Consider the following 111450-nt stretch of genomic DNA (forward strand, 5'->3'; position numbering starts at 1 on the left):
ATTGTGGAACTCGTACTAACGTACGACCCTCAGTTGACTCGAGAAATTATCACCTCAGCGTTCAAATTCATCCGTCCAAAGCGAATCACTTCGTACGTTTCCGAGTTGAACTCTGTTTGTAAATTCTCAGCGCTGCTTTGCGTCCTGTCACCGTCCTGTTGGAATCTGTGACAACCTTCTATACTATCTATACTTTCTATACTTTGAGGGATAAAATTGGTCCCTTAGATAATCAGGGTGGTCATCTATGTGTGGAGCCGAGGAAGATGGGAGAGATTTTGAATGATTTCTTCTCTACGGTATTCACTAAGAAGAAGGGTATTAAATTGTTTAAGGTGTGGGAAACAAGTAGTGAAGTTATGGAACAATTAGAGAGGTGGAAGTACTGGAGCTTTTAAGAAATTTAAAAGTGGATAAATCTTCGGGTCCTGACAGGATATTCCCTAGGACCTTGAGGGACGCTTGTATAGAGGTAGCAGGAGCTTTGACGCAGATCTTTCAGATGACATTAGAAACGTGGATTGTGCCGGAGGATTGGCATATTGCTCATGTGGTTCCGTTGTTTAAAAAGGGATCTAGAAGTAAGCCTAGCAATTATAGACCTGTCAGTTTGACATCAGTGGTGGGTAAATTAATGGAAAGTATTCTTAGAGTTAGTATTTATGATTATCTGGGTAGACCCGATCTGATTAGGAGTAGCCAGCAAGGATTTGTGCGTGGAAGGTCATGTTTGACAAAACTTATTGAATTTTTTGAAGAAGTTACGAGGAATGTTGACGAGGGTAAGGCAGTGGATGTAGTCCATATGGACTTCAGCAAGGCCTTTGACAAAGTTCCACATGGAAGGTTAGTTATGAAGGTTCAGTCGTTAGTTATTATTGCTGGAGTAATAAAATGGATTCAACAGTGGCTAGATAGGAGATGCCAGAGAGTAGTGGTTGATAATTGTTTATTGGGATGGAGGCCAGTGACTAGCGGGGTGCCTCAGGGATCCGCTTTGGGCCCAATGTTGTTTGTAATGTACATAAATGATCTGGATGATAGGGTGGTAAGTATGCCGATGATACTAAGGTAGGAGGTGTTGTGGATAATGAGGTGGGTTATCAAAGCTTGCAGGGAGATTTATGTCGGTTAGAAGAATGGGCTGAACGTTGGCAGATGCAGTTTAATGCTGAGAAGTGTGAGGTTCTACATTTTGGCAGGAATAATCCAAATAGAACATACAAGGTAAATGGTAGGGCATTGAGGAAAGCAGTGGAACAGAGAGATCTAGGAATAACAGTGCACAGTTCACTGAAGGTGGAGTCTCATGTAGATAGGGTGGTGAAGAAGACTTTTGGAACGCTGTTTTTTATAAATCTGAGCATTGAGTACAGAAGTTGGGATGTAATGTTAAAATTGTACAAGGCACTGGTAAGGCCAAATTTGGAATATTGTGTACAGTTCTGGTCACCGAATTATAGGAAATATATCAATAAATTAGAGAGAGTGCAGAGACGATTTACTAGGATGTTACCTGTGTTTCAGTAATTAAGTTACAGAGAAAGGTTGAACAAGTTAGGCCTCTATTCATTGGAGCGTAGAAGGTTGAGGGGGGATTTGATCGAGGTATATAAAATTTTGAGACGGAGATAGAGTTGACGTGAATAGGCTGCGTCCATTGAGTAGGGGAGATTCAAACGAGAGGACATGATTTGAGAGTTAGGGGTCAGAAGTTTAAGGGAAACACGAGGGGGTATTTCTTTACTCAGAGAGTGATAGCTGTGTGGAATGAGCTTCCTGTAGAAGTAGTAGAGGCCAGTTCAGTTGTGTCATTTAAGGTAAAATTGGATAGGTTTATGGACAGCAAAGGAGTGGAGGGTTATGGGTTGAGTGCGGGTAGGTGGGACTAGGTGAGATTAAGAGTTCGGCACGGACTAGGAGTGCCGAGACTGCCTGTTACCGTGCTGTGATTCTTATATGGTTATCCATAAAGCACCAATCTCCACATCATTGCAAATATAGTAAACCACCCTTCCACCTCCTCATCCAAATCGTTCATAAAAGCACAGAAATCCGGGGGTCTCATAACAGATTTCTGCAGGACACCTGTCACCAACACCCAGGGAGAAAACGCTCCATCCACAACTATCCTCTACCTTTTGTGGGCCTCAGTTCTGTATCCATCAGCGAATTTTCCCTGGATACCAAACCCTCTGACATTATGAATAGTCCTACAATGGCTAAATAAAGCCTTATTAAAATGCATTTATACCAGATCCATTAACCCCCACTTTATTTGCAGAAGACCACGTCAGAAACGTGTTTCTCTCTTCCATTTTCCCCGCTTTGACTCGGCCGAGTGCAAAAAATGTGACCTATCCTTCTCAGGGTACAAACCGGAGGTGGTTGCCCAACTCATTGAGTGGACAACTGCTCTTCATCCGCACTACCGCCGATTGCCTGAAACGTGAATCTGAGAGAATGACCTCATCTCGGTCCAGAGCATCCCTTTCACAAGATGCTTTCTGGAACTGAGCTGCTAGATGACATTGATTATCTCCAAGAGGTTTGAGTGCGTTAATATGATACAAGTCCAACTTGTTTGGAACAGTCTGAATTCGATATACTGGTGGACTGGCTCTGTCAGCGATATCATATGTCCCGACAAATCGCGATGATGTTAAGGGGCTTAGCTGATGGAAAGACATTATAACTTTCTGTCCGATTTCCAACTCCAGCGGGTTTGTTCGCACATCGAAATAAGCTTTGTTCTGCTGTTTATTCCATCACATTTTATGGGCGGCGACTTAATGGGTCGACTTAATAGAATCAATTAATTGCTACTTGCATTGGTCCTTTCCAATGCCACCAAACTCTGACTGTGATAAATCTAGCCCAAACGGATATTCTAACACTTTTATTTTCGCTAGCAATGTCTTTAAAGTCCCGCTCATTCATTCAGCAATTCCACTGTATTGTAGTCAATAAGGTATACCAACTTGTTCCATCACATTTTGTATCACCTGTGCAGTGTAGCGGGGACCATGATCTGGTTCTATAATCCTTGGCAATGCCCAACGGTAAAAAAAAAACTCTCTCCAAACAAAATCCTGGCTGTAACGTTAACGGTTTTCATTATCTAGTTGGGAAAGACTCTATCGATTTGATGAACGCATCCCCTATCTCGAGCATATAGATCAGTCCTTCAGGGCATGGAGGTGAAAATCCAAGAAAATAATCCTACAAGTTAACACATGGTCCTTCTACGGAGCGGGTCTTAAAACTGCTTCTATTGCCGATTTATCTGGGTTATCAATTAACACAAATCAAACAATTTTTACGATAATGTACATCTCCTCGCAGTTTTGGCCACCTACACAGATTCTTCTGCTGTCCTATAGCTCCATCTGCTCTTTGATGCTCACAATACATCATCTGGTTTCTTTCACAATTCCGCATCTCAAACCTACCACTATCAACTAACTTCCAAATCAGTGACTGTATCAGTGACTGTATCAATTTCCCATAATCTTCAGAATTCTCTCCTGTTTGTACTTTTGTTAAGTCCTGATCCTGTTGCGCCGTCATGACTCAGTCTATATGTGTAGAATTTGCTGTCTGTGATTGCTACCTCTATATCTGGATTCCATTTCGCCACCCAACTTGTTTCTAGATTGGTTAACTCACCAGCCCTCCAGCTTCCCTCCGGGGATGTTTTTGACTGAGCCTACACCTTTTTAATCCATCAGTGTTTGCTCTTGTCTTTTCGAATACTTACTTCAACAAGAGAGCTGATGGTAAAGGTTTGCCTTCTTTTGCGATATAACCTCTAGATTCCCATAACGGTAAATATTCAGTCAAAGCACATGCGTATACGGCGAATGAAGGGAGATGGGTCACGTAAAGACATCAGAATTCAGTGTCATTCGGTATCTTGTTCAGCGCAGGAGTAGTGAGTCACAGGGCTTGTTCCTGTTCTCCACTGTTCCATGATCCCAACATGTCCAGGTGATGTGTTCACATTTTAATGTGAATCTATTCATCATCTGCTGTCCATTCACCTACATTCATCTAGTTCTTCTGCATTGACGGGTGTAACATAGGAGCGTATTGCAACACCGGAACAAGCTCTCCCGCCAGATTTGTCCCTGACGAGCGTAACACTCCCGGCTCTGCAGTGACGTAGCAGTGACAGCAATTTCCCAGAGTTCATCAGTCAACCGCCTGCTGGAATGCGGACCATTCGATGATTCCAAATGTCAAACTGGAGTTTCCCTCGCATTCCTACTCATAAACTCTCTTAGTGCTGCACAGAACAACGTAGTTACAATTTTCCCAATCAAAATGCATGACAAATTGCAGAAGAGTCCGAAACTGTCAGAAGAAAATCGAGATCATTTCTATATTATTTATAAGTGGGACATAACTCGAACAGATTCACGCTCTGGTTCACATTGAGGAATATGTGACATTTTCAGCAAACGTAAGAGAGTCCAGTGTTATGATCCCAACCCCCTCCTTTGTGAGAATCGCAAGAGCACCCGGTGAGGTGGGGGGGGGGGTCAGTAGATCCAGGAAGTGAGAGAGAGAGAAAGGTGGAAAATTGCACGTCCCACCAGGGATACAGAATAAGATGCCAGCAACTATTGTCTCATGGAGACCACGTGAAAAGCCCTCGGGCAAGGTGGGCTGGTTGAGAGAGAGATTGCATTATCCCAACCTGATTGACACCTGCGACCCCGTGAGGAAGTATAAAGGAGAGTCTCAGGGGGACAGCCCCTCAGACGCACCCAGAAGACACGAGAGAGTGTTCCCGCTGCAGCGGGATGCCATTCTGAAGGAAGCCACGTGCGTTAGATTCCGGGATTGCAATTTGTGGCTGGAATCACAGAAAACCGCTTTTAACTGACATCGGGGAAAGGAAACCAACGCTCCCCCGATTTCACGGAAGATTCATCAAGACTCGGCAAGTTCGGTCTCTGCTCCCCCAATCTCTCTCTCTCGGTCGCCCTACGCAAAAACCCAGCGATTTTCAAAGGGCTGAGGCCTGCAGACTTTCAGAGTGACATTTATATTTCCAACGGACAATCTATTAACCCCTCGACACCAGCAGAGCTCAGTTCTTAATGATGATTATCACTATACCCGCGCTTTAGATTGAATGTTGACAATGTGCACTATCTGAATGTATGTATTAACCCTACTTTTGTGTCCCTTTACGAATAAAACGTTTGAAAATAGTGACATCAGCCTTCAACGGACCTCTTTATCTTTGCTGGTGAGTTATCCAGTTACGGGATACGTAACAACTTGAGGTTTCTCGTCTCGGGATTTGGCACCAAATTGGGAAGCCAGTGAATCGGGCTTGTAGTCCAAAACTTGATTCTGGTTACGCGGGTAGCCAAACGGGAAACCAGCAAAGATGGACGTGGGTGAATTTATGGAAAACCCGACGGTGGGGGCGCTAGAGGCGGCCACCAAATCAGATTTGTTAAATTTAGCGAAGGGGTTGAACCTCACAGAAGTGAGGTCGTCATTGAAAAAGCGGGAGGTACGAAGGGATATAACCCAGTATTACATTGGGAAGAAGGTGTTTGAAGCTGAGGTATTGGGAGATATCCCTGAAGAGATACCATCAAGAGGGACGGTTCAGTTAGAGGTGGAGAAATTGAAGTTGGAACGTGAAATTAAGTTAAAAGAGCTGGAAGCGGCTGAGAGGGAAAGGCAAAGGCAGCATGAAATTAACTTAAGGAAGCTAGAAGCAGAAGACAAAGAGAGGGAACGGGCCTAGAAAGAGAAACAGAGGCAACATGACCGGGAAATTGAGAAGATGAAGAACGAACGAAGAGATCAAGGGTTAGACCAAGCAGAGCGGTTTAATGTTAGTAGGGAGTTGAGATTGGTGCCCCCGTTCGAGGAGACAGATGTCAATAGCTATTTCTTGCTTTTTGAATAGGTGGCAGTAAATCAGAAGTGGCCAAAAGAGCAGTGGGTGGCATTGTTACAAAGTGTGTTAAAGGGGAAGGCCCAACGAGCATATGCGGCTTTGTCCCTGGGGGAGGGAGAAGCGGAGAATTATGCTGAGGTAAAAAAGGCCATTCTCCGGTCTTACGAATTGGTACCTGAGGCCTATAGACAAAAGTTTAGAAATTTAAGGAAAGGGTGGAATCAAACGTATACCGAGCTAGCCCACGAGAAGGGGGTGCTCTTGGACCGTTGGTGCACCGCGGAGGGAGTGGGCGAGAATTATGGGCGTCTCAATGCAGAAAATGCCAAGAGAAACCAGACACAACCCAACACATTCCAGGATCCTGCAGTAGTTGAACTCAATCTGATTACTTATGCAGGTAAAATCAAGTGGCAAAAATCATTCACCAAAATCCTGCTTTAAAACACAAACTGATGAATGACCACGGTAACTTCATTAAGGCACCATGACTTCAAGCCTGATTCAGTTAAGGACATAATCTCACAAATTATATGATAATCAATACATTGTTTCAGATAGGATCTCAAATAACCATTCAGATATAATATTACAGAATAAACAAGCAGGAATAACTCCCTCAATAGGTATAACCATTCTCAACACACACATGTGCCTCGACCAATGGGGCCCCTCACCACAGGCATTTTTCGTCAGTCAGATAACCAAGTTATTTCGTCTGCCAATTAGCGTCCAAATGTTGCTACTCAGTCATTCGTTGCCACGCCCCACTGTTGAGTCCTTTTTCCTCATCATCCGTTCTTAGCTCATCCATCGTCCAGAGTCCCAAACTCTGCCCTGTGCAGACCCGCCTCTGGTTTCTGACCCTGCTCCTTTGAACACCCAACTTATGGGTTCCCATTCCAATTTAAATCTTTAGAGGACAGTGGTGTTTCCAACAACACTTTAGAAGCAGGGAAAATGAGTCATAATGTGGAAATAAGTTGTGATTAAGGAGGTTAACGAACAATGTCATTCTTCATCAGCCCAGAGATTAGAACTGCAGCCATCTCGACTTCCTCAGTCTGCAGAGCATTCAAGGGAAACAACACGGGGGGGGGGGGGGATTTAGATGGACGGATGTGGAACAGATTCACTGGCCGGGTTCAGCAGGCCTGAGTACACCAGTTGTGTTATAAATTCACTAAGTACCAAACACAGAGCTTTTTTATTAGTTTTTTTATACATTTTCTAAATTGCTACAGATAAAAAAAAGCCCGGATCAAAATGAAGAACATTGATACAGTGCAAAAATAAACATACAATAATAATATGATACGAAGAAAGATAATTGAGAAAGCAGCCAAATTGAAGACATGTAAAATTAGTGTCCTCCCCAAGCCCCGCAACAAAAAAAAACTCCAGACCAACCACAACACAATATAGAGAATATAAATCAGGACAATCAAACCCCCGAACTGTGAATACACTGAGCAACAGAAGGTATTAATACCTACTACCAAAAAAAAGGAGCTGAAAGCAAGGGACCGAAAAAAAACCCTAGTCAAGAGGAAGGTTATGAAAGTACTCAATAAAAGGTCCCCAGACCTTATGGAACTTCAAATCCGAATTAAGGACTGAATAATGATTTTTTTCAAGGTCTAAGCAGGCCATGATATCGTTAAGCCATTGAGCATGTGTGGGCGGGGCAACATCTCTCCATCTAAGGAAGATTAAACGCCTAGCCAGGAGAGAGGCAAAAGATAATATTCGACACTTCGTCAAACTCAGACGTAAATCTGTCTCACCCCCGAAACCAAACAAAGCAATTAAAGGGTTAGGTTCTAGGTGGTGATTCAGAATATACGATAACGTTATGAAGACATCTTTCCAAAATTTCTCCAAGCTAGGACAAAGCCAGTACATATGAATGAGAGAGGCCTCGCCCCTTTTGCATTTATCACAAAGCGGACTGATGTTAGAGTAAAACCGAGATCATTTGGATTTAGACATATGGGCTCTATGAACAATGTTAAACTATAAAAGGCAATGGCGAGCACACAGGGAGGTTGAGTTAACCGATTTGAGAATCGAGTCCCAAGTCTCATCGGATAAAGAGGTATTTAAATCATCCTCCCATGCCATTTTAAGTTTATCCACAGGGGCACGTCGTAGGGCTGCTAATTTATCACGAATAAATGATATTAAAACTTTACCTAGAGGATTAATGGAAAGAAATAAGTCCATAACATTTTTCTCAGGCATTTCAGGGAAGTTAGGGATTAAAGGAGTAATAAAGTGTCTAATTTGGAGATATCTAAAAAAATGAGCATTAGGCAGATTAAACTTAGCAGAGAGCTGTTGAAAAGAGGCAAAGCGATTATCAATAAAAAGATCTTCAGAATGTCTAATGCCCTTCCTATACCAATCATGGAAGGCTGAGTCATACGTAGTAGGTAAAAAAAAAGGTGATTATGTAAGATAGGGGTAGAAAAGGAAATACCATGGAACCCATAAAGTTTCCTAAACTGAGCCCATATACGCAAAGTGTGTCTGACAAGAGGATTAACTATTAATCTGGACAAACTACTAGGGAGTACGGTGCCGAGAAGTGCAGAGATAGATAATTCTTTCGTGGAGCTCAACTCCATTGCCACCCGATTAGGGCACTCGGGTTGGCCATGGAAAAAAGACCAAAAAGTAGCACAGCATATATTGGCTGCCCAATAATATAAACGAAAGTTAGGTAAAGCCATGCCACCTTCTTTTTTAGACTTTTGGAGATAAACTTTGTTAATTCTAGAGCGCTTATTCTTCCACAGATATGACAAAATAACAAAGTCTAAGGAATCAAATAAGGATTTAGGAATAAAAATTGGGATTGATTGAAATAAATATAAAAGTTTAGGGAGAACATACATTTTAACAACATTAATACGACCTACCAAAGACATAGACAGAGGTGACCAATGTAACAGACTCTGTTTAATAGTATATGAAAGATTGGCAAAATTTTCACGAAAGAGATCTTTAAACTTCCTTGTGAATATAATCCCAAGATAAGTAAATTGATTGTGGACTACTTTAAAGGGGAGATCACGAAATGTTAATTCTTGTGCTTCTTTATTAATTGGGGAAAGTTCGCTCTTATGTAAATTAAGTTTATATCCAGAGAACTGGCTAAACTGGTCAAGAAGTGAAAACATTGGAGGTAAGGATGTAGACGGATTTGAAAGAAAAAGTAATAAGTCATCAGCATAGAGAGAAACTTTATGCTCAACACCCCCTCTCCAAATCCCGGTCAGTTCAGGACAATTTCGAAAAGCTATCGCCAAAGGTTCTATAGCCAATTCAAAGAGAAAGGGACTTAAAAGGCATCCATCCCTGACGGGTGCCACGCTTGAGGTTAAATAACTGGGATTTCTGAGAATTAGTTAAAACAGAGGCAGTCGGACACAAATACAGCAATTTGATCCAAGAGATAAAACTTTGACCAAAGTCAAATTTTTTCTAAAACTGCAAAAAGGTAGTTCCACTCTATACGATCAAATGCTTTCTCCGCATCAAGGGAAATAACACATTCAGGAATCCCAGTTGGAGGTGAATATAAAATGTTAAATAAACGCCGAATGTTAAAAAAAAAGGAAGACAGTTTTTAATAAAACCAGTTTGATCATCAGAAACAATAGAGGGAATAACAGTTTCTAATCTATGCCAAAACTTTGGCCAAGATTTTAACATCAACATTAAGCAATGAAATCGGCCTATACGAGGAACACTCTGTTGTGTCTTTACCCTTTTTAAATAAAAGAATAATAGAAGCCTCATTGAAAGAGGGTGGCAATTTGCTGTAGTTAAACGAGTCAGATAATACTGAAAGTAACTGAGGGGAGAGAAGTGAAGAGAATGATTTATAAAATTCTACAGGGAACCCATCAGGTCCAGGAGATTTCCCTGAAGACAGTGCAGAAATTGCAGTAGATATTTCTTCTAATGACATAGGCGCATTGAGTTTGGCTTTAAAATCAGATGAAAGTGAAGGAATATTCAGATTATTTAAAAAATGATCGATAGAGATATTGTCATTTAATGATTCAGAGGAATAAAGTCGAGAATAGAATTTTTTAAATGCGTCATTGATTTCTAAGTGATCCGATGTAAGGTCTCCATTCTCCTTCCGGATCTTTGTAATATGTTGCTTGGCTTTGGAATGCCTCAGCTGATTGGCTAGAAATTTACCAGATTTGTCACCATGAATATAAAAACGACTCTTACTTTCAAGAAGTTGGCGTTCGACAGATTGAGTGGACAGAAGATTAAATTTAGTTTGAAGTTCTACACGTTTCTTGTATAGTTCAAGATTCTTAGTTTGCGCATAGAGTTGATTCAGCTCTTTAATCTGATTAATGAGGTCTAATCGATCTGCACAGGACTTTCTATTAAGAATTGCTGTATCGGAGATTATTTGACCCCTCAGATACGCTTTCATGGCATCCCAGACAATCTGGGATGACACTTCAGGTGATGTATTGGTGTTAAAATAAAAGGTTATCTGATCCTTGATAAATTTTAGAAAATCATCATCCGATAGTAAAGTCTAATCAAACCGCCAGTGTTTATTCCTCTGAGGAAGGCCAGGAATATTTAAGGACAGAGTAATTGGGGCATGGTCAGAAATCAGTATACTCTGATAATCACAAGAATAGACAAATGGAATGAGTTGATTGTCGAGTAAGAAGTAGTCAATTCTAGTAAAGGTATGGTGAACATGTGAAAAAAAAGAATAATCTCTCTCAGTAGGATGAAGGAAACACCATATATCAGAGATATCATAATTAGAGAGAAACGATTGAATACCTGAGGCAGATTTAGTAGGTGGAAGACGGAGTTTAAAATAGAACTGGTTTATTTGTCCAGAATATTAAACTGCAGTTCCATTAAAGGTGAATGTGCAGCAGAAAAAACTCCTCCAATGCCCAGTGACCAGGGTGCAGAACTGGGTGTGGTGAGCAGCAGCAATAATTGCAGAGTTCAGCACCGACAGTCACTCCCAAAATTGCATTCAGCAACGGTGATAGACTAATATCCAGCATGCAGCTGGGAAACTTTCTTCCCAGTTTGAACCCGGTAGTGTGTCACAAGTGTAACACACTGTAAGGATTCATTGCTGATGTAATGGCCTCTCTGTAATGTTTCACTGCTGAGGTAATGGTTTCTCTGCAGCAGCAATGTTTAGGTTACGACTAGAGATAACAGGGTTTTGGAGTGCAGAGCTATCCAATGACAGAAATGTTCTTTCTTGTGAGTCTGGAAGAGAGATTTTCATGGCCTTTTGCTGGGGAGAGATGAGAAGACGTGAATGGAGAGAGTGGGCCCTTTTTCTTTTTTTTTTTTTGTTTTCTTTACTGACCCTTTATTCAAAGTAAGAATTATAAATCTTAATAGTGTAATCACATGTCATGTACAATTTGTTACTTCAGGTGTCACACAGACGCAAACCTATAAAACTACCAGCAACAATTGAACACACTTGGGAGTAGGGTTTTGCAGTGAACAAACACTATTTTAGTGGTAACTACTAATAATGGTGAACTTAAACCAGATAATCCAAGGGTTAGCAATGTTATATAGGTGTAAATACAGGTTTCCCCCTGTATCTAAAGCTAGAGCGTTCCTATGAAACCATTTGTAAGCCGAAATGTCATGAAGCGAAGAAGCAATCACCATTAATTTAAATGGGAAAAGATTGTGGATGTTCCCAGGCCCAAAGAATAACCCACCAAATCATACCAAATAGCACATAAAACCTAAAATAACACTAACCTATAGTAAAAGTAGGAATGATATGATAAGTATACACGCTATATAAAGTAGAAATATTGTATGTACGGTGTAGTTTCACTGAAAATCCAGAAGATTGTGAACTGAAATTGATTTGGAGAGAAAAAAAATCGGCACGTGCACGCATGCATACACAACTGCCGCACAAGGCTTCACGGTCACGGTAGTCTTTCTCGGGGTAAACTCCCATATAAAGCAGGCATCATCTTTATCGTAAAAGCGAAAATCCTCTTTGGTTAGAAAAAACAGGTACAAACGTAGGTCTTTCATAACAGTGAGCTGTTGTAAAGCGAACGTCCGAAAAACGGGAGCCACCTGTATATAAAATCCAAAACCTAGGTGGTAAACGATATAGTCAATAGACAATAGGAAATAGGTGCAGAAGTAGACCATTCGGCCCCTCGAGTCTGCACCGCCAGTCTTACGATGATGTGGTAGATTCAATTTAGTTCACAAGATTGGAGGGGGAGGGAGGGAGGGAAGGAGAGGGCGAGGGTGAGGGAGATGTAATCCAAGTAAACAGGTGTTGTCGACCTTTTCCAATGCCCATCAAGTTAGCCAGACGTGACCAACTCAAGAGCACCTTCTTCAAGAGAAAGTCTACCAACCCAAGCAAGGGTTAGACTCACCGGTAGATCCCACAGGGTCGCTCTTACACGCACTAACAGGCACAGATCGATTCTTCTTTATCGATCCTCAGATCCCACCCTTGTGGGTACCAGAAACACCACCTAGCAGAAACTTTCACCACTAGCCTTCGTGCGTCCGCGTGTCCTGCGAGTAAAACAGTTACGTGTGTTTAAATACCATTGTGCTGAACACCAGCTGTCCATCATGTAGCTCCGCCCCCTCTCTCTGTAAGAAGTCGCTTGCTTGTTCTGTGTCGGTAAAGGATCATTCTGACCTTGCTTAACCACACAGAACATAAACATTAGCTGGTCACCATAGCAACCCAGCACTTCTGCAGAAATCCAACAGCGTGTCCAAAGTCAGTCTCGGTTCTCTTTGCATTTTAAAGAGACAGTTCACAGAAAGGGGACACATCACTCAGTATCCACCCAAACGAGATTATTCAGTTTGGCCAGACTGGGGTGGGCAGGCTATAACCCCCTCTGTTAAGCTGCCAGCAGAACTGAGAGCTACATAAGATTAGATGACTGAGTGAATCGCTTCCTACATTCACAGCCGGTGAATGGCCTCTCCCCAGTGTGAACTCAGTGATGCACACTGGTTGATTTGGCTGAGAGAATCTTTTCCCAAAGTCTGAGCAGATCGGTCTCTACCCAGTGTGAAGTCGCTGGTGTGCCTTTAGGATGGATGACTGAGTGAATCCTTTCCCACAGTCTGAGCAGGTGAACGGCCCCTCACCAGTGTGAACTCGCTGATGTATCTTCAGATGGGATGATGAAGTGAAACTCTTCCCACAGTCTGAGCAGGTGAATGGCCTCTCACCAGTGTGAACTCGCTGATGTATCTTCAGATGGGATGACAAAATGAATCCCTTCCCACAGTCTGAGCAGGTGAACGGCCTCTCACCAGTGTGAACTCGCTGATGTATCTTCAGATGGGATGACGAAGCGAATCCCTTCCCACAGTCCGAGCAGGTGATTGGCCACTCTCCAGTGTGAACTCCCTGGTGTGCCTTCAGTTGAGATAACTGAGTGAATCCTTTCCCACAGTCTGAGCAGGTGAACGGCTTCTCTCCAGTGTGAACTCGCTGATGTATCTTCAGATGGGATGACGAAGTGAATCCCTTCCCACAGTCTGAGCAGGTGATTGGCCACTCTCCGGTGTGAACTCCCTGGTGTGCCTTCAGTTGAGATGACTGACCGAATCCTTTCCCACAGTCTGAGCAGGTGAACGGCTTCTCTCCAGTGTGAACTCGCTGATGTACCTTCAGATGGGATGAGCAAGTGAATCCCTTCCCACAGTCCGAGCAGGTGATTGCCCACTCTCCGGTGTGAACTCCCTGGTGTGCCTTCAGTTGAGATGTCTGAGTGAATCCCTTCCCACAGACTGAGCAGGTGAACGGTCTCTCTCCAGTGTGAACTCGCTGATGTATCTTCAGATGGGATGACGAAGCAAATCCCTTCCCACAGTCTGAGCAGGTGAATGGCCTCCCTCCAGTGTGAACTCGCTGATGTATCTTCAGATGGGATGACGAAGCGAATCGCTTCCCACAGTCTGAGCAGGTGAATGGCCTCTCCCCAGTGTAAACTCGCTGATGTACCTTAAGTTGAGGTAATTCGGAGAATCCCTTCCCGCAGTCTGAGCAGGTGAACGGCCACTCTCCGGTGTGAACTGACTGGTGTTTCAGTAACTTATATGACGAAGTGAATCCTTTCCCACAGTCTGAGCAGGTGAATGGCCTCTCCCCAGTATGAACTGACTGGTGTCTCAGTAAGTGAGCTGATGAAGTGAATGCCTTGCCACAGTCCGAGCAGGTGAACGGCTTCTCCTCAGTGTGAATTCTTTGGTGTACCTTCAGTTGAGATGACTGAGCGAATCCCTTCCCACAGTCTGAGCAGTTGAATGGCCTCTCTCCGGAGTGAACTCGCTGATGTATCTTCAGTCGAGATAATTCAGTGAATCGCTTCCCACAGTCTGAGCAGGTGAACAGCCACACTCCGGTGTGAACTGACTGGAGTCTCAGTAACTGAGATGACTGAGTGAATCGTTTCCCACAGTCCGAGCAGGTGAACAGCCGCTCCCGAGTGTGAACTCGCTGGTGAGCCATTAGGTCAGATGACCGAGTGAATCCTTCCCCACAAATTCAGCAGTTGACCAGCCTCTGCCCAGTGTGAACTGACTGGTGTGTCCACATGTGGGAAGACCAACTGAATCCCTTCTCACTCACAGGACAGGTGAATGGCCTTGACCAGTGTGAACTCGCTGATGTACCTTCAGTTGAGATGACCGAGTGAATTCATTCCCACTGTCTGAGAAGATGAATGGGCTCCCCTCCATGTAAACTAACGGGCATGGCAGTTGGTCAGATGATCGAGTGAATCCCTCCTGACAGTCTAAGCAGGAAGGATGATTGACTGAAACCCCAGCTCCACTTCTTAAATATCTGGACAGAGACAGCAAAACTGCTGTGTTGTGTTCGAGATTCCCATACTCAAATTCCTTGCAATTTTTAACCTGTAAAAAGATTTACAAAATCCATCAGTGGATATAGGACAACATTTCAGATGAGATTACTTGAGTGTCAAGGTGGGAGCTGGCATCACACTGTTACAGTGAATTTTAACCCAAGTTGGAGAGAGAAATCACCACCTGACTGGGCACAGTGCTGGTATCTGGAAGACCATCAAACTCTCTGATGCTCTTCCTGTCTCTTTAAGAATGGGGCATTTCTGCCATCTCCAATCTGTGACCTGGCTCAGTTTGACTCTCTCCCTTGTTATTATTCTGTGTTCCCACTGAGCTGCATGGGTTCCTGGCCCCACAGTAACTGAAACAATCTCACACAAGTAGCCTGCAATCCGTTCCATGCACCCACAACTCTCTGTGTAAATAAAGTTACCCCTGACATCCCCTCCATATCAACTTTCAAGCACCTTAAAACTATACCCCCTCACACTAGCCATTTGAGCCCTGGGGTAAAAGCCTCTGCCTATCCACACGATCAGTGTCCCTCATCATCCTATACATCTGAAAAAGGCTCTAAACATAAACAAAGATATTATACATTTCTTTGAGGATTTGTTGGGAATAGACAACGTTATGACAGTATAGATAGGGTACAGGTACGCAGCTTTTTCCACTGAGGATGGGTGTGATGACAACCATAGGTCATGGGCAAGTGGGGAAGTGAAAATTTAATGGGAACATTTGGAAAAGCTCTTTACTGAAATGGTCGTGAGAGCTTGCAGTGAGATGCCAGCACAAGTGGTGAATATGAGTTCAGTTTCACCATTTAAAAGAAGTTTGGATGGGAGCCTGGATGGTAGGGGTATGGTGGGCGATGGTCCCGGTGCAGTTAGTTGCATTAGACAGTTTAAATGTTTGTTCGGCATTGAATGGATTGGGCAAATAGCCTGTTTCCGTACTGAACTTCTCCATGTTTCTGTGACAGAGAAGCTGGCTAAACTTGCTTGGAAGGGAAAGATAGGAGTGACAACGGAGCAACAATGGCTGGAGTTTCTGGGAGCAATTCAGGAGCTGAGTGATCGATACATCCCAAAGAAGTGGAAGCTTTGTAAAGGCAGGAAGACACAGCTGTGGCTGAAATGAGAAGCCAAAGCCAACATAAAAGCCAAAGAGAGGGCAAACAAAAGAGCAAAAACTATTGGAAGCTTTTAGAAACCAACAGAAGACGACTAAAAATAAGTCCGATGAGCTCGGGGGTGGAATTATGATACTGTTGTCATTAATGAGTCTTGGTAGCACCCAACAGTCTGAGGCATTTAGAAGAACAAAATATCGGGGGCCTCAATATCTCTTGAAAACCAAGGCTCCCTGCACCAGTTACCTTTCAGCATACGAACTCTACACTCCCAAAAATGTCTCTTCTGAAGGCCTCCCGCTTACCAAGTACTCCTTTGCCAGAAAACGGCCTATCCCAAACCACACTTGTCAGGTCCTTTTGACACCATCAAAACTGACATTTTATCCCCTCTGTTCTGTTCCCCTAACTAACGAATCCCCTATCACCCGTTTGACTTTCCTCTGCCAGGTAATCCCTCCATCCCCAACAGTTTCTAAAGCGGCCCACCTGGCTGTTGTGTGGGATGGCAACAAGAGTACTCTGCGATGGCTATTTAACTTCATTCCCCTTCATGTCTCTCACCTAGTTTCCTGTCTCCTGCACCTTAGGTGTAACTCACCTCTCTTCTTGTCATATCTATCACCCCCCCCCCCCAACTGCTGGATGATCCACAATTCATCCGTTTTCAGCTCCAACTCCTCAAAGTGCAGCTGGGTGCACATCTTGTAGGTGAGGGTGTCAGGGACACTGGAGTTCTCCCCACCAATGTCCCCTCTAATTTGTAATCACCAGTGTGCACAGAACTCTTGTACTGTGCATTCTTTTACCCAGTGACGACATGTGCACTGCGAATTTTATATAGAGAGTATTCATTTTAACAGCCAGCAAATCACTGTCTGTAAGAACTGTGATCTCCTCTGGGCTCGATTCAGTTCATCTGCCCTCTCACACCATGTCACAGGCCTGTAAAGGGTAATGAAGGATTTTCTCTCCAGTGCTTTTGCACTTTGTCCATAAGTGGTTTGCTTGCTAAATTATGCTTTAAAAAGTCAGATTTCCAAATAGCACTCCAATTCTTCCCTCTTGTAAACTCTCCAACAACTTTTGCATCACCACAATACACACAGGTATCACCAGTTTCTGTATTGTACATAAATATTTCCCCTGAAGTCTCCCCCAATGACTGATGGTGGTGAACTCAGTGAATGAAATCCCAATGAATATGAAGGGAAGGGCAGTAGTCTGTCTCAGTGGAGTCTGGCACATTTGATGTGAAAGCTACTTGTTGCCCAGGGCAAAGGTGTTTGATATCATTATCTTCCAGAGAGAATGGGACAAAACATGTCGTCACGGGTAGAAAAGTCCAGAACAAGAGGAGGTGGAACAAGCAACACACACAAAATGCTGGAGGAACTCAGCAGGCCGGGCAGCATCTATGGAAAAGAGTACTAATGCTGAGTTCCTCCGGCATTTTGTGTGTGTTGGTTGGATTTCCAGCATCTGCAGATTTTCTCCTGTCAGTGATCGGAGGTAGAACAAAGGCGAATTTCTCAACTGCTGATGTAAAAGATTTTGTTCCCTTTCTCCGAGTTCCATTTAGATAGCTGGAGCTCAGCTCTGTCTGAGAATCCATCAGTTCCCATTCACTCAGCGGCCGGAAGCTCCCCGGGGCCCGTGTACGGATCGTGAGGCTGAGAGAGAGGGAAGAGAGAAGGACTGTCCCGGGATTGCGGACTGTGATGTCCGGATTTCACAGGAATCGTTCTGAAGTCGGTGTTTCAGAGAATCACTCTTACCTCCATCCGACATTTTCAAGCCTTCAGTGTACTATGCACATGCGTGACACTCGGGGACGTCCTCAGCCTGACGCCTGCGCATTTCATCGGTGCCTCAACGACGGCGAAATTTTTAACTCATGGCCCTATGGGTAATCACGGTGCCATTAAAGATTTGTGCAGTTACCGGTTCAAGGTCTATACCTTATTTTTTTCGAGTGTATCGAAAAATTTGCAGCTGTTTTAACGCAGAAAGCGGCTCCCATAAGCAATATACTCAATATCAACGCGTATCTAATGCCAAAGTAAAATGCAGTTATAAAACACAGGAGATTCTGCAGTTGCTTGGAATACAGAGACGCACACACACAAAATGCTGGAGGAACTCTGCAGTTCAAGCAGCAACTAAGCAGCGGAGTACACAGGCTAGGCATGCTGAAAGGGCTCGGTGTAAACGTTGTCTTTTTATTCCTCTTCACATTTGCTGTCTGTTGATTTCCACCAGTATTTTGCAGAAATTAACCACCTTTTTTTTCGATCAACCAGTTTCCAAATGCTTCTAATCTTTCTTTTGTAGCCAAATCCAGCTGGTCTGATTCCTCCTCCTCGTAAACTCTGGACCCCATCTCTCTTTGCAGCCCCAAAGCCTGACTCAATCTGGCAACTCTCTGGCTTTTGACTGTGCACCATCGAAGATTCACTCGCGAGTCTGCTGTCAGACTTTAGAGGTGCATTGTGTTACGAGACCGCAGGTTCGTTTACTGTGAGTGTCATGTTGAGTGCCTGAGTGAGGCGGGTCAGTGACGTGAAACACATAGGGGGAGGGAGGGAGGGAGAGGAGAGATGTGGAGGAAAGGGGGGAGGGAATGTCAAAACCACAGTGAGCTCATCGTCTTATTCAGACTGGAGAAAATCATGCGGGTGTATAAGATGATGAGAGGCATTGGTCGTGTGGATAGCCAGAGGCTTTTTCCCAGGCTGAAACGGCTAACACGAGGGGGAATAGGTTTAAACTGCTTGGAAGTAGGTACAGAGGAGATATCAGAGCTAAGGTTTTTTTTTAAGCAAACAGTGGTGTGTGTGTGTGTGGAATGCACTGTCAGCAATGGTGGTAGAGGCGGATACAATAGGGTCTTTTAAGAGACTCTGAGATAGGTACATGGAGCTTAGGAAAATAGATTTCTATGATTCTGTGAAATTCAACGGAAATCTCCTATTCCACGGAGTGGTGACTAGTTGCAACCTGACACCTCAGGGAGTGTGAGAGGGGAACGGCAGGGGTAGATTTTGATATCCGGATATGGAACAGAAACATGGGCAGGAACCAGATGGGCCGACTGGACTTTGTAGCGTCCATAGTGAGTGCAGTGGAGACAGTAAGTACCTGAAACACGGGATTTGATACAAAACTGATTTATCTTTCACAGATCCACAATATTAAACACCAGTCTAGTTTAAGGCTAACATCAGCAGTACAGACTCCTCCAAGGCTCAGTGACCAGGGTTCAGTCCTGGGTGCGATGAGCAGCCGCAAAAACTGCAGAATTTGACAGTAACAGTCCCTCGTGAACCTGCAGCTGCCTTCAGTTACTGTGATGGTTAAACATTTAACACAGATATGATTTGAACTTCCTCCCTGATGTAGAAGGGTTCATACCGAAGATGTAGGGGAGAAGGAAAACAAAAAGATAATAAAGTTGTGTGCACCGTTAGGGATAAGCAGAGAGGAAGAGGTGGAGAGTTTCTTAAATGCATTTATTTTAATGCTAGGAGCATTGTAAGAAAGGTGGATGAGGTTAGAGCATGGATTGATACCTGGAAATATGATGTTGTAGCTATTAGTGAAACATGTTTGCAGAAGGGGTGTGATTGGCAACTAAATATTCCTAGATTTCGTTGTTTCAGGTGTGATAGAATCGGTGGGGCAAGAGGGGAAGGCGTTGCATTGCTTGTCCAAGAAAATATCAGGGCGGTGTTTTCACTGGATAGATTAGAGGGCTCGTCCAGGGGGACTATTTGGGTGGAATTAAGGAATGGGAAAGGTGTAGTAACACTTAAAGGGGTGTATTATAGACCACCTAATGGGGAGCGAGAATTGGATGAGCAAATTTGTAAGGAGATAGTAGTTATTTGTAGTAAGCACAAGGTTGTGATTGTGGCAGATTTTAATTTTCCACACATAGACTGGGAAGCCCATTCTGTAAAACGGCTGCATGGTTTTGAGTTTGTAAAATGTGTGCAGGATAGTTGTTTGCAGCAATACATAGAGATACCAACTAGAGAAGTGGCAGTGTTGGATCTCCTGCTGGGAATGAGATAGCTCAGGTGACGGAGGTATGTGTTGGGGACCACATAGTGTCCAGTGATCACAATACCATTTGTTCCAAAATAATTATGGAGAAGGATAGGACTGAAACCAGGGTTGAGATTTTTGATTGGAGAAAGGCTAACTTTCAGGAGATGCAAAAAGATTTAGGAGTGGATTGGGACAATTTGTTAATGGGAAGGATATAATAGAGAAATGGAGGTCATTTAAAGGTGAAATTTTGAGGGTACAGAATCTTTATGTTCCTATTAGGTTGAAAGGAAAGGTTAAAAGTTCGAGAGGGCCAAGGTTTTCAAGGGATATTGGAAACTTGGTTTGGAAAATGAGAGAGATCTATAATAAATATAGGCAGCATGGAGCAATTGTGGTGCTCGGGGAATATAAAGAATGTAAAAAGAATCTAATATAAAGAATGTAAAAATGTAAAAATAAATTAGAAAAGCTAAAGGAGGATATGAGGCTGCTTTGGCAAGTAAGGTGAAAATGAATCCAGAGGGTTTCTACAGTTAAGTTAATAGCAAAAGGATAATGAGGGATAAAATTGGTCCCTTAGAGAATCAGAGTGGACAGCTATGTGTGTAGCCAAAAGGAGTGGGGGAGGATTTGAAAATTTTATTTTCATCAGTATTCACTTAGGAGAATTATATTGAATTGTGTAAGGTAAGGGAAACAAGTAGGGTAGTTATGGAAACTAAGATGATTAACGAAGAGGAAGTACTAAAGCTTTTAAAGAATATAAAAGTGGACAAGTCTCCGGTCCTGATAGGATATTTCCTAGAACCTTGAGGGAAGTTAGTGTAGAAATAGCAGGGACTCTGACAAAAATATTCCTAATGTCATTTGAAAGGGGGATGGTGCCAGAGAATTGGCGTATTGTTGTTCTATTGTTTAAAAAGGTATCTCAGAGTAAACCTAGCAATGATGGGCCTGTAATTTGACATCAGTGGTGGGTAAATTAATGGAAAATATTCTTAGATATGGTATATATAATTATCTGATTAGACAGGGTCTGTTTAGGAACAGTCAACATGGATTTGTGTGTGGAAGGTCATGTTTGATAAAACATATTGAACTTTTTGAAGTGGTTACTAGGAAAGTTGACAAGGATAAAGCAGTGGATGTTGTCTGTATGGACTTCAGTAAGGCCTTTGACATGATTCCACATGGAAGGTTAGTTAGGAAGGTTCAATCGTTAGGTATTAATTTTGAAGTAGTAAAATGGATTTATCAGTGGCTAGATGGGAGAGTAATGGTGGATAACTGTTTGTCCGGTTAGAGGCCGGTGACTAGTGGTGTGCCTCTGGGATCTGTACTGGGTCTAATGTTGTTTGTTATATACATTAATGATCTGGATGATAGGGCGGTAAATTGGATTAGAAAGTATGCAGATGATACTAAGATAGGTGGCGTTGTGGATAATGAAGCAGGTTTTTAAAGCTTGCAGAGAGAATTAAGCCAGTTAGAAGAGTGGACAGAAAGATGTCAGATGGAGGTTAATGCTGATGTGTGAGGTGCAACATTTTGGTAGGTCTAATCAAAATAGGACATACATAGTAAACAGTAAGACATTGAAGAATGTAGTAGAACAGAGTGATCTGTGGGGCATAGATAATAGAATGATGGTGAATAGTCCCCTGAAGGTGGAATCTCATGTGGATAGGGTTGTGAAGAAAGATTTTGGTATGCTGGCCTTTATAAATCAGAGCATTGAGTATAGCAGTTGGGATGTAATGTTAAAAATATACAAGGCATTGTTCAAGCTGAATTCAGAGTACTGTGTACAGTTCTGTTCACCGAATTATAGGAAAGGTGTCAATATAATAGAGTACAGAGAAAATTTACCAGAATGTTACGTGGGTTGCAGCACCTAAGTTACAGAGAAAAGTTGAACAAGTTAGGTCTTTATTCTTTGGAGCGTAGAAGTTTGAGTGGGGACTTGATAGAGGTATTTAAAAATATGACGGAGATAGATGAAGTTGATGCGGATAGACTTTTTCCATTGAGAGTCGGGGAGATTCAAACAAGAGAACATGATTTGAGAGTTAGGGGGCAAAAGTTTAGAGGTAACACAAGTGGGAACTTCTTTACTCAGAGAGTGGTAGCCGTGTGGGGGAGCTACCAGTAGAAGTGGTAGAAGCAGGTTCGATATTTTTTAAAAAATGGATAGGTATATGGACGGGAAAGAAATGGAGGGTTATGGGCTGAGTGCAGGTCGGTGGGATTAGGTGAGAGTAAGCTTTCAGCACGGACTAGAAGGGCCGAGATGGCCTGTTTCCATGTTGTAATTATTATATGGTTATATAATAACCATCCAGAAATTATATTACAGGATGAACAAGCAGGACTAACTCCCTCAATAGATATAACCATTCCCAACACCCACATCTCCCTCGACCAATGGAGCACCTCACAACAGGTATTGTTTCTGTCATCAGTCAGACAACCCAATTATTTTCTGTCAATCAGCTTCAAATGTTCCTATTTTGTTATTTGTTTCCAGTTCCTGCTGCTGATTCCCTTCTCATAATACGTTCTTACCCCAACCATCTTCCAGAGCCACAAACTCTACCCTGTGCAGACCTGCCTCTGGCTTCTGACCATGATTCTTTGAACATCCAACTGATGGTTTCCGATTCTAATTCCAGTCTTTAAACGACACTGGTGTTTTCAACAACCCTTTGTAAGTAGGAAAAACAACCCATAAAATGGAAATGAGTCGTGATTATTGAGGTTAACTACCAATGTCATTCTTCCTCATCCAGAGATTTGAGGGGCGAAGAACATCTCGGACAGAACTGCAGTCAGCTCAACTTCTTCGGTCCACAGAGAATTCAAGGGAAACCTCTTCACCCACAGAGTGGTGACTATTTGGAACCCATCACCACAGGGAGAGTGAGAGATGAATAACAGGGGATGATTTAAAAGGACTGTCGTGGAATTGAATCTCAGCAAAGTCCAGGCGGCCTGAATTGACTCTCTACTGTGCACTACGTGTGTTATAATTTCACTAAGTACCAGAGACAGAGCTTAAAATAGAACTGATTTATTTGTCACAGATGCAGAATATTAAACTCCAGTCCTATTAAAGGTGAATGTGCAGCAGAAGAAACTCCTCCCATGCCCATTGACCAGGGTGCAGAACTGGGTGTGGTGAGCAGCAGCAATGATTGCAGAGTTCAGCACCGACAGTCAGTCTCGAAATTGCATTCAGCAACGGTGATGGACACACATCCAGTGAACGGTCTCTCCAGTGTGAACTCAATGATGCACATTTGGTTGATTTGACTGAGAGAATCTCTTCCCAAAGTCCGAGCAGGTGTCTAGAGTCTCCCCGGTGTGAACTGAGTAGTGTGCTCGCAGGTGGGATGACTGAGTGAATCCTTTTCCATAGTCTGAGCAGGTGAATGGCCTCTCCCCAGTGTGAACTCGCTGATGTACCTTAAGTTGAGATGACAAAGTGAATCTTTTCCCACATTCTGAGCAGGTGAACGGCCTCTCACCAGTGTGTACTAACTGATTTCTCAGTAGGTGAGAGGACAACGCGAATCCCTTCCCACACAATGAGCAGGTGAACGGCCTCTCTCCAGTGTGAACTCGCTGATGTGCTTATAGGTGGGATGGCTGAGTGAATCCTTTCCCACAGTCCGAGCAGGTGAATGGCCTCTCCCCAGTGTGAACTCGCTGATGTGCTTGTAGGTGGGATGACTGAGTAAATCTTTTCCCACATTCTGAGCAGGTGAACGGCCTCTCCCCAGTGTGAACTCGCTGATGTACCTTAAGTTTATATGATGAAGTGAATCCTTTCCCACAGTCTGAGCAGGTGAACGGCCTCTCCCCAGTGTGAACTGACCAGTGTGCTTGTAGGGTAGCAAACTGTGTGAATGCCTTCCCACACTCTGAGCAGGTGAACGACCTCTCCCCAGTGTGAACTCGCTGATGTGCTTGTAGGTGGGATGACTGAGTGAATCCTTTCCCACAGTCCGAGCAGGTGAACGGCTTCTCACCAGTGTGAACTCGCTGATGTGCTCGCAGGTGGGATGACTGAGTGAATCCTTTCCCACATTCTGAGCAGGTGAACGGCCTCTCCCCAGTGTGAACTCGCTGATGTGCTTGTAGGTGGGATGACTGAGTGAATCCTTTTCCACAGTCTGAGCAAGTGAACGGCCTCTCACCAGTGTGAACTCGCTGATGTGCTTGTAGGTGGGATGACTGAGTGAATCCTTTCCCACAGTCTGAGCAGGTGAATGGCCCCTCCCCAGTGTGAACTCGCTGATGTGCTTGTAGGTGGGATGACTGAGTGAATCCTTTCCCACAGTCTGAGCAGGTGAACGGCCTCTCCCCAGTGTGAACTTGCTGATGAATCTCCAGTTGAGATGACGAAGTGAATCTTTTCCCACAGTCCGAGCAGGTGAACGGCCTCACCCCAGTGTGAACTCGCTGATGTACCTTAAGTTTATATGATGAAGTGAATCTTTTCCCACAGTCCGAGCAGGTGAACGGCCTCTCCCCCATGTGAACTCGCTGATGTACCTTAAGTTTATATGATGGAGTGAATCCTTTCCCACAGTCTGAGCAGGTGAACGGCCTCTCACCAGTGTGTACTAACTGATGTCTCAGTAGGTGAGATGACAACGCAAATCCCTTCCCACAGTCTAAGCAGGAGAATGGCTTCTCCCCAGTGTGAACTCGCTGATGTACCTTAAGTTTATATGACGAAGTGAATCCTTTCCCACTATCTGAGCAGGTGAATGGCCCCTCCCCAGTGTGAACTCGCTGATGTGCTTGTAGGTGGGATGACTGAGTGAATCCTTTCCCACAGTCTGAGCAGGTGAACGGCCTCTCCCCAGTGTGAACTTGCTGATGAATCTCCAGTTGAGATGACGAAGTGAATCTTTTCCCACAGTCCGAGCAGGTGAACGGCCTCACCCCAGTGTGAACTCGCTGATGTACCTTAAGTTTATATGATGAAGTGAATCTTTTCCCACAGTCCGAGCAGGTGAACGGCCTCTCCCCCATGTGAACTCGCTGATGTACCTTAAGTTTATATGATGGAGTGAATCCTTTCCCACAGTCTGAGCAGGTGAACGGCCTCTCACCAGTGTGTACTAACTGATGTCTCAGTAGGTGAGATGACAACGCAAATCCCTTCCCACAGTCTAAGCAGGAGAATGGCTTCTCCCCAGTGTGAACTCGCTGATGTACCTTAAGTTTATATGACGAAGTGAATCCTTTCCCACAGTCTGAGCAGGTGAACGGCCTCTCCCCAGTGTGAACTGACCAGTGTGCTTGTAGGGTAGCAAACCGTGTGAATGCCTTCCCACAGTCTAAGCAGGTGAACGACCTCTCCCCAGTGTGAACTCGCTGATGTGCTTGTAGGTTGGATGACTGAGTGAATCCTTTCCCACAGTCTGAGCAGGTGAACGGCCTCTCCCCAGTGTGAACTCGCTGATGTGCTTGTAGGTGGGATGACTGAGTAAATCCTTTCCCAGAGTCTGAGCAGGTGAATGGCCTCTCCCCAGTGTGAACTCGCTGATGTGCTTGTAGGTGGGATGACTGAGTAAATCCTTTCCCACAGTCTGAGCAGGTGAATGGCCCCTCCCCAGTGTGAACTCGCTGATGTGCTTGTAGGTGGGATGACTGAGTGAATCCTTTCCCACAGTCTGAGCAGGTGAACGGCCTCTCCCCAGTGTGAACTTGCTGATGAATCTCCAGTTGAGATGACGAAGTGAATCTTTTCCCACAGTCCGAGCAGGTGAACGGCCTCTCCCCCATGTGAACACGCTGATGTACCTTAAGTTGAGATGACAAAGTGAATCTTTTCCCACATTCTGAGCAGGTGAACGGCCTCTCACCAGTGTGTACTAACTGATGTCTCAGTAGGTGGGAAGACAACGCCAATCCCTTCCCACAGTCTGAGCAGGTGAACGGCCTCTCCCCAGAGTGAACTCGCTGATGTAGCTTAAGATTAGATGACAAAGTGAATCCTTTCCCACAGTCAGAGCAGGTGAATGGCCTCTCAGCCATGTGAACTGACTGATGACTCAGTAGGTGAGCTGACAACGTGAATCCCTTCCCACAGTCTGAGCAGGTGAACGGCCGCACCCCGGTGTGAACTCGCTGGTGAGCCATTAGGGTGGATGACTGAGCAGATAAATGGATTCCCCCCGTGTAAATTGACAGCATGTCAGTCGGTCAGATGATCGATGAATCTCTCCCACAGTCTGAATAGGAATAATGATCGAGTGAATCACTCCCCACAGCCTGAGTAGGAATGATGATCGAGTGAATCCCTTGTTCCACTTCTTAAATATCTGGACATAGACAACAAAACAGCGTGTTGTGTTTGACCTCCCAGTAGATAATTTCCTTGTTGTTTTTAACCTGAAAAAGATTTATAGTACATCAATGGCTGAAGGACAATATGTCAGACGAGATTACTTGAGTTGTCAAGGTGTGATCTGGCATCACACTGTTACAGTGAGGTTCAACCCAAGTTGGAGAGAGAAATCATCTTCCAGCTGGGCACAGTGCAGCTATCTGGAATGACCATCAAACTCTCTGATGCTCTTCCTGTCTCTATAAGAATGGGGCATTTCTGCCGTCACCAATCTGTGACCTGGCTCAGTTTGACTCTCTCCATTGGTATTATTCCCTGTTCCCACTGAGCTGCAAGAGTGCCTGTCCGCAAAGTAACTGAACACTCTCACACAAATACCCTTTGTTGACGTTCAACTGGGATTTTCTTTTATCTATTGTCAATGTGAAGTGCCACAGTTTTGAAGCCATGCAAACGTTTCCTGCCCAGATGAATGGTTGGTCCGCACAGCTGTTAAAAGTTATTAAATGAATAATCATATTATTTCAGGTTCTTGTCACAATCATAGAAAAGCACAACACAGAATCAGGCCCTTTGGCCCATCTAGTTTGTGTTGAATTACTTAAACTGTCTGTTCCTGTACCCCTGCCCTCCAGGTGCCGCAGAAGTTGAAACTGAGCTCGCATGGACCAGCTGGGTTTTCTGCTCATTTCACACCCAGATGACCATCAGTGGAAGAAGTTTCCCCTCATGTTCCCCTTAACATTTCACCTTTCACCCTAAACCCATGGCCTCTGGTTGTAGTCCCACCCAATCTCAGTGGAAAAAGCCAGCTTGCATTTTCCCCATCTATAACCCTCATGATTTTGGTATGCCTCCGTCAAATCTCCCCTCAATCTTCTACATTCCAAGGAATTCCAATTTTGGGGGATATTAACTTGCGAGTGGATTGGGAAAGTCAGGTCAGCACTGGATCTCAAGAGAGAGAATTTGTAGAACGTCTATGAGATGGCTTTTTAGAACAGCTTGTTGTTGAGCCCACTAGGGGATCAGCTGTACTGGATTGGGTATTGTGTGATGAAACAGAGGTAATTAGAGAGATGGAAGTGAAGGAACCCTTAGGAGGCAGTGATCACAACATGACTGCGTTCCTGTAAAATTTGAGAAAGAGAAGCTGAAATCCGATGTGTCGGTATTTCAGTGGAGTAAAGGAAATTACAGTGGCATGAGAGAGGAACTGGCCAAGGTTGACTGGAAAGGGACACTAGCAGGAAGGACGGCAGAGCAGCAGTGGCTGGAGTTATGTGAGAAGTGAGGAAGGTGCAGGACAGATATATTCCAAAGAAGAAGAAATTTTCGAATGGAAAAAGGATGCAACCGTGGCTGACAAGAGAAGTCAAAGCCAAAGTTAAAGTAAAGCAGAGGGCATAGAAGGAAGCAAAAATTAGTGGGAAGACAGGGGATTGGGAAGTTTTTAAAAGCTTACAGAAGGAAACTAAGAAGGTCATTTAGAGGGAAAAGATGAACTATGAAAGGAAGCGAGCAAATAATATCAAAGATGATACTAAAAGCTTTCTCAAGTATATAAAGAGTAAAAGGCTTTGTGAATAGATATAGGACTGATAAAAAATGATGCTGGCAAATTGTAATGGGATATAAGGAGATGGCGGAGGAACTGAACGAGTATTATGCATCAGTCTTCACTGAGGAAGACATCAGAAATATACCGGACATTCAAGGGTGTCAGGGAAGAGAAATGTGCGCAGTCACAATTACGACAGAGGAAGTGCTCAGGAAGCTGAATAGTCTAAGGGTAGATAAATCTTCTGGACCAGATGGATGCACCCTCATGTTTTGTAGGAGGTAGCAGTGGAGATTGCAGAGGCATTAGCAATGATCTTTCAAAAGTCGATAGACTCTGGCATGGTTCCGGAGGACTGGAAGACTGCAAATGTCACACTGCTACTTAAGAAAGGGGCAAGGGAGAAAAAGGAAATTATAGACCTGTTATCTTGACAGCGATGGTTCGGAAGTTGTTGGAGTCGACTGTCAAGGATGAGGTTACGGAGTACCTGGAGGCATATGACAAGATAGGCTGAACTCAGCATGGTTTCCTTAATGGAAAATCCTGCCTGACAAACCTAGTGTAATTTTTTGAGGAAATCACAAGTAGGCTAGACAGGGGAGATGCAGTGGATGTTGTGTATTTGGATTTTCAGAAGGCCTTTGACAAGGTGCCACACGAGGCTGCTAAACAAGATAAGAGTCCATGGAATTACAGTAAAGTTACATACGTGGATAGAGCATTGGTTGATTGGCGGGAAACAGAGAGTGGGAATAAAGGCATTCCCATTGAGTCCTGACGAAGGGTCTTGGCCCGAAATGTCGACAGTGCTTCTCCTTATAGATGCTGCTTGGCCTGCTGTGTTCCACCAGCATTTTGTGTGTGTTGTTTTATAAAGGCATCCCATGCTGGTTGGCTGCCGGTTACCAGTGGTGTTCCACAGGGGTCCGTGTTGGGTCCGTTTCTTTTTACATTGTGTATCAACGATTTGGATTATGGAATAGATGGCTTTGTGGCTAAGTTTGCTGATGATACAAAGATAGGTGGAGGAGCTTGTAGTACTGAGGAAACAGAGAGTCTGCAGAGAGGCTTGGATAGATTGGGGGAATGGGCAAAGAAGTGGCAATTGAATTACATTGTCAGAAAGTGCATGGTCATGTACTTTGGTAGAAGAAATAAACGGGCAGACTATTATTTAAATGGGGAGAAAATTCAGAGTTCTGAGATGCAACTTGGGACTTGGGAGTTCTTGTTAAGGATACCCTTAAGGTTAACCTCCAGACTGAGTTGGTGGTGAAAAAGGCAAATGCAATGTTGGCATTCATTTCTAGAGGAATATAGAGTATAGGAGCAGGGATGTGATGTTGAGGCTCTATAAGGCACTGGTAAGACGTCACTTGCGTGCAGTTTTGGGCTCCTTATTTAAGAAAGGATGTGCTGACATTGGAGAGGGTTCAGAGAAGATCCACTAGAATGATTCCAGGAATGAGAGGGTTAACATATGAGGAACGTTTGACCACTCTTGGACTGTACTCATTGGTGTTTAGAAGAATGGGGGGGGGACATCACAGAAACATTTTGAATGTTGAAAGACATGGACAGAGTGGATGTGGCAAAGTTGTTTCCCATGGTGGGGGAGTCCAGTACGAGAGGACATGACTTCAGATTGCAGGGCACCCATTCAGGGTGTAATCTCGTAGGGAGAGACTTGCTCTGTCTGTTGGAAGTCGAGATTCTATGCATGGACAAGGATATCATGCTGGAGCTGCGAACAACTGATAGCTTCCTCTGACCACCCAGTGGTGGGCACTTTATCTGGACTCCAGTACATTTGAACCCCTTCTGCCAGCAGCCAGCTCTCATGTGACTCTGTGTTATGACCCTACGTGGTGCTCAACTGAGGAAAACTAATATTATGTACCCCGAGGGACAGAAATTCCCACTCACGGTGACTGTAGAGGATAAAGGAAGAGACGGCATTGCATTTCTGGCCAAAGTTCCAGATTTCTTTTGGCGACAGACAGGACTGGATGTTCCCCATACCACCGTTAGGGTTTGCCCTGGGTTCAAGCCAAAGAGCCGAGGGCTCCTTGCCCACACCCTGAGGAAACCGGCCTCCAGCACCGACGGAGACTGGCAAAATTGATCCTCTTGAAGATCAGAGTGGTCAGCTATGAATGGAACCAAAAGAAATTGGGGGAATCTTAAATGTATTTCTTTGCTCCTGTATTTACTAAGGAAACTGGCATGGAGTCAATGGAAATAAGGCAAACAAGTATTAAGGTCATGGAACCTATACAGAAAGAAGAAGAGGAGGTGCTTGCTATCTACAGGCAAATCAGAGTAGATAAATCTCTAGGACCTGACAGGGTATTCCCTCGGACTTTGAAGGAGACTAGTGTTGAAATTGCAGGGGCCCTGGCAGGTATATTTAAATGTTGTTATCCGCGGGTGAGGTGCCAGAGAATTCGAGGATAGCTCATGTTGTTCTGTTGGGCAAAAAAGACTCTAAAAGTAATTCAGGAAATTATAGGGTAACTTTGACGTCGGTCGTGGGTAAATTATTGGAAGGGGTGCTAAGCAATAGGATCTGCAAGTATTTAGATAGACAGGGACTTATTAGGGTGAGTCAACATGGCTTTGTGTGTGGTAGGGCATGATTAACAAATCTATTAGAGTGTTTCAAGGAGGTTACAGGAAAATGGATGAAGGCAAGGCAGTGGATGTTGTCTACATGGACTTCAGTAAGGCCTTTGACAAGATCCTGCATGGGAGGTTAGTTAGGAAGATTCAGTCGCTAGGTATACATGGAGAGGTAGTAAATTAGATTAGAAATTGGCTCAATGGAAGAAGCCAGAGAGTGGTAGTGGAGGATTGCTTCTCTGAGAGGAGGCCTGTGACTGGTGGTGTGCCACAGGGATCAGTGCTGCGTCCATTGTTATTTGTCATCTATATCAATGATCTGGATGATAATTTGGTAAATTGGATCAGCAAATTTGCTAATCTTACAAAAATTGGAGGTGTAGTGGACAGTGAGGAAGGTTTTCAAAGCTTGCAGAGGGATCTGGACCAGCTAGAAAAATGGGCTGAAAAATGGCAGAAGGAGTTTAATACAGGCAAGTGTGAGGCATTGCACTTTGGAAGGAAAAACTAAGGTAGAACATACAAGGTAAATGGTAGGGCACTGAGGAGTGCAGTAGAACAGATGGATCTTTGAATACAGATACAAAATTCCCTAAAAGTGGCGTCACGGGTAGATAGGGTAGTAAAGAAAGCTTTTGGTACATTGGCCTTCATAAATCAAAGTTTTGAGTATACGAGTTGGAATGTTATGGTGAGGGTGTATAAGGCATTGGTGAGGGCGAATTTGGAGTATTGTGTGCAGTTTTAGTCACTTAATTACAGGGAGGATATTAATAAGGTTGAAAGAGTACAGAGAAGGTTTACAAGGCTGTTGCCGGGACTTGAGGAACTGAGTTACAGAGAAAGGTTGAATAGTTTAGGACTTTATTCCTTGGAGAGTAGAAGAATGAGCAGAGACTTGATAGAGGTATATAAAATTATGATGGGTATAGATAGAGTGAAAGCAAGCAGGCTTTTTCCACTGAGGCTAGGGGAGAAAAAGAACAGAAGACATGGGTTAAGGGTGAAGGGCAAAAAGTTTAAATGGAATATTGTGGGGGGGGGGGGTTTCTTCACAACTGGGTCTGACAGAGGCATAACTGGTTCTTCTGTGCACATTCTGTCTCACTCCCAACTATTTCCTTCCTTCCTTTGTACAGGTACATAATGTCTAAAGGACCAGTGTTTGAGTAAATGAGACTCACCAAACTTTCTCCTGATTGAATCACTGGAATCTCCGAGTCAGATGGGTTCTCTCCAGTCGGTGCTCTCAGTCCTCGGGCTGGTTCACTTGTTGCTGTTCCCTCGTCTTCAGTCGTGGTTTTTCTTCCAATAAATCTCTCAGCGCAGGTCTAACTTTAACATGTAAGATAATGAAGCACATTAACAATACAAAGGAGGACCAATCATTTCTGCTTAATGTTACTAGGAACAAAACTCACTGAAATTTAAACATTGAAGGCAAATATAATGATCTCAGTGAACAATCTTTTATTGTCCCTCACATGTCACAGACGATACGGGATAAGAAGGAGCCATCATTCAGTCACGGTAAGACATAAGACCCAGGAACACAATCAGGTGATTCGATCCATCTGGTCTGCTCCACCATTCAACCAGGGCTGATTTTAACTCCAACATATTCCTGTCTTCCTCCAGTTACTCTGAAGCTACTTAGCAACCATGAATATATTAATTTCTGTCATAAATACCAGAAACACTCAGCAGGTAAGGAACAGCTTACAATACAATTCAATTATTAACATTTCATCAGAATGACTTCAAACATTTTCAGTTTTTCGTGTAGATCTCCAGCACAGCTGCCTGATTTCCACTGTGTGATTTCCAAACACAGTTTGAACACCAGTCTCAGGGTCTATTTCTACTGTTTAAACACGGAACAGCCCATTTATTCACAGCCTCTCCCTGTGAGGATGAAATGGGAACTCATCCTCTCCTCAGATTGGCAGTGATTGCTTCCAAAGGAACTCCAGAAACAAACAGCTGATCCCAGACCAGAAATACTCGATCAACACCTCACAAGCCCAAACAGCTCAATCCCCAGGTCCACTTTACCTGGATCAAAAACCGTGATCTCCCAGGACCCAACCTCACAGACTCACAGCTTAATCTGCCACTCACCGACCCTGAGAGTCTCACACATTGTCCCCACATCTCACACTGGGTAGTGCAATCTGGGATTTCCCCACAACCAATGTCCAGCTGCTCGAAATTTCTGCTTCATTGCAGGACGAGCATCCAGCCCCATCTGTAGAAGCTCAAACCAAAGTCAAAGCCAAAACACCAATAGTTCCATTTGCTTGGAATGCCGATCACAGGATTAGAGACCAAGTTCCAACTCTCCCAGTACTCTTTGCTGACAATAAAATGCTGCAGTGTGTCAGCCCGTCACTGTTCATAAACTAGAACCTCCACACCAATGCACAACAGAAGTGGGACCTGATGACCCTCCGGCATTCCAACTGACAATAACCGATTCTGGAAATGACTCAGCGAGGCCAAAGGTACAAAAGAACACTTCACAATGAAGACAAGGGTTGGAGGAAAGATTGCTGATCTATAACATTGAGGAGGACTGAGGATGACCCAGATGGTTGATGTATATCACTGAAACGGGTGGGGGGGGTGAGGAGACTGGACAGAGGTTGAACCAGATGAGCAGATGAGCAGATGGAACCAGGTGGGAGATGGGATCAAGGACGATCACTGATGGTCCTCCAGCAACACATAGGTACTGAATGAATAGTACATACTATTGTACAAAAGATTCTATAATGACAGAATTAGAAAAACCAACAAGACTTTGCCAGATATATTTTGACCCTCACCAAATTTTTATCAACACACCATAGAAAGATTCCCATCCGGACACTTCACGCTTTTCATGGTAACTGCTCTGCCTGTGACTGTGAGGAACGGCAGAGACCTTTGGATACAGATCAGCACATCACAGAAACCATTCTCCCCCCGAGACTTCCCAGTCCCTCGGTAAAGCAGGCAGTAAAATCAAAGATCCCCACAACCTGGGACGTTCTCCTTTCTCACCCACCCCAGTCCGGGAGAAGACCCAACAGCCATAAAGCTCCAGGACAAACGCGAGGAGCCTCAGGAAGCGAGATGAGTTGGGGGAAGTTAACGGGACTCAGTGGCCAACATCAGATTTCCCCAACACATCATGGAGGATGCGTGACCACCCATCTGGAGATTGTGAACATGCACAAAGAGATTGTTACATCTGTGGTTCAAAGGGAGCGGCAAATGGGATCACGTGACCTGTGGGGTCTAACACCCCAGACAGAGTCTCCAGCTTCCCAGCACTCTGTGGAAATAAACAAACTTGCCCCTCACATCTCCTCTCACCTTAAATGTGTCAGACATTTCAAACCCCAGGTAAAACATAACGTCTGTCTGCTCTATCTGTTCCTCTTGTAATCTGATAAATGTCCATCCAGTCTCACCCCAGCCTGCGCCGCTCTGGAGAAAACAACACAAGTTTGTCCAGCCTCTCATTATAGCTCATGCCCTCTAATCCAGGCAGTGTCCTGGTAAACCTCTTCTGCGCCCTGTCCAAAGCCCCAACATCCTTCCGAGAATGGGGCGACCAGAACTGTATGAAACACTCCAGATGTGGGCTAACAAGTTTTACAAGGCTGCAACACAACTTCATGAATTCTGAACTCAGTGCTTCAACTAATAAAGACAACCACACCATTTGCCTTCTTAACCACCCGATCAATCTGTGCAGTCTCTTTCAGGGAGCAATGAACTTGGAGTCTAAGATCCCTCTGATCATCAACACTGTTCACGGTTTTGTATTTAACACTGCACTGTCTCATACATTCAGGGGTGCAGTGCTGCCGTAGCTCACTGGAGAGCCACTCTGACACCTCTGTAAAAAACTCAAAATAAGCAAGTACGGAATTTAACAGCGGCTGCATATTAAATAGAGGGAATTTTACGGAAGCGGGGGTTGGGAATTGTTGGCTGGTGTGGAGAAATACCACTAATAACATTAGGATATTTGATCGCTTTTGGTGAAATCCTGGAGCTGTGACTGTTTTTTATTTAGGTATTTGTGAAATTCCTTCTCGCTCGACCCATTGTCCTAGGAAGCTGGGAAATAGCTGGACACGAGTCTGAGCATTCTTCTGCTCTTTCCAATGGGTACCATTGGATACCAGGAGGGAGCTATATTAAGCAAGGAATGAACATGGAAACCCAAGTTTAAAAGTTGAAAACAATGAAAGAAAAATTCACTGCTTGCTTATCTTCCATCTGATTTTGATCAAATACACAAGCTAATCATCTAAAATCCTCTTCTACACCTGGATAAATTTAGTTTTGTTTTCCAAGCCAAATGGAAAAAAAGACTTTTCTAGGGTTTAAGCTAGTTTTACGTTATTTCAACTATCATTAATAGCAGATCAACCCCTTGGCCTCGCTCCACCAACTGTAGCTGATGGGAAAGAGGCTCTTTTTCTCATTGTGATGCTAGGAAGAAGAATATTTTAGTGAGGCAATGACGAGACAAAACACATTTCCAAACCTCCCAAATGGTTGCTCTCCTCCCGTTAACATTTATGACTTTCAAAATACAATCTTTTCTATTCATATAGATGCGATAATAATAAAGATTCAAGCTTGTTTAACTTTTTATATATTTAAAGACTAAACAGCGTCTGTATCGGTCTCACCATGTAACACCTGACCTGTGAGGATATTGTGAGAATCAACACTCACAGGTACACTTCCCATCCAACCACTTCTGCGAGAGAAACAGTACGAAGCAGATTTGACAACCTACATCTTTTGAGACTAATATTCAGCAATATTCGTGGCTTTAGCAATAGTTCATCAGATGTTCTTTTTTCATACTTGATTACTTGGTTCCAATTTAGGAGTTATAAGTGTAAAAAATGAATTGCTTTATTTTTGTTATTTTTATACCTCTGAGGAACACTGCTATGTGCTGCGGCCGTCTGCTCTGACTCAGTTGTATTAGTAAGGCTACATCTGTGGTGGTCCGAGGATTACTCGCTAATCCTAAAGTACATTTTTCTCACTTACAACCGTTTGACTTCTAAGCAAACAAAGTTATTTTACTTGCTTGATAATTATATTCTATGATAATCAGTTAAGTGCAACAGTGTAATGCTTAGTCATGTTATTAAATTAAGTATTATATGTTTAATTGTACCAGTTATACACTGAAATGTAGTGAGAGGCTGTAATCTTGTTAATGTCTTAGCTATCACTATATTTCTATGGAGCTCTGAAGTGCATATATTCCTTTCATCTGGTTTATTGCTTGAAATTACACGAAGCCCTATATATGTCACACCCAATTTGTGTACCTGCTCATTACACGAATGGGGCAAGGAAATTGCCCAGTACGTGAAATGAGCAGGTACACAAAATGGGTGTCACAAACTAGGGGTGATTAATAAGTTTGTGGCCTAAGGTGGAAGGATTCAATTTTACTAAACTTAGCAATTTTCAATTATCTGAAACAGAAATACCACAAAAGTTATTAACTTCTGAGAGAAATGATTCTTAAGGAGTCCATTTAGAATGTGCTGACACAGAAAGAACGTGCAAAGCAACTTGCAGGGCAACGTATAAACCAATTTGCAAAATCAGGATGAAACAATAGCTTGCTGATTAAAGAAGCGATACGGGTAACGGGAAGACATGCTTAACGGTTGAACAATAACGGTGTTAATGCGCTGAGGCTGATAAGTGGGCCAAAGGGGTAATCACATTTGTAATTTTGTAATGAGATTAAAGAAGAATGTAGGGTATAAAAAACTGTGCAAAGTGTAATTCGGCACTCAATCTAGCAGGAGCTGGTTGGGTCCGACTCTGCAGACTCGAAAAATAAAGTTTACCGTTCTGCAAATTGCTGAGACTCAGTGTGTTTCTGACAACTTCGAACTTTCTGCATAATCACTCAAAGAGTTGAACTACACGTGCAGGTACCGGGAGCTGTATAACTTCAGGCCTTCTAACTTAGGCCACGAACTTATCAATCAAACCAACCGACACACCCCCCCCCCCACCCCCGAACCCCAAACCACACCCCTGGCAGCTAAAAAATTGCCACTGCACCCCTGCTCCAGCCGTCCAGCAGAGCTCGGGCCCGGCCCTTTCCCAATGCAACCGGCCCCCGAGTTACACAACACCGGGATCATTCCCTACTCACCCCTGATCGAATCGAGGAACCGCCAAATAGCGGCACTCGGCACCGGGCATGCGCTCAGCGGCGTTCCTCCACAGCGCCTCCGGTGGCCGGAGGTCTGCACATCGTCGCCGACGGCCGGAGACCCGCACAGCGCCACCAGTGGCTGGAGATCCATACAGCGCCACAAGTGGCAGGAGGCGGGACGGACAACGGAGAGGTAAATCACAATCACGACAAAGTCTGCAGATCCTGGAAATCCAAAGCAACACAAACAAAATGCTGGCCGAACACAGCAGGCCGGGTAGCAACGGGAATGGAAATCGGAATGAAAATGTTTGGACACCGGGAACTCCCGCTCGGAGCGGATAGTTCAAAGGTTAGTTTATTATTAAAGCAGGTATCCATAAATAACACTGAGTTTTTGTTTCTCCATAGAACCACGAAACAAAGAGAGAGCATGAAAGTCGTGCACAGAGAAAAATCAAACTTCTACCCCTCCCCCCGGATCAAGAAGAGCAGGATCCCAATCATCAAACCTCAAAAACCACCCCTCCGGACAATAGGGAACAATAACATCGACCCCCGATAAAAAAAACACCCCTACCCCGCACAACTGCGGTGGAGCCGGTGTCACCAGTGTCGAGGCGGCCGCATCGGGAGCAGCGGACACAACGGGCGACCCCGGAAGATTCACAGGTGAAGTGTCGCCTCACCTGGAAGGATGTTTGGACAACGGAGAGAGTTCAGCCGTCCGGCCTTTTCACTGTGACACTACGAACTCCACATCAAATCCGTCCAAACGAATCTGGGCCAACTTTAATGACCAATAAATATAATTCCTCTCAGCGATCAGCTGTCTGAATGATCCCCTGACTCTGAGAGGAAGGGGTATCTATGGTCCACACTGTCAGGGTGTTGAGTTTACCAGGAGACAAAGACTGCAGGAACGAGAGGTTTTCTGTTGATTAATACACTGTGTGTAATACACTGGCAATTCTGGTGTTGTGACGCGAATCGAGACAAACACCACGCTGCCCACTCCACCAACAACACGGCACAGCCGGACATATAACAGGGGACTTTACATCCCACAACACAGGTTTCAGTGATGAAACCCGTGATTAATGTTGTTGTCCCACCGAAACAATATGAAACGCCCATTTTGGAGCGTTTAAATACGAGCGCTCCCCCACATGTGACGTCACAAAGCTCCCCCCCCACTCGTCTGACGTCACACATGGACTCCCCACACCGGGATTTGCCCTCACGTCACCCACGCGCTGCTGTGCTCGAGCTTTATCGGTTGAACGGCTGGGCTAATAATCACGTGACCAGCCACTCCCCCACCGCTGTCAACGGGGGAATTCAGGCGCTGCGCTATTCCCATTGATGCGAAGCGATGTCAATCACTGCTTACAACCAGTCGCGGAGGTGGACAAGCCGAGTGGGCGTTACCCCGCCGAGTTCGTCTCCAGCTCAAGCGCCGACCACCTCCTCAGAGCGGAGAAAACCTCAAAGTAAATGTCCGCTTTCTGATTTATTTCCATTTCCCTCCGAAGGAAGTTGGGGCGTTTGTGAAGCGTCTCCTGCGGCCGGAGTCTGATGTATCGCTGAGAGGTAGGAGGAGACCGCTCGGCCCGTCAGATATGTGGAGACCGAAGGAATCGAGGAAATGAGGATCGGGCAGAAACATGTGGCTGAGATGGGACAGCAGCCGCCATCTTGCTGATGGTTAGAGGGGCTGAATGGCCTCCTGCTGTTTCTCACTTGATGTTTCAGTCTTCCTGTCCAGCAAGGCTCCGGAGGAATGTGATTAGAAATTAGTGTTTATAAACACAGATCTGATTTAAATGAAACGTGAACATTTCCTGTTTGGGTCTGAATTATGTTTTGGACCTGGATGGGAATCGAGCCGGTGACTCTGTGACCTGGAGGTGGAGGGAAAGGGATCGGGGAAGATATGGTGTGGAAAAATAATCATGTATCTGGGGTAAATATGGAATAATGTGGGGAATGCGGTGGATGGGTTTGGCAGCGTGTGAGGGGTGAGGAGCGGATTCACCGGTTCAGGAGGGAGACCCTCCACCCGTCACCTGATCCCGTTTCCCGTTCACGTTTTTCTGCAGATCTGCAGCATCTGCGGGTCACTGCTCTACGTGCACGTGTAGCTTCATCTTTCCCCGTTCAGACAAGGCAGTGAGATCCGGATCTGTCACGTCCTCTCGTTGTTTGTGGACAATGTTTTTTTTTCTCTGCAATATTTTCTGTTGTTTCATTCCACTGTTTTGAGGCGCTGAAGTGCCGCCGATGTTTCTGGGTGTCTGACCCGTTTATGTGAGAATTTAGCCATTTGTATTTATCTGAGCTTCTCATAAATGTGTAAAGTTTAGTTCAGCTTCACTTCAGAATTTCTGAAGCAACACCCAGTCAGTCAAATTGCTCCACACAATTAAAATAGCTTATTACATTTTTTTTCTATTTTTGTAATATATATGTATATTCTTATTTTAAATCACTATTGTTAAAAGCTATTGTTATGAATTAGTTTCTACTACTACCACAGCGACAACAAATTTCATGTCATATGCCGGTGCTATTAAACCTGATTCTGATATTGATATGGGAGACCCACCACTGGTCACTTGTTCCCAGTTACTGCAGATCGTAATGTGAGATTGAGGTATTTTCCATATATTTGCTTTCCACAGAAATGACAACAGTTCAGTTTCCTTCTGAGGTTCTGGAGCAGAAGCTCAGTCTGTCTAATATTTCCACACAATTAAAATGGGAAATTTGTTTATTATCATCATGTACTGAGCTACAGTGAAAATCTTGCCTGATGTACCATCCACACAGATCGATACATTCCAACAGTACATTGAGCTGATATACAACAAAATAATCACTGTAACAAAGCATTATGGCTGCAGAGAATGTGCAGTGCAAATAGACATATGGTGCAGGGTCACGTCGAGTTACATTGTGAGGTCGAGTCCATTTTATCATTCATTTGGCTTATAGCTGCAGACAGGAAGCCATCCTTCAGCCTGGTGTTACGCACTTTAAGGCTTTTGTATCTCTTCCCCGATGGGGGAGCAGGTTTGCAGCTAGAATGTCCAGGTTGTGAGGATCTTTGAGTACATGGCCTGCTTTTCCGAGGGAGGGGAAGTGTAGGAAGAGGCCATGGAGTGGAGGCTTGTTTCTCTGATATTTTCTGCTCTCCAAAGTTCTCTCCAGTTCCTTGCAGTCATGGGCAGAGCAGTAGCCATACAAAGGCATGAAGTATCGACAAGAAGCTCAGAGACCTCGGCCTTCACCCTGCCTTGTGTAGCTGGATCCTGGACTTCCTGTCAGATCGCCAGCAGGAAGTAAGAGTGGGCTCCATCTCCTCTGTCTCTCTGACCATCAGCACACATACCCCACAGGGTTGTCACTTCGGCCCCCTCCTTTACTCTCTGTGCACCCATGACTTGTGTTGCCACCCACAGCTCCAATCTGCTAATTAAATTTTGCTGACAGCATTACATTGATTGGCCTAATCTCAAATACTGATAACAATCAATCAAATGCCTTCTGACAAGGGTCAGTCCAAATAAACTTTTCACGCTTCTTCAGGAGATTGGTCAGAGGAAGAACGATAGCAGCAAAGTTCTTACGATAATATCCATCCATTCCCAGAAAGGGCCTTCTTAGCAGTCAGAATAGGAACTTGAGAAATTGCCGGGACTTTTACCAGAACAGGAGCCAACTTGCTTTGACCTACAACATAGCCAAGACAGGTCACACTGGCATGGCCAAATTCACTCTTAGCCAAGTTAACTGTAAGGTTGTCCTGGGAAAGCCTGTCAAACAGCTTTTCTACTGCAGATATATGCTCTTCCCAAGTGCCACTCCCTGTAACTAAGTCATCAATATAGGTATCTGTGTGTTCTAACCCTCGAATTACAAAATCAATCATTCTCTGGGATGTTCCTGGAGCATTTTTCCTTCCAAAAGGCAAAACATTGTATTCATACAACCCAGATGGTGTCACAAACACAGAAATGTCTCTATCTCTGTCCGTCAATGGAACACACCAATACGCTTTCAACAGATCAATCTTTGTAAGATATTATCTATTCCAACCTGATCGATGCAATCATCCACCCTAGGGATAGGATAAGCATCAGTTTTTGTTACTGCATTTACCTTTCTACAATCAGTGCGAAATCTAACACTACCATCATGTTTGGGCATAATAATGCAGAGTGACTCCAATCTCATTTTGAAGGCCTAATAATACCATTCTCCAGCATATTCTCAATTCCCTGGTCAGCCAATTTACACTTTTCTACGTTCATGCGAAGTGGGTGTTGTTTAATCGGTTTGGCTTGACCAACATCTACATCGTGTACTGTGACCGTGGTTTGCTTGGGAACATAGGGAAATCAATCTTTAAAGTTCAAAATGAATTCCTTCAGCTGTTGTTGTTGCTTTACCTGCAGATGAGACAACTTGTTATCAATGTTTTCTGGAACAACCGATTCGTTAGCCTAACTGGGACCATGTTTGGCTTGTGAAAAGTCTCAGACGAGTCAATTGTTTCATTCTCAGGGTTGCCAGTTTCATTTGTTTTGACAACGACACACACAGATGGTACCTGCTTGTCAAACAAGGCTTTATCATATTTATGTGTACCACCTGTGTTAGTTTACATTGGTCATGTGTTGTAATAACATAATACACATTATTAATTTGAGAGACTATTTCATACGGTCTATTGAATTTCACCTGAAGTGGATTCGTCAACATAAGGCAAGCACCTTATCTCACACCTGGTATTTTCTTTCGCGAGCCCTGATATCAAACCAACACTTCATTTTGTTTTGAGAAATCTTTAAGTTTTGTCTTGCTAGACTACAGGCTTGGTGTACTTTATTTTTGAGCTGCAAAACATAGTCTAAAGAGTTAACATCAATCCATCGTTTCTTTTAACAAGGTCAAAGGTCACTCTGCGACCAAATACAAGTTCAAATGGAGTAAAGCCCAGTGATTCCTGTACTGACTCTCTTTCTGTGGACAAAATCAAATGTATTCCTTCATCTGGACAAAAGCAAAAGTATTCGTTCATCCCAGTCTTTTCCATTTTCAACACAATATGTTTTAATCATTGTTTTGAGGGTAGAATGAAATCTATCTAAAGCCCCTTGTGATTCTGTATGGTACGCAGATGATGCAATTTGTTTTGCTCCCAGTTCAGAAACTACCTGCTGGAATAGTCCAGATGTAAAATTACATCCTTGATCAGACTGGATTTCTTTAGGCAAATCGAATAAACTGAAAATCTTGGTAAGAGCCTTCACCACAGTTTTAGCTTTAATATTTCCGAGAGGCATTGCCTCTGGGAATCTGGATGCAGTACACATAATAGTTAGCAGATACTGATGGCCAGCTTTAGTCTTTGGCAATGGGCCAACACAATCCACTACAACTTTGGAAAAGGGTTCACCGAATGCAGGTATAGGCCACTGGGGTGAGCTCATTAGGTTTACCCACAACTTGACAACTGCCTTTTGGAAACTCTTATTCAGGGTAAACATAATTTTATGAGTTAAAGCAAACCGATCTGCTAATCCAGCAGATTCCTGCATAGTGGCAGCATCATTTCCATCTAAATACGTCTTTATGTCATCAGGGACGCACCTTCTGAATTCTTCAATTAAAACCAACTCTCTCAATCTGTTAAAATCATCATTTACATGTTCAGATGTGCACCAGCGGTCAATGCACACAAATTTCTCATAAGCAAATTCCACATGTCTGGTTCACAGATTTCTTCAAATTTCTAAACTTTTGCCTGTCTGCTTCTGGGACCAACTCGTAAGCTTTGAGCACAGCCTGTTTCACTAGGTCATAATGTGTGGTGCGTGACCATGTGGTTAAGGTGTTGAACTAGCGATCTGAAAGTCATGAGTTTGAGCCTCAGCCGAGGCAGCTTGTGTGTCCTTGAGCAAAGCACTGAACCACACACAGCTCCTGCACATTTATAGCCCAGTAGCGATGATTGGGGCAGCATAAATAAATAAATAATAAGCTGCTTCAGCAACTGTCAAAGCAGAATAGGCTTGCTAAGCCTTTCCCTTAATTAGACTTTGTAAGAGAATCTTCTTTCTGCTTTTCTTCCTCTCCGGCCTGAAATTGCCTCTGCCTTTCCGGAGCCTCCATCTTCAATTTTTCTAACTTGTACTGGAGCTCAAGCTCACTAGGTTTACTTTCAGGAAACTCCTCCAACTCCTCCACTTTAAACACACCCTCAGATACATACTCAGCTGTTATCCTCTGCATCTGTGCCCTCCTGATTGTCAATTTCACCTTAGCAAGTATTAACGTTCTAGCAATACTCAATAACTCAATCCTTCTGGTGTCCTCTAATGCTTGAGAGGTTCACACTTCCAGATATCTATCAACATCCATTGCTGCTGATTTTCCACACAGAAATAAATCAAAAGGGATTTATCCAATGAAATCGATATTAAATCAATCCTTAAATTTGTTCATATCCCAGACGCAGGCCCCATTTTGTTATAAACCATAACACTTTAGAAACGAACCAGCAGAAACAGACTACTCCCAGTGGCCACACATTTCAATTCCACGTCCCATTCCCATTCTGATATGTCTATCCATGGCCTCCTCTACTGTCAAAATTAATCCAAACTCAGGTTGGAGGAATAACACCTTATATACCGGCTGGGTAGCCTCCAACCTGATGGGATGAACATTGACTTCTCTAACTTCCGTTAATGCCCCTCTTCCACTTCTTACCCCATCACTGACATATATAATTGTTTGCATGTTTTCCATGTCTCTCTGGTGCTTCCCCCCCCCCCACCTTTCTTTCTCCCGAGGCCTCCTGTCCGATGATCCTTTCCCATCTCCAGCTCTGTATCACGTTCGCCCATCACCTTTCCAGCTCTTAGCTTCATCCCATCACCTCCAGTCTTCTCCTATCATTTTGCATTTCACCCTCCCCCCGACTACTTTCAAATCTCTTTGTATCTTTCCTTTCAGTTAGTCCTGACGAAGGCTCTTAGCCTGAAACGTCAACATTTCTTCTCCTTATAGATACTGCCTGGCCTGCTGGGTTCCACCAGCATTTTGTGTGTGTTGTTAGAATTTCCAGCATCTGCAGATTTCCTCATGAGTGTTATGTGTATAAATCTGTAGAAATAAAACTCCCAAACTATTGAGCTCGGGGGATCAAGGCTTGGAGTCTTGAGATGGTAAAGTATGAAAGTTCAGTTCAACTACAGAATAGGTGATGAGAGAGAGATATTTGTAATCCAGGATAAATGTTGAGAGAAGGCGATTATGTCATATTCCACAGGTTTCATGGTGGTAAAACGAGACCAACAGTCTCCATAGATTTTATCTGTCATCCTTCCAAATCCACATACTAATTATCACCCGAAGTGACTTGCAATAAGGGGTATCATCTTCAAGTGAACTACCACACCACAGCCAGGCAAGGGTTAACACATAAATGGACTCCACAGGATATCCCAAATCAGATCCACTCCTATGGATCAAATGAGGTGACAACCACACATTCGATGTACGGTGAATCGATAATTTGTCCACCGTTGTGGGCAAAGTAAAGTTACAAACAGTGGCCCTTGACTACTAGTTCCCTGGTTTCGATGCTTCCATTTTTCCTCCTTTGTCTCTGTCTGACTCTGAGTGTCTGTGTCCTCGGTTAAAACTAAACAAGCTGCGAGCGATGTAAACAAGCTGCAAGTCAGACTGATTTGTCTTTTTAATCTCTCCCTCTCTCTCTCTTAAAATGAAAGTCCACAGCAAACAAAACCTAGGGATTCATAACAATGGCCACTCCTCATTGTCAACTGACAGGTGTGCCAGTAGGTGGGATGACTGTGTGAATCCTTTCCCACATTCTCAGCAGGTGAACGGCCTCTCCCCAGTGTGAACTCGCTGATGTCTCTGTCGGCTGGATAAATTAGTGAATCTCTTCCCACAGACTGAGCAGGAGAACGGCCTCTCCCCAGTGTGAACTCGCTGATGTACCAGTAGGGTAGATGACCGAGTGAAACCTTTCCCACATTCTGAGCAGGTGAACGGCCTCTCTCCACAGTGAACTCGCTGATGACTCTGCAGGGTGGAAGAGTCAGTGAATCTCCTCCCACATTCTGAGCAGGTGAACGGCCTCTCCCCGGTGTGAACTCGCTGATGTCTCTGTAGGTTGGATAAATGAGTGAATTCCTTCCCACAGTCTGAGCAGGTGAACAGCTTCTCCCCAGTGTGAACTCGCAGGTGATTCTGTAGGGTAGCTAACCGAGTGAATCCCTTCCCACAGACTGAGCAGGTGAACGGCCTCTCCCCAGTGTGAACGCGCTGATGTCTCTGCAGGGTGAATGACAGAGTGAATCCCTTCCCACATTCTGAGCAGGTGAACGGCCTCTCTCCACTGTGAACTCGCTGATGTCTCTGTAGGCTAGATAAATGAGTGAATCTCTTCCTACAGACTGAGCAGGTGAACGGCCTCTCCCCAGTGTGAACTCGCTGATGACTCAGTAGGGTGGAAGAGTCAGCGTATCTCTTCCCACATTCTGAGCAGGTGAACGGCCTCTCCCCAGTGTGAACTCGCTGATGTCTCTGTAGGTTGGATAAATGAGTGAATTCCTTCCCACAGTCTGAGCAGGTGAACGGCTTCTCCCCAGTGTGAACTCGCAGGTGATTCTGTAGGTTAGCTAACTGAGTGAATCCCTTCCCACAGACTGAGCAGGTGAACGGCCTCTCCCCAGTGTGAACTCGCTGATGTCTCTGTAGGTTGGATAAATGAGTGAATCCCTTCCCACATTCTGAACAGGTGAACGGCCTCTCTCCACTGTGAACTCGCTGATGTTTCTGCAGGCTGGATAAATTAGTGAATCTCTTCCCACAGACTGAGCAGGTGAACGGCCTCTCTCCACTGTGAACTCGCTGATGTCTCTGTAGGCTGGATAGATGAGTGAATCTCTTCCTACAGACTGAGCAGGTGAATGGCCTCTCCCCAGTGTGAACTTGCTGATGTCTCTGTAGGCTGGATAAATGAGTGAATCTCTTCCCACAGACTGAGCAGGTGAACGGCCTCTCTCCACTGTGAACTCGCTGATGACTCTGTAGGTGGGATAACTGATTGAATCTCTTCCCACATTCTGAGCAGGTGAACGGCTTCTCCCCAGTGTGAACTCGCTGGTGTCTCTGCAGGATGGATAAATTAGTGAATCTCTTCCCACATTCTGAGCAGGTGAACGGCCTCTCTCCACTGTGAACTCGCTGATGACTCAGTAGGGTGGAAGAGTCAGCGTATCTCTTCCCACATTCTGAGCAGGTGAACGGCTTCTCCCCAGTGTGAACTCGCTGATGTCTCTGTAGGTTGGATAAATTAGTGAATCTCTTCCCACAGTCTGAGCAGGTGAATGGCTTCTCCCCAGTGTGAACTCGCTGGTGTACCAGTAGGGTAGATGACTGTGTAAATCCTTTCCCACAGTCTGAGCAGGTGAATGGCTTCTCCCCAGTGTGAACTCGCTGGTGAGCCATTGGGTCAGATGACTGAGTGAATCCTTTCCCAGAAATTCAGCAGATGACCAGCCTCTGCCCAGTGTGGACTGGTGTGCCACAGGTGGGAAGACCGACTGAACCCCTTCTCACACACTGAACAGGTGAATGGCCTTGCCCAGTGTGAACTTGCTGATGTACCTTCAATTGTGATAACCGAGTGAATCCATTCCCACTGTCTGTGCAGGTGAAAGGCCTTTCTCCTGTGTAAAGTGACGGGCTTGCGAGTTGGTCAGATGACCGAGTGAATCCCTCCCCACAGTGTGAGTAGGAAGGATGGTCGATTGATTCCCTTGCTCCACTTATTAAATATCTAGACAGAGACAACAAAACTGTTGTGCCGTGTTTGAGCTTCCTGGAGACGAATTCCTTCTCATTTTTAACCTGTAAAAAGATTTACAAAATCCATCAATGGGTGTAGGACAACATTTCAGAAGACATTCCTTGAGTTGCCAAAGTTTGATCTGGTATCACACTGTTACAGTGAGGTTCTACCCAAGTTGGACAGAGAAATCATCTCCTGACTGGGCAGAGTGCTGGTATCTGGAATGACCATCAATTCCCTGATGCTCTTCCTGTCTCTATAAGAATGGGGCATTTCTGCTGTCTCCAATCTGTGCCTTGGCTCAGTTTGACTCTCCCCATTGGTATTATTCCCTGTTCCCACTGAGCTGCATGGGTTCCTGGCCCCACAGTAACTGAAACACTCTCACACAAATAGTTTTTCTTGACGTGCAGCTGGGATCTTCTTTTATGTATTATTAACTTAAAGTGCCACAGTTTTAACGCCATATAGAAAATTCCTGCTGAAATGACTGGTTGGTTCACACAGCTGTCAAAATGGGTTAGAGTGAATTTTTGTATTATTTCAGGTTCTTGTCACAATCATAAAAAATTTCAACACAGAAACAGGCCCTTTGGGCCATCTAGTTTGTGCTGAACTATTTAAACAGCCCACTCCCACACCCCTACCATCCATGTATCTACACAAACCTCTTAAATGTTGAAATCGAGCTCGCATGCACCACTTGTCCTGGATGCTCATTCCACATCTGGATGACCCTCTGTGTGAAGAAGTTCCCCTCATGCTCCCCTTAACATTTCACCTTTCACCCTTAACCCATGGCCTCTGGTTGTAGTCCCACCCAATTTCAGTGGAGAAAGCCAGCTTGCATTAACACTATGTGTGCCTCTCTATCACAATCAAATCTCCCCACAATCTTCTGCATTCCAAGGAATAAAGTTCAATCTTTCCTTATAACCCAAGTCCTCCAGGCATGGCAACATCCTTGTGAAATTTCTCTGAAATCTCTGAACTTCTTTTACATCTTTCCTGTAGGTAGGTGACCAAAACTGCACACAATACTTCAAATTAGGCCTCACCAATGTCTTCTAGAAGACAACATAACATCCATCTATTGTTATCAGTACTTTGATTCATGAAGGGCAATGGGCTGAAATCATTCTTTCCATCCCTATCTACCTGTGATACCACTTTCAGTGAATTAAGGACTTGTATTCCCAGGTCCCTTTCTTCTACAACACTCCTCCGTGCCCGACCAGTCACTGTGAAAGACCTCCCTTGGTGGGTCATACCAAAGTGTAACAACTCACACTGGTCTGCATTAAATTCCATTTTCCTTTTCTCAAACCATTTTTCCCGCTGATCCAGATCTCACTGCAAGCCATGATAGTCCTCCTCGCTGTCCACTAGACCACCAATCTTGGTGCTACCCACAAATTTGCTGATCCAGTTAACCACACTATCACCCAGATTACTGATATAGATGACAAAACAACAACAGATCCAGCACTGATCCCTGTGGCAACCACTAGTCACAGGCCTCCAGTTATAGAGGCAACCATCTGCTACCACACTCTGGCTTCTCCCAAAGACAGTGTCTCATCCAATTTACTATCTCATCTTGAATGCTGAGTGACTGAACCTTCTTGACCAAACTCCCATATGAAACTTTGTCAAGTGCCTTGCTAACGTCCATGTAGACAACATCCACTGCCTTGCCTTCATCCACTTCCCTGATAACTTCCTCGAGAGACTCTATAAGACTGGTTAGACATGACCTACCATGCACAAAGCCATGCTGTCTATCCTTAATCAGTCCACACCTATCTAGATACTTACAGTATATACTTGGTTCCTGCACACACATTCCAATAACTTTCCCAGTTCTGATGTCAAGCTCACCCACGTATTATTTCCTAGTTTATTTTTACAGCCTTTCTTGAACAGCAGAACAACATTGTCGGTCCTCCAATCCTCCAGTACCTCACCTGTCACTGAGGATGATTTAAATATCTGTGCTAAGGCCCCGATAACTTCTGCACTTGTCTTCCGTAGGGTCCTAGTGAACAACTTGTCAGGCCCTGGGGATTGATCCACACTAATTTGCCTCAAACCCCTCCACCTCTGTAATCTGTACAGGGTCCATGAAGTTGATGCGGCTTTGCCTCACTTCTATAGACTCTGTGTCCATCTCCTGAGTAAATACGGATGCAAAAAAATCTCCCCAATCTATGCCATACTTTCATATGGATTACCATTCTGATTTTCCAGAGAATTAATTTTTTTCCCTTGCAATCTTTTTGCTCTCAACATATCTGCAGAATCCCTGAGGATTCTCCTTCACCTTGTCTGCTGAGGCAACCTCATGCCTTCCTTTATTTATTTTATAAGTATTCACTTGAATTTCCTGTATTTCATAAGTACCCCATTTGTTCCTATCTGCCTGTACCTGGTATAGACAATAGACAATAGGTGCAGAAGTAGACCATTCGGCCCCTCAAGTATGCACCTCCTTTTTATTTATCTGGGTGAGGAAAGCCAAAGGGGTGATAGATCTGCATGGTGGGAGGTGGGAGTAAGGAGGGGGGGGGGTAAACTAAAGTTGCACGGGGAATGGGAGCCTGAATAACAGAACAGAGAGTGGAGAGTTTGTGGAGACAGATGTTGTTCAGCAACAGTCTTCGGGACATCATCTTCCACCAGGCCATCAGACTGATTAATTCATGCTGATACAATTGCATTCCGATGTTATATTGACTGTCCTATGTGCAAACTATCTATTATAAATTACTATAAATTACACATTGCACATTTAGATGATGTAAGGTAAATATTTCTACTCCTCATGTTTATGAAATAGGTATTTAATAAAGTCAATTCAATTCACCCTCTCCACTATCTGATCTGTCATTCTGGCTCCCATTCCCCGTACAACTTATTTTAACCACATCACCCCCTCCCCTGCTCACTGCCACTAGCAAGCCGTACTACTAGGATATTCATCCCCTCTTGTTCTGTTCCTCTAACTAACGAATCCCCTATAAGCCTTTTGACTTTCCTCTGCCAGGTAATTCCCCCCAACAGCTTCTAAAGTGGTCCACCTGTTGTTGTGGGGGATGGCCACTAGAGTACTCTGCGATGCCTATTTAACCTCATTCCCTTCCTGATTCTCACCCAGTTTCCTGTGTCCTGCACCTTGGGAGTAACTCAGCTCTCTTCATGTCATATCTATCACCCCCTCCAACTGCTGGATGATCTGGAATTCACCCATTTCAAGTTGCAGCTCATTGAAGTGCAGGGTTACAAGCTGCAGCTGGATGCACATCTCGTAGGTGAGGGCATCAGGGACACTGGAGGTCTCCCCTCCTTCCCTCCAATACCCCTCTAATTTGTAATAATCTCCCCTCTGATTTGTAATAACCAGCATGCAGATATATCTCGCACTGTGCATTTTTTACCCAGTGACAAGACGTGCACAGTGAATTTTATATAGAGAGGTATTCATTTTAACATCTAGCAAATCACTGTCAATAGGAACTTTGATCTCCTCTGGGTTTGATCGAGTTCATCTGCACTCTCACACAAACTATGTAGCAGGCCTGGAACAGGAAATGGAGGATTTTCTCAGCAAAGCTTTTGCACATTGTCCATATGTGGTTTCCTTGCTAAATTACACTTTAAAAAGTCAGATTTCCAAATATCACTCCACTTCTTCCCACTTGCAAATTCTCCAGCAACTTTTGCATCACCAAAATGCAAACAGGCATCACTAGTTTCTGTACTCTACATAAATATTCCCCCTGAACCCTCCCCCAATGACTGACTGTGGTGAACTCAGTGAATGCAATCCCAATGAATATGAAGGGAAGGGCAGTAGTCTGTCTCACTGGAGTCTGGCACATTTGTGATGTGAAAGCTACTTGTTGCCCAGGGCAAAGGTGTTTCATATCATTATGTACCCAGAGAGAATGGGACAAAACATGTTCTCACCGGTAGAAAAGTCCAGAGCAAGAGGAGGTAGAGGAAGCAACACACACAAAATACTGGAGGAGTTCAGCAGGCCAGGCAGCATCTACGGAAAAGAGTCCTGATGCCGATTTTCTCAATTGCTGATGTAAAAGATTTTGTTCCCTTTCTCCGAGTTCCTAATCCTTGCATTTAGATAGCTGGAGCTCAGCTCTGTCTGAGAGATCCATCGTTTCCCATTCACTCAGCAGCGGAAGCTCCCCGGGGTCCGTGTACGGATCGTGGGGCTGATAGAGAGGGAAGAGGGCAGGACTGTCCCGGGGTTGCTGGTCACGGTGTTCGAAATTCAGATGAATTATCCCGAAATCGGTGTTTAAGATAAAAACACGGAGAATCACTCTTACCTGCAACCGACATTTTCAAAGGCTTCTGTGTAGTGCGCGCATGCGTGAAACTCCGGGACGGCCTCAGCCTGACGCCTGCGCATTTCATCGGCGCTTTCGCGCCGACGAAATTCTTAACGCATGGCCCTATGGGTAATCACGGTGCCATTAAAGATTTCTGCAAGCACCGGTTCAATGTCCATATCTCATTTTTTTTCATCTTGGGTATAGAAAAAATCTGCAGCTGTTTTAACGCAGAAAGTGGCTCCCATAACCAATATACTCAATATCAACGTGTATCTAATGCAGATATAAAACACAGGAGTTTCTGCAGTTGCTGGAAATACAGAGACGCATACACACAAAACAATTCAGAGAGCAACTAAGCAGCGGAGTATACAAGCCAGGCATGCGGAAGGGGCTCTGCCTAAACGTTTTCTATTTATTCCTCTCCAAAATTTCTGCCTGATCTGTTGATTTCCACCTGTGTTTTGCAGAAATTAACCCCCCCCCCCCTTTTTTTCGATCAACCAGTTTCCAAATGCTTCTAATCTTTCACTTTTAACCACATCCTGCTGGTCTTATTCGTCCTCCTCCTCTGGACCCCATTTCTCTCTGGAGCCCCTGATTCAGGCTGGCAACTCTTTTGTATCTGACTCTGCACCATCGAAGATTCACTCGCTAGTCTGCTGTCAGACTTTAGAGGTGCATTGTGTTGCGAGACCGCAGGTTCGTTTACTGTGAGTGTCGCTTTAAGTGCCTGAGTGAGGAGGGCTGTGACGTCAGACACAAGCTGCGGTAGCCTGAGGGAGAGGGAGCGGGAGAGGGAGACAAGCTGTTGGAACTTCAGCGTGTGCCTGCTATAGGCTGCAACTCTTCCATGCCCAAAAGGTTGGGTTGATCTGATCATCGGCACGCAGTGCACAACGGATGTGTGACTGTCACTTCGTATCATCCATATGTGTGGATTTGCTGGAGTATCCAGTGGTATCACTTTTGTTGTCCCTTAACTGGAATCGGGGTGTTCTGTGGTAACCACTTGAAGACGATTTTCCTGTGACTGTCACCTGGTGATATTTCTAAGTGGATTTCGGAACTAATCGACGGATAAGATCTTCGGCGACTGTTATTTCGTTTACCCAGCGTGGAATGTGTGTGGAATTCTTCATAATTGCCTTCTCTCTACATCTTCGTGTGGATTTACAAATCTCTCCTCTCACTCACTTACTCCGTGGATCACTGAACTTTTCTAATTTACCATCTGAAGACTTTAAGCATTGTTTCCCAAGCTTGATAGTTTGGGAGCTATATATACGCATAACACTGTTAACTTCTGTTTATTTCAGTTAATCTTTTATATTTGGAGTAGATACTGTTAGGTATCCCGTGACGGGTCAAAGAACCAGCAGAAATATAAAACACCGTGTCGTCTGGTATTGCAGTAAACTAATGCTATTTATTAGTAACTACAGCAATATATATGCAGATATATCAAACAGGTTATCAATCATTTTATATATATATATATATATATGTGTGTGTGTGTGTGTGTGTGTGTGTGGAAATAGGAAAGCCAAGCTCCTTCACGCCTCGGGGTAAATGGATACCGTCTTACGGTGATGAGTGAAGTTCGGTTCAGTTCGTGGGATTGAGTCGAGTAGTGATGGAGAGAGAGAGGAGAGGTTTGAGTCTTCAGGTAAGCTGATGCCGTCGATAGTCACGTCGTCCTCCGAAATCCTTTAGAAGTCACCGACTGTGACACTACAAACGGGACCGTTCTTCTGTGGTGGAGTTATTAACCCAGGCGACGGATGGACACACGAATAACTCCCCACCGGTCACAGCCTTTTCACACTGCGAGAGCCACTGATCGATGCTCCGGATCGATCTTCCAAAACCCACCTTTTTCTGTGGACACAACAAAGCTCATTCAGTGTCCAAAACCATGTGTCTGGAGGTCTATCAGCGGACCTCCTACTTATCTCACCGTGCTGAGCCCCAGCTGTCCATCAAACAGTTCCTCCCTTCTCTCTCTGTAAGAACACAGAAGCTGACAGTGTCCTTGTAAAAGTGGAAACAAGCTTGCAGAGAAACCATAACACCATCTCTGAGCAGTCTCTCTCTCTCTCTCTCTCTCTCTCTCTCATGATTACAATACAACAACCATAACGACATCAGCACTCATGAACTGAACTGTATTTTGTACTTTTCCATGACAATTCATTTACCCCTAGACATCGATAGAGCTTGTTTATTATTGCTTGTTATTATTCCTACACTTTTAGGTTTATTACTGCTAACTTGTTTTATATGTATATTCGCATTATTGATATGGTTTTGCTTATTTTTATTAATAAACACCTTTAGTTTGGTACCACCAGACTCCACCGGATTCTTCTTTCTCTTCTGTTTAAAAACCCAGTTACGGGGTACGTAACAAATTTCCTATCCCATAGAGAGGTGACCAGTTGCAACCTGTCATCTCAGGGAGAGCAAGAGGGGAACGGCAGGGATATATTTTCATATACTGATATGGAACAGAAACATGGGCAGGGTCAAGATGGGCCGAGTGGCCTCTCCAGTGAGACACGGAATTTGATACAGAGGTGATTTATATATCACAGCTCCACAATAGTAAACACCAGTCTAGTTTAAGGCTAACATCAGCAGAACAGACTCCTCCAATGCTCAGTGACCAGGGTTCAGTCCTGGGTGCGATGAGCAGCCGCAAGAACTGCAGAATCTGACAGTAATAGTCCCTCATGGACCTGCAGCTGCCTTCAGTAACCGTGATGGTTAAACATTTAACACGGAGCTGATTTGAACTTCCTCCCTGATGTGAAGTTGTTGGTGTTGCAGCAGCTGGGATGATTGAGTAAAACACTTTGCTCACTCCGGACAGAAATGTGGCCTCTATTTATTGTGAACTCACCGGAGCATCACATGGTGGGTTATCTGAATGAGTCTCTTCCCACACACGGAGCAAGTGAACGACCACTTCCCAGAGAGAAGCTGCTGGTGTATCTGCGATGGCCGACTGAATCCCTTCTAAAATGAGAGCCAGTGAATGACGTCACACTGCTAGCGACGTCATGGCAATGTATCCAATCAGATCACGGACATGGACACGTGCTCGGGCTCTCCTTGTCGCGAGTGGGGCGCTGACTTCTCCAGCATCTCCGCCTCCACATTCAAGGATCGGCGACATTCAAGCGCTGGTGAACTGACAGATACAGCGGAACTAACGTGCTGTTGTGTTTGTGATTCCCATACACAAATCCTTTGACTTCCTACACTGCTAAACGTTTACAAAGCAAGTCAGTGGGTGACGTACAACATTTCAACTGAAATAATTTTAGTCTCCATAATGCCTTCTGATTAAAACACTGTCACATCACTAAACAATTTAGAGGAACAAGATTTCATCTTTAAACTGGCCACAGTTCCGGCATCAGGCGCAATATCAAACTCTCTGCTTCCCTCTCTGTATCAAAATGGATCACTCCTCCCCTTCATCAGTCTGTGACTGGGCTCAGTTTGTCTGTCTCCTTCGCATTCTGAGCATGCGCCACACACCCACTGAGATCACATTTTATTTACACGGCTGTGACTGCAGACTTTCTGATTATTATGTCCCTCCTGGTATTTGACGCTGGTAAACTCAGTCGGCAATGGTATTGAACATCGGGAGAAGGTGATTAGGCTTTTTCGTTGGAGATCGATAAACTGCCGGTAGTGTGTGGCTGGATGAGTGGGTCGTTTCCAGACTGGAAGGAGGTATCGTTTGGAGTTCCCCAGAGAGCAGTCACTGACCACAGTTCTTTACAATTTAATGTCCTGGCGGAGGCAGCGAGATGTGAGATGTCCCAGTCTGCTGGTGACCGAGAAAGAGTGGAGTTGGAGGAGGGGAGGCTATTCACATGCAATTTCGTAGCTTAGCAATCAGTACATAGAGCACTGTGGGGCTGCAGTGGCGGGTTCCAATCTGCTAATTAGATTTGCTGACGGCACTACATTGATCGGCCGAATCCCAAATAATAACGAGGCAGCCGACAGAGAAGTCATCACCCCGACACACGCTGAGTTTTTTTTTCCTGCTCCAGAGAGCCAAAAAACAAAGAAAGAGCATGAAAGTCGTTTAGAGAGAAAAATCAAACTCCCACCCCAACCCCAGCTTAAAAACAAGAACGGCATCCCGATCATCAATCTACAAACCCCACCCCTCTGGACAAAAGGGAACAATAACATCGAGCCCCCACCCCAAAGGAAACAACCCTACCCCGCACAACAGCGGAGGAGCCGGTGTCACCAGGGTAGCTGAAATCTGGAACTCACTGCCCGAGGTGGTGGTGGAGGCAGGACCCTTCACAACATTTACGAAGAGGATGAGCATTGAAACTGCCGAGATACAGTCGGCTGTGAACCAAGTGCTGATAAATGGGACCAGTGTAGACAGTGAGTGGATGGTCAGGACAGATATGGCCGGCCAAGGCCTGTTCCCGTGCTGTGTGATCCACCGCTCCGGACATGGTAAATTAACAATGGTGGCACCACGAGGCATTGATTTCAAAACTCCACACCCCTCTCCAACCTCAAATAAACCAGACTGCACCCCTTTCTCACCTCTGGGAATATCTGTTTCTGTCAAAGTAGCATAGAGATTGGTCACTTCTGCTAAACAACTGGCAACTGATGAAGTTCCTGTGTCTTCTTGCATTAATGTTGCTTCCTTACAGCAAAACTAACCCTCTCACTGTGTCAGAATCAGTGATTAAATCAGACCCCAAACACTGTGCTTTAATCCCTGCACGTTATAACTGGAACCATCTCACTGAGGGTCTGATGGAGACATAGGATCACATCTCCTTGCTTCGCACATTTCAAATACCCTCAGAATGGTTTTCTGATTCAGTCTGAAGGTTATGGTACATTCAGCTCGTCATCAGACCTGAAAAATCATGTCTTCCCGCAGCTGGTTCCACCTGTTGGTGTGTCCTCTTTCGTCCACCTCCAGGGAAGCTGCATCGCCACACAGACTCCTCACTTGAGAATACACACAGTGTATTCTGTTGACTAATATGTGTGTGGACCCCGCTGGCAATTCTGGTGTTGTGACCCGAATCGAGACAAACACCACGCTGCCCACTCCACCAACAACACGGCACAGCCGGACACATAACAGGGGACTTTCCATCCCACAACACTGGATTCAGTGATGAAACCCGTGATTAATGTTGTCCCACTGAGAAGTCCATTAAGGTGCTTTTAAATGCCAGCGCTCTCCCACAGGTGACGTCAGACACAGTTCCCACGCGCCTGACGTCACACATGGGCTCCCCGCACCGGGATCTGCCCTCACGTGCGCGGTGTCTTACGTCACCCACGCGCTGCTGTGCTCGAGCTTTATCGGTTTAACGGCTGGGCTAATAATCACGTGACCAGCCCCTCCCCCACCGCTGTCAACAGAGGATTCAGGAGCTGCGCTATTCCTATTGGTGCGAAGCGATGTCAATCACTGGTTACAACCAGTAGCGGAGGCGGACAAGCCGAGTGGGCGTTACCCCGCTGATTTCGTCTCCCGCTCAACTGCCGACCGCCTCCTCAGAGCGGAGAAAACCTCAAAGTAAATGTCCGCTTTCTGATTTATTTCCATTTCCCTCCGAGGGAAGTTGGGGCGTTTGTGAAGCGTCTCCTGCGGCCGGAGTCTGATGTATCGCTGAGAGGTAGGAGGAAACCGCTCGGCCCGTCGGTTCGATGCCGGTTCCCCGGGGAGGGAGGGATTTTATTGAAAGGATGAAGTTGGTGTGAGAGGGGGCGGACAGGATGTTTGTCCCGGTGGGGACAGGAGGGGCTCATCTGTGGAAATATCTGAGCCCACGGTGGTGTCGAGCAGAGGGATTCACCACATGGGGGGCAAACACCGGCAGACTGTTGCCCTGCAAGCGGGGCCAATGGTCCGGGCAAAGTGACAATTATTTGTGCTTTGTTGAGATTGTACCTGGAATATGGTGTAAAATCCCGCTCCCCATACTGACACGGGTTATACAGGCCAAAGAACAAACTGCCGGAGGAACTCAGTGGGTCGGGCAGCATCTGTGGAGGGAAATGACCGTCAACATTTCGGGCCGAGACCCTCCCTCTGGACTGAGAGTGGACGGGAAATAGTCAGAGAAAAGAGGTGAGGGGTGGGGATGGGGCAAGAGATGGGGAGAGAGAGGTGGATCCAGGTGAGGGGGGAGGTGGAAGGTGGAAATAGTGACAGGTGGGAGGTGAGTGATCGGGGCAACACGGGGCTGCAGAAGATGGTAATTAATTCTATAGAGGATTAACAAAGAGGTTAGAGAGTATTTGTTAGAGAGAGTGCAATGCAGATTCACCAGACTGATCCCTGGGGTGCTGGGCTCATCATATGAAGAAAGATCAAATGTGATAACCCTTTCTTTTAGAGAATCGAGGACTGAGAGGTGAACACACTGAAATGCACAACATCATTACCGGTTGAACCAGGGATCACAGTCTCTGAAACAGAGATGGACTGTGCGGGACTGAAATGAGGGGAAATGTCTCCATTCCGAGGGTGGTGAATGTTTATAAATCCCCACCACAGAGGCGGTGAAGACTCAGTGATCGTCCGCACGTAAAACAGAGGCCGGCAGATGTGTGGAGACCGAAGGGATCGAGGAAATGAGGATCGGGCAGAAACACGTGGCTGAGATGGGTGAGCAGCCGCCATATTGCTGATGGTTAGAGGGGCTGAATTGCCTCCTGCTGTTTCTCACTTGATGTTTCAGTGTTCCTGCCCAGCAAGGCTCTGGAGGAATGTGAATAGAAATTAGTGTTTAGAAACACAAAACTGATTTAAATGAAACGTGAACATTTCCTTTTTGCGTCTGAATTATGTTTTGGACCTGGATGGGAATTGAGCCGGTGACTCTGTGACCTGGACGTGGAGGGAAAAGGATCGGGGAAGATATGGTGTGGAAAAATAATCATGTATCTGGGGTAAATATGGAATAATGTGGGGAATGCGGTGGATGGGTCGGGCAGCATGTGAGGGGCGAGGAGCAGAGTCACCGGTTCAGGAGGGAGTCCCTCCACCCGTCACCTGATCCCGTTTCCTGTTCACGTTTTTCTGCAGATCTGCAGCATCTGCGGGTCACTGCTCTACGTGTACGTGTAGCTTCAACTTTCACCTGTTCAGACAAGTCAGTGAGATCCGGATCTGTCACGTCCTCTCGTTGTGGGTGGACTTTTAAGTAAAATACTCAACGTCTATTTGAGTCCTTGTATTTATGAAAAACGCCAAACTTAAATTTGCCGCCAGCAGCAAACCAAAAATAACGTCAGCCAGCTGTCAACCTGAAAAATAAAAGGACTATTTCACTGAACAATGAAAACATATGAATATACGTAAAATAATAGGCAATTAAAATATTTATCATACTTGTTCAGGTTGACTCACACCTGACAATGCAGTCGTATTTAGTAGGGATGGATCGATGCTTAGGGGAGTGACCGGGAAGGATAATGTGTTTTTTTCCTCTCTGAACTCACAGAAGCGTTTCCCAAACGATGTTTGCATTGCGATGATTGCAGAATGTAAATACTCCGAATTTATCATGTCGTGACCTTGTTTGAACTCTCTCAAATTGGGGAAGTGAGACAATGTGCCTTTCTGTAAATCTCTGGCAAGCAACGTCAACTTGCGCTCGAATGCCAAAACATCCTCCAACATGTGCAGGGCTGTACGTCCTTACCCCGTTGAAGAGCTGTGTTCAGCGTGTTCAGGTGCGCTGTCATGTCTACCATGACGTCAGACACAAGCTGCGGGAGCGGGAGAGGGAGACAAGCTGTTGGAACTTCAGCGTGTGACTGCTATAGGCTGCAACTCTTCCATGCCCAAAAGGTTGGGTTGATCTGATCATCGGCACGCAGTGCACAACGGATGTGTGACTGTCACTTCGTATCATCAATATGTGTGGATTTGCTGGAGTATCCTGTGGTATCACTTTTGTTGTCCCTTGCCTGAAATCGGGGTGTTCTGTGCTAACCACTTGAAGACGATATTCCTGTGACTGACACCTGGTGAAATTTCTAATCTTCGGCGACTGTTATTTCGTTTACCCAGCGTGGAATGTGTGTGGAATTCTTCATAATTGCCTTCTCTCTACATTACTCTCTACTTTTCTAATTTACCATCTGAAGACTTTAAGCATTGTTTCCCAAGCTTGATAGTTTGGGAGCTATATACACGCATAACACTGTTAACTTCTGTTTATTTCATTTAATCTTATATACTGTTACGTACCCCGTGACGGGTCAAAGATCCAGCAGAAATAGAAAACACCGTGTAGTCTGGTATTGCTATAAACTAATGCTATTTATTAGTAACTACAGCAATATAAATGCAGATATATCAAACAGGTTATCAATGATTTTATATATATGTGTGTGTGTGTGTGTGTGTGTGTGTGTGTGTGCGTGTGTGTGTGTGGAAATAGGGAAGCCAAGCTTCTTCACGCCTCGGGGTGAATGGATGCCGTCTTACGGTGATGAGTGAAGTTCGTTTCAGTTCGTGGGATTGAGTCGAGTAGTGATGGAGAGAGAGAGGAGAGGTTTGAGTCTTCAGGTAAGCTGACGCCGTCGATAGTCCCGTCGTCCTCCGAAATCCTTTGGATGTCACCGACTGTGACACTACAAACGGGACCGTTCTTCTGTGGTGGAGTTATTAACCCAGGCGAGGGATGGACACACGAATAACTCCCCACCGGTCACAGCCTTTTCACACTGCGAGAGCCACTGATCGATGCTCCTGATCGATCTTCCAAAGCCCACCTTTTCCTGTGGACACAACAAAGCTCATTCAGTGTCCAAAACCATGTGTCTGGAGGTCTATCAGCGGACCTCGTACTTATCTCACCGTGCTGAGCCCCAGCTGTCCATCAAACAGTTCCTCCCTTCACTCTCTGTAAGAACACAAAAGCTGACAGTGTCCTTGTAAAAGTGTCAACAAGCTTGCACAGAAACCATAACATCGTCTCCGAGCAGTCTCAGTCAGTCAGTGACTCTCTCTCTCTCTCTCTCTCTCTCTCTCTCTCTCTCTCTCTCTCTCTCTCTCTCTCTCTCTCTCTCTCTCTCTCTCTCTCTCTCGTTAGGGTCAGGGTTAGGGTTAGGAGGTCTGGAGGTCTATCAGCGGACCTCGTACTTATCTCACCGTGCTGAGCCCCAGCTGTCCATCAAACAGTTCCTCCCTTCTCTCTCTGGAAGAACACAGAAGCTGACAGTGTCCTTGTAAAAGTGTAAACAAGCTTGCAGAGAAACCATAACACCGTCTCTGAGCAGTCTCTCTCTCTCTCTCTCTCTCTCTCTCTCTCTCTCTCTCTCTCTCTCTCTCTCTCTCTCTCTCTCTCTCTCTCTCTCTCTCTCTCTCTCTCTCTCTCTCTCTCGTGCTGAACAGCTCCCTCTCTCTTTTCGAAAACACAGTTCATAGGGGTAATTCAGGACCCCGTCACAATACTAATGAAGAGAGTGGTTTTAACATCGAAACCAGACTCCGTTAGTGATCTATTGCTGCTGGTACATAACAATTGCAACAACCCGGCTGTCTGAAGCACAGTCCTTTAAAATTGGTGAAAATGACCCAAAACATTGAAAAGAGCGGAGAAGAAGGAGTTTAACCAACTTCGTCCGGAGCCCTGAACAACGTCACAACCACAGTGAGCTCATCGTCTTGTTCAGCCCGGAGAAAATCATGCAGGAAATTCATGCAGGTGTATAAGATGATGAGAGGCATTGATCGTGTGGATAGCCAGAGGCTTTTTCCAGGGGCTGAAACGGCTAACACGAGGGGGAATCGGTTTAAGCTGCCTGGAAGTAGGTACAGGGGACATGTCAGAGCTGAGTTTTTATAAGCAAAGAGTGGCGTGTGTGTGGAATGCACTGCCAGCGACGGTGGTAGAGGCGGATACAATAGGGTCTTTTAAGAGACTCTTAGAAAGGTACATGGAGCTTGGGAAAATAGGTGGCTATGCGATAGGGTATTTCTAAGCAGATCTAGAGTAAGTTATATGGTCGGCCATACATTGTGGGCCAAAGCATCGGTAATATGTTGTAGATTTCTGTGATTCTATGAAATTCAAGGGAAATCTCCTATCCGACGGAGTGGTGACTAGTTGCAACCTGTCATCTCAGGGAGGGTGAGAGGGGAACGACAGGGATAGATTTTCATATACTGATATGGAACAGAAACATGGGTAAGGATCAGATGGGCCGAGTGGCCTCTCTAGTGTACATTTTGAGTGTGATAGAGACAGTAAGTACCTGACACACGGGATTTGATACAGAGCTGATTTATCTTTCACAGCTCCACAATATTAAACGCCAGTCTAGTTTAAGGCTAACATCAGCAGAACAGACTCCTCCAATGCTCAGTGACCAGGGTTCAGTCCTGGGTGCGATGAGCAGCCGCAAGAACTGCAGAATCTGACAGTAACAGTCCCTCATGAACCTGCAGCTGCCTTCAGTCACCGTGATGGTTAAACATTTAACACAGAGCTGATTTGAACTTCCTCCCTGATGTGAAGTTGCTGGTGTTGCAGCAGCTGGGATGATTGAGTAAAACTCTTTGCTCACTCCGGACAGAAATGTGGCCTCTATATATTGTGAACTCACCGGAGCATCACAAGGTGGGTTAACTGAATGAGTCTCTTTGCACACACGGAGCAGGTGAACGGCCGCTTCCCAGAGCGAAGCTGTTGGTGAATCTGCGATGGCCGACTGAATCCCTTCCAAAATGAGAGCCAGTGAATGACGTCACAGTGCTCTGAACGTCATGGCGATGTATCCAATCAGATCACGGGCATGGACACATGTTCGGGCTCTCCTTGTAGCGAGTGGGGCGCTGTCTTCTCCAGCATCTCCGCCTCCACATTCAAGGATCGGCGGCATTCAAGCGCTGGTGAACTGACAGATACAGCAGAACTAACGTGCTGTTGTGTTGTGATTCCCATACACAAGTCCTTTGCCTTTTCTACACTGTTAAAAGCTTACAAAGCACGTCGGTGGGTGAAGGACAACATTTCAACTCAAATAACTTTAGTCTCCATGGTGCCTTCTGATAAATAAAACATTTTCACAGTTCAAAACAAGTTGGAGGAACAAGACTTCATCTTCTAACTGGCCACAGTTCCGGCATCAGGCACAACATCAAACTCTCTGCTTCCCTCTCTGTATCAAAATGGATCATTCCTCCCCTTCATCAGTCTGTGACTTGGCTCAGTTTGTCTGTCTCCTTCGCATTCTGAGCATGCGCCACACACCCACTGAGATCACATTTTATTCACACGGCTGCGACTAGAGACTTTCTGATTATTATGTCCCTCCCGGCATTTGACGGTGGTAAACTCAGAGTCAGCAATGGCATTGAACATCGGGAGTAGGTGATTAGGCTTTTTCGTTGGAGATGATAAACTGCCGGTAGTGTGTGTCTGGATGAGTGGGTCGTTTTCAGACTGGAAGGAGGTAGCGTTTGGAGTACCCCAGAGATCAGTCCCTGACCACAGTTGTTCACAGTTTAATGTCCTGGCGGAGGCAGCGAGATGTGAGATGTCCCAGTCTGCTGGTGAGGCAGAAAGAGTGGAGTTGGGGGAGGGGAGGCTATTCACATGCAATTTCGTAGCTTTGCAATCAGTACATAGTGCACTGTGGGGCTGCAGTGCCGGGTTCCAATCTGCTAATTAGATTTGCTGACCACGGTACATTGATCCGCCGGATCCCAAATAATAACGAGGCAGCCTACAGAGAAGAAGTCATCACCCCGACAGAGTCATGTCAAGAAAACAACCTCTCCCTCATTGTAACGAAAACAAAGGAGCTCGTTGTGGATTACAGGAGGAATGGAGACAGGGACCAAATTCAACATTTCCAAATCTGTTATTGACACAAATGCACATTTTAATATTGATCATGACACAATGTATTTTATATATCGATAATGGCATAAAACATATTTATAGATGGTTACTGACCGAGACTCATATAACTTGTGTTCCGTGTGCTACCTGAATGTACTTGCCTGTGATGCTGCCACAAGTCAGTGTTTCTCTGTACCTGTACCTTCCCGTACTTGTGCACTTGGCAATAAATTCAACAGGACCTGAGAAATCTCAGTGAGATTTGATTAGTGATGATCATCTTGGCAGCTCGGTAGGTCGAATGTATGAGACAATACACTGTTAAATGCAAAACCCTGAGCATTGTCGATGATCAGAGGGATCTCAGACTCCAAGTTCATCGCTCCCTGAAAGAGACTGCACAGATTGATCGGGTGGTTAAGAAGGCAAATGGCGTGGTTGTCTTTATTAGTTGAAGCACTGAGTTCAAAAGTCGGGAAGTTGTGTTGCGGCTGTTACGAGCCTGCGGTCGTACTGTGACTGTTTCTTTAAGAGCGCCGGCGTGAGGAGGCGGGACTATGACGTCAGTCACAGGCTGACAGCGCTGACTGTGGACTGAACCATAAGAGAGAGAGAGCGATCTGCAGACAGGCAGTCGGCCAGTCTAGAGAGAGAGGGAGACTGGAAAAGCTGATCGCTTCAGTTAGTCGCAGCTGAGGCTTGGAACTCTCCTATGCCCGCAAGAGTGGGTTGATCATCGGTACACGGAACCACAACGATTGTGTGTGGCTGTCACTTCGTGTAATCCATAGGAGTGGGTTTTGGAATATCTTGTGTTAACCCTTGTCTGGGTATGTTGTGTGGTATCCCCTGGAAGACGGTATTCCTGTGACAGGTCACTTCGCTGATAACTCGTCTGTGGACGGATTCAGCGGATAAGAACTTCGACGGCGGTTGGTTGAAGTAACGGCCGTTTCTCTACGTTTCACCCTGGATTACAAATATTTCTCTCCCATCATTTATTCCGTAGATTACTGGACTTTCCTACTTTACCATCTCAAGATTCTAAGCTTTGTTCCCTCAGTCTCGATAGTCTGGGAGATATATTTACACACATATACACATAACACTGTTAACTTCCCTTCATTTCGTTAAGTTACTATATTATAAGTCGATACTACTAAAGATAATGGTTTTAACATCAAGATCAGACTCCACTGTGAACTCTGGTGCTGCTGGTTCGTTTCTAAAACGCCACAGTTTGGAACACAGTTTTATAGAACTAGTTAGACCACATCTGGAGTGTTTCATACAGTTCTGGTCGCCCCCATTCTCGGAAGGATGTCGGGGCTTTGGAGATGGCGCAGAAGAGGTTTACCAGGACACTGCCTGGATTAGAGGGCATGAGCTATAACGAGAGGTTGGACAAACTTGTGTTGTTTTCTCCAGAGCGGCGCAGGCTGGGGTGAGACTGGATGGACGTTCATAAGATTACGAGAGGAATAGATAGAGTGGACAGACGATATATTTTTCCTGGAGGTTGAAATGTCTAATACATTTAAGGTGAGAGGAGATGTGAGCGGCGTTTGCGTCTTTCCACAGAGTAGTGGGTAAACGGACATCTGTCTGGGGGTGAGAGACCAAAGCGGCCATGTGATCCCGGTTCCTGTTCACGTTTCTCTGCAGATCTGCAGCATCTGCGGGTCACTGCTCTACCTATACGTGTAGCTTCATCTTTCCCCGTTCAGACAAGGCAGTGAGATCCGGATCTGTCACGTCCTCTCGTTGTGGTGGACAATATGGTTTTTTTTCGGCAATATTTTCAGCATGTTTCATTCCACTGTTTTTACCTGCTGAAGTGCTGCCGATGTTTCTGGGTGTCTGACCCACTTGTGTGAGAATTTAGCTTTTTATAATTATCTGAGCTTCTCATAAATGTGTGCAGTTCAGTCAAGCTTCACTCCACTACTTCCAAAGCAACAACCCAGTCAGTCAAACAGTCGGCACAGTTAAAATAGTTTATTACATCTTTTTTTCATTTTGTACTATTTATATAATTTAACAATGTGATATTTATATTCTTATATTAAATCACAATTGTTAAAATCTATGGTTAAAAATTAGGTTCTACTTCTGAACGTATTTCATGATATATGCCGGTGCTATTAAACCTGATTCTGATATTAATATGGGAGACCCACCACTAGTCACCTGATCCCACTTACAGCAGATCGTAATGAGAGATTAAAGCCTTTTCTATTTATTTGCGTTCCTCAGAAAGAGAACTGTTCAGTTTCCTTCTGTGGTTCCAGAGCAGAAGCTCAGTCTGTCTAATATTTGCACACAATTAAAATGGGGAATTTGTTTATTATCATCATGTACTGAACGACAGTTCAAATCTTCCCTGACGTACCATCCACACAGATCGATACATTACAACGGTACATCGAGCTGATATACGATAAAACAATAACTGTAACAAAGCATTATTGCTGCAGGGAAAGTGCAGTGCAGATAGACATATGGTGCAGGGTCACGTCGAGTTATATTGTGAGGTCGAGTCCATTTTATCATTCATTTGGCTTGTAACTGCAGACAGGAAGCCGTCCTTGAGCCGGGTGGTTCGCTTTAAGGCTTTTGTATCTCTTCCCCGATGGGGGAGCGGGTTTGCAGGAAGAATGTCCAGGTTATGAGGTTCTTTGTGCACATGCCCTGCTTTTCTGAGGGAGAGGAAGTGTAGGGAGAGTCCATGGATGGAGGCTTGTTTCTCTGATGTTCTCTGCTCTCCAAAGTTCTCTGCAGTTCCTTACAGTCGTGGGCAGAGCAGTAGCCATACAAAGGCGTGAAGTATCGACGAGAAGCTCAGAGACCTCGGCCTTCACCCTGCCTTGTGTAGCTGGATCCTGGACTTCCTGTCAGATCGCCAGCAGGTAGTAAGAGTGGGCTCCATCTCCTATCTCTCTGACCCTCAGGACACATACCCCACAGTGTTTTCTCTTTGGCCCTCTCCTTTACTCTCTGTGCACCCATGACTTGTGTTGCCACCCACAGCTCCAACCTGCTAATGAAATTGGCTGACAGCACTACATTGATTGGCCTAACCTCAAATAATAACTTTCAATCGATCAAATGCCTCCCGACAAGGTTCAGTCCAAACATACTTTTCACGCTTCTTCAGGAGATTGGTCAGAGAAAGAGCGATAGCAGCAAAGTTCTTACGATAATATCCATCCATTCCCAGAAACCTTCCAAGAGCCTTCTTATCAGTCAGAATAGGAACTTGAGAAATTGCCTGGACTTTTGCCCGAACAGGAGCCAACTTGCTTTGACCAACAACATAGCCAAGACAGGTCACAGTGGCATGGCCAAATTCACTCTTAGCTAACTGTAAGGTCGTCCTGAGAAAGCCTGTCAAACGGCTTTTCTACTGCAGAGATATGCTCTTCCCAAGTGTCACTCCCTGTGGCTAAGTCATCAATATAGGCATCTGTGTGTTCTAACCCTGGAATTACAGAATCAATCATTCTCTGGAATGATCCTGGACCATTTTTCCTTCCAAAAGAGAAAACATTGTGTTCATACAACCCAGAAGGTGCCACAAATGCAGAAATTTCTCTACCTCTGTCCGTCAATGAAACACACCAATACCCTTTCAACAGATCAATCTTTGTAAGAAATTTAGCTTTTCCAGCCTTATTGATGCAATCATACTCCCTAGGGATAGGAGAGGATTCTGTTTTTGTTACTGCATTTACCTTCCCATAATCAGTGCAAAATCTAACACCACCATCAGGTTAAGGCACAATAACGCAGGGTGACTCCAATCTGATGCCAATGGACTAATAATACCATTTTCAGCATATATTCAATTCCTTGCTCAGCCAATTTACACTTTTCGACGTTCATGCAATATGGGTGTTGTTTGATCGGTTTGGCTTGACCAATATCTACATCATGTACTGCGACCGTGGTTTGCTTGGGAACATCGGGAAATAAATCTTTAAACATCAGGATTACTTCCTTCAGCTATTGTTGTTGCTTTGGCTGCAGATGAGCCGACTTGTTTACAATGTTTTCTGGAACAACCAAATTCATTATCCTAACTGGGACCATGTTTGACTTGTGAAAATTCTCAGACGAGTCAATTGTTTCATTCTCAGGGTTGCCAGATTCATATGTTTTGACAACAACACTCACAGATGGTGCCTGCTTGTCAAAATAAGGAGTTATTATATTTATGTGTACCACCTGTGTTAGTTTACGTTGGTCGGGTGTTTTAATAGCATTATTCAGATCATTAATTTGAGAAACTATTTCAAGCACCTTATCTCCGACCTGGTATTTTCTTTCTCAAGCTCACTTATCAAACCAACACTTCATTTTGTTTTGAGAGATCTTTAAGTTTTGTCTCACTGGACTACAGACTTGGTGTAGTTTATTCTTGAACTTCTAAACAAAGTCTAACAAGTTAACATGTACATCCCCATAAATCCACTGTTCCTTTAACAAGGACAAAGTTCCCCTCACTATAAATTTTAAAAAGGGTTCACCGAATGCAGGTATAGAGCAGAGTGGGGCCACTGGCGTGACCTGATTTGGTTTACCCACAACTTGACAAGTGCGACAGCTTCTGCAAAAGGTCACAACATCTTTCCTGAAATTAGGCCAGTAGAATTATTTCATAACTGTTTACAGTTTTATTCACTCCAAAATGTCGACCTAATGGCATACTGCGGGTCAAAGTTAAAATTTCAGCCATATAACTTTAGGAACTACAACTTGGTGAACAATTGCCCATTTCTCACTCGCTGGTATAGCAGGTGGCCTCCACTTCCTCATTAACACTCCATCCTTGAGATAATACCCTACTGGCACTTTCTTAGTCTCATCATCTGAGACTGCTGTTTCTTTTAAAGCTTCAATCTCAGGGTCTCGGTTCTGTTCTGCTATAAACTCCTTCCTACACAGGGATAAATCTTTCTCATCAGACTTACGACCTGAAATTGAAACAATGAAGGCAGAAATTCCCTGACGTCATAACATGAATCCCGATTTTGGCTATCATGGGTATCAGAATCATGCTGCACAGAACTGTCTGCATTGGCAGACTTTTTAGCCATACTTCGAATTCCTGCGCAGGAAGCATAAATGTTAAAATCCCTCTGTGGGTCGTCAATGGTTGTCTTAGTTGTCAACAGCACTGCAGGAACAATTTTAGGTCATTCCCTAACAGCAAACTAACATCTTCCAATGGTAAAATGGAGTATAATCCGATTTTAACAGGTCACAAAACCAACCCTGACAGTAAAGTTTCCTTGTACAACAGCACAGAAACCATGCCACCCCCAATGCCTTTAATAAGATTTACCTCACCAGTGTTAAGTCTCATCACCAAACTTTAGAACGCTGTCTAATATAAGTGACTGAGAATCACCAGTAACTTGAAGAATTTTCACTGGTTCTTGGGTTCACCCTTCCTTTACTAATACAAACCCATTTAACATAAAGTGATCAAATCCTTCTTAATTTGGACAGAACTCTCAGTCCATAACTGAGCCTCAACAGAATGTTCAGAACCCTGTGGGTTTACTGGTGCTTCAATAGACTGATCACAGGCATTCGGGACTGCCTCCTTTTCCTTTTTCTTCTTCAGGACAGAACAATTAGCCATCATATGACCAGCTTTCTTACAATAGTAACAACAAGACCAGAATATTTCTCTTTCAACTGCTTCCCTTCATCCTTACGCTTGTCACTCGTCCCAGCTGTAATTTCTGGTTTACCCTGGCGATCCCTGCTACTCTTTTGGAAGCTGTTATTCGGGGTAAACTTAACCTTATGAGTTAAAGCAAACTCATCTGCTAATCTAGCAGACTCCTGCAAAGTGGCAGCATCCTTTTCATCTAAATATGTCTTTATGTCATCAGGGACAAACTTTATGAATTCTTCAATTAAAACTAACTCTTTCAAGCTATTAAAATCATCATATATTTATCATCATCATATATAACATCATATATGTGCACCAGCGATCAAAACACATAGACTTCTCATAAGCAAATTACAGATGTCCGGTTCACAGATTTCCACAAATTTCTAAACTTTTGCCTGTATGATTCTCGGACCAACTCGTAAGCTTTGAGCACAGCTTCTTTCACTATGACATAATCATCTGCTCAATCAACTGACAAAACAGAATAGGCTTGCTAAGCCTCCCCCTTAATTACACTTTGTAAGAGAACCAACCCTCTTTTGGCCACTTTAAATTCTAAGCAATCTTCTCAAAATGCTGTAAGTATTTATCAACCTCTGTCTCATCAAATGGAGGTACCAATTTAATTTACTGAATGGCCTCAAACTTATCACCAGAGTCTAACGCTAGACCACTTTTCTGCAACCACTATCTTTTCCAGCTCGAATACCTCTGTCTTTCTGCTTCCTCCCTCTGTTTTTCTGCCTCCTCTCTGATTTTCTGCCTCGATAGCCTCAAATTGCCTCTGCCTTTCCGCAGCCTCCATCTTTAATTTTTCTCACTTGTACTGGAGCTCAAGCTCACTAGGTTTACTTTCAGGAAACACCTCCAAATCCTCCACTTTAAACACACTCTCAGATATATACTGTTCAGCTGTTATCCTCTGCAACTGTGCCCTCCTCATTGTCAATTTCAACATAACAAGTTTTATCCTTCTAGCAAGACTCAACAACTCAATCCGTCTGGCATCCTCTAATGCCTCAGAGGTTGCCGCTTCCAAACAATAATCAGCATCCGCTGCTGATTTTCCACACACAAATAAATCAAAAGGGACTTCCCCAATGAAATCGATAATTAATGACTATGCCCCCATAGATGTTCATATCCCAGATGCAGGCCCCAATTTTGTTATGAATTGTAAAGCTTTTGAAATGAATCAGCACCAATAGACTACACCTGGAACAACACACACACAAAATGCTGGTGGAACACAGCAGGCCAGGCAGCATCTATAAGGAGAAGTACTGTCGACATTTCAAGCCGAGACCCTTCGTCAGGACTGCCTGGAGTCTGGAGTCTTGAGATGGTAAATTATGAAAGTTCAGTTCAACCACGGAATAACTGATGAGAGAGATATTTGTAATCTAGGGTAAATGTAAAGGGAAGGCAATTACTTCAAATTCCACAGGTTCCATGGTGGTAAAACAAGAGAACAATCACTGTAGATTTTATCTGTCATCCTTCCAAATCCACATACTAATTACCACCCAAAGTGACTTGTCACAAGGGGTATCATCTTCAAATGAATTACCACACCACACCCAGGCAAGGGTTAACACATCAGTGGTCTTCATAGGATACCCCAAATCAGATCCACTCATACGGATCAAACAACGTGACAACCACACATTTGAGTACGCTGAATCGATAATTAACCCATTTTTGTGGGCATAGGGAAATTCCAAACAGTGACCCTTGGCACCTATTTCCCTTGTATAGATCCTTCCATTTTTCCTCCTTCATCTCTGTCTGACTCTGAGTGTCTGTGTCCTCAGTTAAAACTAAACAAGCTGGGAGTGATGTAAACAAGCTGCAAGTCAGACTGATTCACCTTCTTAATCTCTCTCTCTTAAAATGACAGTCCACAGCAAACAAAACCTAGGGATTCATAACAACTGACTGGTGTGCCAGTAGTTGGGATGACTGAGTGAATCCTTTCCCACATACTCAGCAGGTAAATGGCTCCTCTCCAGTGTGAACTCGCTGATGTCTCTGTAGTGTGGAAGAGCGACTGAATCTCTTCCCACATTCTGAGCAGGTGAATGGCCTCTCTCCGGTGTGAGCTCGCTGATGTTCCAGTAATCTGAATGACTCAGTGAATCTCTTCCCACAGACGAAGCAGATGAATGGCTTCTCCCCAGTGTGAACTCGCTGATGACTCTGTAGGTCGGAGGAGCGAGTGAATCTCTTCCCACATTCTGAGCAGGGGAACGGCTTATCCCCAGTGTGAACTCGCTGGTGTTCCAGAAGGTGGGATGACAGAGTGAACCGTTTCCCACATTCTATGCAATTGAATGGCTTCTCACCAGTGTGAACACGCTCATGTCTCAGTAGGGTGGAAGATTGAGTGAATCCCTTCCCACATTCTGAGCAGGTGAACGGCTTCTCCCCAGTGTGAATTTGTTGATGACTCTGCAGGTGGGATGACTGAGTGAATCGCTTCCCACATTCTGAACAGGTGAACGGCTTCTCCCCAGTGTGAACTCGCTGATGACTCTGTAGGTTGGATGGATCAGTGAATCTCTTTCCACAGACTGAGCAGGTGAACGGCTTCTCCCCAGTGTGAACTCGCTGACGACTCAGTAGGTGGGATGACTCTGTAAATCTCTTCCCACAGACTGAACAGATGAACGGCTTCTCCCCAGTGTGAGCTCGCTGGTGTCGCTGTAGGGTGGATGAATGAGTGAATCTCTTCCCACATTCTGAACAGGTGAATGGTCTCTCCCCAGTGTGAACTCGCTGATGACTCTGTAGTTGGGATTATTTAGTAAATCCCTTCCCACATTCTGAACAGGTGAACGGCTTCTCCCCAGTGTGAACTCGCTGATGACTCTGTAGGTGGGATAACTGAATGAATCCCTTTCCACATTCTGAGCAGATGAACGGCTTCTCCCCAGTGTGAACTCGCTGATGTCTCTGTAGGCTGGATAAATGAGTGAATCTGCTCCCACAGTCTGAGCAGGTGAATGGCCTCTCCCCAGTGTGAACTCGCAAATGACTCTGTACTTGGGATAACTGCGTAAAACTCTTCCCACATTCTGAACAGGTGAACGGCTTCTCCCCAGTGTGAAGTTGCTGATGACTCTGTAGGGTGGATGAATCAGTAAATCCTTTCCCACATTCTGAGCAGGTGAATGGCTTTGCCCCAGTGTGAACTCGATGATGTCTCAGTAGGCTGGATAACTCACGGAATCCTTTCCCACATTCTGAGCAGGTGAACGGCTTCTCCCCAGTGTGAACTCGCTGATGTCTCAGTAGGCTGTATAACTCACTGAATCCTTTCCCACATTCTGAGCAGGTGAACGGCTTCTCCCCAGTGTGAACTCGCTGATGTACCAGTAGGTTGGATAACTCACTGAATCCTTTCCCACATTCTGAGCAGGTGAATGGCTTCTCCCCAGTATGAACTCGCTGATGTCTCCATAGGTTGGATGTCTGAGTGAATCCCTTCCCACAGACTGAACAGGTGAATGGCTTCTCCCCGGTGTGAACTCGATGATGTCTCCGTTGGTTGGATGCCTGATTGAATCCCTTCCCACAGACTGAACAGGTGAACGGCTTCTCCCCAGTGTGAACTTGCTGGTGAGCCATTAGGTCAAATGACTGAGTGAATTCTTTCCCAGAAATTCAACAGATCACCAGCCTCTGCCTGGTGTGGTGTGAACTGACTGGTCTGTCCACAGATGGGAACTGAATCCTTTTTCACACACAGAAAAGGTGAATGGCTTTGCCCAGTGTGAACTTGCTGATGTACCTTCAATTGCGATGACTGAATAAATCCCTCCCCACAGTCTGAGCAGGAAGGATGGTCGAGTGAATCCGTCCCCACAGTCTGAGTAGGAAGGATATTCGATTGAATCCCTTGCTCCACTTCTTAAATATCCAGACAGAGACAGCAAAACTGGCGTGCTGTGTTTGAGATTCCCGGTGACAAATTCCTTCTCATTTTTATCCTGTGAAAAGATTTACAAAATCCATCAATGGATTTAGGACAACATTTCAGATGAGATTACTTGAGTTGCCAAGGTTTGATCTGGTATCACACTGTTACAGTGATGTTCAACCCAAGTTGGACAGAGAAATCATCTCCTGACTGGGCAGAGTGCTGGAACCTGGAATGACCATCAATTCCCTGATACTCTTCCTGTCTCTATAACAATGGGGCATTTCTGCCGCCTCCAATCTGTGACCTGGCTCATTTTGACTCTCTCCGTTGGTATTATTCCCTGTTCCTGTTGAGCAGTATGGGTGCCTGGCCCCACAGTAACTGAAACAGTCTCACGCAAATTGTCTTTGTGGATGTGCACCTGGGATTTTCTTTTATGTGTTATTAACTTAAAGTGCCACAGTTTTAACACCATATAAAAAAAATTGTCCTGAATCCACATCCCGGGGATATACTGAAATTCCTCACTGAAGCCCGCAACACGACCGATGGGCGATTTGAGGTATTTCTCCGTTTTGTTGCTGGTCTCTCCTCACCAATGACAGCTCGGGGCCTGGAGGAATTTCTGGGTCCATTTCCTCATCAAACAACCTGCCGGGTGATTGACTGGGTGAAGGAGGAGGTTAAACGTCAAAGTGGAAACGCATGGAGTGAAGCTGGTAAAAGGAGCCTCCTGAACACATTGCACTACCTGTTTGAGTCTCAGAATCGTGTACTGGCTCAGGCCGCACTGGGATCTGTGGAAATACTTTCATTCAGTGGAATGACTCTGACCCCGATTGACTGCGCTGTCCTGTCTCATGTCATCGGACTCTGCAACACAGTAAAAAACCTCGACCTGGGGAACTGCCACATTCGGTGTGAAGGAATCCAGCGGCTGGGACCCGGGCTGCACAAGTGCCAGGAGTTGAGGTAACTTAATTCGTTCTACATCTCACTCTGAACTGTGAAACTGTTCCATTGTGTTGTTTCAATGTTAAGGAATTGGTGTAAAATGTAGTAAATGAGATTGTGAAGAATTGTGACAAATGCCCAGGGGATTAGTCAGTAATTCCCCGAGGACGGGAGGGTTCTGGTTCCTTGTGAAGGGATGTTGGAGACTTCATTAGATCAGTGAATGACGGTCATTGGTTTAATGGTAGTAAATCACAGGAATCGCCGTGTTTCTCGCTGCCTGTGACACGTCCATTGACAATGTTCCTTCTCACTGTTACTGATACCCAGACAGACACTGACTGCAGCAGGTAGGTCAGAGATTCACACCCTCTTCCCGTTGAGGGACAAGAGACCGTCGGCAGACTGTCCCAGCTTTACACCTGCGTTAATGTGCTCACCAAGAGATACCCAAAATCTATGGTGGTTCTCCTCTCCCGATTGTGGGCTTCAGTTCAGTCCAACTATCCCGTGCAATCTGTTTCTGCATCCTCTCGTCTTGTGGGATTAAGATTTCCCAAATTTTATCCTCCTGTGGGATCTCTCTTCCGCAACCCCCTTCCTCCTGCAGGTCCTCTCTTCGCCATCCCATGTCCTCTGCTGGAATCTCTCTTTCATATTCCCCTTCCTCCTCTAGGATCACTCTTCCCCATCCCCCATCGTCCTGTGGAATCTCTCTTCCCCATCCCGCTTCCTGCTGAGGGATCTCTCTTCCCCAACACCCTTCCTCCTGTGAAATGTCTCTTCCCCACCCCCCTTCCTCCTGTCAGATTTCTCTTCTCTATTCCCTTTCCTCTTGCAGGTTCTGTCTTCCTATCCCTTTTCCTCAGGTGGAATCTTTTCCACGGTCTCCCGTCGGTACTTTCCCATTCACTAATCTTCTTCACTGTGGGACATTCTCCCACTGTTCGGGACATTTTTCAAACCTTAGGCCCTCTCACATCAGGAACAGTTTTCTAACTATCAGGGAATGAGTTAAAATATGTGGAGTTTAAAGAGTCACACCGACAGACTAAGTTACTGACGTTCGGTGAAAACCCTGGAGCTGGTCAGTGAGGGACATTGACAGTGATGGGAACTCCGATCGGTAATTCACTGAAGGGTTTAACGTTTCCTGAAATATCCCAGTGAGAGAAATTCCCTCAGACCCACAGTCTGAATCACTTTGTTCATCAATATGTCTGATTGTGTTTAGACTTGGATGGAATGAACTGGGAGTTTCAGGAGTGAAACTGGTGTCTGTGGCTCTGAGGAACCCGGAGTGTAAAATACAGAAACTGTGGTAAGTACCAGACTGTGGGAGATTGTGTATACAGTCACTGGGTGTCTGACACTGAACATTAATGTGATCAGTAATTGTGTTACTGATAAACATTGGGGAATTGTACCGTCTCCTGTCTCTGTGCCCTTCACCCTCACTCTCTCTCATCTCCAGACTGTGGGAGATTGTGTTTACAGTCACTGGGTGTCTGACACTGAACATTAATGTGATCACTAATTGTGTTACTGATAAACACTGGGGATTTGTACCGTCTCCTGTCTCTCTGTATCCTTCACCCTCACTCTCTCTCATCTCCAGGCTGAACAACGTCGGTCTCCCAGATTCTGGTGCCGAGAATCTCGCCTCCGCTCTCAGCGCCAATCGCTTATTGACGGAGCTGATTCTGAGTGGTAATAAACTTGGGGATTCATAGTGAATCTGGTGTCTCAGGCTCTAAGTAACCCGGAGCGTAAAATACAGAAACTGCGGTAAGTACCAGACAGTGGGAGATTGTGTTTACAGTAACTGGGTGTCTGACACTGAACATTAATGTGATCAGTAATTGTGTTATTAATAAACACTGGGGATTTGTACCGTCTGCTGTCTCTCTTTGTCCTTCACACTCACTAGATCTCTTCTCCAGGCTGAGCAATGTCGGTCTCACTGATTCTGGTGCAGAGGATCTCGTCTCCGCTCTTAGTTCTAAACCATCACTGACGGAGCTGAACCTGGGATTGAACTATCTTACAGACCGATGTGTCCCCGCTCTCCGCCGCCTCGTACTGACACTCCCGAGTCTAACATGGATTGAGTGAGTGTGATAATGTTCAAAGTGATAAAATATCAGCGGATAGTCTGGTGATATTTTACTGCCACTGTTGTGCAATCTGTTTATTTCTTCTTTAATCTTCCATCTGTTTCAGGCTAGTGAGGAACCGGTTCAGTGAGACCGGGGAGAAGAAACTGAGATCTCTGCAAGTACCCAGACCGGGACTGACAGCGTTCGTGTGAACATCTGAATGTGTGAACATCCCCGCCTGCGGGATGATTTCAAATTGCAAAATACCTTGGCAGTGACTGAATCTACAGCGATCTCGGACTCAGCTCTGAAGTGTGATTTTATAATCATCGGTTCCCCGATGCAGGATGACGGTGAGAAACGGGACTGATCATTCAACCGATCAATCGTTGTCGCCAGTCAGTGACTGTGAGTGAGTCGGGAGCAGCTTATTTATTCCCGCACATCAGCAGCTCACACATTGTTTAATTTACATTTGTCATAATGGAATCAATAAACCGCTGTAACTTCCTGTCTTGCAGTCGGACTTGAGTCTCATTGGAGGAGAAACAGTGACCTGGGGTTGCTGGTCGCACCCCTCGCCCCCGCACCCAGTGAACTGCAGTAATAACAGGTCTGAGCTCCTCACACTGGTACAGCAGCGTCTCAGCTCCAGGCTGAGGGACATCAGTCTGATGGTGTCTGCTCCCCAGGATATCCTCACTCCCCATCACCATCCAGGCTGACCACCGCCTCCTCGCACTCCAGATACGTGCACTATCCTGGCCCCCACTTTCCTGCGCGCTCTCCTTGCTCTCACGGACAAAAATGATAAAAGAGCTTGGAAGCTCATATACTGTATAATATCTGACCTGTGTCAACAAAGGTCACAAAATAGAGAATGGAACAGAAGCAATCAACATGGGGTGTCAGACTCAGACTGCAGCTCTGTCTGCCTCGTCCCATCAATCTCACTCCGGGGTGTTGAATTGCAATATTCCTGAATCAAACACAGAGTGAAGATCCCTCCTCATCATCACATCACACACTCACAGGCTGTGAAGAGTGAATCTCCCATCGCAACACCTTACCTCACACTCCCCGGATCTGAGCGAGAGTGAAGCTCCCTCCACACCGTCCCATCACACGCACCCCAGCTCAGACGTAGAGTGAATCTCCGTCAAGTCCGTCCCATTTCAGAATCCCTGGATTAGACACAAAATGAATCTCCTTCCACATGCTGTCATCACACTTAGAGGCACAGACACAGAGAATTCCCTCCACACCTTTCCATGTTACACTCCCAGGATCAGACACTGGGAAAATCTCTCTCCAGGCTGTATCGTGACAAAAGTCCTGCGTCAGACACAGAGTGACGCTCCCTCCAAAACGTTACATCACACAGTGATAGTGTCAGACTTTGAGAGAATCTCCCACCACACCGCCCATCCCTAGATCAGACACAGGGTGCAGCTCCCTCCATATCTTCCATCAATCATTCCTGATACAGACCAAAACACTCTCCACAAAGAGCAATCAAACGTTCCCGAGGTCAGAAACAGAGTGCAGCTTCCTCCGCCATGTACCGTCACACGCTCCGAGGGTTGAAACACAGAAGCTCCCTCTGCACCATTACATCACACACTCCCTGGTCAGAAACCGAGTGAAGCTCTCTCGACGCAGTCCCTTCACACATTTCCCGGATGAGACACAGAGTGAATATCCCTCTGTCCTGCCGGATCACACAGTCACAGGGTCAGACACAGAGCGAGCCTCCTTCCACAACGTCACATCACACTGTCACAGGGTCAGACATTGACCGGATCTCACTCCGGCCGGACCCATTACAATCTTCCTGTGTCAGACATAGACTGTAGCTCACTCCACACCATTCCATCACAGAGTCCCCCGATTATACATGGAGAGAATATCCTTCCACAGCACCCTATCTCCAGTCCCCGGATGAGACACAATGTTTAGCTCCCTCCGCACCGTCCCATCAAACTCTCTCTGGATCAGACACAGAGTGAAGCTCCTACCACACTCTTCCATCTCTAAGTATCAGCGTCAGACACAGAGTGAAATTCCCTCAACACCGTCTCATCACACAGTCACGGGGTCAAGTATTGAGAGAATCACTCCACACCACCCTACCTCACACTCCCTGGATCAGACACAGGATAAAGATCCCTCCACACAGTCCGATTACACACACTCGGGATCAGACACAGAGTGAATCTGCCTCCACACCGTCCCATCACACGCTCCCAATGTCAAACACACAGTGAATTTCCGTCTGCACATTTCCATCACTAACTCTCATGGGTCAGACACAGAATGAAGCTCCCTCCACGCCGTCCCAACACACGCACCCACGCCTGTACCCAGAGTGAAGTTCCCCTTAAACCCGTCCCATCACCCACTTCAGACTCAACGTGCAGCTCCCACCACACTGTCGGATCACACACTCACAGGGTCAGACACAGAGAATTCCCTCCACACCGTCCCATGATACTCTCCCAGAGTCAGACTGAGAAATTATAACTCCGATTCAGCCCCTTACAAAATTCCTGTCAGATACTGAGTGAAGCTCCCTCCGCACCATCCCATCACACAGTCCCGGAATCAGTAACAGACTGAAGCTTCCTCAACACAGTCTCATTACACACTCCCCGGATGAGACGCAGAGTGAAGCTCCATCCACACCATCCCATCACAGAGTCTACGGATCAGATACAGCATGAAGCTCCCTTTAACCCGTCCCATCACATACTCCAAGGATTCGACACAGTGTGGAATTCGCTACACACAGCCCATGGATCACACACAGAATGAAGCTCTCTTTAACCCGTCCCATCATCCACTCCAAGGATCAGACACAGCGTAAATCTCGCTCCACACTGTAGGATCACACACTCACGGGGACAGACACAGAGAATTCCCTCCACACCAACCACTCCCATGGCCGGACATTGAGAATATATCACTTCGGCCTCTACCATTACAAAATTCCTGTGTCAGACACAGAGCAAGCCTCCTTCCACAACGTCACATCACACAGTCACAGGGTCAGACACAGAGCGAGCCTCCTTCTACAACGTCACATCACACAGTCACAGGGTCAGACACAGAGCGAGCCTCCTTCCACAACGTCACATCACATAGTCACGGGGTCAGACACAGAGCGAGCCTTCTTCCACAACGTCACATCACACAGTTACAGGGTCAGACACAGAGCGAGCCTCCTTCTACAACGTCACATCACACAGTCACAGGGTCAGACACAGAGCGAGCCTCCATCCACAACGTCACATCACACAGTCACGGGGTCAGACACAGAGCGAGCCTCCTTCCACTACGTCACATCACACAGTCATGGGGTCAGACACAGAGCGAGCCTCCTTCCACAACGTCACATCACACAGTCACGGGTTTAGACACAGAGCGAGCCTCCTTCCACAACGTCACATCACACAGTCACAGGGTCAGGCACAGAGCAAGCCACCTTCCACAACGTCACATCATACAGTTACAGGGTCAGACACAGAGCGAGTCTCCTTCCACAACGTCACATCACACAGTCATGGGGTCAGACACAGAGCGAGCCTCCTTCCACAACGTCACATCACACAGTTACAGGGTCAGACACAGAGGGAGCCTCCTTCCACAACGTCACATCACACAGCCATGGGGTCAGACACAGAGCGAGCCTCCTTCCACAACGTCACATCACATAGTCACGGGGTCAGACACAGAGCGAGCCTTCTTCCACAACGTCACATCACACAGTTACAGGGTCAGACACAGAGCGAGCCTCCTTCTACAACGTCACATCACACAGTCACAGGGTCAGACACAGAGCGAGCCTCCATCCACAACGTCACATCACACAGTCACGGGGTCAGACACAGAGCGAGCCTCCTTCCACTACGTCACATCACACAGTCATGGGGTCAGACACAGAGCGAGCCTCCTTCCACAACGTCACATCACACAGTCACAGGGTCAGACACAGAGCGAGCCTCCTTCCACAACGTCACATCACATAGTCACGGGGTCAGACACAGAGCGAGCCTTCTTCCACAACGTCACATCACACAGTTACAGGGTCAGACACAGAGCGAGCCTCCTTCTACAACGTCACATCACACAGTCACAGGGTCAGACACAGAGCGAGCCTCCATCCACAACGTCACATCACACAGTCACGGGGTCAGACACAGAGCGAGCCTCCTTCCACTACGTCACATCACACAGTCATGGGGTCAGACACAGAGCGAGCCTCCTTCCACAACGTCACATCACACAGTCACGGGTTTAGACACAGAGCGAGCCTCCTTCCACAACGTCACATCACACAGTCACAGGGTCAGGCACAGAGCAAGCCACCTTCCACAACGTCACATCATACAGTTACAGGGTCAGACACAGAGCGAGTCTCCTTCCACAACGTCACATCACACAGTCATGGGGTCAGACACAGAGCGAGCCTCCTTCCACAACGTCACATCACACAGTTACAGGGTCAGACACAGAGGGAGCCTCCTTCCACAACGTCACATCACACAGCCATGGGGTCAGACACAGAGCGAGCCTCCTTCCACAACGTCACATCACACAGTCACAGGGTCAGGCACAGAGCGAGCCTCCTTCCACAACGTCACATCACACAGTTGCAGGGTCAGACACAGAGCGAGCCTCCTTCTGCAACGTCACATCACACAGTCACGGGGTCAGACAGAGACTGTAGCTCCCTTCACATCATCCCACCGCACAGTCCCCCGATTATACACGGAGGGAATCTCCTTCCACATCGCAACAACCTCCACTCCCCGGATCAGACACAGAGTGAAGCACGCTCCACACCGTTTCATCACACGCTCAAAGAGTCAGACCGTCTTATAGAGCTCCCTCCACAGAGTCTCATCAGACTGTCACAGGGTCAGATATTAAGAGAATCTCCCTCCACTCCAACCCACAGGATAAAGCTCATTCCACACTGTCCTGGAGCCCTGCACCCAGAACTTAGCAGTTAGTAGTAAGCAAAGGTATTAAATAATGTAAACAGAGAGGAGACCAGGCTCTCTCACTCTCAGCAGGCTGCCAGTGGATCCCTAGGACCTCCGTTGCTGGAGTCCACCTCGTACCTGCCTCCTGGGGAGGGTGATATACTCTGCAGGCCGGCGCCATGAAATTATGGCTCGCAGGGAGTTATTGGGGATTATCCCTCCATTGTTGTAACTGTGGATAAGACTGACGCGACGGGGGAGCGGGAAGGTTAGAGTGAGGTACCCGCTGCGCAGTCTGGGTTACAAGTGCAGCTACCTTCCAGAACACACGAGGAGGAAGATGGGAAATCTGTCTGCAGTGAGGGGTTGGAGGCAGACTCCTTTGATAGTGAGACAATGGACATCCTCACCCCTGCTGAGAAATCCCTGTTGATACCTGTAGAGCAAATCAGAGAGTTCATTCTCACCTCTGTGGGTGCAAAGCACCGGCCTAAACTAGCCTCGCTTCGTTGGTCTAGCATGCCGAGGCTGGTGAAATCTCTGCGTGTCATCCTCGGACGGAAGGGGAAGGGGAAGAGGAATGCTGTGTCGGGGAAATGACAGACGGCAGCTGAAAGCCTTCCTGGATGACCTGGTGAGGGACATCAGAGGGGGAAGCAGCCTCGCTCCTTCGGGAGACGGTGGGTCACAGGGTGACGTTGGCACCACTCGGGCCGGAAAGCAAAGATCATTCTTGCTTCTTCTCAGGATAGTGTGGTTGAGGGCGCCTCCGCTCTCACCGGGAAGGGTATTGTTGCTGAGGCCTAGTAAACTCCCAACATGAAGCTCACTGTAGCTGGTCTAAATGTCAATGGTAGCAATGGTTCTCTCCGCAGAGAAAACAATTTCGCAGTCTTCAGGGATGGGAGATACGCGGTGAATTTCCTGTAGGGAACCCATACCATCCCGGGGGTCGAGTCCGCTTGGCTACTGGAGTGGCAAGGAGGGGTCTACATGAGCCTCCTCAGCTCCATCTCTAGCGGGGTGACGATCCTGTTCTCGACCTTCCAGCCGGAAATGGTTAAAGCTCGAGATGTCGAGCCCGGCCGCCTGCCCCATCTGGCCGTGCGCCTGGCTGCTGTACCTCTGCATTTCAACAACGTGTCTGCCTTGAGGGGCGGGGTGATGCTGACGCACCTCAGCAGTCCACTCTACTGAGCTCCATCGATCCTGGGGTTGGTTACTTCAAATGTACCTTCGAGGTGGGGAACCTCTGCAGTCTCCAGCGCGACACAGCATCGGCAAAGAAGCTGAAGGAGTTAATCGGCTCCTTTGACTTGGTAGACAGCTGGCGGTATCTACTTCCTGAATCTGGAGCCTTCTCCAGAAGGTCTAGAGGGAGAGATTCCCGAATAGATCGCCTCTATGTCTCTCTAGCATACAGCTCCCTGCGATGGCAACCTGAATGTGGCAAATGCCGTCCTCGAACCATCACCTTGTGTGGATGGAATTTGCCCCTCGGCACTGTGAGGCGTCGTGGCATCAGCGCCGGACTCCGGAGCGAAGGGTCCCGAGTTCAAGGCCAGCCGGCTCCCTTGCACGCTTTCCATCCGTGCTGGGTTGAGCGTCGAGCTGGCAACTCGACCCCGTAAAAATAAAACTGGAGAATGCCGCAGAAACGCCATGAGCAATCACCAGAAAGATCGGTGCAAAAGCTTGTCATGACGGCGCCCGAAGACTCCACCAGGAGTTAAGCACATTCTTCTTCTTCTACTCTGAGCTGGGATCCAGGCACTGGCGCTGTGAGAGGAAAGCCGTCTCCGAGCGTTCTTGGAATCCTGGAGGGAAAGACAGGGTTAATTGTTTTTATGTCGGGAGTACACAGAGACTGAACGGTTTGAGAGAACATTGCCTAACCCAGTGTATCTGAGGGGTCGTGACTGTCACGTGACATCACTGCACACTACCCGGTCGGAAGGCACGTCACCTGCCAATCAAGGTTTGACCCCTCCTCGCCCATCCATGCACTGTTACGGACCCGCAGGTTTCGTTCACTGTGGACTGTCACTTTAACAGAGCGCTTCAGTGAGGCAGGACTATGATGTTGTTCACTGACCGACTCGCAGCTTGTTTACCTTTAAAACAAGGACGCAGACAGTCACGGTCAGGAGTCGGAAGAAGAGAGAGAGAGAGAGGAGCGAACCTGGAAAAGGCAGCAGTTCCAGCTTGTCGAGGCTGGGGATTTGGAACTCTGCTACACCCACAAGGGTGGGGTGATCAGCGATCCGGTGCACATCGGATGTGTGGCTGTAACTCCGTATAGTCCAAAGGAGTGGATCTGGGAATGTCCTGTGGGGCCACTCGAAGTTACCCCCTGCCTGGGTGTGTGATGTGGTAACCCCTTGAAGGCGGCATCCATGTAACAGATCACTCTGGTGGTAATTCGTGTGTGGCTTTGGAACGGCTCGACGGAGGATTTTCCACCACTGATATTTATTAATTATCACCGCGGAACCCGTGGAATTCGGCGTGATTGCCTTCTCTCTACGTTTTACCTCTCATTATCATCGCTGTGTGTATGTTATTCCGAGCACGTCTGCCTTTCTTAAGTTCTGTACAGTCACATACAGCGTTAACCTTAGAAATAGTTAAGTGTAAGACTTCCATTAAGATATAGCACTTTCCTTCTCACTCTGTTACATGTAATGCTTGGCGAGTGGCGTGGATCCGAGGGGTAGACTGTATTGGAGGGGTTGTGACTGTCACGTGACAAACCTACCCACTACCTGGTCAAGGCACACCACCTGCCAAATACACACCTCACCATTGGCCCCTTTAATTAGCCTTGTACTTGGCCTCGAGAAATCGGCCTTTGTAATCGACTTAACTCTGCTGGCACGGAGCCTTTGGCCCCTCTGTAGATGACCTGGGCTGGACCCTCCATTCCTGAGCACTATAAAGGGTGCCGCGTGTGCTTTCCCTTTGCCATCTCCGAGAGACCACCCTGCTTCACTCCAGGCTGAGAACCGTGGAACGGCGCTGGAGAAATTGTTAGTGAGCTGAGCATTGAATAGGGTTGGGAGCGTTGATTACTCTCTTTAATAACACAGAGCTGTGCCTGCACAGAGTCAAGGGCTGGCGGATATCGTATAGAATTTTCCTTTGTGTGTTTGCGTGTGTGTGCGGGTGTTAAGCGCGTGCACTTTGTTCCCAGGCGATTTTCCCACGTTCGTTAGTAATTGTCCGTGTGTGTTTTATTGCCGAACCGACTTTCCCCACGACTGCTGTAAATTGTGCGTGTTGCTTCTGTTGCCGTTTTCCCACGTTTGCCTTCTGTAAATAAAATCATTTTCTGTCCAAAGTCCTTGCTTCTGAGACGTATCGAATCTGTTTCCCCACTTACAACACTTGCTCAGCCAATTTACATTTTTCTACGTTCATGCAATATGGGTGTTGTTTAATCGGTTTGGCTTGACCAATATCTACGTCATGTACTGCAACCGCGGTTTGCTTGGGAACATCGGGAAATAAATCTTTAAACTTCAGAATTAATTCTTTCAGCTGTTGCTGTTGCTTTGGCTGCAGATGAGCCAACTTGTTATCAATGTTTTCCAGAACAACCGAGTTCATTTGCCTAACTGGGACCATGTTTGGCTTGTGAAAAGTCTCAGATGAGTCAATTGTTTCATTCTCAGGGTTACCAGATTCATATGTTTTGACAACAACACTCACAGACGGTGCCTGCTTGTCAAAATTAGGCTTTATCATATTTATGTGTACCACCTGTGTTAGTTTATGTCAGTCGGGCGTTTTAATAACATAATTCACATCATTAATTTGAGAGACTATTTCATACGGTCTGTTGAATTTCGCCAGAAGTGGATTTGTCAACATTGGAGATAAGGCAAGCACCTTATTTTCTTTTGCAAGCCCGCTTATCAAACCAACACTTCATTTTGTTTTGAGAAATCTTTAGGTTTTGTCTCAATAGACTACAGGCTTGATGTAGTTTATTTCTGAACTTCTAAACATAGTCTAACAAGTTAACATGTACATCCCCATCAATCCACTGTTCCTTTAACAAGGTCAAAGGTCCCCTCACTCTCTGACCAAATACAAGTTCAAATGGTCTAAAGCCCAGTGATCTCTGTACAGACTCTCTTACTGCAAACAAAAACAAATGTATACCTTCATCCCAGTCTTTTCCATTTTCAACATTTTAATGTCATAATCATTGTTTTGAGGGTAGAATGAAATTTTTCTAAAGCCCCTTGTGATTCTGGATGGTATGCAGATGATGCAAATTGTTCAGCTCCCAGTTCATAAATTACCTGCTGGAATAATCCAGTTGTAAAATCACGTCCTTGATCAGACTGGATTTCTTTAGGCAAAGCAGAAAATGTAGAAAACTTGGTAAGAGCCTTCGCCACAGTTTTAGCTTTAACATTTCTGTGAGGTATTGCCTCTGGGAATCTGGATGCAGTACACATAATAGTTAGCAGATATTGATGGCCAGCTTTAGTCTTTGGCAATGGGTCAACACAATCCACTATAAATTTTGAAAAGGGTTCACCAAATGCAGGTATAGACCACAGTGGGGCACTGGGGTGACCTGATCAGGTTTACCCACAACTTGACAAGTGTGACAGGTTCTGCAAAAGCTCGTAACATCTTTCCACAGATTAGGCCAGTAGAATTATTTCCTAATCCTGTTTACCGTTTTATTCACTCCAAAATGGCCACCTAAGGGTATACTGTGGGCCAAAGTTAAAATTTCAGCCCTATAAACTTAAGGAACTATAACTTGGTGAACAATTGCCCATTCCTCACTCGCTGGCATAGCAGGTGGCCTCCACTTCCGCATTAACACACCATCCTTGAAATAATACCCTGCTGGCACTTTCTTAATCTCATCATCTGCGAGAGCTGTTTCTTTTAAAGCTTCAATCTCAGGGTCTAGGTTCTGTTCTGCTGTAAGTTCTCCCGCATCGGCAGACATTTTAGCCATACTTCGAGTTCCTGTGCAGGAAGGATAAATGTTAAAATCCATCTGTGGGTCGTCAGTGGTTGGGTTAGTTGTTAACTGCACTGCAGGAACAACTTTACCATCGGCCAGGTCATTCCCAATCCGATCTTAACAGGTCCTGAAACCAACCCTGACAGTAAAGTTACCTTGTGCAATGGCATGGAAACCATGCCGCCCCCAATGACTTGAATAAGATTTACCTCACCAGTGTTAGTCTCATCACCAAACTTTAGAACGCTGTCTAATATAAGTGATGAGAAGCCGCAGTATCTCGAAAAATTTTCACTGGAAATATGGTTCACCCTTCCTTTACTAATAAAAATCCATCTGACATAAAATGATCGAACGCCTTCTTAACTTGGTCAGACCTCTCAGACCTTAACTAAGCAAACAGAATGTTCAGAACCCTGTGGGTTTACAGGTGCTTCAACAGACTGATCACAGGCATTCGGGACTGCCTCCTTTTCCTTTTTCATCTTCAGGACAGAACAATCAGCCATCACATGACCAGCTTTCTTACAATAGTAACAAGTAAGACCAGCGTATTTCTCCTTCAACTGTTTCCCTTCATCCTTACTCTTGTCACTAGTCCCAGCTTTAATTTCTGGTTTACCCTGGTGATCCCTGCTACTCTTTTGGAAGCTGTTATTCGGGATAAACTTAACCTTATGAGTTAGAGCAAACTCATCTGCTAATCTAGCAGAGTCCTGCAAAGTGGCAGCATCTTTTTCATCTAAATATGTCTTTGTGTCATCAGGGACGCACCTTTAGAATTCTTCAATTAAAACCAATTCTTTCAAGCAGTTAAAATTATCATTCACATTTTTATATGTGCACCAGCGGTCAAAACATACAGACTTCTCATAAGCAAAATCCATAAAAGTCTGGTTCACAGATTTCCTCAAATTTCTAAACTTTTGCCTGTATGATTCTGGGCAAACTCATAAGCTTTGAGCACAGCCTGTTTCACTATGTCACAATCAGCTGCTTCATCAACAATCAAAGCAGAATAGGCTTGCTGAGTCTTCCGCTGAATTACACTTTGTAAAAGAATAAGCCAAACCTCTTCTGGCCACTTTAAACTCTGAGCAACCTTTTCAAAATGCTGCAAGTATTTATCAATCTCGGCCTCGTCAAATTGAGGGACCAATTTAACTTCCCAACTGGCCTCAAATTTATCACCAGAGAAAAACGCTGGACTCCTTTGCTGCAACCTCTTTATCTTTTCCAGCTCGAACAGTCTCTGTCTTTCTGTTTCCTCCCTCTATTTTTCTGCCTCTTCTCTGTTTTTCTGCTTCTCTAGCCTCAAACTGCCTCTGCCTTTCAGCCAGTTTAACTTTTCTCACTTGTACTGGAGCTCAAGCTCACTAGGTTTACTTTCAGGAAACACCTCCAACTCGTCCACTTTAAACACACCCTCAGATACATAATGTTCAGCTATTACCCTCTGCATCTGTGCCCTCCTCATTGTCAATTTCACCTTAGCAAGTTTTACCCTTCTAGCAATGCTCAACAACTCAATCCGTCTAGCATCCTCTAATGCCTCAGAGGCTGGTCAGCATCCATTGCTGCTGATTTTCCACACACCAATAAATGAAAAGGGATGAAATTGATAATTAATGAATACACCCCCAAATCTGTTCATATACTGGATGCAGGCCCCAATTTTGTTACGAATCATAACGTTTTAGAAACGAACCAGCAGCAATAGACTATACCTGGAGTCTGTTTTTGATCTTAAAACTATCCGTATTAGAATCTACTTGTAACATAGTAACTAAAGCAAGATAAACAAAAGTTAACAGTGTTATGTGTATATATGTGTTTAAATAAAACTCCCAAACTATTGAGCTCGGGGGAAACAAGGCTTGGAGTATTGGGATGGTACAGTATGAAAGTGCAGTTCATCCATGGAATAGGTGATGAGAGAGATATTTGTAATCCAGGGTAAATGTTGAGAGAAAGCAATTATGACGAATTCCACAGGTTCCATGGTGGAAAAACGAGAGAACAGTCGCTGTAGATTTTATTTGTTGTCGTTCCAAACTCTCATACGATTTATCACTGAAAGTGACTTGTCACAAGGGGTTTCGTCTTCAAGTGAATTACCACACCACACCCAGGCAAGGGTTAACACATCAGTGGTTTTCACAGGACACCCCAAATCAGATCCACTCCTATGGATCAAACGAGGTGACAACTACACATTCGATGTACGGTGAATCGATAATTAACCCACCGTTGTGTGCATAGGAAAGTTCCAAACAGTGATCCTTGGCCACTAGTTCCCTTGTTTCGATCCTTCAGTTTTTCCTAGTTCGTCTCCGTCTGACTCTGAGTGTCTGTGTCCTCGGTTAAAACTAAACAAGCTGCGAGTGATGTAAACAAGCTGCAAGTCAGACTGATCCACCTTCTTAATCTCTTGATCTCTCTTAAAATGAAAGTCCACAGCAAACGAAACCCAGGGATTCATAACTATGGCCACTCCCATTGTGAACTGACTGGTGAGCCAGTAGTTGGGACGACTGAGTGAATCCCTTCCCACTGACTGAGCAAGTGAACGGCTTCTCCACAGTGTGAACTTGCTGATGTCTCTGTAGGTTGGATGATCCAGGGAATCTCTTCCCACATTCTGAGCAGGTGAAGGGCCTCTCCCCTGTGTGAACTCGCTGATGACTCAGTAGGCTGGATGACTGAGTAAATCCCTTCCCACATTCTGAGCAAGGGAATGGCCTCTCCCCAGTGTGAACTGGCCGATGATTCTGTAGGTTGCATAAGTGAGTGAAGCTCTTCCCACATTCTGAGCAGGTGAACGGCTTCTCCCTAGTGTGAACTCGCTGGTGTCTCTGCAGGTGGGATGACTGACTGAATCCCTTCCCACATTCTGAGCAGGTGAATGGCTTCTCCCCAGTGTGGACTCGCTGATGATTCTGTAGGTTGGATAACTCAGTGAATCCCTTCCCACATTCTGAGCAGGCGAACGGCTTCTCCCCAGTGTGAACTCACTGATGACTCAGCAGGTGGGATGATTTAATGAATCTCTTCCCACAGAATGAGCAGGTGAATGGCCGCTCCCTGGTGTGAACTCGCTGGTGAGCCATTAAGTCAGATGACTGAGTGAATCTTTTCCCAGAAATTCAGCAGATGACCTGCCTCTGCCTGGTGTGAACTGACTGGTGTGTCCACAGGTGGGAATACAGAGTGAATCCTTTGTCACCCACAGAACAGGTGAATGGCCTTGCCCAGTGTGAACTTGTTAATGTACCTTCAGTTGAGATGACCGAGTGAATCCATTCCCACTGTCTGAGAAGGTGAACGGCCTTTCTCCTGTGTAAAATGACGGGTGTGCCAGTTGGTCAGTTAACCGAGTGAATCCCTCCCCACAGTCTGAACAGGAAGGATGGTTGGTTGAATCCCTTGCTCCACTTCTTAAATATATAGACAGAGACAACAAAACTGGCGTGTCAGGTTTGAGCTTCCTGGAGACAAACTCCTTCTCGTTTTTAACCTGTAAAAAGATTTGCAAAATCCATCAATGTGTTTAGGACAATACTTCCGTTGAAATTACTTGAGTTGCCAAGGTTTGATCTGGTATCACACTGTTACAATGAGGTTCAACTTAAGTCTGTTAAAAAGGATTTGGAGTGAATTTTTGTATTATTTCAGGTTCTTGTCACAGTCATAGAAAATTACAACACAGACACAGGTACTTTGGGCCATCCAGTTTATGCTGAATTATTTAAATTGCCCTTTCCCATACCCTTACCATTCAGGTTTGTACACAAACCTCTTAAATGTTGAAATTGAGCTCGCATGCACCACTTGTGCTGGCTGCTCATTCCACACCCGGATGACTGTCTGTGTGAAGAAGTTTCCCCTCATGTTCCCCTTAACATTTCACCTATCACCCTTAACCCATGGCCTCTGATTGTAGTCCCACCCAATCTCAGTGGAGAAAGCCAGCTTGCATTAACACTATCTATGCCCCTCTATCACAATCAAATCTCACCTACATTCCAAGGAATAAAGTCTGGACCTGTTTAATCTTTCCTTATAACCCAAGTCCTACAGACCTAGCAACTTTATTGTGAATTTTCTCTGAACTCTCTGCACCTCTTTTACAGCTTTCCTGTAGGCAGGTGACCAAAACTGCACACAATACTCTAAATTAGGCCTCACCAATGATTTCAACAAGTGTACATAAAATCCATCTATTGTTGTCAGTACTTTGATTCATGAAGGCCATTGGGCTGAAATCTTTTTTTCCGTCTCTATCTAACTGTGATACCAATTTCAGTTAATTAAGGACCTGTATTCCCAGGTCCCTTTCTTCTACAACACTCCTCCGTGCCCGACCAGTAACTGTGAAAGACCTCCCTTGGTAGGTCCTACCAACATGCAACACCTCACACTTGTCTGCATTGAATTCTGTTTTCCATTTCTCAAGCCTTATTTCCACCTGGTCCAGTTCGCACTGCAAGCCATGATAGTCTTCTCGCAGTCCACTGAATCCCCAGTCTCGGTTTCATCCGCAAATTTGCTGATCCCTAACCATCTTATTATCCAGATTACTGATACAGATGACAAACAACAACAGATCCAGCACTGATCCCTGTGGCAACCACTAGTCACAGGCCTCCAGTCAGAGAGGCAACCAACTGCTACCACACTCTGGCTTCTCCCAAGGACAGTGTCTCATCCAATTTACTGTCTCATCTTGAATGCTGAGTGACTGAACCTTCTTGACCAACCTCCCATATGAGACTTTGTCAAGTGCCTTGCTAAAGTCCATGTAGACAACATCCACTGCCTTGCCTTCATCCACTTACCTGATAACTTCCTCGAGAGACTCGATAAGTTTGGCTAGAGCGATGCTGTCTATACTTTATCAGTCCACACCTATCCAAATACTTACAGTATATATCTGGTTCCTGCACCAACATTCCAATAACTTTCCCAGTTCTGATGTCAAGCTCACCAACATATAATTTCCTGGTTTATTTTTACAGCCTTTCTTGAACAGCAGAACAACACTGCCTGTCCTCCAATCCTCCAGTACCTCACCTGTCACTAAGGGTGATTTCAATATCTGTGCTTAGGCCCTGATAATTTCTGCACTTGTCTTCCGCAGGGTCCTAGTGAACAACTTGTCAGGCCCTGGGGATTGATCCATGCTAATTTGCCTCAAGACAGCAAACCCCTCCACCTCTGTAATCTGTACAGGGTCCATGAAGTTGATGCAGCTTTGCCTCACTTCTATAGACTCTGTGTTCATCTCTTGAGTAAATACGGATGCAAAAAAAATCTCCCCAAGTCTATGTTATCCCTTTATATGGATTACCATTCTGATCTTCCAGAGAATTAATTTTTTCCCTTGCAATCTTTTTACTCTTAACATATCTGCAGAATCCCTGAGGATTCTCCTTCACCTTGTCTGCTGGGGCAACCTCATGCCTTTATTTCTTTCATAAGTGTTCACTTGAATTTCCTGTATTTCATAAGTACCCCATTTGTTCCTATCTGCCTGTACCTGGTATGCATCTCCTTTTTATTGATCGGTGAGAGGAAAGCCAAAGGGGTGATAGATCTGCATGGAGGGAGGTGGGGGTAAGGAGGGTTAAACGAAAGTTGCAGGGGGAATGGGAGCCTGAATAACAGAACAGAGAGTGGAGAGATTGTGGAGACAGATGTTGTTCAGGCCTCAGACAAAGTCAGGAATGAAAAAGTTGAGCATGGTGCAGTGAATATGCTGAGCCCAGTATATTTCAATACAAGGAGGAGTGTAGGAAAGGCGGATGTGTTCAGGGCATGGATCAACACCTGGAATCAACACTAGGATCTGGCAACTGTGGACTGGGACAGGCTGCTTTATGGCAAAGGTGTGCTTGGTAAATGGGAGGCTTCAAAGCGAAATTTTGAAAGTAGTAAGCGGGTATGTCAGAATAAAAGATAAAGATAGAAACTGGAGGGAAACTTGGATTGCACGAGATATTGAGACCCTGGTAAAGCACAAAATGGAATTGCATAACAGGGATAGGCAGTCAGTTTCTTATGGAGTATAAGAAATGCAAGAGAACACATAAGAAATCAATTAGGATGGTTAAAAGATGGCATGAGGTTGCCGTCACAGAAAAGGCGAAGGATAATCCTCAGGGATTCTAGTGATAGATTAAGAGCAAAAGGATTGCAAGGCACAAAGTTGGTCCTCTGGAAGACCGGAATGGCAATCCACGTGTGGAAACAAAGCAGATGGGGGAGATCTTAAATATTTTTCCATCTCTATTTACTCAGGAGATGGACAAAGGATCTATGGGAGTGTGGAAAAGTGGCATTAACCATTTCAACCCTGGGTAAAAAACACTCCTCTGGCCACTCACACGCTCAATACCCCTCATCATTTTATACACCAAAAAATGTCTCTAAATATAAACAAGGAAATTATACATTGCACAATCTACTTTCCATGATTCAGTACATTTACACAGACAGGTGTGTAAAAAGGGCCCAACGAATATCGGGGACAAACAGGCCCAATTCACCAGAACCACAAACTGTTCCTGCTGCTACCATCCAGGAAACGGTACCACAGCAAAAGGACCAACAGGCTCTGGCACATCATCTTCCACCAGGTCATCAGACTGATTAATTCATGCTGATACAATTGCATTTCGATGTTATATTGACTGTCCTATGTACAAACTATCTATTGTAAATTACTATAAATTACACATTGCACATTTAGATGATGTAAGGTATATATTTCTACTCCTCATGTTTATGAAATATGTATCTAATAAAGTCAAATCAATTCACCCTCTCCACTATCTGTTCTGTCATTCTGGCTCCCATTCCCCCTACAACTTATTTTAACCACATCACCCCCTCCCCTGCTCACTATCACTAGCAAGTCTTACCACAAGGATATTCATCCCCTCTTGTTCTGTTCCTCTAACTAACGAATCCCCTATCAGTCTTTTGACTTTCCTCTGCCAGGTAATTACCCCCACAGCTTCTGAAGTGGTCCACCTGTTGTTGTGTGAAATGGCCACAAGAGTACTCTGCGATGCCTATTTAACCTCATTCCCCTTCCTGACTCTCACCCAGTTTCCTGTGTCCTGCACCTTGGGAGTAACTCACCTCTCTTCATGTCATATCTATCACCCCCTCCAACTGCTGGATGATATGGAATTCACCCATTTCAAGCAGCTCATTGAAGTGCAGGGTTACAAGTTGCAGCTGGATGCACATCTTGTAGGGGAGGGCATCAGGGACACTGCAGGTCTCCCCTCCTTCCCTCGAATACCCCTCTAATTTGTAATAACCAGTGTGCAGATAAATCTTGTACTGTGTATTTTTTACCCAGTGACAAGATGTGCACAGTGAATTTTATATAGAGAGGTATTCATTTTCACAGCTAGCAAATCACTGTCAATAGGAACTTTGATCTTCTCTGGGTTTGATCGAGTTCATCTGCACTCTCACACAACCTATGTAGCAGGCCTGTAACAGGAAATGCAGGAGTTTCTCACCAAAGCTTTTGCACATTGTCCATATGTGGTTTGCTTGCTAAATTACGCTTTAAGAAGTCAGATTTCCAAATATCACTCCACTTCTTCCCACTTGCAAATTCTCCAGCAACTTTTGCATCACCAAAATGCAAACAGGCATCACTAGTTTCTGTGTTCTACATATATATTCCCCCTGAACCCGTCCCCAATGACTGACGGTGGTGAACTCAGTGAATGAAATCCCAATGAATACGAAGGGAAGGGCAGTAGTCTGTCTCACTGTAGTCTGGCACATTTGTGATGTGAAAGCTACTTGTTGCCCAGGGCAAAGGTGTTTGATATCATAATGTACCCAGAGAGAATGGGACAAAACATGTTCTCACCGGTAGAAAAGTCCAGAGCAAGAGGAGGTAGAGGAAGCAACACACACAAAATGCTGGAGGAGCTCAGCAGGCCAGGCAGCATCTATGGAAAAGAGTACTAATGCTGAGTTCCTCCGGCATTTTGTGTGTGTTGCTTGGAATTCCAGCATCTGCAGATTTTCTCTTGTTAGTGATCGGAGGTAGAACAAAGGTGATTTTCTCAACTGCTGATGTAAAAGATTTTGTTCCCTTTCTCCGAGTTCCTAATCCTTGCATTTAGATAGCTGGAGCTCAGCTCTGTCTGAGAGATCCATCGGTTCCCATTCCCTTATCAGCCAGAAGCTCCCCGGGGCCCGTGTACGGATCGTGGGGCTGAGAGAGAGGGAAGAGGACAGGACTGTCCCGGGATTGCTGCCCACGGTGTCCAAAATTCAGAGGAATTATCCTGAAGTCGGTATTTAAGATAAAAACACGGTTAATCGCTCTTACCTGCAACTGACATTTTCAAAGCCTTCTGTGCACTGCGCGCCTGCGTGAAACTCAGGGACGGCCTCAGCCTGACGCCTGCGCATTTCATCGGCGCTTCAGCGCCGGCGAAATTCTGAACGAATTGCCCTATGGGTAATCACGGTGCCATTAAACATTTCTGCAAGCACCAGTTCAATGTCCATACCTCATTTTTTTTTTAAGTTGGGTATAGAAAAAATCTGCAGCTGTTTTAACGCAGAAAGCGGCTCCCATAAGCAATATACTCAATGTCAACGTGTATCTAATGCCAAAGTAAAATGCAGATATAAAACATAGGAGATTCTGCAGTTGCTGGAAATACTGAGAAAACATTTTCTATGTATTCCTCTCCAAAATTTCTGCCTTATCTGTTGATTTCCACCTGTGTTTTGCAGAAATTAACCACCTTTTTTTTCAATCAACCAGTTTCCAAATGCTTCTAATCTTTCACTTTTAACCCCTGACTCAGGCTGGCAAATCTTCGGTTTCTGACTCTGCACCATCGAAGATTCACTCGCTAGTCTGCTGTCAGACTTTAGAGGTGCATTGTATTTCGAGACCACAGGTTCGTTTACTGTGAGTGTCGCTTTAAGTGGCTGAGTGAGGCGGGGCTGTGACGTCAGACACAAGCTGCGGCAGCGGGAGCGGGAGAGGGAGAGGGAGAGGGAGACAAGCTGTTGGAACTTCAGCGTGTGACTGCTATAGGCTGCAACTCTTCCATGCCCAAAAAGTTGGGTTGATCTGATCATCGGCACGCAGTGCACAACGGATGTGTGACTGTCACTTCGTATCATCCATATGTGTGGATTTGCTGGAGTATCCTGTGGTATCACTTTTGTTGTCCCTTATCTGGAATCGGGGTGTTCTGTGGTAATCACTTGAAGACGATATTCCTGTGACTGTCACCTGGTGATATTTCTAAGTGGATTTCGGAACTAATCGATGGATAAGATCTTTGGCGACTGTTATTTCGTTTACCCAGCGTGGAATGTGTGTGGAATTCTTCGTAATTGGCTTCTCTCTACATTCCCTTTCTTAGTAACTACGTTATACAGCAATATAAATGCAGATATATCAAACAGGTTAGCAATGATTGTGTGTGTGTGTGTGTGTGTGTGTGTGTGTGTGTGTGTGTAAATAGGAAAGCCAAGCTTCTTCACGCCTCGGGGTGAATGGATACCGTCTTCCGGTGATGAGTGAAGTTCGGTTCAGTTCGTGGGATTGAGTCGAGTAGCGATGGAGAGAGAGAGAGAGGGAGAGGTTTGAGTCTTCAGGTAAGCTGACGCCGTCGATAGTCCCTTCGTCCTCCGAAATCCTTTGGAAGTCACCGACTGTGACCCTACAAACGATACCATTCTTCAGTGGTGGAGTTATTAACCCAGGCGAGGGATGGACACACGAATAACTCCCCACCGGTCACAGCCTTTTCACACTGCGAGAGCCACTGATCGATGCTCCTGATCGATCCTCCAAAGCCCACCTTTTTCTGTGGACACAACAAAGCTCATTCAGTGTCCAAAACCATGTGTCTGGAGGTCTATCAGCGGACCTCCTACTTATCTCATCGTGCTGAGCCCCAGCTGTCCATGAAACAGTTCCTCCCTTCTCTCTCTGTAAGAACACAGAAGCTGACAGTGTCCTTGTAAAAGTGTCAACAAGCTTGCAGAGAAAGCATAACGCCATCTCCGAGCACTCACTCACTCACTCTCTCTCTCTCTCTCTCTCTCTCTCTCTCTCTCTCTTCTTCACTCTCACTCTCACTCTCTCCCTCTCTCCCTCCCTCCCTCTCTCTAACAAGGTGTTCGGTATTGAACAACTCCCTCTCTCTTTTCAAAAACACAGTTCATAGGGGTAATTCAGGCCCCCTTCACAATACTAATAAAGATAATTGTTTTAACATCGAAACCAGACTCCGTTAGTGATCTATTGCTGCTGGTATGTAACAATTGCAACAACCCAGCTGTCTGAGGCATAGTCCTTTAAAATTGGTGAAAATGACCCAAAACGTTGAAAAGAGCGGGGAAGAAGGAGTTTAACCAACTTCGTCCGGAGCCCTGAACAACGTCACAACCACAGTGAGCTCATCGTCTTGTTCAGCCCGGAGAAAATCATGCAGGAAATTCATGCAGGTGGATAAGATGATGAGAGCCATTGGTCGTGTGGATAGCCAGAGGCTTTTTCCCGGGGCAGAAACGGCTAACACGAGGGGGAACAGGGTTAAGCTGCTTGGAAGTAGGTACACAGGAGATATCAGAGCAAAGTTTTTTAAGCAAAGAGTGGTGTGTGTGTGGAATGCACTGCCAGCGACGGTGTTGGAGACGGATACAATAGGGTCTTTTAAGAGACTCTCAGATAGGTACATGGAGCTTAGGAAAATAGGTGGCTATGTGGTAGGGTAATTCTAACCAATTTCTAGAGCAAGTTAAATGGTCGGTACAACATTGTGGGCCAAAGCATCGGTAAAATGTTGTAGATTTCTGTGATTCTATGAAATTCAAGGGAAATCTCCTATCCCACTGAGTGGTGACTAGTTGCAACCTGTCATCTCAGGGAGGGTGAGAGGAGAACAGCAGGGGTGGATTCTTCACATACTGATATGGAACAGAAACATAGGTAGGGACCAGCTGGGCCGAGTGGCCTCTCAAGCGAGACACGGGATTTGATACAAACTGATTTATCTTTCACAGCTCCACAATATTAAACACCAGTCTAGTTTAAGGCTAACATCAGCAGAACGGACTCCTCCAATGCTCAGTGACCAGGGATCAGTCCTGGGTGCGATGAGCAGCCGCAAGAACTGCAGAATCTGACAGTGACAGTCCCTCACGAACCTGCAGCTGCCTTCAGTCACGGTGATGGTGAAACATTTAACATGGAGCTGATTTGAACTTCCTCCCTGATGTGAAGTTGCTGGTGTTGCAGCAGCTGGGATGATTGAGTAAAACTCTTTGCTCACTCCGGACAGAAATGTGGCCTCTATTTATTGTGAACTCACCGGAGCATCACAAGGTGGGTTAACTGAATGAGTCTCTTCGCACACACGGAGCAGGTGAACGGCCCCTTCCCTGTGCGAAGCTGTTGGTGTATCTGCGATGGCCGACTGAATCCCTTCCAAAATGAGAGCCAGTGAATGACGTCACACTGCTATAACATCATGGCGATGTATCCAATCAGATCACGGACATGGACACGTGTTCGGGCTCTCCTTGTCGCGAGTGGGGCGCTGTCTTCTCCAGCATCTCCGCCTCCACATTCAAGAATCGGCGGCTTTCAAGCGCTGGTGAACTGACAGATACAGCAGAACTAACGTGTTGTTGTGCTTGTGATTCCCATAGACAAATCCTTTGCCTTTTCTACACTGTTAAAAGCTTACAAAGCACATCAGAGGGTGAAGGACGACATTTCAACTGAAATAATTTTAGTCTCCATGGTGTCTTCTGATTAAAACACTGTCACATCTCAAAGCAATTTAGAGCAACAAGATTTCGTCTTTTAACTGGCCACAGTTCCGGCATCAGGCACAATATCAAACTCTCTGCTTCTCTCTCTGTATCAAAATGGATCATTCCTCCCTTTCATCAGTCTGTGACTTGGCTCAGTCTGTCTGTCTCCTTCGCATTCTGAGCATGCGCCACACACCCACTGAGATCACATTTTATTTACACGGCTGTGACTAGAGACTTTCTGATTATTATGTCCCTCCCGGCATTTGACGGTGGTAAACTCAGAGTCAGCAATGGTATTGAACATCGGGGGTAGGTGATTAGGCTTTTTCGTTGGAGATCGATAAACTGCCAGTAGTGTGTGGCTGGATGAGTGGGTCGTTTTCAGACTGGAAGGAGGTAGCGTTTGGAGTTCCCCAGAGATCAGTCCCTGACCACAGTTGTTCACAGGTTAACGTCCTGGCGGAGGCAGCGAGATGTGAGATGTCCCAGTCTGCTGGTGAGGCAGAAAGAGTGGAGTTGGGGGAGGGGAGGCTATTCACATGCAATTTCGTAGCTTTGCAATCAGTACATAGTGCACTGTGGGGCTGCAGTGGCGGGTTCCAATCTGCTAATTAAATTTGCTGACGGCACTACATTGATCGACCGAATCCCAAATAATAACGAGGCAGCATATAGAGAAGAAGTCATCACCCCGACACAGTGGTGTCAAGAAAACAACCTCTCCCTCATTGTGACAAAAACACAGGAGCTGGTTGTGGATTACAGGAGGAATGGAGACAGGGACCAAATTCAACATTTCCAAGTCCAACTTAAATTGACACAAAATGCACATTTTAATATTGATCATGACGCAATGTATTTTATATATTGTTGATGGCATAAAAGATATTTAGATTGTTACTGACAGAGAATCGTATAATTTGTGTTCCGTGTGTTATCTGAATGTACTTGCCTGTGATGCTGCTACAAGTCAGTGTTTCTCTGACCCTGTACCTTCCCGTACTTGAGCACTTGGCAATAAATTCAACAGGACCTGAGAAATCTCAGTGAGATTTGATTAGTGATGATCATCTTGGCAGCTCGGTAGGTCGAATGTGTGAGACAGTACACTGTTAAATGCAAAACCCTGAACAGTGTCGATGATCAGAGGGATCTTAGACTCCAAGTTCATCGCTCCCTGAAAGAGTCTGCACAGATTGATCGGGTGGTTAAGAAGGTAAATGGCGTGGTTGTCTTTATCAGTTGAAAAATTGAGTTCAAAAGTCGGAAAGTTGTGTTGCGGCTGTTACGAGCCTGCGGTCGTACTGTGACTGTTTCTTTAAGAGCGCCGGCGTGAGGAGGCGGGGCTATGACATCAGTCACAGGCTGACAGCGCTGACTGTGGACTGAACCATAAGAGAGAAAGAGAGAGAAAGAGAGCGATCTGCAGACAGGCAGTCGGAGGGGGGGGGGAGGGAGGGAGGGAGGGAGGGAGAGAGGGAGAGAGGGAGGGAGAGAGAGAGAGAGAGAGAGAAAGAGAGAGAGAGAGCGCGATCTGCAGACAGGCAGTCGGAGGGGGGGGAGGGAGAGAGGGAGAGAGGGAGAGAGGGAGAGAGAGAGAGAGAGAGAGAGAGAGAGAGAGAGAGAAAGCTGATCGCTTCAGTTAGTCGCAGCAGATGCTTGGAACTCTCCTATGCCCACAAGAGTGGGTTGATCATCGGTACACGGAACCACAACGAATGTGTGTGGCTGTCACTTCGTATAATCCATAGGAGTGGATTGTGAAATATCTTGTGTTAATCCTTGCCTGGGTGTGTTGTGTGGTAGACGGTACCCTGGAAGACGGTATTCCTGTGACAGGTCACTTTCGCTGATAACTCGTCTGTGGACGGATTCAGCGGATAAGAACTTCGTCGACGGTTATTTTGAAGTAACGGCCTTTTCTCTACGTTTCACCCTGGATTACAAATATCTCTCTCCCATCATTTATTCCGTGGATTACTGAACTTTCCTACTTTACCATCTCAAGACTCTAAGCTTTGTTCCCTCAGGCTCGATAATCTGGGGGTTATATTTACACATATATACACATAATACTTTCCTTTATTTCGTTAACTTACTATGTTATAAGTAGATACTAAGAGTAGTTTTGACATCAAAACCAGACTCCAGTGTGAACTCTGTTGCTGCTGGTTCGTTTCTAAAACGACTCAGTTCGTAACACAGTTTTATAAAACTAGTTAGACCACATCTGGAGTGTTTCATACAGTTCTGGTCGCCCCCATTCTCGGAAGGATGTCGGGGCATTGGAGGGGGCGCAGAAGAGGTTTACCAGGACCCTGCCTGGATTAGAGGGCATGAGCTATAACGAGAGGCAGGACAAACTTGTGTTGTTTTCTCCAGAGCGGGGCAGGCTGGGGTGAGACTGGATGGACGTTTATAAGATTACGAGAGGAATAGATAGAGTAGACAGACGATATATTTTTCCTGGGGGTTGAAATGTCTAATACATTTAAGTTGGAAGCAGTTGTGAGCGGCAAGTTTGCTTCTTTCCACAGAGTGGTGGGTAATTGGAGTCACCGCCTCCACCGTCACGTGATCCCGCCTCCTGTTCACGTTGTTCCGTAGATCTGCAGCATCTGCGGGTCACTGCTCTACGTGTCCGTGTAGCTTCATCTTTCGCCCGTTCAGACAAGGCAGTGAGATCCGGATCTGTCACGTCCTTTCATTGTGGTAGACAATATGCTTTTTTCTGCAATATTTTCAGCATGTTTCATTCCACTGTTTTTATCTGCTGAAGTGCTGCCGATGTTTCTGGGTGTCTGACCCATTTATGTGAGAATTTAGCCTTTTGTATTTATCTGCGCTTCTCATAAATGTGTACAGTTCAGTTAAGCTTCTCTCCACTACTTCCAAAGCAACAACCCAGTCAGTCAAATAGTCGACACAACTAAAATAGTTTATTACATCTTTTTTCATTTTGTACTATTTATATAATTTAACTATGTAATAATTATATTCTTATATTAAATCACAATTGTTAAAATCTATGGTTATGAATTAGGTTCTACTGCTGCCGCAGAGACAACGCATTTCATGACATATGCCGGTGCTATTAAACCTGATTCTGATATTCATATGGGAGACCCACCACCAGTCACCTGATCCCAGTTACCGCAGGTCGTAATGCGAGATTGAAGTCTTTTCTATTTATTTGCATTCCTCAGATATGACAACAGTTCAGTTTCCTTCTGTAGTTCCAGAGCAGAAGCTCAGTCTATCTAATATTTCCACACAATTAAAACGGGGAATTTGTATATTCTTATCAAGTACTGAGCTACAGTGAAAATCTTGCCTGATGTACCATCCACACAGATCGATACATTGCAACAGTACATTGAGCTGATATATGACAAAACAGTAACTGTAACAAAGCATTATGGCTGCAGAGAAAGTGTAGTGCAGATAGACATATGGTGCACGGTCACGTCGAGTTACATTGTGAGGTCGAGTCCATTTTGCCATTCATTTGGCTTATAACCACAGACAGGAAGCCGTCCTTCAGCCTGGTGTTACGCACTTTAAGGCTTATGTATCTCTCCACCAACGATGGGGGAGTGGGTTTGCAGCCAGACTGTCCAGGTTATGAGGTTCTTTGAGTACATGGCCTGCTTTCCCGAAGCAGGGGAATGTAGGAAGAGTCCATGGAGTGGAGGCTTGTTTCTCTGATGTTCACTGCGCTCCAAAGTTCTCTGCAGTTCCTTGCAGTCATGGGCAGAGCAGTAGCCATACGAAGGCGTGAAGTATCGACAAGAAGCTCAGAGACCTTCACCCTGCCTTGTGTAGCTGGATCCTGGACTTCCTGTCAGATCACCGGCAGGTGGTAAGAGTGGGCTCCATCTCCTCTGTCTCCCTGACCCTCAGGACGCATAACCCACAGGGTTGTCTCTTTGGCCCTGTCCTTTACTTTCTGTGCACCCATGACTTGTGCTGTCACCTACAGCTCCAATCTGCTAATTAAATGTGATGACAACACTACATTGATTGGCCTAAATTCAAATAATAACTTTCAATCAATCAAATGCCTCCTGACAAGGCTCGGTCCAAACAAACTTTTCAACCTTCTTCAGGAGATTAGTCAGAGGAAGAGCGAGAGCAGCAAAGTTCTTACAGAACTTACGATAATATCCATCCATTCCCAGAAACCTTGTAAGAACCTTCTCAGCAGACAGAATAGGAACTTGTGAAATTGCCTGGACTTTTGACCGAACAGGAGCCAACTTGCTTAGACCTACAACATAGCCAAGACAGGTCACAGTGGCATGGCCATATTCACTCTTAGCCAAGTTAACTGTAAGGCTGGCCTGGGAAAGCCTGTCAAACAGCTTTTCTACTGCAGAGATATGCTCTTCCCTGTAACTAAGTCATCAATATAGGCATCTGTGTGTTCTAATCCTCGAATTACAGGATCATTCATTCTCTGGAATGTTCCTGGAGCATTTTTCCTTCCAAAAGGATCATTCATTCTCTGGAATGTTCCTGGAGCATTTTTCCTTCCAAAAGGTAAAACATTGTATTCACTCAAACCAGATGGTGTCACAAATGCAGAAATTTCTCTACCTCTGTCCATCAATGGAACACACCAATACCTTTTCAACAGATCAATCTTTGTAAGAAATTTAGCTTTTCCAACCTGATTGATGCAATCATCCACCCTAGGGACAGGATGGGCATCTGCTTTTGTTACTGCATTTACCTTCCTATAATCAGTGCAAAATCTAACACTATGATCAGGTTTGAGCACAATAACACAGGGTGAGCAATCTGCTGCTAAAGGACTAATAATACCATTTTCCAGTATATATTCAATTCCCTGCTCAGGCAATTTACACTTTTCTGCATTCATGCAATATGGGTGTTGTTTAAGCGGTTTGGCTTGACCATTATCTACGTTATGTACTGCGACCGTGGGTTGCTTGGGAACAACGGGAAATACATTTTTAAACTCCAGAATTAATTTCTTCAGCTATTGTTGTTGCTTTGGCTGCTGGTGTGCCAACCTGTTATCAATGTTTTCTGGAACAACCGAGTTCATTAGCCTAACTGGGACCATGTTTGGCTTGTAAAAAGTCTCAGACAAGTCAATTGTTTCATTCTCAGGGTTACCAGATTCATATGTTTTGACAACAACACTCACCGATGGTGCCTGCTTGTCAAAATAAGACTGTATCATATTTATGTGTACAACCTGTGCTGGTTTACACTGGTCGGGTGTTTTAATAACACAATTCAGATCATTAATTTGAGAGACCATTTCATACGGTCTATTGAGATTCGCCTGAGGTGGATTTGTCAACATTCTTCAACATAAGGTAAGCACCTTATCCCCCAACTGGTATTTTCTTTCCAAAGCCCTCCTATCAAACCAACACTTCATTTTGTTCTGAGAAATCTTTAAGTTTTGTCTCGCTAGACCTCAGGTGTGGAGTAGTTTTCTTTGATCTTCGAAACATAGTCTAACAACTTAACATGTACATCCCCATTAATCCTATGTTCTTTAACAAGGTCAAAGGTTCCCTCACTCTACAACCAAATACAAGCTCAAATGGAGTAAATCCCAGTGATTCCTGTACTGACTCTCTTACTGCAAACAAAAGCAAATGTATTCCTTCATTCCAGTCTTTTCCATTTTCAACACAATATGTCTTAATCATGGTTTTGAGGGCAGAATGAAATCTTTCAAAAGCCCCTTGTGATTCTGGATGGTATGCAGATGATGTAATTTGTTTAGTTCCCTGTTCATAAACTCCCTGCTGGAATAATCCAGATGTAAAATTACTTCCTTGTTCAGACTGGATTTCTTTAGGCAAACCAGAAAAAGTAAAAAATTTGGTAACAGCCTTTGCCACAGTTTTAGCTTTAATATTTCTGAGAGGTATTGCCTCTGGGAATCAGGATGTAGTACACATAATAGTTAGCAGATACTGATAGCCAGCTTTAGTCTTTGGCAAAGGGCCAGCACAATCCACTATAAATTTTGAAGAGGATTCACAGAATGCAGGTTTAGACTACAGTGGAGCCACTGGGGTGACCTGATTAGGTTTACCCACAAGTTGACAAGTGTGACAGGTTCCGCGAAAGGTCACAACATCTTTCCTCAAATTAGGCGAGTGCCATTTTTTGATAATCCTGTTTAGTTTTATTCACTCCAAAATGTCGATGGAAGGGTATAGTGTGGGCCAAAGTTAAAATTTCAGTCCTATAAACCTTAGGAACTACAACTTGGTGAACAATTGCCCATTCCTCACTCGCTGGTATAGCAGGTGGCCTCCACTTCCTCATTAACACTCCATCCTTGACATAATACCCTACTGGCACTTTCTTAATCTCATCATTTGAGAGAGCTGTTTCTTTTAAAGCTTCAATCTCAGGGTCTCAGATCTGTTCTGCTATAAACTCCTTCCTAGACAGGGATAAATCTTTCTCATCAGACCTACTACCTAAATCCTGTTGAAACAATGAAGGCAGAAAAGTTCCTGACAACTCATCATAACCGGAATCCCGATTTTGGCTATCATGGGTATCAGAATCATTCTGTACAGAACCGTCTGCGTCGGCAGACTTTTTAGCCATACTTCGAGTTACTGGGCAGGAAGGATAAATGTTAAAATCCATTTGTGGGTCGTCAGTGGCTGACTTAGTTGTCAACAGCACTGCAGGAACAACTTTACCATCTGCCAGGTCATTCCCTAACAACAAAGTAACATCTCCCACCGGTAAACTGGAGCATAATCCGATCTCAACAGGTCCCGAAACCAACCCTGACAGTAAAGTTACCTTGTACAACAGCACGGAAATCATGCTGCCACGAATGCCTTTAATAAGATTTACCTCAGCAGTGTCAGTCTCATCGCCAAACTTTAGAACGCTGTCTAACGTACAGACAGACAGACATACTTTATTGATCCCAAGGGAAATTGGGTTTGGTTACAGCCACACCAACCAAGAATAGTGAAGAAATATAGCAATATAAAACCATAAATAATTAAATAATAATAAGTTAATTATGCAAGCGGAAATAAGTCCAGGACCAGCCTATTGGCTCTGGGTGTCTGACACTCCGAGGAGGAGTTGTAAAGTTTGATGGCCACAGGTAAGAATGACTTCTTATGACACTGTGTTACATCTCGGTAGAATGAGTCTCTGGCTGAATGTACTCCTGTGTCTAACCAGTACATTATGGAGTGGATGGGAGTCATTGTCCAATATGGCATGCAACTTGGACAGCATCCTCTTTTCAGACACCACCGTCAGAGAGTCCAGTTCCACCCCCACAACATCACTGGCCTTACGAATGAGTTTGTTGATTCTGTTGGTGTCTGCTACCCTAGCCTGCTGCCCCTGTACACAACAGCAAATATTATAGCACTGGCCACCACAGCCTCCTAGAATGAGTGACTGAGAAGCCCCAGTAAATTGGACAGCATCCTCTTTTCAGAATTTTCACTGGTACCGATTCATTTACTAATACAATCCCATCTGACATAAAATGTTCGAACCCTTCTTAACTCAGTCAGACCTCTCAGACCTTAACTGAGCCTCATCAGAATGTTCAGAACCCTCTGGGTTTATAGAAGCTTCAACACAGGCATTTGGGACTGCCTCCTTTACCTTTTTATTCTTCAGGACAGAACAATTATCCATCACATAACCAGCTTTCCTACAACAGTAACAAGTAGGACCAGAATATTTCTCCTTCAACTGCTTCCCTTCATCCTTACTCTTCTCACTAGTCCAAACTTTAATTTCTGGTTTGCACTGGTATTCTTTTGGAAGCTCTTATTCGGGGTAAACTTAACCTTATGAGTTAAAGCAAACTCATCTGCTAATCCAGCAGACTCCTGCAAAGTGGCAGCATCCTTTTCATCTGAATACATCTTTATGTCATGAGGCACGCACCTTTCGAATTCTTCAATTAAAACCAACTCCTTCTATCGGTAAAATCATCATTTATATTTTTATACGTGCATCAGTGGTCAAAACACACAGACTTCTGAGAAGCAAATGCCAGATAAGTCTGATTCACAAATTTCGTTCAATTTCCAAATTTTTGCCTGTATGATTCTGGGACCAAATCGTAAGCTTTGAGCACAGACTGTTTCACTAGGACATAATCAGCTGCTTCATCAACTATCAAAGCAGAATAGGCCATGGCCTCCTCTACTGTCAAGATGAAGCCATACTCAGTTTGGAGGAACAACACCCTATCTACCGGCTGGGTAGCCTCCAACCTGATGGCATGAACACTGATTTCTCTAACTTCCGTTAACACCACTCCTCACCTTCTCACCCCATCCGTGATATATTTAGATTTTTTGTTCCCTCTTTCTCTAACCATCACTCTGCCTGTTCTCCAACTCCCTCTGGTGCTCCCCTCCCCCTTTCTTTCTCCCGAAGCCTCCCATCCCATGATGCTGTCCCTTCTCCAGTTTTGTATCCCTTTTGCCAATCACATTTCCAGCTCTCAGCTTCACCCCACCCCCTCCGGTGTTCTATCTTTCACATTTCCCCCTCACCCTCCAACTTTCAAATCTCTTACTATCTTTCCTTTCAATTAGTCCTGACGAAGGGACTCGGCCCGAAACGTCGAGAGTGCTTCTCTCTATAGATGCTGCCTGGCCTGCTGTGTTCCACCGGCATTTTGTGTGTTGCCCAAACTATTGAGCTCGGGGGAATCAAGGCTTAGAATCTTGAGATGGTAAAGTAGGAAACTTCATTTCATCCACAGAATAGGTGATGAGAGAGATATTTGTAATCCAGGGTAAATATTGAGAGAATGCAATTATGTCAAATTCCTCAGGTTCCACGGTGGTAAAATGAGAGAACAGTTGCTGAAGATTTTATCTGTCGTTATTCCAAAATCTCACATACTAATTATCACCCAAAGTGACTTGTCACAAGGGGTATCATCTTCAAGTGAATTATCACACCACACCCAGGCAAGGGTTAACACATCAGCAGTCTTCACAGGATCCCCAAATCAGATCCACTCCTATGGATTCAACAAGGTGACCACCACACTTTCGATGTACGGTGAATCGATGATTAGCCCACCCTTGTGGGCATAGGAAAGTTCCAAACTGTGACCCTTGGCCATTAGTTCCCTGGTTTCGATTCTTCCATTTTACCTCCTTCATCTCCGTCTGACTCTGGGTGTCTGTGTCCTTGGTTAAAACTAAACAAGCTGCAAGTCAGACTGAATAGCCTCTCTTAAAATAGCCTACAGCAAACGAAACCTAGGGATTCATAACAACGGCCACTCCCCATTGTGAACTGACTGGTGTGCCAGTAGTTGGGATGACTGAGTGAATGCTATCCCACATTCTGAGCAGGTGAACAGATTCTCCTCGGTGTGAACCCGCTGATGTCTCTGTAGGCTGGATAAATAAATGAATCCCTTCCCACAGTCTAAGCAGGTGAACGGCTTCTCCCCAGTGTGAACTCGCTGGTGTCTCTGTAGGGTGGATGATTGAGTGAATCTCTTCCCACACTCTGAGCACGGGAACGGTTTCTCCCCAGTGTGAACTCGCTGGTGACTCTGTAGGGTGGATAACTGAGTGAATCTCTTCCCACATACTGAGCAGGTGAATGGCTTCTCCCCAGTGAGAACTTGCTGATGTCTCTGTAGGCTGGATAAATAAATGAATCCCTTCCCACAGTCTAAGCAGGTGAACGGCTTCTCCCCAGTGTGAACTCGCTGGTGACTCTGTAGGGTGGACGACTGAGTGAATCCCTTCCCACAGACTGAGCAGCTGAACGGCTTCTCCCCAGTGTGAATTTGCAGATGTCTCTGTAGGCTGGATAAATGAGTGAATCTCTTCCTACAGACTAAGCAGATGAACGGCCTCTCCCCAGTGTGAACTCGCTGGTGATTCTGTAGGGTGGATGACTGAGTGAATCTCTCCCCACACACTGAGCAGGTGAACGGCTTCTCCCCAGTGTGAATTTGCTGGGGTCTCTGTAGGGTGGATGAATCAGTGAATCTTTTCCCACAGACTGAGCAGGTGAATGGCTTCTCCCCAGTGTGAACTCGCTGGTGTCTCTGTAGGGTGGATGACTGAGTGAATCTCTTCCCAGACTCTGAGCACGGGAACGGTTTCTCCCCAGTGTGAACTCGCTGGTGACTCTGTAGGGTGGATAACTGAGTGAATCTCTTCCCACATTCTGAGCAGGTGAATGGCTTCTCCCCAGTGTGAACTCGCTGATGTTTCCATAGGGTGGAAGAGTGAGTGAATCTCTTCTCACAGACTGAGCAGGTGTACGGCCGCTCCCCTGTGTGAACTCGCTGGTGAGCCATTAGGTCAGATGACTGAGTGAATCCTTTCCCAGAAGTTCAACAGATGACCAGCCTCTGCCCAGTGTGGTGTGAACTGACTGGCGTGTCCACAGGTGGAAAGACCAAATGAATCCTTTCTCACACACGCAGAACAGATGAATGGCCTTGGCCAATGTGAACTTGTTGATGTACCTTCAATTGTGATAACTGAGTGAATCCACTCCCACTGTCTGAGCAGGTGAACGGCCTTTCTCCTGTGCAAAATGACGGTTAGTCAAATGAGGAATGGTCGATTCAATCCCTTGCTCCACTTGTTAAATATGGGGACAGAGACAACAAAACGGGCGTGTCGTGTTTGAGCTGCCTGCAGACAAATTCCTTCTCATTTTTAACCTGTAAAACGATTTACAAAATCCATCAATGGGTTTAGGACAACATTACAGATGAGATTATTTGTTTAATTTGTATCACACTGTTACAGTGAGGTTCTACCCAAGTTGGACGGAGAAATCGTCTCCTGACTGCGCACAGAGTGCTGGTGTCTGGAATGACCATCAATTCCCTGATGCTCTTCCTGTATCTATAAGAATGGGGCATTTCTGCCATCTCCAATCTGTGACCTGGTTCAGTCTGACTCTCTCCATTGGTATTATTCCCTGTTCCTGCTGAGCAGCATGGGTGCCTGACCCCACAGTAACTGAAACAGTCTCACACAAACAGTCTTTCTTGACATGCAGCTGGGATCTTCTTTTATGTATTATTAACTTAAAGTGCCACAATTTTAAAGCCATATAAAAAATTCCTGCTGAAATGAATGGTTGGTCTACACAGCTGTTAAAAGATCTTAGAGTGATTTTTTTTGTAATATTTCAGGTAATTGTAGAAAGGTACAACACAGAAACAGGCCCTTTGGGCCATTTAGTTTGTGCTAAACTATTTAAATTGCCCACTCCCATACCCCTACCATCCAGGTACCTACACAAATACCCCAGAGGGTTGTCCCTCTCCTTTACTCTCTGTGCACCCATGACTTGTGTTGCCACCCACAGCTTCAATCTGCTATTTAAATTTACCGACAGCACTACATTCATTGGCCTAATCTCACATAATAACTTAAAATCGATCAAATGCCTCCTGACCAGGCTCGGTCCAAACAAACTTTTCACCCTTCTTCAGGAGATTAGTCGGAGGAAGAGCGATAGCAGCAGTTTTTACAGAACTTACGATAATATCCATCCATTCCCAGAAACCTTCTAACAGCCTTCTTAGCAGTCAGAATAGGAACTTGTGAAATTGCCTGGAGTTTTGCCTGAACAGGAGCCAACTTGCCTTGACCTACAACATAGCCAAGACAGGTCACAGTGGCATGGCCATATTCACTCTTAGCCAAGTTAACCATAAGACTGGCCTGGGAAAGCCTGTCAAACAGCTTCTCCACTGCACAGATATGCTCTTCCCAAGTGTCACTCCCTGTGACTAAGTCATCAATATAGGCATCTGTGTGTTCTAACTCTCCAATTAGTTGAAGCACTGAGTTCAAAAGTCGGGAAGTTGTGTTGCGGCTGTTACGAGCCTGCGGTCGTACTGTGACTGTTTCTTTAAGAGCACCGGCGTGAGGAGGCGGGACTATGACGTCAGTCACAGGCTGACAGCGCTGACTGTGGACTGAACGATGAGAGAGAGAGAGAGAGAGAGAGAGAGAGAGAGAGAGAGAGAGAGAGAGAGAGAGAGAGAGAGAGAGAGAGAGACTGAGACTGATCGCTTCAGTTAGTCGCAGCTGAGGGTTGAAAGTCTCCTCGGCCCACAAGAGTGGTTTGATCATCGGTACACGGAACCACAACGAATGTGTGTGGCTGTCACTTCGTATAATCCATAGGAGTGGATTTTGGAATATCTTGTGTTAACCCTTGCCTGGGGATGATGTATAGAAACCCCTGGAGGACGGTATTCCTGTGACAGGTCACTTTCGCTGATAACTCGTATGTGGACGGATTCAAAGGATAAGAACTTCGTCGACGGTTATTTTGATGTAACGGCCTTTTCTCTACGTTTCACCCTGGATTACAAATATTTCTCTCCCGTCATTTATTCCGGGATTACTGAACTTTCCTACTTTACCATCTCAAGACTCTGAGCTTTGTTCCCTCAGGCTCGATAGTCTGGGAATTATATTTACACATATATACAGATAACACTGTTAACTGTCCTTTATTTCATTAAGTTACTATATTGTAATTAGATGCTAATAGAGAGAATGGTTTTAACATCAAAACCAGACTCCAGTATGAACTCTATTGCTGCTGGTTCGTTTCTAAAACGTTTCAGTTCGTAACACAGTTTTATAAAACTAGTTAGTCTGGAGTGTTTCATACAGTTCTGGCCGCCCCCATTCTCGGAAGGATGTCGGGGCTTTGGAGAGGGCGCAGAAGAGGTTTACCAGGACGCTTTTGTAAATGGTTCTTTTACCGGTATCTCTAACTTGTTGATTGATTCCAGACAAGACTTCTTTGATAAAATAAAAAGAGCTTGGTTGGATGACCTAAACTGTCAGATTTCTGATGATAGATGGAATAGAATTCTTAAACGGGTTAATAAATCATCTTTCTGTGCTCGTCATTCTCTTCTACAAGTTAGAGTGGTTCATAGAGCTTACGATTCTGAACAGAAGCTCTCCAGTTTTTACCCGAATGTTTCTCCACTTTGCAATAAATGCAACTCTGCTGATGCCTCTTTAATTCATATGTTTTGGTTTTGCCCTACAATTGAAAAGATTTGGCGGGAAGTATTCCATACCTTTTCACAACTTTTTAGGGTCCAATTTGACCCAAATCCCCTTACTGACTTGGTTGGTATAGCTATCATTTTAACTAAAAAAAATTTCGATCAAATTGACTCTCTTATTTCTTCCTTTATTTGGAATAATAAGAGACCAAGAATTAATAAGTATAATTTAAAAAAATCTAAAATAGATGGTGGACTTGCTCTTCCTAATTTAAGACTGTATTATTGGGCTGTGAATATTAGACAATTATGTTTTTGGTTATATTGGCTTAATAAGAAACAAAAACCATTATGGGTTGATTTGGAATTAAAAGCTGTTAAACAATTTCAGTTAACTTCAATATTAGGAGCTCCATTAGCTTTATAGCTCTCTAAAATTCCAAATTTAAATCTTTACCCGGTTCTTAAACTATTCCAACGGATTTGGGTTCAGTTACGTAATTTTTTAAATTTGAAACAATTCAGTTGTCTAGATTTTTATATCGAAACTTTTCATTTAAACCTTCAACAACTGACCCTATTTTTCTCCTATGGAACAATAAAGGGATCCATTCTTTTACAGATTCATTTTGTGATGGTCGATTGATGACCTTTGAAGATTTAATTAACAAATTTTCTCTCGCTCATACATATTTTTTGGAATATGTTCAGTTTCGACATTTTTGACAACAATGCTTACTTAAGTTTCCATATTTACAATAATCTGATTTGTTAGATACCATTTTGAAATTGAATCCCTTAGAGAAAGTTTCCATTGGCAGAATGTATAACTTATTTTTGTTACAAAAAGAGAACATATCACTAAAGATTAAACATGATTGGGAGAGAGAACTTACTATGACCTTTGTTAATGAAGATTGGCTTCGAGTTTTGAAAAACGGAAATTCTTCTATATGTGCCAACCATTGTTTAATTCAATTTAAAACTGTTCACTGTTGT

The 111450-nt window shown here is 45.1% G+C and overlaps 1 protein-coding gene and 2 pseudogenes across 1 annotated transcript; all 3 read right to left on the reverse strand.

Annotated features, from left to right (window-relative positions):
• Nucleotides 1–11849: 11849 nt before the first annotated feature.
• Nucleotides 11850–17778, reverse strand: LOC132389605 (zinc finger protein 229-like). The gene is made up of 2 exons (XM_059962094.1): nt 17759–17778; nt 11850–14893 (listed from the first exon to the last, which is right to left on the reverse strand). The coding sequence occupies exon 2, from the start codon at nt 14484–14486 to the stop codon at nt 13029–13031; it is 1458 nt and encodes a 485-aa protein (XP_059818077.1). The 5' UTR covers nt 14487–14893; nt 17759–17778; the 3' UTR covers nt 11850–13028.
• Nucleotides 17779–23107: 5329 nt separating this feature from the next.
• On the reverse strand, nt 23108–26246 carry LOC132389603 (zinc finger protein 850-like; annotated as a pseudogene).
• Nucleotides 26247–36082: 9836 nt separating this feature from the next.
• On the reverse strand, nt 36083–94034 carry LOC132389597 (zinc finger protein 208-like; annotated as a pseudogene).
• Between the last annotated feature and the right edge of the window lie 17416 nt (nt 94035–111450).

This window comes from Hypanus sabinus, unplaced genomic scaffold (assembly GCF_030144855.1).
Source record: "Hypanus sabinus isolate sHypSab1 unplaced genomic scaffold, sHypSab1.hap1 scaffold_61, whole genome shotgun sequence".
NCBI classification, from domain to species: Eukaryota; Metazoa; Chordata; class Chondrichthyes; order Myliobatiformes; family Dasyatidae; genus Hypanus; species Hypanus sabinus.

Excerpts from the sequence above, each read along its gene's own strand:
- LOC132389605 (XM_059962094.1), bottom strand. The coding sequence starts at position 14,486 with ATGGCTCACCAGCGAGTTCACACTCGGGAGCGGCTGTTCACCTGCTCG.